Genomic DNA, 141,523 nt, shown 5'->3' with positions numbered 1-141,523 from the left:
CCCATTTGAAGTAGCAAGTTGCAAACTATTGTAGTAATGTGCGGAGGTGTCTGTCTTTTCTTTTTTTATATCACATTCCAAAACTTTACTAAGAGCTACATAGGCAGCTCCCGCGCTGAAGCGCGCGGACCGAGGAAAGAATTTGTGGAAAGAAGGCCTCGGGCTTTCCCGGCGGCGAGTCGCTCCCTCCGCACGGGGAGAGAAGCACCCAGTTCCGCCATTAGGGCGCGCGAGGGAAAATGGAGGCGCCCAACCCTCCCCGCGGAGAGGCCGCGAGCTCGGCGCCTGCGCCCTGCGCGCCCGCTCGGCCCCACCTCGGCCGGCGAGGCCGTTGCGACCGTTGAGGGAGGGCGAGGGGAGGAGAAGGAGCGCCGCACAACGCCCCACCCGGCGCCCGAGAGCGCTGTTCCGGTGAGCCCGGCTCCGGCCCCGGTAGTCCGCTCCAGGCCGCTCTGGACCACTAGCCGCTCCGAAGATGCCGGCCGCGCTCCGTGCTTTCCCTCCAGCCCTTTGTGTCCCGGCGCGCGTCGGAGGGAACGCGGGAACGCGCGCCGTGCCGTGCGCCTGCGCAAGGGGGCGGGGCGGCGCGCCCTGCCGGGAGTCGGGAGTGGGCGCTGCTACTGGTCGCCCCGTCCCGCCCCGCCCCCAACCGCCATTTCGTGCTCCGGCGCGCAGGGCCTCCGCATGATGGACGCCCGGAAGCCGGGACAACAAAGGCCCGAGCGTAAGGTCTGCGCGGCCTGCTGATCTTTCCGCTGCTCGTGGGGCGAAGATGGCGCCCAGACGCTGAAGCTGTGCCCGAATATGGGGAGAAATGGGCTCCTCTACCTCTTCCGAGTGGGCCGGCGAGCTGGCCCCGGGGTGGGGGTGGGGGGCATGCACGGCCTCCTGTGTGCACAACCCTGGGGTGTGCACCTTACCATGTGTGCCCAATCTCGGGATAGTGCACACGACCCAGTATGCCCAAACTGGTGTTTGCACCATCCGACATGCACGAACCGGTGGGTTTCCCCGTGTCCTCTGTGTACATCATCTTGAGATATTTCCACCCGCGTATGCGCACGATTCTGTTCGCACCGACTGGCTGCCTACACAGGTCCGTGTGTGTAAGGACTCGTGTTTACACGAACCTGAGATGTGCACAGGTGCACGGATTCATGAATCTGGTGTATGCACCATCCTATGTGTGCCCTGAGGTGTGTGTAGACCGCGAGTGCAAGCTCAGCCTCCCGCAGTCTGGAGCACCCGTGAAAACTATCACGTGTCTGGATTGTTTCGGATTCTTTTGCCTTTGCCGAGTTTACATGCAAAGCATAACCACCTACCTGCTACTCTATGCTATTCTTAATCTTTGATCCCAGCTCATTGGGCTTCTGCCGTGGCCCCCACTTTGCAATGGGGTCACGTAGTGACAGTGACCGGCAGCCGGTGAAACAGACAAAGAAATGGGCAGTAAAGGGCAACACGATGAAGCTGGGAAGGAGGCCCCTGCCTCGCAAGATTAAAAAAAAAAAAGCTTCCTGGAGGAAGCCATGAACGAAGGCCAGGGCCTGGCTACAGAGAGAATCAGGCGTCAAGCCCCAGTTTCTAATCAGGCCTGAGAACTTTGTTTTAGGGGGCATTAAACAGGAGATGCCACCAAATTCGTATTTGAGAGGATGGGTTGAAGCAGAAGAAACAGGTGATAGGAGGGTGTGTGGGAAAGAGGCCTATTTGTGGGGCACAGGGGACAAGAGAGTGGGGGAATAGGCTCAGCAGGGAAGTGGCCTCTCCAGGGAGGGAATGGGGTAGAAAAGCAGGATGGGGGACTGTGGTCTCCCCAACTGTTTACACTTCCTGCTGTTTCCAGCTCTTCTGTGTTGAGCACACTCCTCTCCCCAGGGGAGAGACAAAGACTCAGGCCCCTGCTCTAACCTGGCTGGGTGCCTGGGCAAGCACCTCTGTCAGTGAAGACAGAGGGAGATACTCCCTTCGGAATACTGCAGGCAGGGAGTAAGTATTCAGTAAACATGGGATGTTAGCATTTCTGCCGGACTGACTAGAAGTTCCCTAGTCCTGCCTTCCTTGTCCTGTTATCAAAGAACCACCTCTTGGTGTGCCTTTCATATAGCTATGAATATTTTCTTGTTATGCTCGCTATTCATAGGTACATTTTAAAGGCATAAAAATACATCACCTCTGGGGCACCTGGGTGGCTCAGTTGGTTAAGTGTGTCTGCCTTTGGCTCAGGTCATGATCTCAGAGTCCTAGGATTGAGCCCCACATGGGGCTCCCTGCTCAGCGGGGAGCCTGCTTCTCTGTCTCTCTCTCTCTGCCCCGCCACCCCTCCACCCCCCCACCCCCCGCTCATGCTCTTTCTCTCAAATAAATAATAAAATCTTAAATAAGTACATCACCACTAACGTATCTCTACATTCCCATTGAGAATCCCTCTACAACAACCCCAATATGTTATCGTTGTACCCACATATGAATGTGTCTTATGATGGAGAATGGGCCACTTCATAGGACAGGCTTTTCCATGAAACATGTAAAATTTACCTTTATGAAGGCCAGATCTTTGCGATCTGAAATTTTTTTTATTCTGCCACCCAAAAGATACTTTTGAGCATATGCTGTGTTAGGTTTGTGTTAAGGCTAGGCATATAGCAGTGAAAGGGAGCAAAATATACTACCCCAAAATAGGCCTCTTTAGCATACTGATTATTTTCGGCTGGTTATTTTTGGGAAACAGTAGACACAGGTGAAGCTATGAAAACAGAGTAGAAGTTACCCTTTTGTAAGAGACATTTACATTTATAAGGGAAATCTCCATTTGTAAGGGTCTCCCTCACTGTACCAGGAAGAGGAGGATGACTCTAAATCTCTGGAAACTCTTATCAATGGAGAAGACAATTTAAATCTACACAACAACCTTACACTTGTTTACTGTGCTTTGCTGGTAACCTCCTGTAATTGGCTCCCTATCGCCAGCATCTTTTGTCTTTAACTGAAAATGGTATTTAAGGTGATGGCTTTGGCCATTTGGGAGACTTAGTTACTTGTGTATACTTTTGTTCGTTTTTCTCTTGTTAATCTGTCTTGTATCAATTTAATTATTAGGCCAGCCAAAGAACCTAGAAGGGAAGAAGGGAAAACTTCACCACCCCTGCAGCAGCCAGATACAATTCCTGCCTCTAGGAACTTAAAAACCCAAATCGCAGGATACCAGGGTCCAAGAGCAAAGAGCTTCTTCACACCTGATATGATGCTGAAAGTCTATGCAGTGTGGATTACAGTCCGCTGGGCTGTCCCTGTGCATCCTGAATTAAAAGTGTAGGGAGGGAATGCCTGGCTGGCTCTGTCGGTAGAGCTCAACACTCTTGATTTCTGGGTTGTGGTTTCGAGCCCCATGTTGGGTGTAGAGATTACTTAAAAATATCATCTTTGGGGGAAAAAAAAACTCTAGGGAGCTGTGGAGGTGCAGACTGGATGGGTGCACAACCACCCGCCCCCATGGGGAGCGACCTTGTCAAACCCAGCCTCCCTCTCCCACATGCATTCCACAGTTGTCCCAGTCCTGGTCATGGTCCATAGTCCTTGCTACTGGGGGTGGAGAGAACCGAGCGCATGATCAGGAGCACCAGGCGCTTCATTTATACACAAGTAGGGACCTTCCCCAGAAGGGGGCTGTGGGCATGGAGGGCGCCCAGGTTGCCTCTAAGGATGGGGTGATCCTGCTGAGCCCTCTTGGCAGCCACTTCTGGGCAGCCCTGCCTGCCTGGGAGGCGGGGCCTTGGGGATAAATGGTCATTGTACCAGTATCACTCAGACAAGGTTGACACACCACCACTTTAATCCACCAGCAGGGCCACAGGCTGGAACCTCCTAGGAAACCAAGCCTGAGACCTGATCTCAATCAAATCTGTGTAACCTGGAAGTAGGTGAGGTGGTCCCACCCCTCTTCCTGCTGAACAGGCACATTGTACTGGATCACTGCTCTGCATTTCACACTTTTCCCAAAGCCAAGGATCTGGGTGACATCATTCTCCCTCAATGGCCCTTTCTTGGAGTATGCGCCAGACTCCAGCTCCCCGGCTTCCCAGCCCCTGAGCAGAGGGCCAGAACTGCCCCCTCTGAATGCTGTGCTGGGGTGGAGTCCATGCCCAGGAAACACCTGGTGGGGAATTTCTCTAGCTCCCAAGAGTAAACCACAGAGACCTAGAAGGCACCACCCTTAGGCAGCTTCTTACCTCCAAGGGTCACATTTAAGAGAGGAGGGGTCCCTGGAGAAATGAGACCGTTTGCAGAAGAATAAATGCCGCCTTGTGACTTCCTGCAGAGGTCTGTGGGCTTGTTCGGGGCCTGTGTAAATAATTAAATGGAAAACTCCAGAAGGGAGGCCGTCCACGTAAGCCTGACCTTGCCTGCCAGCAGGCCGGTTATAAAAATGTTTCTCCTCTAAGGGGTGACTGGGAGTCAGGATGCCTCGGTCACCATGCAGAGAAATACGACATTGCTCTGGACTCCTGGAGAGGGACAACTGGCCTGAGTGTGTCCCTTGGAAAGGGCCAGAGGGATTTCTTCAGGGAGACCATCCCTCCAGGCGGCCCAGGTCACAGACCCCAGGGTCTGAGATGGTAAAGCCAGGGTCCCGGTGGCCCCAGACGTTTCCTGTCCGCCCCCCCCCCCCCCCCCGCCCTGGTCCCCCGCCGGGCAGGCCTGGTCCCTGTGGTCCGCAGGGCGCTGGGGCGGGAGAGGGCTTCCGGCCGGTCCCACCCAGCCAGGCAGGGCGACCCCCTCGGGCCGCAGGCCGCCCCCCCCATCCCGCCCCCTCGCCGCCCTCCCGCTCCGCCTCCCTTGCCCGCGGGCGGCTCCTCCCGGCGGCGCCCGCCCCTGCCCGGTCCGTCCGGGAGGCGGGGAGGGAGGCGGGAGCGAGCGGGCCGCGCAAACACTTCCTTATGTGGTGGCTCCGCGGGGCCGGGGCAGCGCCCGGGGGGCTGCTGGGGACGGCGGACACGCCCGGGGCCTCGCGGCCACCCTGGCTGTCGGGCAGGCCCGCTGCGCGCGCCGCGACCTCGGCCCCATCTGGTGGACAAGACCAAGAGGGAAGCCCCCCTGCCCTGTTCGTGCCCCGGAGCGTGTCCCTCGTTCCCCTAGGAGGAAGTGGGCATGCCTGCCGGCCAGACCCTCCCTCGCCCTGACTCCCCTGCGTTTGTGGGAACGTGGCCCTGAGATCTGACGTTCGGGCGGACACCTCTCAGGTCTGAAGGGGCCAGAGGTGGGCTGCCTGGCGGGCTGCCGGGTCCCTTTGTCCCGGCCACCACCCTGGCCCCTCCCTGGCCCATCCGGACAATGCAGCACCCTCATTTGCCTTGGGAGCTATATTTGGCCATGGAGGGATCACAGGGTGACTCATGGGACGGATGGCCCAGGGGTGGGAAATGGATGAGCTGCATCCCTGGAAATGTCGCTGCTTTCTGTTCCAAGCGGGCTTCAGGCTCTAGCCCTCCGAGGGAGCTTGGCATCCAAACTTGGGGCCCAGGGGCTGCCTTCCTGCTGCAAGGGCAGGTCTCCAGAGCCTGATAGTGCGCCCCGGTCTCTGGCACACCCCCACTGGAGCTTCTGAGGCGTCTGCTCTGACCCCCTGAACTGTCCTGGCTTCTCAGGCCACTATCCCTGCTAATTACAGCCTTTGGGCAAACTTTAATATCGGATAGGGCAGGTTCCCTATGGGATACTTTTTAAGTGGGGCTTTTAGCAAGAAGTTTGCCACCCTAGTGACTCTCTAATTGGTCTAATTTCAGAGGGTATGATTTAAGCCTGCATCTGAGGGATAATCCTGGTCTGGGAGGCCTTTGCATGCAGCACCACCCCCACCAGGCTGAAGGAGAAGAAAGTCTGCTTGGCTCCCAGCCCTCCCCACCAGCTTCCCCGTGACTCCCAGCCCTCCTCCTGCAGCTCCTAGATTCCTGGCTCCCTGGGGTCTGTCCCTGAGTCACGGGGCACTCATGCCCAAGCTGCCTTCCCGGGCCCTGCTCTTACTACCCAGCACCAGAAAATGATTTCCAGCCTTAGAGTCCCCCTCAGCCCCAGCCCACTCACCCATCTTTGTTCAGTGGGACAGGATTCCAGCCCCCCAATTAGAAAAACCACTCTTCTATAGACTATAAGGTTCTAGAACTTGAAGTTCCTGATCAGTGGCGCTTGGCTGGCTTGGTGGGTAGAGTGTGCAACTCTTGATCTCAGAGTTGTAAGTTTGAGTCCCACATTGGGTGTAGAGATTACTTAAAAATAAAATCTTAAAAGAAAAAAGAAAGAAAGAAAAGAAAAGAAAGAATGAATCTTGTGAGTAAGAGGACAATGGTCATCCTTGCCCAGTGTGCTGAAATACTACATCAGTGGATAGACTGTTCGGTTTTAAGATTCTCTTTTCACACTGGGGACAGGCCCCGAGGAATCTGGAGAAGGGAGATGGGGAAACGGACACTCAAAAGCAGGAGACACTCTGTAATCCATACACTGATAAAATGGCCAAATCTTGGGAGTAAGAAGGGATCTTGGTGGTCATCTCTGTCACTGCAACTACCTAAAACTACCTATTTATTTGTCAGAGAGAGTGAGAATGAGAGAGAGAGAGCGCACATGAGAGGGGGAAGGGTCAGAGGGAGAAGCAGGCTCCCCGTGGAGCAGGAAGCCCAATGCGGGGCTCGATCCCAGGACCCTGAGATCATGACCTGAGCCCAAGGTAGACGCTTAACTGACTGAGCCACCCAGGCGTCCCAGTGTGTTCTGTCTTATATAGAATTGAAATCTGCCTTAATGTTCATCTCCATGGTCCTTGTCTGTCTGTCCACGTGTTCTGTGAAGGCAGGGTCCCGGGCTCCCAGGAGCATAGCAGTTTTCAGTGAATGTGTCCTCAGAATGAATGATGAAATAGCACTGAATGTTCACCAAAGTGTCATCCACACTGGGCTAAGCCACACCAGCTTCTCCCACCATTCCATACAAGACACTGTTTCTAGAACACTGTTCATCCTTCGCACCGGGCTCCACATCCAGGTCGCAGTGTTTCTTCTAAGCAGTAGTGTGTTCTGTGCCACCTGACCCTGTGAGGACTTATTGTTAGTGCCCCCTGCGGCTGCATCTCTCTCAAAGGCTGGTCCTTTGTGTGGCACAGCTGGAACTTCATTTTATTTTTCTAAAAGATTTATTTATTGGGGCGCCTGGCTGGCTCAGTCGGTTAAGCGACTGCCTTCGGCTCAGGGCATGAACCCAGGGTCCTGGGATCGAGCCCCGTATCGGGCTCCTTGCTCCGCGGGAAGCCTGCTTCTCCCTCTCCCACTCCCCCTGCTTGTGTTCCCCCTCTCGCTGTGTCTCTCTCTGTCAAATAAATAAAATAAAATCTTTAAAAAATATATATTTATTTTATTTTAGAGAGAGCGAGCATGAGAGGCAGGGGCAGAGGGAGAAGGAAAGAGAATCTCAAGCTGACTCCACGCTGAGTGCAGAGCCCTGACCTACGCGGGGCTGAATCCCAGGACCCTGAGATCACGACCTGAGCAGAAACCAAGAGTCCGGCGCTTAACCCGACTTCGCCACCCAGGCGCCCCCACAGCTGGAACTTTAACTTTCACAATTTTAGCAAAGGGGAGGGCTCCTTGCTGCATATGACAGTGTCATGCCCTGGGATGGGCCCTTGGTGCCAACTGGCATCTCAGGAGGCTGGGCTGGGTGATGGGCAGCCTGAGTCCTCCTGGGTGGTACCTGCTTCTGGGGCCAAGACCCTGATTGTGGGCAAAGAAGATGCTGGAATATGCCCTTTGCTCAGCAAGCAAAATCTGGTTTTGGGGCTCTCCCCAAGATCCCCAAGTTAAGACCAGTCATCGGCAGGTCCCTGACCATGGTTGCTGGAGCCCCATAAGGCCCCAGGGCTCCCAGATTCCGTGCTCAGCTTTGCCCTCCCACAAAGCTGCCTGGGTGCAGGCTGGCTGTGAACACAGGGCTGTGGGTTAATCCGTGTGTGTGGGCTGACCCCTGGGTGGCCTGGACGCAGGGAGCCATCCTAGGCAGTGTCCACATTTGGACACCTGTGCCTCTCCATCCCCTCTGCAGTTTGGGGCCCGGGCAAACTCACACCTCTTGCCATCAGTTTGTGGATCTGACGAGGGGTGGTGAGAGGAGGCTGCGGCCCTGAGGCTGCCTCCGGTGGACTGGGAGTCTAGCTGGGATCAGGCCTGGCCTCAGGTTGCAGACCAAAGGCAAGTAGAAGGTGAAGTCGGCCAAGTTCCCCCAGGAAACACTGGGGGCCTCTGCCCAGAGAGGTTCCCCCCCCCCGGAGGGACTTTATGCTACACAGAGTGCCCACCCTCTGAAATGACCCACAGGCATTATTCCAGGTGGTCCTGTGCCCGGTGAGGGGGTGCAGTGGTGGGAGCTCTGGCAGGGCAGGGCCAGTGGGGGGAGGGGCGGGGGAGGGTCCTTGCTGCTGCCCTATCCCGCCGCAGGATCATTGTGACAGAGAGGAAACCCCAGAAACCAACAAGGTCAGTGCAGGGCCCCCGGAAAGGAAGACAGAATTCCCCCGAGTCTGAGAAGGAAAGGAAAGCGCAGGAGAGCCCGTGGGATGGTGACTCTCCTGGTCCTCGAGTGCGGCAGGCTCTCAGCTCGGTCCTGGCAGAGGGCAGTGGGGCACTGGCTCGGCCTAGATCTGGGAGGACACCAGCTTGGCCCCCCTAGGGCTCACTGGGGTGGCCCAGGTGTGCCAAGGAGAGCAGGACCCACACCCAGTCCCCACCCTCCCAGTCCCTGCCCTCCACCCAGCTCCGGCACACCCCTTCGCTCTACCCCCCCTTCTCCACTGTGCTGGCTCTGGGTGGGGGGTAAGTGCCTCCCTCCCTGCTCCCTCACAGATGGGCTCAGGCTCAGAGCCTCGGGCCCTGCCCCAGGCCTGGGAGAGCCTGAGAGAGCCTGCTGAACCCCCTTGTGGTCTGTCTAAGGGTCTGAGGCAGGCTGCACGTGTAGGGAAAGAGCCCTGGCTGGGTTCTCAGGGGCAGGGGTGAGGTCCGGCTCTGGCCCTAGCTGGCTGCATGACCTCGGGCCGCTCACCGTGCTCACTGGCCCTCAGTCCTCAGAGCCCAGCTTTGCCGGCCAACGTGTAATTGCTCTGCTTCTCGGAGAGTAGACCATACGAGCCTTTCCTAGGTGGGAAGGAGCAGGGAGGAGGAGGTCAAGGCCAGAGTCTGGGCGTGAAATGCAAAGAACTCAATATGTAAATCAGTCAACATTTGTTCCTTTTCTTCAGGCCCAGGGAGACCCGGATGCTCCCAAGAGTGCCTGTGGCCTGACCTCTGAGTGTCCTCACAGAGAGGAGCAGGCTGGGCACCTGTGGGGGCACAGTGGCATTCACGTGCTGGGGACAGGGCCGTGGCTGGAAGCCAGCCTTCCTGTGCCTGAGCCCAGGGCCCCTGGTCCCCTGTCCAATGAAAGGCGCAGTCTTCTGCCCCTCTGCGGTCACTTGTCCCACAGACTACAGGTGGCATCTACCCTTCCCCAGGCTCAGGGGGGAATGTGTTTCAGTCTGGGGCTGAGGTGGCCCTGTGGGTCTGGTGGCTGATATGGCAAAGACCTCTGAGGAGCTGACAGGCCACCCACTGTAACTGGGACAGTTGTGGCTTTGGCCAGAGGTCGCGGAAGGTCAGGCCCCTGAGGCGCTTTCTTGCATGAAATACCTTGGGATAAGAGGGTGCCCAGCTTGGGACCCTGGGACCCTGCCGCAAAGGATGGCAGGTACTCAAATGCTGCTGATCAGGGTGACACTAGCACTGGGGGGAGGGGTGGCTGTTTTCTGGGGCTGCTGGCCAGCAGGCAGCTGGGCCACTGGGGCCCTGGGGAGACCCAGATGTTGTCTCTTTTCAGCTCACTGCTTCCCAAAGGGGGAGGGGGGACACTGGGGAGGCCACAAGGAGGAGCCAAGGGGCCCCCAGGGTTTACTAAGGAGCAGTCAGGGAGGAAGGGGCCATCTGTTCCCCAGGTTGCAGGCTTCAGGGAGCAGCATGGGCCACCAGGAGGGGCTTCCCAGCACCAGCCTACAGGGCCACCCTCCAGAAGCAGGCTCCAGGGGGTCCTGGTGGGGGGCTGAGTAGATAAAGGAAGAGATGGGGCTTTGGTGGGGAGGGGGACATGAAGCCAGGAAAAGAGGGTCAGTCCCTAAGAGACGATGGGAGGGCCTACCCTCTGGGGTCCCTCTCTCCATCTGCCTGCCAGAGGGCAGGCACCAAAGGGCCTCAGACCTAGCCCACCTGGCAATTTCAAAGCCCTTTCAGGCCCTGGACAAGGACAGAGGGTCCCCGTTTTACTGAAACTCTTGTTTTCCACCAAAATCAATGAGTCTCAGTTTTTGAGCGTCCTTGGAGTCCCCCTGAAGAGCTGGATGAGAGCCTCAGGAAGGAGACATAGGAGAGGGGTTAGAGACCTGGGAGACTGTCTCTGGGCACTGTCCCCCCAGGGCTCTCACATCTGATCCCCACCACCCCAGCCCTGGGCCAGCTGGAAAGCCCCACTCCCTCCCGTTCCCCCTCTCGGCTCCCTCTCCCTAGCATCCCAGCCCCAAGGCAAAGAGACCCCCTCCTGCAGGGCATCCCACTTCCTGCCTCTGTCACCTGCAAATAGCGCAGACTCCCCTCCCCAACGAGGAAGCAGAGGTGGCTCCGAGCCACTCGGCTGCCGCCTCCCACCCTCCCCCACCCCGGTTCTGGGCACCCGACTCCACATTTCTGCTCAGCGTTGGCTCCTTCCCATCAACACGGAAGCTACCAAGTCCCTGCACGTTACCCCGAGTGCCCCTCGGCTCCCTTTCCTCACAGCCACCCTCTTGAAAGAGATGTCCACACCCGACTCCACTTCCTCCTCCCTTCCTCATTCCTCGGCCCATGGCCACCCTGCAACCACAAAGGGTGTCTCCGCAGCACCTAGTCCGCCTCGCCGTCCTCCTTTCTCCGCTGCCACCAGTGTTCACCTGTCTCCCCTTCCAGTCCTGCTGGCAGGTGCCTCTGTGGGCCTGGGTCTCAGTGCTGGAATTCGCCCTCCAGAAGAGGCAGAGGGCGGGAGGACGGGGTGCGGAGGAGGTCACTGGCACCAGACGCCCTGGGTTCAAAGAGGCCTCACTGCCGACCAGCTGGGTGGCCTTGGGCAAGTTCCCTCAGCCCCTGTGCCTCAGCTTCCTCAGCTGGCAAGCGGGGAGGGCGACGTGGAAGTGCCCCCCCGGGTCCTGTGAGGATCTAGAAGCACAGCCCTCCTTTGGTGTGGGCCGTCCAGGGCCAGATAACCAGGGAGAAGGTTCACAGAGGGCTTCTCAGGGCTTTAGGCAGTTTGGCTGATTTGAGAACTCACACACACACGCACACACACACGCACACACACACACACGGGCATCACTCTTCCTGAGCATAGGGTGGGAACATTTTGAGGGGCTCAGTCATTTGCCCAGAATTCCCTGTTCCGGCCACTGCGGCCATTGCTCCCAGAGCACCCACCTCTGGGCATCTCTACTCAGAACCCAGAGGCCCCTGGGGCAGAAGGGCTGGAGACTGGCAACAGATGGGTTAACTGGAAGAGATGCTTCTCAGGGCCTGAGACAAACCCCCTTCACTCTCCCAGGCTTTCCCCGGTACCCACAGCCCCCGACACCCCTCCCTTTTCCACACGCCCCCCACTCCCTCTTTTCCCAGAGTGACAGAGGGCTCCCCCAGGTGGCCACACGTGCCAAGGCTAGAAGCTGGGGCGTCTGCAAGGACTCGCTTCAGACATTGTGCCCCTTTAGCCCCACAAATACATCTGCCCGGTCAGACCAGGTGTTCCAATCTGAGGGTGGGAAAATGAGGTCACCCGCCCGCGTGTTCTTGTTCGCACCAAGCAAGCCATGTGTGTGGTCTGGGGCTTGTAAGGTACTCTTAGCCAGCCTATGGCCCCTGCTTGCAGCCATCTAACACCCGAGGAGGACTATCTGCAGGGCCCGGCCCAACCCTCTGCCTCGGGCCGTGGGTCACAGGACAGAGAGACATGGGGACGGGAAGCAGAGCACAGAGGCCCCGCTAGAAGCCAAAAACCTAGCAGCACCAGTAATCACCGCCATTTATCACCTGCCTTCTGCGTGCCCCGGCTTTCCACTCATTTCATTTACTCCTCACAACAACCTAGGAAATAGGCCCTATTACCACCACTGAGCAGCTGAGGAATCAGTAAATCCCTGTCTAAAATGCCCCAGCTAGCTCATACCTGAATCTGAACTCAGACACGTCTGACTCCAGTTCATTGCTCTTACGCAAGCCTGCCTCTCTGCATAGGAAGAGAATCTGCCAAAATAGCTAGGAGGGACACAGGTATACCCGTGAGATGCCCATGAGTGCGGATGTACACGTCGGGAGCACACGCAGCCGGTGCTGGGCAGAAGCAAGTGGAACGATGACATTCTAGTCTCCCAAGCGCGGCGAATGCGGACGTATGAGAGAGGGAGAAGCAAACCAGCTCCCCTCCAAGGTGCACACACAGGCCCGGAGGGGCCCGGTACCTGGCGATGTGTGCAAGAAGACTCAGACTCTGGGGACTGGTCTTTCGAGAACACGGAGACCTGGACACCATGGAGTTCACTAAGATCCAGAAAGTGCCAGGGACAGGCTGCAGCCCGCCCTCAGGTCCCTGGCAGGCTCAGCGTTCTCAGTCCAGACAGGGTCTGGTGCTGGCCACGCACAAGCAAGGGACATACACATGAATGTGGGCTTGGTCACCCCCCCCCAACACACACACACGCACACACATACATCTTCTGAAAACAGAAACTGCTGCTGCCCTGTGTAGACATAGTTGAACTCTTGGCCTCTGGGGCACATAGTCCAGCTCACGCTGACAAATACACACACACACAGAACTCTCGGAGAGAAGAGGAAGAAAGGTCGAGCTGGCCAGGGGGCTGAAAATCCCTGCAGCCCCATAGACATCTGGGGCCTGAGCCCTGGGATTAACGTGGGTCACAGAGCCTGTCCTCAGGCAGCCTCCTCCTACCTTCCCAGGCCTTGAAACGGTCTTTTCCGCCCTCCCATTTTAAAGGTTGGGCCAAGGCCTGGAATGCCCAGGACGGCCACAAGGGGGCGCAGGAGCACTGAATAATCCCTTCAACCCAGCCTCCTCCCGGAACCCTCATTCCCGGATTCCTAAATATGTAATAAGCACCCATCCTCTGCCGGGTGAGAGGACCCGGAGAGGGGAGAGGGGAGGGGAAAGGTGGTTAGGACAAGGGAAGAGACACGTACCTATGCTTCAGTGGGACTGGAGGTTAGATGGCAAAGATTTGGCTGGAGGGGCGGGGTCAAAAATAACAGCGAGACTGTACTGAGCACCAGCTGTGCTCCAAGCTCTTCTAGATTTTGATACGCATTAGCTCCTCTAATCCGTAACTGTATGAACTCCGTTTTCCCATTATTCTACTTTCGTTGTGGGTATTGTGGGTGTAGGACCGCAGGCATGATAGTCCCTTCACAGAGTTGCTGTAAGGATTAAACGCATCAGTATGATTATGTGCAAAGCGCTTGGAACACTGCCCACTTGTTATCCCCAGTTGTGGGAACTCATCCCCATTTTACAGATGGGGAAACAAAGGCACAGTTAACAAGGAGTGGCCTCGGGGGTGCCTGGGTAGCTCAGTCAATTAAGCGTCAACTCTTGATCTCAGCTCAGGTCTTGATCTCAGGGTTGTGAGTTCAAGTCCCTCATTGGACGTGGAGCCTACTTAATTCAAAACAAAACAAAACAAGGGATGGCCTCAGGATTCAATAATGAGCAGGCTGGTTCCAGAGTGTGGGCTTACCCACTTATTAGAGCCCCTGGTAGGTCCAATCAGGGAGTTCTGGGGGCGGTGTGGAGCCACTAGAGAATTTTAGTAGGGAAGGAATAAGACTTAGTATGCTTTTCATGTTGGCTGGGGGTGGGGGCACCCTGGTGGCAGGGTGACACTGGTCAGGTGGAGGCTATCACCATGGTCCCAGCTGTGACTAGGATGGCAAGGGAGGGGTAGAAAGAAGACAGATAAGACAGATTTGAGACATTAAGGAAGCAGCCCGGAGGGTCTTGGTAACCAATTTCATGTCAGAGCTGGGGGGAAAGGAGGGCGGAAAACGGTGGATGGAGAAGCAGAGTTGGGAGAGGGTAGGACCATGTGGGTCATCTGAAGGGAGAAATCTGTAGGCCCCTGGCCTGCCCTCTAGTCTTGACCTGGGAGAGGGCTCCATACTCTCAGACCTGAACATAAAAAAAAAGAGGCCACCCCCAGATTCCTCTGCCCCATCTTTCCTGGAGAGCCTGGGGATGTGTGAGGCCAGGAATCCTAAACTTTGGCTCCCTTCCGTTCAGGGTCTAGGGGGCTCTGGGCTCCACGGCAATGGCACTATGCTGTTCTCTGCCATCCAACTTGGCACGCTGGCCCTTGCCCACCCTCTCTGGCTGCCTATTGCCCAGCGTGGGACCAGATGAAAACCTCCCCTCTTCTCCCACCCACACGTTGAGGCTTCAGTCTCACAAAGCTCTGTCTTCTACAGGATCTCATTTAATCCTCACAACAACCTGGGAGTAGATCCTTACTTCCTTGGCTTCACAACTGCAGGAGCCACCTCGGAGGTAAGGGGCTCGCCCTGGGTCACATAGCTTGTGTCTGGACCAGCCCTCTGCCAGGACTTTGGCTGCAAATTTTCGGCTCCTGCCTGCCCCCACTCCCAGCACCGCTGGCTCTTGGTGGCCATCTTGGGGAGATGGAGGTCCCTACACCTTGCAGCTTAGGTTTCCGTGCAGAGCCCAGAAAGGGGCTGAGAGAGGGGCATGGTTTGGAGTCACCGGAGGTCCCGGGGAAGACCAGGGCCCTGCGTCAGTCCCAGCTAGGGAAACCAGGCAAGGAGGGGAACTTGGTGGGTGGGGGAGAGCTTCCCAAAGGGTGGGGGTGGAGTGGGACGTGTCGAGGCAGGCAAGTGGGGACAAAGAGGCTGCCAGGTGTGCAGCCAGCCCCAGCCGCCAGCCTAGATTGAAAGCGGGGCTGAGGCTGTGATTGGTGGCCCGGGTTCCTCGCCCCACCCCTTCTCTCTCACCTCCCAGGCAGCTGAGAAAGAGGGATGGGGTTGAGAAGGCCCCTCATCATGTAAGTCCTTAAGCACGAAGCGTGGCCTGGCTGGCAGCGAACTCAATTAACTACCTGTCCCACCCCAAGCCCTTCCAGGACCCCGTATGGCTTTCTGGCGCCGCCGCCATCAGCCCCAGTGACTCCCCGAGCTGCTAGGTTTGGGTACCCCGGGCCTCAGGTCACCCAACCACCCCTCTTCTGGGGCGTCCTCCAGCCCGCGCCCTCCTCCACTCCTTTTACCCCTAGCCCAGTCCTCTCTGAGTGTCTCCTGTTCCCTGACCCCTCTCCCAGTGCAGCCACGAGGCCCCGGCCAGGCTCCCGCAAAGGGCGGCTTCCTGGGTCCTACCCCATTTCCACGTGGGCAACCTGGCCCTCCCGTGCCCGGGAACCTTGCCCTCCGGGCCTCCCCGCGGGGCGCAGGCGAGGCCCCCCTGCCCCGGCCCTCGGGAACCCGCGCGCAGCTGGGCGGGGGCGGGGCTGGGGGCACCTAGGTGCACAGGTTGTCTGGCTCCGCCGAGTGCCGGTCGAGGGGGGCTGGGCGGGAATCCGACTCCGGCCTGCGCCCCGCCCCCGGCGCAGATGGCGGGGGCGCGGGCGGGTCCCGGGCGGCCAAACGGGGCTCCGGTTTCGGCCGCGAGGGGCGGGGCGGGCGCGAGGGGCCCCGCTGAGGCCGCGGCCAATCACCGCCCGACCGGGACTCTCCCGCGCCCCCCCAGCCACCAATCACGGCCCGGCCTGGCCGCCCCCGCCCCAGCGCGTCCTTTGTTCCCGCTCTCCCGGGCGGCCCCCCCCACTCCCGCGCGGCCCCCGCCGCCGGGCTCCAGGCCTCCAGCCCTGCGACTTCCGGCCCGCGCGGACCGGGCCGTGTGCAGGCGCCCGTGTACTCGGGGTGCGCGCGCGTGTGTGCAGGCCCCGCCCTCGGGACGCTCCGCGCCCCGCCGCCTCCGGGCACAGGCCTGCGGGTGGCCTTGCACGCTCGTGTGCCCGCAGCTGCCCCAGAAGGCCTGACTAAAGCCCCAGTAAAGCTCTTTCGAGAGGCTGAGCTCCGGCCACGGGCAGGGGCTACGAGTGAGCACCGGGACCTGGCAGTGGTCCAGCTCAGGCTGCACCTCTCCTTACCGAGCCGTGGTGTTCCGCACACTCTCACCCTTCCCTGCGTGCTGCCTCAGACACATCCACCTGAGGAACTCGAAGTCTCCTTTCCAGACTTACCTTGGGGGTTGCTTTCTCTTCGGCGCCCTTGGGAGTCGCACGTGCCTCTGGTGTCCCCCACTCGCCCAGCACGTGGTCCCCTCTGGTCTGGGTTTCTGGCATGTGCAGCAGTGAGGCTCCGAGGGACTCAGACTCAGTAACCCCAACGCCTGGCAGAGCGTGGTGCTCCATACATGTCCACTCGAGGGACAGCAACAAGCTGTCATCCCAAATACTTCCACAGTCACACACCACCTTCAGGCCTAATCTTGGTTCCACTTGAGACTGAGGCTTGTCATTTCAGGCCTGTTATAAGGATTTTAAAATAGCTAAAATCTTTGAAGAACAGAGTGACTGCCTGGTAAGGAGCCGCCACACCCACTCAGGCAGCCCACAGCCCCTGCCATACCATGCACTTGCCCTCCCAGAGCCCTTGCCACTGACAAGTTCCCAAACCCAGTGGATACTTCTCCTCCACCTCCTGCCCCCCCCCCCGCCACAGTGCCTTCCCTTGACCTCCGAGCCTTCTGTTCAAGACTCCATCCTCAATTCCCTTCTCCCCTTATTCCATCTTCTGTGAGCTCCTCCACCCCCGCACCTCCACCTGCCCTGCCGCAGCCAGTCTCCTGGCTCCCCAGAAACCTCCACCTGGATATCCTTCAAGAATCTCAAACCCAATTTGCCTCAAACTCAAGGTCCTAATCCTGCCACACCTGCTCCTATATCTATATCACCATTGCCCAGGCCGGAGACTTGGGTGTCATCCTCACCCCTCTTGCCCACCATCTACTGTGACCAAGTCTGTGCTTCCAGGTCTCACTGTCCCACTGCCCTAGGACCAGCGCCTTGGCCCACACTCTTCTACTTCTTGCCTGTTCTCCTAATCAACCTCCTTGCTCTCTGCCTCCACAGTCTACAGGGCTTGCTGCTTGCAAAGTTCCTTCTCCCATTGTCCTCAGCATCTAGTCCCAACTCCTGGTTATAACTGAAAGGGCCCTGCCATCTGGCCCTGTCTGCCTTCCCATCCCAGCCCCAGGCACATAGAATTACTTCAGTTGAAGCCCTTTACACAGGTTAGAAGGTTGGGAGTAAGTCTGCATTTCCAGGGCCCCCTAATGGAAATGGTGCCAGGCGATAGGACAATCAGAGGAGTAGCTAAGGCTGGGAGGTGAACTGGCTCAGCAAACAGGCTCTGCAAACAGACTCTATAAACACGCTCTGCAAGCAGACACACCTGGGTCTGGGTGTTGGCTCTGCACTTGCCCATTCTGTGACTTTGCTCTGTTTCTCATCCTTTCTGGCTCTCGTGTCATGTCCCATATGAGTTTAATATTGCGTCTTTGAAGGACTAGAGGAGAACTTAGGACCCAGGGCCAAGACTGGCCAGGGGCTGCCTCCCCTCTCAGGTACTCCCCAGAGTCTCAACGTCTAAATCACCTGGAAGGGAAGGCAGGGCCCGAGATGGAAAAGCCATTTGGGAGGCACTGGGGAGGAGGGAAGGGGCAGGGGGGAGGGGAGGCCGACAAAAGAGACCAGCTGCTGTTTGCACACAAACCCCAAGTTGATAATGAGTGGAGGGGAGGGGGGCGGGGCGGGGAAATGTCTTGGCAGAAGCCTCTGCCAGCTGAAGAGTCTGCCCAGAATCATTGTGCCCCTCCCCCCCCCCAACTCTGGGCCTTCACCACTCACACCCAGCTGTACATCTGCTCCTAGGACTTCAGCAGCGGAGGGCAGGAAGGACCCAGTCTTGGGGATCTGGCCCCTTCAGCCCAAGGCTCACATCCTCCCGCTCCGGCCACACATCCTGGGAGCAGCCCCAGGGAAGCCCAAAGGAAAGAGCCTAATGGAGCCCAAGGGCGTCCGAGGACTTGGAGCAGGCCCAGACTCCCAGACTCTGAGTGCCTGGTCAAAATGAAGGCCGTTGGAGAAGCTCTGAGTCCCTGGAACTCGGGAGAAGAGAGGAGGCTCCCAGGTGTGCAGCCCAGAAGAGTCGTCTACTCCTGGGGCCTACCCCATAGGGGGAGAGGTGGGGGTGGGGGGAGGCCCAGGGGCTCCCATCAGCCCCTTGGCCCCCGAGAAAAGCCAGGAAGGCCCCTGGGTGGCCCCTCAGACAGGATGCTGCTAAACAAGGAAGACCAGCCAGGACCCTGGGTGTCAGGAGTGGGAACCCCAGCACCCTTTGGTCACCCACGCCTGGACAGTTGCAGAAGAGCTTCCTCTCCTGTGGCCCCAGGGCCCTGTTCTATCTATGCCCATCTCCCCCACCCCCCCGCCCCCAGGGTGGGGCTGGCCTGTTGGCGTCTTCCCTGGGCGAAGCCGCCCACACCTGCGGCCCACGCCCGCGGCCCACGCGGCGGCCCGTGCCCTGCCCGCGGCCACTGCTGCCATGTGGGCAGTGGGTGCAGCTGACAGGAGTGTGTGCTCCCGCTGCTGCCGTGCGCCAGCCTAGCAACCGCTCCCAGGGGCAGGGAGAGGCCGCGCCAGGAGGGGAGGGCAGCTCTCATGCCCGCCTCTCCGCCTGCTGCCGCCTCTTTTCCCTGATGCCCCGGCTCCCTGCCAGCACCTGCTCCCGAAGAGGCTCAGCCTTCCGCCAGGCTCCAAGGACAGAGGCCGGACCGTGGCAAACCGCACACCCCGGGCCTGGGGCTTCTGCCCACCGGTGCCTGGGCAGCCTGGGGCTGAGCTTCGCGGGGAGCGGCAGGGAGGAAACCTTCACCGCGTGGCCATAAGCCACCCCCCACCTCCCCGGGGCCGGAGCTTGGTGGTGGCACGGAGGACTGCCCTTCGCGTTCCTTCTCAGCAGCTGCCCTCTCCCTCTCTCAAGGCCAGAATGGGACTGGCTGCAGTGGGAGAGAAGAGGGCAGGCCAAGGAGGCAGGAGAGCTGGGCACAGACTTGGAGAAGAGGATGAGAGCGGCACGGGAGCCGAGGTTCACAATGAGGAGGAATCGTGGGGCCGGGTGACAGAGGGACCTTGAACGCCAAGGTGACAGGAGTTTATCTGGAATCTGTCGGAGCCACAGAAGATGCTGAGCAAGGAACAAGGTGGATAGGGCAGTGGAGAGCCCGCGGCCACACACCAGTGACGGTGGCCAGGTGTGTTTGGACGCAGGGCAGCGGGGGCCCACAGTATGGATAACACCAGGGGGCCTGGGGTCAGACAGGTCCGGGTTCCAGTCCAAACCTGGAGCCTCTCTGGGCCTCAGCTCCCTCAGCTGTAATTTGGAGGCAACACGAGACCTCCCTGTGGGTCGGTTGGGAGGGTTGGACAATGGGATGTTTGCAGGAACTCTCCAGAAAGTGCACTGTTGTCACTAGTGGGAAAAAGAGTGATTGGAATGGGGGCTCCCTCTCCTGAGACACAGGGTGGCCTCCACGTGGTTAGAGGAACGCACTGGTGCTCACTTCCCTTCCTGGTGCGTGTGGGGGGAGCAGCGGTGTAGATGGACTGGTGGTGGGCTCCGGAGGGGGGCCCTGCACAGCGATGGCTACGTAGCCGGAGTCCAAAGGCCCCGGATGTGTCCCTGAGCCCGAGCTCAGCCTGAGCGGGCGTGTGGGTAGGCAAGAACAAGGGCTGTTGGAGCGGTGGCCTGCAGGGACACATCACGCGGAGGGTCTCCAGGGCTCCCCTACGAGGTCTGGATACGACGGAGGAAAAGGCAGGTCGGGCCAAGAAGCCAGCACCACAAGGTTGTAGATGGTGAAGGGGGCTTGCCCTAAAAAGGCCACTGGAGTTCAGAAGGGGTAAAGAGGTGCCCTGGGCAGGTGTGTGTGCCCACTGCGTCGAGCCCAAAGGAGTGTGTGTTCAGGGAAATGTTCCCTCAGGTTGATTTCACCAGTAGAGGACCTTCAGCAGTACCAGGCCCTAAGGATGGAGAATGCCCACTTAAGACCCTGAGGCCAGGGCCGAGGAGGCCGGCCTGGTGCCACCCTGAGAGGGGACCAGGCTGGCCGGGGCCCAAGGCCTTACCCAGCCTACCCTCCCGGGCGCAGGCCACAGAGGAAGCATTGATGGCAAGCGAGGCGCCCAGAGGCCACGGCAGCTGGTGCGGCGTGGGCATCGCTGGGCCTGGCCGGGGGAGTGGCGTGATCTCTGCAGCACCCAGGCCTCGAGCGGGCTCCAGGGCACAGCGTCTGAGCCGCTGCGGTCCGTGGGGGAGCCCTGCACATCCTTGCCCGGGGAAACTTCTGTGCAGCAACAGCTCTGACTCAGTGCCCGCACACCCCGAGAAGGAGAAACCACGGCCCTTCCTTCCCAGCTGGGGGCAGGAGGCAGAGGACTCCCCCTCCACCCTCCAGCCCCACGGTATCTCTGCCCCCGCCAGACTTCTTCAGTGACACCCCCCCTTGCCTGACACACGCAGCAGGCAGAATCGGGGTACCTGGTCCTGGCCCCCTCTCTGGCCCGGCTTTCCTCCCCCTGGACTCCCAGGGAAACTTTTCTCTGTCCGGTGTGCCCTCAGTTCCCCCTCTGATTCTCTGCTCTCCGTGCCCCCGAAGCCTCTGCTCCGGCTTGCCTCCTCCATGGAGCATTCTGGGATTGTTCCAGGCCGAGTTAGACCCTCACAGGCCTAAACCTCTGATGTGGTTGTCATCTTACTTATCAGGCAGGAGTACAACTGTTCACGGGCAAAGCTCCTTAGAGATGGAACTCGGCTCAAGATCTCCCTCTCTCCTCGTAGGCACAGAATTAGCATCAGAGTGGCCAGTGGCCTGCTCTGCTGCCCCCCAGCCTCCTGCCAATGCCCACGTGAGCTGTTCGCCCCGGGGACCACCTGACCGGGGTGTTTTCAGCTGAACCGATGCAGGCCCTGCAACGGCTTTGGGCCAAAGCCCGGCTGCATTCACACTCTGCACACCTGGGGCCCAGGCGGACATGCGCATTTACACACACACACACACACACACCCGTGCACACAGACACGTGCACACTCAGGCCCAGACTCCGACACTCACACACATCTGCACAAATACAAACACAGATGTGCACACGTACCAACACACATTGATCGGTGCCCACAGAGACACAGAGATGCACACGCATGCACGCCACACACAGGCACCCACAGACACACTCGCCGACACTCGCACCCACGGGTAGCACACTCCGCCAGGCCCGGGGCTCAGGAGGAGGAGCTGCGGATCCCTGCGGCCGCCGTCACCTCCTTCCTCCTGGAGCCACCAGGCCAGCAGAGGGAGCCCGAGGCCCCTTCCCTCCAGGCCCAGCCGCCACCGGAGGGGGAGCATGCGGTCAGCACCCTCCCTCCCAAGCCAGGTCCCCTTTGTTCCCCAGCCCCGGAGGAGGCCACTGCGCCTGGGGACCGCTTGGCCACAGAGTCCTCGGGGCCCTGCTTGGTCTCGCTCCTCTTGGCCCTGGAGATGAGCTGGGGGGGCCGTGGGGCACAGTGCGGGGATGGCAGCCACCACAAGAAAGGAGAGCTAGCCCATCGTCCAGGGCCCGGCAGGCAGGACCATGCGGCCCCCCGGGGTCCTCACAGGCCTGCAGCCCTTCCCCTCTCCCCACTGTCCGTCCAAGAGTCTGTTAACATGTTATCTCCTGGGAGGGGGACCCTGACCACTGAAATGGGGGCTAGGGCCCCAAAAGCAAGCCCTTCAATCCTCCCCTTTCACCAGTGCTCAGCTCTTCTGGCCCCATCAAGCACACTGGTGAGGCCTGTGATTCTGTAAGGACAGAAGCCTGAGGTCTTCCCAACCCCCAACCCTGAAACCCAGAGTCCTGGAGCTGTGCAAAGCGGAGGTTACACCTGGGAGTCATTGAAGACCTGCCTCTGCTGCCCACAAGTTAAAGGCCTTGGGCCAGTGATCCATGCCTCAGTTTTCTCATCTGTAAAATGGGCATCCCTAATAGTCACTGCCTTGCAGATGTATGCAAGGACAAACAAGGTAGCACATGCAGACCCCTGGTTTGGGGCTGGGCACCCGGTGTGTGGAAGTTGGGTGTTATCCTTGTTGTGATTACTGTGTGCTGAGCCCTTTCCTGGCTGAGCCTTTGAGACAGAGAGCAGAGAGCCATGCAGTAGGTGCTCACTAAACCTTACTGAGGCATGAACACCATAGGGGTCAGCCTGGGAATGCCACACCTACACCATCAGCAAACAGCACGCGTCAGGGAGAGCCTGGCAAGATGCCAGGCCTTGTTTTCCAAGTGGTTTGTTTCTCCAGGACTTGAATGTCGGTCCCTGGTGGGACCGAGCTCGCAACCTGGCCTTGTGCCTTGGCTGAACAAGGTTCCTCTTCCTCTTTCTCCCAGGACAGGAGGACTAGGCTGGCCTTCCCTGTCCACTCCCTCCAAACTGATTCTTAATTGTCCCACCATAATTAGGCTCTTTGGCGCTCAGGAGGGGAAGTCTGTGTCTCCTCTTCATCCCCCAGACTCAGGCTGGTCCACAATGAGGGTCTCCCCATTGTAGGGGTATTGCTGCCCCTCCTGGAGGCAGGTGGGGAGCCCTGGCCAAGCCTGTGCTAGGGGTGGGCCCTCCTGTCCCCTGTGGCCCTGCCCCTTGCTTAGTGGTCAGCTGTGCATGGGGCTCAGCAGGGCCCAGGCAGGCTGCTCCTGTCATTGGCGGCCCGGCCTCCCTCCAAGTGAATTAGCTAGTCCTCCGGGAGTGAGTGCTGAGGGCTGCAGGCTCCTGGCACTGGCCAGTGATTCATTCACCACAGCCTCACCCCCACCAGAGGCCAGCAGTGTCCCTGCCCCCAGACCACTGGCCTGGCTGGCGGCCGGGGAGCGGGAGGCTGGTGCCCAGAGCAGCCCTGGCTGCCCGTCCATCTGCCCCTATCATCCTATTAATCAGGTTGTTCCCTGCTCCCTCGGGTCACACTCGCCTCCATCCGCCCACCCCTCCCTCATGCAGGCCTGGTGGCCCTGGACCTGTGCCCAGCCCTGCTTCCGCCAACCTGGCCGCCCTGCCAGGCTCTGTCTCCCGTTTCCTTCATCCCCTGGGCCCCCTGAGTGACCCAAGGGAGGCTCCCTCATCCTCCTTCCCTCTCCCTCTTTGCCTTCCTGCCCCCCTTGACTGAAGCCCTGGGATTCACGTAACCAGTCTTGATGAAAAACAGAGGCTCTGTCCATGCATCTGAAGTTCCCAGGAACTGCCTGGGGCTGGGCCCTGCCAGGCTCAGGCTGGGTCCTGGCTTTAGCACTAACTTGGATGAGGAAGGCATCACCTTGGTCTCTGCCACGAAAGCCCTGAGGAGCCCACACACCTCCCTCCGATGTCACTCCACCCCTCATTCTCATTTACTCAACAGGAGTTAGGTGTTCAGAAACAGGTATTGATGAATGAATGAATGAATGAATGCTCTTCCCCACAGCAAACAGTGACTTCTCTTCATCAACTCGTGTGACTCACATCTTCTCAGATCTCTGCCTTGAAAACTGTCCTATTGCCCCTACAGGGTGGAAAGCACCCACGTTTCGTGGCCAAAAGACATGAATTCCAGAGCTGGCCTATTGTCTCTGAGTTGTGCGATGGAGTCTCTGAGCCAACAGGTCCTCATGGTCATGTTGGGCCGATCCCCCCACCCCCACCCCGCCCAGGCTGGCTTTGAGCATTAGAGGCGTTTTATCTTGTGCAAGGAAAACAGGGCATAGAGATACCACCCAAATGGCAGCCACGAGAGGACTCTGCTCAAAGTGCTCTTCCTGGGGGGCCTCCCCGGCACATGTGTGTGCCATTTGCCCTGTATTGTTCTATAATCCTTGATGGTTGCTCTGTAATTGCTCTCACATGGTTTCATCATAATAAATAGCATCTGCAGAGCAGTTCACAGTTTACAAACTGGAACTTTTTCCTCATCCCCTTCCCACCTTTACAAAAAGAAACTTAGAGGCTCAGAGAAGTTAATCGATTTCTCTAAGACCACACAGGAGGGGGAAGCAGAGCTCACCTCTCCCCAGCCTATGCAGCCTGCTGGTCCCTAGCCCACTGTGTCCCCAGCTCCAGGTAGGGGAGGGAGGCACAGGGAAGGAGCTCGGCAGGAGGCAGGGAGGTTACCTGGGGTCTGATGGCTGATGGAGGAGGTGGGTGCTTCCAAGGCAGGCTGAGCGCATGGGTGTCCGGACAGGATTGTGTGCTCATCTGTGCGTGCAGGTGTCCAGATTGAGACAAGGTGATCCCTGAAGAGGGACTTTGGAGGCATCATGTCTCGCAGGGTGGGATGTAGGACTAGGTTATTTCCATAATCGCTTTCTGTTTTTATTTTATTGATTTATTGATTTATTATTATTTATTTTTAAGTAGGCTCCATGCCCAACGTGGGACTTGAACTCACAACCCCAAGATCAAGAGAGGCATGCTCTACTGAGCCAGCCTGGTGCCCCCTCCCCTTCCGTTTTTAGGCTTAGGTGACTCAGAGACTTCCAGAAAAAGACGAGTCCAAATGAAATGCCTCCATTGGAACTGAAGTTCCGTTATCACCCAGATCAGCTGCATTATTAGCTATTTGTTTGATTTGCTTATTTTGTTGGTCAGAACACTGAGATATGAGGGAGGACATGGTCCTGTCCCAGAAGTGAGGTGAGGACAGGAGATGGACACAGCGCAGGAAGGAGCTGCAGAGGGTCCGCTCTATGGTTCTGCTCCAGGAAAGTAGATGGGGCCCCGGGAGCCATCAGCAGAGAAGGTCTGGATCCATCTGGAGCAGCACTGCTCAACATCTTTGTCTTTTTTTTTTTTTAAGATTTTTATTTATTTATTTGAGAGAGAGAGAGAGAGAGGGAGAGCATGAGTGGGGGGAGGGGCAGAGGGAGAAGCAGTCTCCCCGCTGAGCAGGGAGCCAAAAGTGGGGCTCCATCCCAGGACCCTGGGATCATGACCTGAGCCAAAGGCAGACGCTTAACTGACTGAGCCACCCAGGCGCCCCTGCTCATCATCTTTGAAGTCCCAGCTCAGAGGACGCTTCCTCTGGGAAGCCCTCCATACCTGCTCAGGCAGAGCTCATCTGTTCTCTCCTCCCGTTCCTCCTGCTCTGGCCCTTGGACCTTCCTGACTGTGCTGGCCTCCCCTACTGGGTGGTGAGCAGGGCAGGGAGCCTCTGTGTGGGTGGGGGGGTTCGTGCGTATGTATCTGCTGACATTTCGGAAGGTTAGAAAAATACAGAAAAATACAAAGGAGAATGAAGCAAACACCCATGCACCTGCAGGGACTGGCTTGGTGCCCCAGCCCCTAGATCAAGGTCAAGGAGGCTTCCATGACTGCCGCCAGGCCAGGCACACGCTCAGGTCTGCACACGCAGGAACACACATGCGTGGTCTGCACTCGTGAGACATGTCACCCAACATGGATATGTGGGATATGTGTTCATGGTTGTACTTACAACACACTTGCACACCCATCGTCTGGAAAGTGGCCTGTTCCAGAGAGGAGCGAAGCTGGGCCAAGGCCGGGAGGCCGATGCATGCCTGCCATGTGCCCATCGGCCGGGGGTGCCCAGGCCAACTGCCGTTCCCACCGCGTGCTTCTGTCTAAATAGGCGAGGCGAGCTCCCTCATCTACCCAGAGCCCACGCAGGAGCCGGCGGGGGCTCCCTGACCCTGTTTCCAGGGTTTTAGCCTGCAACACTTGGCTCTTTCCCAGCCTTTCCTGCTGAGCCCTGTGCCAGACCAGTCCCCTGACCTCCAGCAGTAAGGAGGTAGCAGGCAGTCCTGTCTCCTGGATAACTTGATAACTTGCACACGGGGGTGTGGCCACCGTGAGCAGATAGAGATTGAGGCCCCCCGGGAAGGGGACCAGAGGGCAGGGATCAGTGCCCTTGGGGCAGAGCTGGGTGACCTGAGAGCTGATACCACTAACCACACCACAGTTTCTCGAAAGGCAACAACCAGGAGCTTCGTACACTGAGAAGGGAAATCACCATCAAGTAATAACAATAAAAGTTATCAATATGCTCTAAGTCGTGGGTTGCTCAGTCATTGAGTTCTGAGCAAAATGATGGCTGCCCAGTGTCCTGGAAAAGCTCAAAAGCCCCCATATTCTGCAGAGTGGTTCAGCTCTCTCCACCTTGACCCCAACTCAGCTCCCAGCCCATGTTGGCCCATCCAGAGTTTCAGGTGCTCTGCAGGACTGAGAGGTCTAAGCTTCAGAGGGCAGCTGGGGTTGAAAAGAGGGTCCTTTCTGCATTTTACTGGGGATTTGTGAGCCCTCGGGGTCTTGGGGTTTCCCCAGGGCAAAGGGAGTGAGGGGGTGCTGGGCTGGGCAGTCGCTCTTCCCAGCCTGCCTTTGGGTTCTCTGAGGGACCAGCCCAGGCCCAGCTGGAAGGTCCAGGTTGATGGTCCCCGGAAATGGGCAGAGAGGCTGTGTTCTGAGCTCCTGCAGATCGTTTCTGGAAGAATTTGGAGCCACACCTCCTTCAGGTTGAGAAGCAGAGCAACACTTGGGGGACATATTCCTGTCACTTGAGGGGAGAGCCAAATTTGAATTATTTGTGTAAATGCCACGAAGGGGGTCATGGAGAGGCTGGTTTTTCACTCATCCTTAAATAATGTGCTGAACTTTACCATCTCTTGGAAAGTCCCCCAAAAGACAAGAGTTGGTAACAGGAAACAGAAGGTGGGGTGGAAGTGAAGAGTCAGGGAGGGGCAGAATCACCAGGCCACATCGGGGTAGGGATGCTGGAAAGGGCTGGGAAAGAGCCAAGGCAGGGGCAAAGGGAGGCCGGCGCTGGGCAGCTGGGGCAGAGCTGGACAACCCATCTCTACCCCATTAGCACCCTTTGGGGGCCTCCATTTCTTCTTCTGCAAAATGGGGCACCTCCCTGGATGGGGGCGAGGCCTACATGGCATAACCTGTGAGAAAGTGCTTTAGATATAAAGGGCTCCAGATGTTTAATTAATTATCGCTTTAATTAATTTAGGCCTCAGTTCTAAAGTTCATTGAAATACTTAAAGACCAACAGAAAAAGAATCACTGAAGAAGTTAGGCTAAGGGAAAAGAGGGTAGCAAATATGAGGAAGCCAAGGGTAGGGTTACTTCCATGAACCTCAGGGGATGTTCTGGAACTCAGAGGTGCCCTCAAGGTGGGTGCTGAGCTTCCCACAGCCCAGATAGAGAGGGAAATGTGATTTGGTACAAGACAAGGAGGGTCTATAATGACAGAATGAAACACACTATTCAAGAGAAGTCTTAGGAGGTTGTTATTGATTCCCATTTTACAGGTGAGAAAACCGAAAGTTGGGGTGCCTGAGTGGCTCAGTTGGTTGAGCGTCTGTCTTCGGCTCAGGTCCTGATCCCAGAGTCCTGGGATCGAACCCCGCATCGGGCTCCTTGCTCAGCAGGAGTCTGCTTTTCCCTCTCCCTCTGTCTCCCAGCTCTCTCTCTCTATCTCAAATAAATTAATAAAATCTTAAAAAAAAAAAAAAAGAAAGAAAACCGAGAATTGTTGACCCACACTAAACCATAGAGGTAGGTGGGGAGCCCTGATCCAATGGGCTCTTACCTGGGGGACAGGAAGGGGAGACCCGGAGTTTGCACTCCTAACCATCTGGCCACACTGTCCTGCTGGTGCTGAGGCCAGAGAGAAGTTTGTCCTGTGGGTCGCTATAGAAGGAACATTGTGCAGTGTCGTACTTCCAGAGCCCAGAGTCGGGCCATGGTGAACAGTAGCCTGGGGAAATGTTCAAGACAGATGTTACCAGTTGTCTATTGATGCCATGAAAAAACTCAATGGAACATCCTAGGAACACTTAGTTTTTAGTAGGCTGATTTTCTGGTGAGCCCTTGGTGACAAACAGTTGCAAAATGCCCTCCCCCCCAACCCAGATCTCCAGGTCACTCCGGAAAAAATCTTGCCCCACGACCAGAAATCACTGATCTGGGGAGGACTTCTCTGCAATTCCTACAACCTGAGAGGCGCTGGCTGGGGGACGAGGGCCTCAGTCGGTGAAAATAAACTCCTTACTGATCAAGAGAGGAAACCCCAAGATCCTGTCCCTGACGTTTGAGGAGGAGGGGTGGGCAGAGGCTGATGGCAGGAGGGGCGCTGGGGACCAGCTGTGGGGCTTCATCAGCCGGGCTGCCCGGTTCCAAATCCCAGCTCTGCCACTTACTCTGGGCCGCACCGGGCTGCTCTGTGCCTCAGTTTCCTCTTTCATAAGGTGGGGATAACTGCAAGCCTCACAGGATTGAACAGGTTACTATGTCTAGAACTCGGAACAATGTCTGGCCCAGAGTTCATTCCCTGAAGTGGGAGCTGCTGTTCTCATGTGGCCGCTCTCCTCTTGCACCTCCGATGGGCTGCGGCTGTGACTACGGCCGCTTGCTGTGCCCCCGGCGGGGCAGGGTTGTGGGGTTCCACTTGGAATGCCTCTGTTCATTTGGGGTAAGCCGGGTTTCCGAAGAGCCCCCCTTCCCGGTGCCCCTCCTGCCGCACTTTCTCCTTCACCACTCGCCTGGCTGGATTCCACGTTGGAGCTGCCAAGACTCTCACTCCTGCTTGCGCCCTCACAGCTTACCCTGACTTCGGGCTCCTGCCGAGCCCTCCTTGCCTCAGGATGTACCCCCTGACCACTCTGGTCTGCCCTGGTCTCCTGAGTTTTCAGAGCCGGTGTCATACAGTGAGAGGGAGGGTGGGTGGCACAGAGCCCTGGCAGCCAGGGCCAAGGGGGCTCTATTCCTGGCCAGGGGCCACTCTGCTGGCAAATCAGCCTCCTGTTCTGGGTCCCAGTGCCTCCATCTGTAGAATGAGGCTCTTTTCCATCCCCTCCATCTGGGGGGGGGGTGCTTGCCATAACTGCTTGAAGCGTGTTCAATTTTCCTCTTCTCCTCTGGCATAGAGCTGGTGTCAGCATCCTGGGATGGGGGCTCACTGGAATGTTGGGCCCAATTCCATCGGATTCAGAGCAACTGAACGGTCATTTCTTTTTTTTTTTAAGATTTTATTTATTCATTTGAGAGAGAATGAGATAGAGAGAGCATGAGAGGGGGGAGGGTCAGAGGGAGAAGCAGACTCCTTGCCGAGCAGGGAGCCCAATGCGGGACTCGATCCCGGGACTCCAGGATCATGACCTGAGCCGAAGGCAGTCGCTTAACCAACTGAGCCACCCAGGCGCCCATGAACGGTCATTTCTTGAGGAAGTATAGCCAGATGTCCAAGGCACAGGGCCACACTGAGCGGGGGCCCAACGAACCGCCCTGCCACCACCAGCTCACAGCTCGGGCACGGCGGTGGGCACGTATGTGACTGTCTAGGTCCAGAGGTCCCCTCTCATCTTAGCCCAGATCATGGGAACAAGGTGGGGACGATAAAAGGACTTGCTTAGAACCAGTGTCAGTTAAGCCTAGGAGCGGATCCTTGCGCGCCCGCCTCGGACTGGTGGCCCCGAGAGGAAGAGGCTGGGATTGCAGAAAGCAAGCATGGAGAACCCCTCCGCTGCTAGACCACAGCCCTCCATGAGGCTGAGAGCTCCGAGTAACCAGAAGCTGGGGTTCTCGGTTAAGGATGTTTCTTTCTTTCTTTTTTTTTTTTTTTAAAGATTTATTTATTTATTTGAGAGAGAGAGAGTGTACATGAGAGAGGGGAGGGTCAGAGGGAGAAGCAGACTCCCCGCTGGGCAGGGAGCCCGATGCGGGACTCGATCCCGGGACTCCAGGATCATGACCTGAGCCGAAGGCAGTCGCTTAACCAACTGAGCCACCCAGGCGCCCAAGGGATGTTTCTTAATGCCTGTCCCTCCCTGCTTTGAGAGCTGCTTCATTTCATGTAGGCTCACTTTTTAATATTAATCATTAATTTCTAATTTCCCTCTTATCTATTTCTACAGGTATTCAGAACACATTTTACTTTCTATCAGGAATGTCCCTGAATCCAAATTCAGCCTTTACAGCAGTGGTGACTTCTGAAGAACATTCTGGAATACCTTTTATCATCCTGAAAATCTTGATTGAGGTAGGTCTTCAACAAATCACATATAGGCCCAAGACTGATTACCACCAAGGTGAGAAATACTTTGGGGGTCTCAAAACCACATCTTGGCCAAGGACTTTGCAACACAGAGTGCTGTGGCCCTGTGAACAGCCCAGGAGTAGGGACAGGCAGCCATGCTGTTTTCTCCCTGGGAGCTGGGCCACGTTCTCCCTGTCTAGCAAGTGAGAAGATTGAGACCTTGCCAGGAGCCAAGTGGACCAGTAGGTGTCTGGCTGATGCTTTTGAGGTAACACTCTTAAAGTGCCTCAGTGGCAAGAGATGGCATAACCTGGCAAAAGCCGCTAAGAGCCAGTGAATGGTCACAGTGCAAGGCCCAGCCCCAACACGGCAGTTGAGAACATGCTGCAGCTGGGGAAAGCTCTGGGGCGGCTCTCGGTTCACGTGTGTGAACTCTTTCCCCTCAGGCTTTATTTAATTAAATTAATTAATTAATTAATTTGAGAGAGAGTGTGTGAGAGTGGGGGTGGGGCAGAAGCAGAAGGAGAGAGAGAATCTTAAGCAGGCTCCATGCTCAGCGTGAAGCCCGACGCAGGGCTCGACCTCAAGACTCTGAGATCATGAACTGAGCCGAAATCAAGAGCCGGTTGTTTAACCATCTGAGCCACCCAGGCACTCCTCCTCTCAGGCTTTAAATGCGTGAGGAGCTCGCATTTGCCTGGAAGAGGGACTGCCACCTTCCCTTCTCTGGGGAGGTTTGGGTTTTGGGGTAAGGCTTCATCCTGCCTTGAGATTTTCCTACAGAATTGTCCCAGTGAGATCCTCGTTTTTTTCTCCCCTGTGAGATTCGCAGAAAACCTCTTGGAGGAGAGAGTATTTTCGAAAGGAGCCTAAGAAATCTCCCCCTGTTCTAGAGACCCTGGCTCCCACCTGGATGTAGAGACAGATTCCCATGCTCATGACTGTCACTGCACATGGCAACCTTTCCTGCACGTGGCGGCTGAGAGCCCTCCTGGGAGGGTGTGGGAGGTCCTGATCCCGGCGCCGCCAGCTTCCTCTGTGATCTTCACTAAGCCCCTCAATCCTTCTGCTCTGCCATGTGCAAGCCAAATGCTCCCAGCGTCACCCTGGGTTCTCCATGGCAAAGACATGCAGAATCCAAGTGGGACGCTGTTTTTGGATCAAGAGCCACAGGACCCTTCTTGGTGGTGCTTATAGATTTCTTCAGAAATGCCATTCTTACCAGCTTGTGAAGAAGGACTGGACCAGTGTGACCGATGTGTCTCAGGGTGCCTGGGGGTCTCCTGGTTGTAGCGCCGACAGTTCTATGTCCTGCAGCAACCGGGACAGCTGGTCACCCTGTCTGTACTGCCCTTTGGGGTGAGAGAGGGAGTAAATTCTGGCTGGCGGTGTGTCCTCCATACCTTACACCCTCTCCCTCCAAATAGGACTGGGGGTGACTTCTCTGCCGGAGTGAAGGAAAGACCCATTTGAGATTAACAGAGAGGAGGGAAGCAGACACTTCAAGATGTCGGAGAGCCCGCCTCTCCCCAACTTCAAGCTTACCTGGCCTGGGACTTCTGGCCTCGCAGGGGGCGCACAGACCCTCTGGAGGCTCCTGTCCTGCTAGGTTCCCGTGTGGGGCCAGGTGGCAGGAAGGGACAGGTGTGGAGATGCCCAGTTCAAGGTCTCCTCATGTCACACAGAGGTGTTTAACCTTTCCTTGGCTGCTCCGCCCTCACAGGCCATCTTGGGCAGGGCGACTGATGTGTGCTGGCGCACGTGCTCCCCCCCCGCCCCCCCAGCACCTTCACCTGCCAGAGGGATGCTGGGCCCACGTGCCACACACAGTAACCGGAGCTTAAGCAAAACACCCACGGAGCTCGAGCTCTGCAGATGGGCGTGCACACACACGGATGGATGCGGGCAAGCAGAGCCGGGAAACGGCAGGGGCAGGCCGGGGGTTCCTAGAGACACCACAGGGGCACGTGCACAGGGGGCCCAGCACTGGCACCACGGCACGAGCGTGCTCGGGAGGCGGCGGTGGCCATGGACGCAGCACACACACCTCCCCCAGCCTTCGTATCTGGTCTCCAACCAGAGCTCCGGTTTGGCATCAGTTTGGGGGCAGGCCCTGAACGTCAGGAGATGTCCCCCACCCTGTCCCTGCCAGGCAGGAGCCTCTTGGGGCTGCCAGACCTGTGTAGGTACCAGGGCCTCTGGCACAGCTCCCCGGGAGGACGGGCAGGCCCGGACGTGCTGCCCAAGGGAGCAGGCGTGTGGGGGGTGGTTCTTACACAATCCCATCCGGGCTCGGCAAGCGGGAGAGTTGAAAGGCCCCTGGCAGCTCCCCAGGCCCTTATGCCCGGGCAAGAAAACCACAGCCTGAAACGCCTGGGTTTCTGAAGGGCGGGAAGGCGGGAGTTTTTTGAGGCCTGCTCCACTCAGGCTGTCTCCCAGACTCTGTCATTCCTCTGAGGCCAGAGGGGCTGCCAAGCATGTCGGGCACCGAATCATAGGCTTCCAGAAACTCAGCTAGGCTGGTGCCCTCATTTCCCACTGAATATGGGAAGAATTTGCTGAAGACATTGTTCCTTTGCCCAGAGACCTGCAAACCCTGAAATCAACCCACTGAGGGACAGAGAGCAGCTGGAAAATGGGGTCCCGAGAACACTGACGGTGTTCCTGGATGTGCCGGACACTGTTTCAAGCACTTTCTGAATATTAACCAGTTCAGTTCCCACCATAACGCCGGAAGGTAGGACCTGTCATTGTGTCTCCATGCTTTAGAGGTGAGGAAGTAACTCGCCCAGGCCGACACGGCTAGTGTGTGGCATGACTGGGATATGAACCCAAGCAGCTTTACCAGCATTTATATCCTTTTTGGTCTTGTGGGAATCGAGCAGAATCGTGAGACAACCAATTAGGAATACGTTGGAAATGGCTTAGGAGCAAGGGTTGCAAACTTAAGTGCCTACAGGGCCAGGTAGGTGAAATAAATGTGTGACTCAGGCCTGGTGGGGAGAGGCCTGTGGTCCCAACTGGAGAATGTGTAGGCAACCCAGGTGTCCTCATACAAATTCCTTAAAATAAAACTTGCCTGGAGGCCATATGCCACCACACCCCCAATCCCCCCCCAAATACCCCCCATCTTAGAGCAGCTCTAACATAAGCCTGCTGCACCTCAACACGCACCAGGAAATGTGGCCTAACAGGGCATACCAGCTTGTCTTGGGGGGTTTGAAAGGACACAGAAGCAGCAAAGGACAGAGATGCATCGGTGAGTGGAAGTGACAGAGGACAGGAAGAACAGCCCATTTAGAAACAGCAAAGATGATGTGAGTTGCCTGTCCCTGGAGAGAGGAGGCTCTTGATAGCCTAAAGAACTCCATCACTTATGAACCCAAGGAGGTCCAAGGAGGCCACTTCTGCTCCAGGACTCATCTAACAAGACAGAGTCCTCCGTTTTAGGATTTTAGCCCCAGCCTGGTCACTGATTCACTTGGTTACTTCAAGTTCCTTGCTATAAGCCCTTGGTCTGCTTTTTTGACTTGTTACAAGTAAAGTGGTATTGTATTAGAGGTTGAACGTACAAATTTGCTGATTTTCAATTGGTTTTGACCTACAAAAACATCAGTTTCATATGATTCAACCCTATAATTGTCCTGTCTACCTTGCAAGGTGCAGAGGATAAATGAAAATGTTTGAAGCATGAGCCAAAGATTCACTGCCGGGTGCAGAGCAGGCACCCAGTGAATGCTTGGTGAATGTAAATACTGGTTCCAGAACCAGGTGGGCATGAGCCTTCCTTATCGCTTCTAGCAAAGCCAACTGCCTGGGGACAGGGTCAGGCAAAGCAGTTCTTTGAGGGAAATTCACATTCACCCAGCTCCTCCCGCATGTTGGCTCCAGTGAGGCCCTTCCCCCCGCCACCCCCCACCCCCACCCCCAACCCCGGCCCCGGCCAGAATGCAGAAGTCATGTCCAGTTTTCAGCTTGGACACAGAGACGACTGGCCAAAGCCACCATACAGGGAGGGAAGAAGCCTCAATCGCTTAGATGTGGCACAGACCAAGCTCTCGGGGCATCCGGGTTTTGTGGACTGAACAATCCCTTCTAGGGTAACCAGAGCTTAACGGATGCACCGCAGGTAGAAGGCGCTGTCCCTCCTCATTTACCATGCCGCACTATCTCTCCACTTCTCGGAAGACTGTGGCACAAAGGAGGGGGTCACAGCGGCAGCGGCCAACGAGCCCTTTCCTCCTTTGGGGCGAAAGGCGGCCCCAGGTCTGCGCCGCAATAAAGGCAACTGGCCGGGGGAGGGAGGGGACCGAACAAAGAATTGGGACGCGTGGTCCTCGGGGACACCACTGGTGAGTCCCTTGGATTGGCGCGCGCCCACCCTGGGGAAAATCCCCTTCCAGCCCTTGGGGTACCTGGGGGTAGGACTGAGACCGGCGGGCGCCCCCTCCGCTGCCGCGTACCCGGGACGGGATGGCGACCGCCAAACAACAGGAGGTGGCGCGGCTCGCCCTCCCTGTCCAACACCTGTCCTAGGTTTTTCCCGACCAAAGGACAGGGAGCCTGGGCTTCTCTCTTCCCAGGGGACAAGTCGCTCGGGAAAGCCCCAATGGCCAGACTGACAGATGTGAACCAGGATGCGGGCCTGACGCGTGCGGGACAGGGGAAGTGGGGAGGGGGCCCAGACCCAGGTGGCGCCCCGGCACTCCGCGGCTCCCCCAGGCCGGGCAGGGGAGTCCGGGGCCAGAGGAGACAGCCGGGCCAGTGCGTGGTAAGCTCAGCAAAGGGAGTCTCGCGGTGGGAATGGGGTCAGCGAGCCCCTGACCTAAGAGAACCAAGAAGGGCGACTCAATCTCTCCTCCCGTTCCTCACTTGAAGCTCTACTGGACTTGGCATCCGTCCCTCCTCCACGACTTCAGACTCCGGGTTTTCTCCATTCCCAGATCCGCGGCCCCAAGAGACAGACAGCGGAACCTGCCAATGGCAGGACGCAAAGCGTCAACTTTGTGTTCGCCCGCCACTCTCAGCCAGTGCGCGCCCGTTTCTCCGGAGTCCCGCCTTCCGTGTCGGGCGCCCCCTTCTGGCGACACAGGGATGAACCCTATCTGTCGCCATGTTGAGTGCGGCACGGTTATTTTTTTTCTGGAACATTTTCCCACCTGTTCTAACCTTTCTTCCCACACAGCTGCTTTCTTAGTTCGACAGCCAAGTGCGGTGGCGATAAGGACGGTGTAACCTGTGGTTTTCGGATCGTCTGCGTGATCGGATCGCCACGTCACGCCACGCTTGCCGAGTCCAACGCCATCTTGAGTGTGGCGCCTTGATGGTTCCCTTCTCAGGGCTCCGCGTGGTTCCCTAAATGGCGCCCCAAACTTCAAGGAGTCCGCAAGGACTAGACCAGCTGGTCTAAGGGGGCGATTATTTCCCCCCCAGTAAACTCTCAGTGTATAAGTTCGTGTGCCCCTCGCAGCCCCTGGAGTGGGGTGAGAGGCTAGACCCGATGGCCGGGTTCTGGAAGGGTGCTCCCTGAGGCTGTCGCGACGACAGTGACCGCTCGGGGCAGGCGCTGTCCAAAGCGCTGGAGTGCGGAGACTGCTGTGTGGTGCGACGCCCGTGGGCTGTCCCGTTCGAAGGCAGGAGCCCGCACCGGCTCACGAGTCCCCTCGAAGCATGAATCTCAGAGTGTGTGTGTGCTTGGCACCGAGCCCGCTTGTCGGCCGGCTCAGGCGGCCAACGCCGGGGCCAGTGGTGGGCAACAGGGTCACCTCTTCAAAGACCCGGGCACCTGGGGTTGGGCAGAGGGTGTGGACGAGGTAGAGACGGGGCGGCCTCGCGCCCTCATTGCTCGTCGCAGGGTTTCCACCCACTTGCACTGGGACAATTCTCGGTCGAAGGTGCCCCGGCGCGGGGGGCGGGCACCTCCCCGGGCACTGCACAGGGCACCGCCCCGGGCGAGCGCAGCCCAGCACCCGGCCTTCCCCTCCCCCTCGCTGGCAGCCGTCGTGCGCGCCGGCCACCGCCTCCTCTTCCCTCCCCCTCCTTCCGAGCAGCAGAGGGGAGGGGAGGACGGGGGGCTGGGCGGGCGGCTTTGCCGCGCTTTGGCTTTCTGCGTCAGCAGCCCCAGCAAAACAGCGGCGGGAGCGCGCGCCCTGAGCGCGCTCGTGCGCCCCTCCCCCGCGGCGCCGGCGCCGCCGAGACCCGGCAAACTAAGGCCCTGAATGACAGTGCGGCCGGCGACTGCGCAGCGCGGGACGCACCAAGGCACTGCCGCTTTAAGCACGCTTGCCCATTGTTCGGAATCGAGCCAATGAGCGAGCGCCCGCTCCCTGCGTTCAGCCAATAGCATTCGGGCAGAGGAGGCCGAGCGCCGCCCACTAATCTATATTAAAGGTTCTGGCGCCGCGTGAGTTCCCCACTGGCTGCTCTGAAAAGCCATCTTTGCATTGTTCCCGTGTCCGGCTCCCCGTTCGCCGCAACCACCTCCGCCGCGCGCCTCCTCCGCCACCGCGGACTCCGGCAGCTTTCTCGCCAGAGTCCTCGAACTCTTGTTTTCTTTTTAATCCGCTGCATCGGATCACCGGCGTGCCCCATCATGTCAGACGCGGCCGTGGACACCAGCTCCGAGATCACCACCAAGGTGAGGTTGGACGCCGCCCGCCCCTTCGGGGTCCGCGCGCTGCTGCCGCCGGAGCGGTGTTTGGCGCGCGCGCGGCGTCTGGGCTGCCCCGAACCCGCTGTCTCTTCCTCCGGCGGAGAGCCCTCTCCTCCCGGCCTAGGCCCCCAGGCAGCCCACTCTTTTGTGTGCGGGGGAGGGGGCGGGAAGCGCGGCGGCAGTCGTGATGCCCGTCGGGGAGTGGGCCGGGCGCCCTCGGGGCCCCGGGGGGCGGGCGCGGGGGCTGAGGGGCTCGGGTGGCGGGTGTTCTACGGCTCCTGAAACTTGTTTGTGAGTGGTCTGAAAGGTGGCGGGAGGAGAGGGGCCGGGCTGGGGGTCGTCAGCCCGCAGGGCGCACGGAAATAACTTTGAAACTCGAGCGCGTTTGGAATCGGAAGTGCTGGGGGGGGCGCGTGTGCGGGCGCGGGCCGGCTGCGGGAAGTGGCGGCTCCGCAACGAGCGCCCGCCGGCGGCGCTGGTCTTTGTTCGGAGCCGGGCCGCCTCGTTTCGCGCCTTACAGTGGGTCCGAGGTGGTTTATCTGGACTAAGCTCTGATAAGGCGGAGTCGGGCAGCGGGTCGTCCGACCGCGACGTCGATTGTCTCCGCGGAGGTGTGAAGGTCTTCTCCGCTCTGGGTGCCCTCAGGGAGGGCGGGGGTAGGCGTCCTCCGGGGAGAGTGCGCCGGGAGCAGCCGCCCAGCCTCAATAATTCACCAGCGGTGCCGGGTTTGGCTGTGGAGGAGGCGAGCCCACGCGCCGTTGGGGAGGAAACGGAAAGTGAAGGAACGGCGCGCCGGGGCGACGATGGGCGCCCCCCGCGGCTGCCCGGGAACACCGTGTGCGCGGCGGCCCCGGAGGCGATGCGGACGAACAAAAGCTGTGGCCGCGGCTGGCCGGTTGCGGGGTCGAGCCGGGTGCCGGGGGTTGTCGGGGCCTGGTGTTGTGGGTTCACTGCCCTCGGTTTGGAGGTCCTGCGCGTTTGGCGCAGCTCCGGTTCTGCGCGCCGGGTCGTTCCAGCGGCCCGCGCGGGGAGCGTCTCGTCTCCGCTCTCGGCGGGAGCGCGGCACTTTAAGGCAGATCGGCTGTTTTACCTAAGGCTCTGGTCCGCGCCCCTCTCGTGCCCCTTTGGGGACGGGCAGGAGTCACCTTGGCGTCTCTTTAACCTCTGTGCCCCTAGCGTCACCTCTGGCTTTCTCCCAGGGGTGACTCCCCCGGCGGAGTGGAGCTTGCGACTGGGATCTCCACAAGGGCTCCAGCGGGCCCCCTCTGGGCCCAGCCCGGGAACTAGTTGGGTGGGGGGAGGGTCGGCCCTCCCCGGTGCGGACGTCCGCGTTCGCTTTCCTCCAAGGTGATTTCCCGCCGGGAGCAATAAATAGCCCCATGGAGCGCGTCCCCTACGGCCTCGGGTTGCGGCACTGAGAAAGCCCCGTGGACTTCGGGGCGGCCTCCCGCGGGACTTTGCCCGCCAAATGCAGAGAGGCAGGCCCGCGCATCAAGGCCTGCGGTGGGGGCGTCAGGACGCCCGGAAAGACCGGCGCGCAACTCGCGCGGCGGCGGGGGCCAGCGCAGCCCGCAGGCTCCGGGTCTCCAGGGTCAGGGGCGCACTCGGCGGCCCTGGGCCACGTGCTCCGCGCGCGCGGTGCGTGCCGAGGCCCGCGCGCAAAGCCCGCCGGGCGGGGGCTGCGCGCCTGCGCGCCGCGTTCTCCCCGCCCCCACCCGCTCCCCGGGGCTTCGGCCGCCAGGGGGCGGGAGCGGGCGGCACCGGGGTTCGCGGCCCGCCAGCCGGTGGTAATGGGGCCGACAGGTGCCCCGGTGCCGGTCACTGGACGGAGTCCGAGCTGCGCCCGGCCCGACGCCTGTTTGTGTTGGCGGCCGGATCGGCAGGGCCAGGTGGAAAAAGTTACCGGGCTTCGGGGCGCCCGCGGCGGCGTTGCCCTTTGGAAAGCGGACCGGGTCCGCTCCTCGAGGTGCGGTCCGACGGGCCCCCAGAGCCGCCGCGCGGACGGCGAGAGGCCGGGAGGGAGATGGGGCGCACCGGGCGGCGCGCTTCTGAACGGGGGTCGAGTTCCTTAGGCCCGGGCACGTTTCCCGGCGATGACTTGCGACCTCCTGGGACAGCTGTCACATACAGGGAATTGGTGGGTTTGGGTTTTTTAATAGCTGGGCTGCCGTGGGCTTGGTGCTTAGCTCGGCTGTGAGGACTTGAGACGGCCCCCTCCAGTTCCCTCCTCGGCCTAGCCCGCCCACGGGAGTTCTCCCGCAGTGCCCGGGCCCTCCCTCCATTACCTTATTTATTTATGGCACATACCTGCTGTTTTCCAAGGAGGGTTTGTGAGAGGCGGAGTTCCCTCTGGTTGGAAACCAGTCTGTGATGGGTGTGTGAGTGAAGTGTTCCCGGGCTCGTCTGCCCGGCCAGACGGGTTTAAGGCCGTGGTGCCACATGGCTCTTGTCCTAAGAAGCATGAGTAAGGGGCAATGGGAACAACTGCAGGGGGCTCTTTTTGGTGTGTTTCTTAAGGGTTGAGAAATTGGAGGAAACCCTGACCACAGACGCGCTGGGTATCCTGTGGCCCCTCCTTCCTGTGTTTCCAAGTGTAACATGGGGCTGTTGGGACATCCAGATCAGCGCTGCTTTCATACCCTTGAGCCCTAGGCCTCTTTGCCAGCCCCGGGTTTCTCAAAAGACTTACTGGTTCCCTCTTACTTTTTGAAGGACTTAAAGGAGAAGAAGGAAGTTGTGGAGGAGGCAGAGAATGGAAGAGACGCGCCTGCTAATGGGAACGCTGTGAGTGTCCGCCTTGCACATGATGCCTAGCCACTCCTGGCCAGGGAGTTCTCTCACTCCAGCTTGGGCTTAGTCTGGGGTGAGCGAGGAGGTTGAGCCCTTGGGTGGTTCCTGCATCACCGTCTCCTGGTGGAGCTTTAGGAAGAGGAGCTGAGGTCTCTTGCCTGGTCTGGGGCTGCAGATGCATTGGGTGGGGCCTGGGGGAAGGGATGGGGCAGGAGTGGTGGTCTGTCGTCATTAACAACCTGGTATGTTTTCTGTCGAGGAGAATGAGGAAAATGGGGAGCAGGAGGCTGACAATGAGGTAGATGAAGAAGAGGAAGAAGGGGGGGAGGAAGAGGAGGAGGAGGAGGAAGGCGATGGTGAGTAGCTTCGTTTCTCTCCCCTTTTAGGGGGTTCCTTTCCTTGGCCTTGTCTAGAGGTTCCTGGGGTTGGGGACCAGCGGACCACCTGCAGCTGGGTTGGTACTGTGGGGCTACGACTTCTCTGGGTTTAGGCTCGTGAAGTGAAACTGCCCCACACACCCGTGCTCCCACCGGTGCCTTCTTTCCCCGTCTGGGGACCCGTGCCTGCATGGGTGGCAAGCTGCCCTGACTGCCCTGTTCGTCAGGCGGCAGAGATCAGGGACAGTCCTTCCCTGGAGACCCTGTCCCTGGGAGGTCCCCTGAGGAGCTGCAGTGTGAAGTCGTGTCCCCACCCAAGTTCAGGCTGTCACTGGGTGGGTAGGGTACCAAGATTCTTCCTGGCAGGTTGAGGGGAGGCAGTGTGGTTTACCCTGGGTTTGATTCTGCAGGTGAGGAAGAGGATGGAGATGAGGATGAGGAGGCCGAGGCAGCTACGGGCAAACGGGCAGCTGAAGATGATGAGGTGCGTTCTGGCTTGGGTGGGGGCTGGGGTGTGAGGCATGGTAGCCAGGGGGGCCGATTTCTGTGCTGTGGTCCTGAAAGGCTCCCTTATCTTGAGCAGGAACAGGAAGGAGCGCAGGCCTGCCTTCCCAGAGCTCTGGAAGCCTCTGGAGCAGCCAGGGCCTGGCCCTTGCCTCTGCCTGCAGGAGGGGGGTGGGCCCCGTGGGCTGCAGGGGCCTTGACCAGCTTTCTCTGTGCAGGATGACGATGTCGATACCAAGAAGCAGAAGACTGATGAGGATGACTAGACAGCAAAAAAGGAAAAGTTAAACTTAACAAAAAAAAAGGCAACCGTGACCTGTTCACCCTCCACTTCCCGTCTCAGAATCTAAACGTGGTCACCTTCGAGTAGAGAGTCCCGCCCGCCTGCCCAACGCGGGCAGCGCCACCCGCAGATGACACACGCTCTCCGCCACCCAGCCAAAACCACAACGTGAATTTGCAACAGGGGAGGAAAAAAGAACCAAAACTTCCAAGGCCCTGCTTTTTTTCTTAAAAGTACTTTAAAAAGGAAAATTTGTTTGTATTTTTTATTTACATTTTATATTTTTGTACATATTGTTAGGGGTCAGCCATTTTTAATGATCTCGGATGACCAAACCAGCCTTTGGAGCGTTCTCTGTCCTACTTCTGACTTTACTTGTGGTGTGACCATGTTCATTATAATCTCAAAGGAGAAAAAAAACCTTGTAAAAAAAGCAAAAACAACAACAAAAAAACAATCTTATTCCGAGCATTCCAGTAACTTTTTTTGTGTATGTACTTAGCTGTACTATAAGTAGTGGGTTTGTATGAGATGGTTAAAAAGGCCAAAGATAAAAGGTTTCTTTTTTTCCTTTTTTGTCTATGAAGTTGCTGTTTATTTTTTTTGGCCTGTTTGATGTATGTGTGAAACAATGTTGTCCAACAATAAACCGGAATTTTATTTTGCTGAGTTGTTCTAACAAAGCTGTCTCAAGCCTGGTTTTTCTGTGTTTCAGTTTTCTAGACCTTCTGGGGAGCGGGCAAGGATGGGGGGTGGGTGGTTGGGGGGATCTTGGGCTCAGGCCCAGCTGTATTTCTTGGGGATAGTGGGCTGAAGACCCCAGTGGACAAGGAGGGGTGGGTATGTCCTTGGGGCAGCGTGGTGGGTCACCATGGAGATCAAGGACCGAGCTGCTGCTGCCCACCAAGCCCTGCGGGAGGGCACTGGAGTTAGGGGCTGTGAAGGGGAGGCTGCTTACCGGGGTTGGTCTACTGATTGTACCAAGAGCCTTCTCCCAGGACCACATTATTGGATGCCAGGTGGATCAGGGTGCCCTGGAAGGCAATGTCCACATCCTCAGGCACGCGAAGGAACCGGCTACACGAGGCGCTGCTGTTACTCAGAGCCCAGGGTTGGGGTGGGTGGGTGGTGGTACGGGCCAAGTGAACGCAGGGCCAAGACCTCAGACAAGCCACCTCCCAGTGGGACAGCCCCTAACTTTGGCCTTTCTGCTTGGGTCCTCACCTGGTTAGTTTGGTGACCGTGGCTCCCCCTGGTGGTGGCATGTGGCACCTTGTCCCTTTGGACTTCCTTTTCAGGGCACTCAACGCCGCCTTGCCCTAATTCTCCAAGCTCTTGCCTGGAGAAAGAAGTGGACCTTGGTTAGGCAGGCAGGCGGGCCTTCCCCTTGAGCACGGTAAAGATGGTAGGTGGGCACTTACGAGTTTCAGACGCGGGTTGTGAGCACTCAGGAAAACGCAGTGAAGCTCAAGCCCTGGGGGAAGGGAGCTATTAGAGCTGATGAAGCCTCCTGGGGCTTGTTCTCTCACCTGGGGCCTGCAGCTGAGCCTCACAAGCAGCAGCCTCCTGCAAGCATCCGGTGTGCCCCTGAGTCGTGGTGGTGCCCAGTCTCTAGGGGGTCAGCGAGGGTTGACCCCTAGCTGTTGGGGGTGCTAAGAATGGGCTACTGTCTGCAGGGCTCACTTCGTGGGGCAATCGATTCACTGAGTAAAAGTATGGGTTCTGCTTCCGCTTCTACCAACTGGGCCATCTTGGGCCTCCTCTGTCCCTCCTGAATGTGGTCTTTTTTTGTCTTGTTTTTAGGATTGATTTATTTTGGGGAGGGAGGGGCAGAAGGAGAGGGAGAGAATCTCTAGCAGACCCCCTGCTGAGCACGGAGCCCGAAGGGGGCCCAGTCCTACAATCCTGAGATGGAGACACCAAGAGTCAGACGCTCAAGTGCCTGAGCCACCCAGGAGCCCCCTGAATGCAGTCTTAAAGATGCCTTTCTCGAGAGTCCAAGTGAGACACTCAGGGCCGCAAGGGAAAGGGCGGCCAGAATTGGGGTGGGGCACAATCCTAAGGAGGGACACCTCTCAAGCTAGAGTGCCCAAGTCTACCCCACAGACCGGAATGGCTGTGGGCAGAGGACGAGGTGGGGACAGAGAAGCCATGCACACTGCCTCCCCACTCCTGTCCCCCAACACTCCGGCCACGTGGGAGTTGCTGCCTCACATTTGAGCTGACTTACACTCTGCTTTATTCAGAGGAAGAAGCCTGGGACCCCAGCTTCTGCTGATATCCACCCTCCATCACCCTCCTATCTTCCTCTGCCCTCCCTCCCTCTCAGGCCCCCACTTCCTTCGTTAGAGAGTCCTAGACACCTACGGGCAGCAAGGGGTGGGAGGATGGGGCTATTACCTGAGCTGTCCATCCACAACTCCTTAAGGACCATCTATGGATAACAAGACCCTGAGCACAAAGAGGGGGACCTGACAGCAGGGAGGGCTTCCCTCGGGAGGCGGCATTGAAGCCGAGACTAGAAGGGCCAGGAGGATGAGAAAGATGGGGGACAGTTTGGGGGGCAGGAGCGCTGCATGGGCAGGCCCCGTGCAGGAGGGTGCTGAGGGTGCTAAGGGTGCATGGGTGCATGGGCAAAGGGGGCGGGCAGTCTGTGGACCAGGTACTGAAGGAGGATTTGGGGAAGCCACGGAATGGTTGTAGGCAGAAAAGCTCCCTGGAAAACATTGAAGTGACATCTGCAGAGGCAGGGGAACTGGATTAAGGGGAAGTGCCAGGTCGAAGAGAAACAGGTGTATTTAAGATATCACGGGGGTACGGGCACCTGGGTGGCTCAGTCTGGTTAAGCGTCTGCCTTCAGCTCAGGTCATGATCCCAGACTCCAGGGATCGAGACCCGCATCGGGCTCCCTGCCCCTCACCCTGCTTGTGCTTTCTCTCTCTCTCTCTCAAATAGATAGATAGATTGATAGATGATAGATGATGATAGATAGATAGATAGATAGATAGATAGATAGATAGATAGATGATAGATAGATGATAGATAAATAAAATCTTTAAAAAAAAAGATAACACATGGGGTTAAGTGTCAAGATTCAGGGATAGAATGGGTGTCGGAGGCAAGGATCCCCCAGGCTCTGGCCTGAGCCCTCCAGCACAGGGAGGAGCCATTTACCACGTGGAAGGGGCTGGGATGAAGATCTCAAGCTGCATGGAGACTTGACTGTGTTTGAGGTGAATTGTCAGAGGCTGTTGGGTGCACGGGTCCGGAAGGCCGGAGAGCTGGGTTGGGCCAGAGTAACGGAGGCTGAGGTATGAACCAGATAGGCCAGGACAAGGACCTAGCAAGAAGAGATAAGGCTCAGGTCACACGAGGGAGCACAGAGAGCTGGGTGCTGTCCCTCCCAAGAAGTGAAAGCTCCGAGCCCAAGGCCACTTCTCCCTACATCCTGTGCCCTGCCTGCCTTGCTCATCAGCCACACCAGCCTCCCTGTGTCCAAGGCAAACTTGGTCCTCCCTCAGGGCCTTTGCACTTGCTATTCCTGCCCCAGGAATGTCTGATTCCCAGACCTCTCATAACTTGATCCGTGTTAGGTCTCCGGGCCCGCGTTATCTCCCCAGAGAGGCTTTCTCTGTCCCTGACGTACAGAAGGCCCTCCCCAGTTCTGTCCCTCGGCCACATAGCACTTCTCACAAAGTGAGCTTGTCTATTTGCTGGTGTGTGTGTGTTTTGGTTGTCCCCCACTGAGGTCAGGGGCCATGTCTTATTCACCACGTTTCCCTGCACATAGTATTCTATTCTATTCATTCATTCATTCATTCATCCATCCATTCATTCATTCGCATATGTACCGAATGCTGTCACGGTGCCGGACTCCATTCTAAGCTTCTAAGATACAGAAAGGAGCAGGAGAGAGAGAAGGTCCCTCCTCTGGACACCTCTTGGTGGTAGAACAGCGTTCCACACCCTTGTCTCCCCCACCCACATTTGTGGTGTCTGCCGGGTGCCCCATTTTGCAGGGGGGTTGCCCTTCACAGGGGTTGGAGCCTGTGGAGTGAGGACAGTGTGGAGTGTCCTCACTGGGCTGCTCAAGCCCCACGCTGCCTGTCCCCCATCGAGCTGTATCCGAAGTGCTGCCAGGGTCAGGGTCAGATCAAGGCCTTGGCTGGAAGGAACTTCTGACCCTGGGCCCCCACCCCAGATGACTTGCACAGGCTCTTGAGGCAAGACTGACCAGCTGCTCTCTGTTCTGCTTCCCAGGGCAGCTCAGTCCTGCAGATGTCCCCGAGGCCCAGAGCTCAGGGTGGGAGTCCGGCCCAGGGGGCAAGAAGACCCCACAGCAGGCAGCACATGGAGCTGGCATCCGGCTCCCAGGCTCCCTCAGGCTATGGCCCTGCTCGGAAGGAACTACTCCCCTCCAAACCTCTAGAAAGGGGGTGAGAGGCTGAGCCCCATCCAGATACAGACATGACAGCCATGTCAATACAGAGCAAGTAACTGAACCTTGCTGGGCCTCAGTCTCCTCCTGTGCGCAATGGGAACAAGAGTGTGAGGCAGGAGCTAGGCTCAGGGCTGCCTTTCTTAATGTCCCATGTCTGCACCAAGCTTCCCGCATCCTCTGTCCCAGCTGCCCAGCCTGACCACATGGCTTCACCCCACCGAAGGTTTGGCCTGGAACAGTCCTTGCTGCCTTCGGCCCACTCCCCCACTCTCCTCTAGTCCTGAGACTAGCACACTATTTATCACTGCCTGGGGACCTGTTCTCGGAGCCCAGACTCCCATCCATCCTACTCCCAAAGCCTCTCCAAAGGCAAGGACAGGGCTGCCCATGCTGCCCAAATTGGGAGATTTGCGAGGGACGGGCTCCCTCTGGTGGCCAGAGGGGAACTGCAGGGGGCTCTGCGGGGTTCCGTTCAGGCCAGGAAAGAGCCCCAGGGACCGCATTCTCAGCCACCCCTACCCCGACTAAAAGACCTTCCTTCCTCTCTGTTTCTGGAGCCCCAGTCAGACATGAGAGGCAGTGGTCATTTCCCAGGCCTTCTCTCTGGGCAGCTGATCTGGTCCTTCTTTTCCTCAAGGGGAGACCCCAGGCCTCCCCAAGCTGAGGCCCAAGCTGAGGCCAGGGTTGGTTCCTCCTTGGGTTCTGGCCCCCTGGGCTCCTTCTTGCTTAACCCGTTGAAAGGCTTGGTGTGCGCAGCACCTTCCTAGGGCAGGTCCAGCTCTTGGTCCTCTCTGCTCGCTATTCACAGTGACTGCTGACCTAAGTCCCAGTCCCAGGTCCTGAGCTGCAGGGAATGCAGGGCTGGAGTTCGGAGGCTCCCAGCTGCACTCCCTGGCACTCTCCAAGCTGCCCCTCAGGCTGCCCTAGGCCTGAGTGCCACGATCTGGTGCCACCTCTCCTCAGCTGCCGTTGCTGGCCCAGGGGTCCAAAGACCTAGAACCCCAGTGCCCAGCCTTCTGCCATGCCTCCTGGGTCCGGGGGACAGGCCAACCCTGCCTGCCTCGGGCCCTGGCCGCTTCGTGTCCCTGCCTGGTGACAGCTGCTTCATGGGGACAGAAACCCTGGTCCCAGCTTTAATGGGGTAGTCCAATTTTGCAGTGTGGCTGTTTGTCAACCCCTAGCTCCACGCCCTTGAAGGGAAGGATGGGGTCAGCCAGGGAAGAGGGCAGGGCTCTCCCCAGGCCTTCCTCTACAGAGACATCGGTCTCCACTCCCAGGGTCTGCTCTGAGTTCAGAGAGGTGACATTAGGAAACACAGCCGGAACATTCTAAGGGCGCCTGCAACACTGACCTTATATACTAGGGGAAGGATAGATGCATTATTGACGGAGAAGGCCTAGCAGCCTGAGACTGGCGCCGATGAGGATTCCACAAGGTACAACATATGTTGTTTTTGTCACCAGCAGCCATCCCATCAACCTTCTCTTGGCAATAATCTCCTGAAATGGTGTCCAGTTTGCCTCCTAAAGAACTTCCCCTCCCCCACTCTCAACCCCATTCCACAGGCAGAATATGCCATTTGGTCCCGGCCAATCAGTGTCCAGGAACCCCTGGCTATACTGATTGGCTCAGGGATGGCACATGACCCTAGCTGATCCAATCAGAGTGAGCCCTGGGATTTTTTTCTTTTTTCTTTTTCTTTTTTTTTAAGTTAGCTCTAGCCCAATATGGCGCTGGAACTCTGGCCTCCGAGATCAGTGCACTCCGCTGACTGAGCCAGCCAGGTGCCCCCTCCTGGGATTTTTTGACTGAGTTGCTACGAAGGGAAGAAGCCTGGGCCTGGGCGGTGAGCCTTGAACTTAGGGCTATGTGAGAGGTGGAGACTGCAGTCCACACAGATAGAGGAGTTGAGCCAAGAGGCAGAGGGACGGTAAGTTCCAGGAGGTTGCTTGAGTCTCTGGGTTGACCTGCACCTAACACCGTACCAATCTCTGGACTTTTCATTTATGCAAGCCAGCACATCTTCTCTTCGTTTAGGCTGGTTCAGGTTGGGTTTTCTGTCATCTGTAACTGAGTCATACTGGTAGCCAGGAGGATACTGGGCTCCCGGCTCTGAGCTCCAAAGCCAGTCAGACTTCCATGAACAACAAAGACAGCTTGAGGAAGGAGGAGCGCTGGGATGTGGGCATTGACTTCTGGTGTGGTTTCCAGGTTGAAGGGGAACAGAGGGAGGTGAATCAGCCTCGGAAGACGCTGTGATGCTCATGGTTCATCTCTCACTGGGATCACAGAGTCCTGCTCGACTCATTTCCAGCCGGGTGTGCGGGGCGGGCCATGGCCCAGTCATCTGAGCTGCCCACCTTGCATGCACCGCCTGGAGTCCCCCTTTCCCTCTCTCCAGCCTGCAGTGCTCTCTGCTCCTCTGACCTCCCAGGAACTCACAGAACTTACCGTGTTCCCACCTCTGCCTCAGAGCCAAACGCAGTCTCACTGGACTCAGTGGTGAGACCCCCATCTTCATGCAGCCCGGCACCTCCCAACTGTTTCTCTGCTCCAAGCTGTGCCTGAGAGGTTAAAGCCATCCTGTTTGGCGAAGTGCTGGGGTAAGCAATGGGAAGGGTTTTCTTTTTTGTTGTTGTTGTTGTTGTTTTTTGGGAAGGGTTTTCTTTCTGCAGAACAGAACAGGAAGAAAACAGACTCCCTGCGTCTTTAACATATGAAGGAGGCTCTAAGAGGAAAGTTTAACATGTAGCTCATTCCAAATTTGACCTAGAATTTTTTTTTTTTTAAAGATTTTATTTATTTATTTGAAAGAGAGAGAATGAGAGAGAGAGAGAGAGAGAGCACATGAGAGGGGGGAAGGTCAGAGGGAGAAGCAGACTCCCCACCGAGCAGGGAGCCCGATGTGGGACTCAATCCCGGGACTCCAGGATCATGACCTGAGCCGAAGGCAGTTGCTTAACCAACTGAGCCACCCAGGCGCCCCTTGACCTAGAATTTTAAATTCAATTGATTAACACATACTGTATTATTAGTTTCAGAGGTAGAGTTTAGTGATTCATCAGTTGCCTATAACACCCAGTGCTCATTACATCACGTGCCTTCCTTAATACCCAACACCCAGTAACCCCATCCCCCACCCATCTCCCCTTCAGCAACCCTCAGTTTGTTCCTTATAGTTTAGAGTCTCCTATGGTTTGGCTCTCTCTCTGATTTCATCTTATTTTACTTTTCCCTCCCTTCCCCTATGGCCGTGTTTTGTTTCTTAAATTCCATATCAGTGAAATCATGATAATTGTTTTTCTCTGACTTATTTCGCTGAGCATAATACCCTCTAGTTCCATCCATGTCATTGCAAATGGTAAGATTTCATTTTTGATGGCTGAGTAATAGTCCACGGATTTTTTTTTTTATTATTATTACAGAAAGCCTATTAACATACTGAAGGACATCAGTGTCCAGAAAAAGCTGATCTTGTACAAGGACCCTCACCAGGGCTCAGGGATTGTTTGCTGAACTAAACAGAGGATAGGAAAGGATTCCTTTGGGAACTGGTTCCATAGTCTGGCCATAGAATCCTGCACGGGCCTCATGCAGGCTCCCTCAGCAGCTGGTGGTCTGGGACCCTGTGACCCTCAACACAGCCCAGCACGTGGTTGGTGTAGTAAGTTTGGGCATAGCTAAGGGTGGAAATGGGTACAAACCTTTCTGGAAAGCATTTGACCCTATATATCAAGTTCCCAAAAATGTGCACATCCTCTTTTGTCTTAGAAATTCATCTACAACTCCATTCTGTATCCCAGGAAAACTTCAACCCCTTCCCAGAGGTATTCTCTGGGTCCTTCTCACCAATCTCCCCACAATGTCCTAAGTGTGACTCCTGTGGTTTCCACTAGAGCCTGGGGGTGTGTCCTGCTGGATAGTGGTGCTGGGCAGACTCTAGTCTTAGAAGATACTGAGCCTGGATGGGTTCCAGCCCCATGGGGGGAGGTGACAGTGGATTCTACAATTCTGACCCCTTTGTCAACATTGTCCTTAGCCAGCTTTGAGGGCCCGCTGACCTACTAGTCAACCTCTCAGGAAGCACCTCTCACCAGGAGAGGCTCATTTCTTTCATTGGAGACAGTGTGGTCTGAATCCATTTTAAAGACCCTGGCATCACATGAGTCACATTATTAGGAAGGTGGGCTTTCTGTTACTTTCCTGCTCTGCTCAGGGGCCTGTCACAAACAGCGACTTAACTTTTAAGTGGTTAGTCTCTTGTGCAATGACATTTTTTAGAGGTGGCACTCCCCGTGGCCACTTGCCTCCCCAGGGAGACCAAGGAGGTGCCTGTGGGAGAGGCAAGGTTTTTTTCAGCAAATGATTGCGTGCCTCGTTCAAAACACAATCAAATCCACACCGAGGTCTCAGAATTCTGTGCCAGAACGGTATCATTTGAGTCTGGAAATATTTGAGGATCATTATGGTCATAAAACCTCTTGAATATCCAAAGTGTCTACTTTTAAGTAAATGTGAACCCTCCAAGAAAAACCTTAGTCTAATTGTACAAAACGTATTGCAGATTGTTGCTGAATACAAGCCAATTAAAAAAGAGAGTAATAATTAGACAATCTGCCGGAAGAGAGGATTTGGATTCCAATCCTGACCAAGGGCTGGGCCCTGAATAAAGTGTGTATGGCCACCATACCAGGAAAGAAAAGAAATGACCATTATCAATCTCTATAGCATAAAAAAAATGAAATGAAATTTCGAGTTCTGTAAAGAGGTACAACAATCATGTACAACTGCCCTGTGCACCATATTCAGATTATCATGTTCTATGGGTCTAATGCACATCCTTTAGCCCCAAATGAAAGTAATGATTATATATAAAACATTCAAGTGTTAATAATCTTGCTTATCCTCTTATAATTAAGAAGAGCTATTTGGGGGATGATTTGAATAAATCAAGTCACTTAAAAAAGCCACTCTTAGGAAATTTGAATAAATGCCTTCTTTTCCTTTGAAAACATTTTCTTTAATAAGTACAAGAATTCAAAAGCATTCCATGGAACCAAGAGCTGACTCAGGGTTCAGAAGGGGGTGGCCAATACCCACTTGTTGCTGTGGCTTTCAGTGATGGTAATGCATGAGCATGTGTTTCTAATCCTCTGAAAGGCATATTTTTTTTTTTTTAAAGATTTTTTTTTTATTTATTTATCTGAGAGAGAGAATGGGAGACAGAGAGCATGAGAGGGGGAGGATCAGAGGGAGAAGCAGACTCCCCGCTGAGCAGGGAGTCTGATGCGGGACTCGATCCCGGGACTCCAGGATCATGACCTGAGCCGAAGGCAGTTGCTCAACCAACTGAGCCACCCAGGCGCCCCTGAAAGGCATATTTTAAGTAATCTCTACCCCCACAATGGGGCTCAAACTCACGACCCCAAGATTGAGAGTTGCACGCCCTACCGACTGAGCCAGCCAGTAGAGTATGTGACTCTTGATCTCAGGGTTATGAGTTGGAGCCTCCTGTTGGGGGTAAAGATTACTTAAAAATAAAATCTGAAAAAAACCCCAAAAAACTAAGGGCTTATTAGAGGTTCCTGAACTTTCTCTGTTCACAGAACTTAGTGTCTCAGTAATTTTTCCACAGTGCAAAAAGACCAAAATAAATACTTTTTTTTTTTTATTATGTAGTTAGGTCCAAACAACTTGTTAAGTATTTATATCTTAACCGATTAGCTGTCATATTATTTTGGAAAAAGAAAAGCCACGTAAATTGAGAGAAAAAATATTTTTATTTTATTTATAATCACAATGGCTTACGATGCAATGTGCGCCTGCTGAGCACGGCACAGCTACCCACACCTTGGAATCAGATTGGACACAACCACCCTCATTTCCTGTTCACATTTTTTTTTTCATTTATTTTAGAGAGAGGGAGCAAGCGAATGCAGCTGGGAGGGGCACAGGGAGAGAATCCCAAGCAGACTCCGCCCTCAGTGTGGAGCCCGATGTGGGGCTCGATCCCATGACCTGAGCCGAAACCAAAAGTTGGATGCTTAACCGACCGTGTCACCCCGGCACCCCTGTTCACACTGACTTTTCAGGGGTACCTGCATATCATCAAAACGCCAAAAAATTCGGTTTCCCAAAGATAGCTCATCAAAAAGAATGTAGTGTGGTGCAATATAATGTTGAAACTGAACTATCTTGAGCTAATAGTGAGCACTGTACAACACACATCCCCAATGGCTGCGTTTCCCTTAAAAATTAAAATATCCTTTGGCACCCTTGTGAATTTGCTGCAGTGCCCTGGGGTGCCTTGGTGCACAGTTTGGGAACCAACTGTATTCACCAAATCTCTGCTTCTCACTCCATTCCACTTCACCCTTCAGTTTACTCAAAACTATGGTCAAAGCTGCTTAGCTTCAAACCAAATAAAAATGCACCCCAAAGCTGCCAAGCCAGGTTGGTCTTCACTTCAAGGACTATTTTAACAGTGTATTTTGACAGCTGCAAAGCAATTACCAGGTCACTAGCAAGAAGTTCTAAAAATAAACTGTTCAGGGGCACCTGGGTGGCTCAGTCATTGTCTGCCTTCGGCTCAGGTCATGATCCCAGGGTCCTGGGATCGAGCCCCGCGTTGGGCTCCCTGCTCAGCGGGAAGCCTGCTTCTCCCTCTCCCACTCCCCCTGCTTGTGTTCCCTCTGTCGCTGTCTCTCTCTCTGTCAAATAAATGAATACAATAAAAATAAATAAATAAATAAATCCTTCTTTAAAAAATAAATAAATAAACTGTTCAATATAGAGGGACTGGTGACCAGACGCACATTTCGGGGCTCTTTTTGGCCAAGATGAGAAGGATAAATCAGAAGGGAAGACGATGCTGTTGGCCCGACAGGCCCCAGGTGGTTATAGGGACTGCAGCTTGAGAGGTAGGGGTAGAGATGTTTGTAAGGCTAGTCAACAGACCTTGGTCTGGATTATGGGGCAGCCCATTCTCCCCGCTACCTACAGGAAGTGGTTATCAACCCTGCAATTCTCTTCCTTCCCCTGAACCTGGTTTCTATCCGCTGGTCCCACCCCAGCCTGGGAGGGAGGGTGCGGTGAAGGAAAGCAGGGACATCCGCATCTGACCTCTGTGGCCTACTTCTTCATTTCTCCTCTCCACCCCACACCAGGCTGGGAGAGGCAGGTGCACTCCTCCCACAGTGGGGAGCTCTTTGTAGTAAATGAGACAATTGTTTGTGGCCCCACTGGTTCTTGCTTTGTTGATAGTTTCAGGGACTTAAAAACCTTTTTGAGTAAAGCCCGGCTTTCCATGGCTGTTGGCTTGCTGGGGACTCGTCCATCCCGTTTTGGTGGTCATAAGCTGAACACTGACTTCTTTCCATTCCTTCTCACACCAGACCGATGATGCCATTGCACTGTCCTATTTTGTCAGAGCATTGATTGCTATCTGAAATTATTCGCTTCCTGTCTCTTCTCATTAGAATGTGATGGTAGGGACTTCACTGTCTTGTTCAGCAAGTATGTCCGCCATTTAAAACAGTGGTGCATAACAAGTGCTCAATAAATATGCGTGGAGTGAATGCATAATGCTTAAAGAATTTGCACATAGACTGTTCTCGATATACAACAGCTAGGTAAAAAAAGAAAGAAAACAAAAACAAAAACAAAAATCCACTAACAAACATTTTAGGGACAAGGTGGTTGGAAGCAAATGAAGAGCCTGCAAGGAGCAGAACTCCCAGGAAAGGGGCTCCCAGAATCCACAAGAATTTCCAGATGTCAGAAGGATCAAATGCAGCTGACAAAGCGGGAAGGACCAGAAGGGGGCAGTGGATCAGTGGAGTTCACCAACGCGTTGGAGGAAAGGAGGCCACTGGCCAGAGCCAGACAGCAGCAGTTAAGGAGTAAATGAGAGGTAGGGGGGTGGAAAGAGTGAGTGGAGACAATCCTAAGGAATTTGGATCTGCAGAGAAAGAGAAGGATGGAGCGGGAGTGTAGGTGTTGCAGGATTGAAGGAAAGCCTTATTTAAAAAAATTTTTTTAAACAGTTTTAAAGATTTTTTTTTAAAAATTGTTTATTTGACAGAGAGAGACACAGCGAGAGAGTAAACACAAGCAGGGGGAGTGGGAGAGGGAGAAGCAGGCTTCCCATGGAGCAGGGAGCCCGATGCGGGGCTCAATCCCAGGACCCTGGGACCATGACCTGAGCCGAAGGCAGATGCTTAAGGACTGAGCCACCGAGGTGCCCCTATTTTTTAAATTTTTAAAAAAATATTAGAGAGAGCGAGCGAGCGAGCGAGCGAGAGAACGAGCCAGGGGAGGGGCAGAGGGAGAGAGGGAGGGAGAGAAGCAGATTCCCCGCTGAGTGCAGAGCTCAGCACCAGGGCTCCAACCCAGGACCCTGAGATCCCGACCTGAGCTGAAGTCCAACGCTTAACCGACTGGGTCACGCTGGCGCCCCACGAGCTTTATTTTTTAAAAATTTATATTTTTAGGGTCACTTGAACATGTTTTGTAGGCTAAGAGTTGAAGGATTCAGAGAAGAGAGGGCTTTCCTGATTTTTCTGAAGTGTGTAATCTCTTCTCGTTTTTTTCATTTATTCTTTTATCTCTTCTTCCTTTAAATTCACCTTGTGCTTCCCTTATCGCAGGCATTTATAGACCTGTCACGTCCCTCTACCAGACACAAATCTCCGAAAGGCAGGCCTGTGCCTCCCACGTATGCATATGGGAAGCGTGTAAGTGGGGCCTGAGTGTGGCCGGCTCCCCTCTGGTCGACTGGACTCCCTCCGAGCCCTCCCCGCGCCCCTGAGGCCGGCCTCAGTGCTGAAGCCCACAACACTGGCACGCCACTTCAGTTTCCCTTGCAGCTACCTATGTACCTATATGCGTCTCGAACACTCACTCACAGCCTCGCCCAGCACTTCCCAGAGTATGGTCCACAGACCACCTGCATCAGAATCACCGGGGCGATTTCTGGGCCCCACACCTACTGAATCCGGATCTCGGGGAGGGGCAGGTGCCTGCAAACGTGCCAGGCCTGGGCTGCATGCCTCTCCTTCGTAACATTCTGTGGCCTTCGATGTATCCACAAAACCCCCAGCTCCTCGGGCCTTTAGACGTGCACCCACTCTACCGGCTGACTCTGACCTGTAAGGGCCCTTGTCCCCACAGCTCTTGTGGCCTCTCCTTTTGCTTGTGCTCACCCCTGCCCGTACCCCTCCCCTCTTCCTCCTCCCACCATAGCTGCAGCCATCCTCCCGGCCAGCTCCAGTCCCTCCCACACAGCTCAGAACCTCTCACTCACACTGTCCCCCGAGCACACTTTTTTGGCCTTCCTTGTTTCGTGATAAAATGACCAACACCGCCTGAGCATATGCATTGCCTGAAGAGATGGTGAGCATCTAAGAATGACTGGGCTATCGTTCTTTTTTACCTCAGAGCAGTTGGCAAAGAAGTGTGTCCCTGAGAGTTCTGGCTGGGTGAGTAAGTGGAGAAGGGCAGTGAAGGAGGCTCTAAGCAGGGAGAGAAGCTTCCCTGGGACGGCCTCTCTCCACTGTGAGGTGTCCGGTTCCCTGAGAGCCTTCCCTGCTGGAATTCTGGGGACAGACGTAGTTCAGGGAAAGGGGGCGAGTTCACTCTGAGAGAAGAGATGGCATTTCCAGAAAGCGAAAGGAAATCTGGATTCGTTTTAACTTTGTTTTTTCATCCAATCTTGGTATTTAAAAATTAGCTTTTGAAGACAAGAGCCCTCATGTGAGGAATGGAATTATCACTAAAAGATGGTGATAGTCCACTAAAAATGTCCTTCCCCTCCCCATCCACAGACGCAGGCAGACCCTTTGGTAACGGACAGAAGCAGAGGAGGAATATATGAGCAGGGGCTATGCCAGAGAGGGCCCATCTCTGGGTGTATTCTCCTCCCCTGTGGCCTCAGACCCTTACTACTGTGCGAACTGGAAGCCCTTTAATTGCTGGTATTGTATAAAGAACAGCGAAGGCTGCTGGTAGCTCAGGGTTAAGTTCCTAAAAAAGAACCCTTCTCTGTCATGTCAGACTTGTGGGCACCCAGCTACCATCACTGTCTCCCACGCTGGCTTCCTCTGCCTGGGTTTTAAGGCCTCCCAGCACCCACCCCATCCCAGATGCGTTCCCATCGTTCTCCACATGACTTCGGGGAGATCTTTTCTCCATTCTGGAACTTCTATCCTCTCACGTAAGAATAGAAGAGTCTCTACTCTGCCAGCTTGGAACTTCTACCCTTTCTGGAAACCTCTTTAGCAAAGGTACATCATAAAGGTATGAGAAAAGTCAAAAGCGACAACAAACAAACAAAGGGAGCATCTATGTTGCAGAAGAGAACCACTACATATCATGTCTCAAACACAAACGTTAAGGTCATGGGTCTTGTTTGGGTACGTTGTACGTTCTCGGAAAGCAGCAACTGAAGCATCGGGAACGCAAGATCTATCAGTCGATCTCTGGAGTAAAATACAGTTGTGATCCTACGGTCTGATAAATGTCTTCACATCATGGGGCTGGGTTCGTGTTCCAGAAAAAGTAGAGATGAAAGCAGTGCCATGCTAAAGACTGTAGGAATATTTTAATTCATATGTTTTAATTCATTACGTAATAATAATATCACAGTCTATTTTACAAGTTAAATGTATGAGAATGTATGAAATAGAAATGGTAGGAAAAAAACTAAACATAGGTCAGGAATATGAATTTTTCCAAAACCAGGGGCCAAAGGAAGATGTGTTGCCTGCAGGGCCCAAGGAGGAGGCAGGGCGGGGGCGGGAACAGCAGTGGCTCTTGTGGTAAGCGCCTGTCCCGTGTCACCCTGGGAAGGAGTCAAGGCTCACCCTCTGCCCTGGTCTGGGGTTGGGAGTTGAGTCTGGTCAGTGAAAGATGGCGGCTCGGAGTTAACAGCCATCTGGTTACCTACACAGAACTGGTCCCCTGGTGGCCGCAGGTGGGTTCTGCCGTACAGGGAATTAGGGGTGGAAGTGTCAAAAACCAAATGTGTGGAGGAAAAAAGTAAACAGTTTCCTCCTTTCCCCCAAAAAACCCAAATTCTTGAAATGCACACACATTCTTCTCTCAAACGTAGAAAAGTCTCACTCTGGATGTGCTTACAAGAAGATCGTCGTCAAAAAACTTTGTCTCTATGATAACATTCCCACTATAAGTAAGAAGAGAGGGCAAAAGAGTGAGTGTGTTAGGCAACAGATTTCATTTCCACAAAGTGGTTTCAGTCTGGGTCTGCTGGGCCCGGGGACATGCACCCACCTTGGCCTGGGGACACTGAAGTCTATGTCCAAATGGGGTTAGAAGTCTAATGTGACATTTAACTTTGTGATTCGATTTTTTTCTCCTCAAATTCAGAAAACAGAAGAAAGAGCATGTCTTAATCATTGATATTAATCCCTGATATATGTAAAGCCCTTAGCAGAGGGCTCTGCACATAGGGGTGCTTATAAGTACGGCTTTTTTTTTTTTTTTTTTTAATATGACTGACTTTTTGATACACATGGAAACCTGCAGGCCTTAGGGGTGGTATCTTTCCCTACGACACCTACTCTGGTAGACAGCTGTGGGTTGGCCTTTCCTGCATCTATTTTCACCACTTTGGGTAATAGCACTCTGCTCTTCTTTTGGGGACCCACCCCATCTCCAGTCCACGGGTCACCTGGCAAAGGGGTGGGCACAGGACATAATTTGGGCCAATCAGACTCTCTCCCCGGAGCAGGATCCTTCCTAAGGCTGCTCCTGAAGGAAATCATCCATGGATTCCTGCCATCTGTATCTTTCAAGCTGCCTGGGTCTCAGTGCCTCCCCTCCCCACCCCCCCTTCAGCTGTCATATCAGCTGGAGTCATTTCTATGGCTTGTAGCCAAAGAACCCCAAATGGCATACCTGTATTGCACAGAGTGGAATTTCATTTTTCTTAAGGTGGATATCTCAGTGTTTCCAAACCAAACCACTCTTGAACCAAGTTAAGGGCAATAGAGGTACTGCTTTTGGGTTCCGAAAAGTAAAATATGACTTAAAAGACCTAAATACGTCATCATAGACTTACTGGTTTTAGTACCTGAAAGAAACTGGGCCTGGCCAAGGAGAAGTCAATGGGGGTTAATAAAATATAAAAAATGCCCTTCTATATACTACCCTGTACTTTCCTAGGGTAATTAATAGCCAGCAGATATATTTTTGTTGGTAATTAATTATAAAATAGGTACATAAGAAACTCAAGATTTAATTGGCTATTAGAATATAAAAATACCTACTGTTATAATTAAACATCTATTAAAGACTTATAAAGTAAATAACCTTTATTTATATTCAGTGTGGCTTTCACCAAGGATCTGTTTAAAGGGACAATCCAATATTACACAATTATCTGTGTGAAAAACTCATTAGTAGACACTATTACTAAAACCTTCAAAAGTCTAATACCTTTTCCCAAGAGAAAATGGTTGGTGGGCCATTACTGACAGGGTTTTTGGATAAAGGACAAACTAATTATTCTTTGAGCAGGAAGCATAACTATCAAAATGGTAAGCTAGTCTCTGAAAAACTATAACCAAACATTATCCTCTAAAACAAAATTAGAACTTTGTCAGATTCCATTAAAGGCCATTCAAGAAAAGTACAGAGTATCAGAAGTTTGGTAGTCAGGAAAGTGAGCAAATTAGCCTAGATTTAATATAGAGTACCGGCCAGTTTCCTCCCATATCATCTCGTTTGAGCCTCACTCCACCTCTGTGACATAGAATTATTAATTCTATGTTTACAGAGAGAAAAATAAGGCCAAAGAGGTAAACATCGTCCAAGATTGCACAGCAAGTCAGGGTTAATCAGGAATTTAAGTCTAAAGGTCTAATCTAAAGTTTTTTATTTTTTTCCATTCGATCACACACTGTCTTTTTCATGTGACAGAAGTCAGTAACCTATAAACTCAAATACCCCTGGATACTCTTTACCCTAATTTTCAAGCTGGGTGGCCCGCTCAACAGGACCACAAGTCGCCCCGCCTGGAATGCCTGCTTCGAGACACACTCCACAATGCCTGTGGTCTGCTCACTCACGTTAGCACGCTGGCGGGCATCATCTGGGACTCCGGCGCTGCCTCTATCAGGGACTGCCAGGTGTTTGTGGAGTTCGGGATCACAAAGCCAAACTCGAAGAACCACTCTGCAGGAAGAAGGAAAAGCTGGTGAGCGGGCACCCCGGACAGTCTCTGAGCTCCTCGTCCACCCCCTGCCCCTTTAGAGTGAGCCTCTTCTTACCCCAAGAACCACAAACGAAGCCATCAGAAACCTCCCGGGTCAGAGGTATGGGAAGGGTCACGCAAGGCCCCTCGGGCTGTCCTCTGGACCACACCAGAGGCTTACTCCCTATGCTCTAGGGTCTAAAGGACGAGGACCAGTGGGCGGATACAGTACAAGCAATGTTTTCTCAGAAGTAGGCTATGCGTACATGATAAACAGAAGAACAGAATAGGCCTTTCGCTTGGAATTTCAGCTGTGAGACACACATGTGCCCTCTTACAGTTCACGGTGGAAACTCAATGCAGAGCGGCCTTGCCAGTCCGATGCGCAGGAGACAGAGAGCACCGGACCAGGCCCTCATCGGCAGCTTCCTCGTGACCACGTTACAATTCGCCAGTGATAAAGCAGGCGCCAGCCCAGGCCCACCAGGGTCAGAAACCCTTTTGTTGGGCTCGAAGGCCCTTGTCATTGCCAGCTTTGTTTTTGTTTGTTTTTCCTGGGGCCCCCAGTCTCTCAGGGTGTAGGAATCCCATCACAATCTGAGTTGCAAAGTGAACGTTACCAAAGCAGTGCTTTTAGTTCACTGGGTCCTGCCTTTTTTCCCTGTCACTCTAACTGTGGCTTCCAGCAGTAGGCCACAGAATACCTTCTAGGCATTGCCCTTTGAAGTAAACTTTCTGTTCCAGGCGGAATTTTTCCATTTGCTCTGCTGAAGAGAAGTTCAATTCTCGAGACACTGCCTTGCACTTGAGGATTTTCTTGGGAACACGGGCTGGTAAAGAAAAAGAAATATTGAAGCCATTCTCAATGAAAATCACATACTATAATGCTTCAAGTTTCTGGGAGCTTCTTAGAGCTGATTTAAAGAACACATTATCTATGTTAAATTTCAGAGAATGCCTTGGTAAGAGAATTACACTTTTTAATTAAAGGCAGAAGTCCCCAACTGGTCAAGTGCATCTGACTGAAAGATCTTTATTTTTTTTTAAAAAGATTTTATATATTTGAGAGAGACAGAGAGAGGGAGAGGACAGAGGGAGTGGGAGAGGGTGAAGTAGACTTCCCGCTGAGCAGAGAGCTTGATGCACGGATGCGGAGGTGCGGGGCTCGATCCCAGGACCCTGAGATCATGACCGGAGCCAAAGGCAGACGCTTAACCAACTGAGCCACCCAGGCACCTCCCTGAAAGATATTTAAGAAACATCAGATATAGTGCATCTAAGGGCCTTCCCTAGCTGCTCTCATCAGGAAAAAGGTTGAATGGGCACCTTCTCTACTCTGTTCTGTTGGTTTTAACCCCTTAGTTTTTCTTTTATTCAGGGAGATAAAAATGCAAATTTTCTTTTGGAAAAAAATGTTGAGAGCTTAGTTTATATCTTTAGGTATGTTCTAATGCTAAAATTTCAGCACAAAATGGGTTTTGGGAAGTGAGAGAAAAAAAAGGTAGGAAAGGAACTAGGAATCTCAACAACACATGCTGTGCCCTCAGGGGTTTGCCCGTTAGGGTCTGCATTAATTTAGCTCCCTGATGCTTAGGCCCAGCTCCAGAAACATCAGAGCCCTGTGCAGACAAAGGGTTGGGGAGTACCTTCATGCTCCACTCCAGGGACTGACAGGTCTTCTGTTCCTTGCCACAGTATCTTCCCTGTCTCAGCATCCCGGAGGTTCATCCAATTTCTGATCAAATATATTAAGGAAAATAATGCACTGAAGGCGACCCTCACTTTGTATTCTAGGTGTGTTCTAGCGCTCAGATTTGCTACCAACTCCTGTTTACTTTTTAGCAAGTTGGCCTATCTGCCAAGTGCCATGAAAGCAAATAAGATGGTTTAAGAGGATTGAAATGACATCCAAAGGAAGATCTTAGCAGAGACCCAGCAGAGATTTTTTTTTAAAGATTTTATTTATTTATTTGACAGAGCACAAGCAGGGGGAGTGGCAGGCAGAGGCAGAGGGACAAGCAGAAGCAGGCTCCCCGCTGAGCAGGGAGCCCAACGCAGGGCTCCTCCTTCCCAGGACCCTGGGATTATGACCTGAGCCCAAGGCCGACTCTTAACCGACTGAGCCAGCCAGGCACCCCCCAGCGGAGGTATTTTTATCTACAACATGAGAACCAAAGGCTACACATCTAAAAATTGCAAGAAAGAGAGAGAAAATGAATAGTGCAAAATTAAAAAATTTCCAACACAATCAGAGCAGCCAAGATAAAAGAGCTAAAGAAACAGATAAAAGAGGTATCCCAAGGAGTGACTCATGCAGACCACCCCCACAGTGAGGATCACATCCCGTAAGTTTTACTCACAAGTCCAGAGATCTCAAGTACCTGTTTAATGGCCTGCTCTTAAATATCAGAAACTAGCCAAGGATCACCAGAAACCGAGGAGGGCATTTACTATGAAAGACAGACCAAAACAAAGAGAAAAAAGCAACTTAGAAGAAAAAAGAGACTACAAAGGAAAATATAAACTTTTTTTTATTTTTTAAGATTTTATTTATTTACTTGAGGGAGAGGAGAGGGAGCACAAGCAGGGGGAGCGGCAGGCAGAGGGAGAAGCAGGCTCGCCGCTGAGCAAGGAGCCCAAGGTGGGGCTCGATCCCAGGACCCTGAGATCATGACCTGAGCTGAAGGTAGATGCTTAACCGACTGAGCCACCCAGGCACCCCGGAAGATACAAACTTTTAAAAAAGAAGTATTAAAAACAAACAAAACAGCCAGAGATAACATAACCCTTACAGACACTAAGAATTATATACAATTGAATTTTGTATAGTTTAGGTGATTTTCTCTGGCTCAAGTTTACAAATTTTGAGGCTAGTCAATTGATAATCTCTTTTTGCCAAAAAATGCCAACTTAAGTAGTTATATTTTCTAGTTTCTGTATTGCTCATCATACAATAAATGAATTACTAATAGCAAAGAAAAAAACAACATTCAGAGAACAAAAAAGAATGCTAGAAAAATACGCATTTTTTAAAAAAAGATTTTATTTATTTATTTGACAGAGAGAGACACAGCGAGAGAGGGAACACAAGCAGGGGAAGTGGGAGAGGGAGAAGCAGGCTTCCCGCTGAGCAGGGAGGCCGTTGCGGGGCTCGATCCCAGGACCCTGGGATCATGACCTGAGCCGAAGGCAGACACTTAATGACTGAGCTACCCAGGTGCCCCGAAAAATACACATTTTGATAGCAGAACCAAACAACTCAATGCAAGGTTTAGAAGACAAAGTTGAGGAACACTTTCAGAAAGAAGAATAAAAAGCCACAAGGATAGAAAACAGGAGAGTAAAGATACAAAAACTGGGTATCAGTCTAAGAGATCCAAAATCTAACAGAAATTCAAGATAGAGCCAAAAAACCAAGGAGAGGAAGTCATCAATGAATTAATTCAAGAAAATTGTCCCAGACTGAAAGGATCTAGCAAGTGCTCAAGTCACATCATTATGAACTTGCAGAACGTCAAGGTTAAAGCAAAGCTTCCAAAGGGAAAACAAGCTGTCACATACAGGTCAGAATCAGAGTGGGAAAAAAAAAATCAGAATGAATCACACTTCAACAGGGACTCTGGAGGATAGAAAAAATGAAGCAGTGCCTTTAAAATTCTCAGGGAAATTCCTAAAACTAAAAAAAGATTTACTTGCTCGAGAAACTAATGATAATATGCTACTTCAAAATGACAGGGAAGACTAAGGAAGAAGACGATATTGGATCCAGGAAGCAATGGATCTAAAACAAGAGACAGGTGAAGGAGACCCCAGGGTAAAAGCTCTTCAGCGGGCCTGGAAGGCAACCGGCCAAGGACCCAGACAAGAGCTGGTCAGAATGCTTAGGGAGAGGTTTTAAGAAGATGAAATTCATAGAATATCTGATGTGTTTAAATGGGAAAGATTTATAGAGTTTGGGTACATATGGGGGTTCATTAGTGAGAAGCACAGAAAATCTAAGTAAATGAATAAAAAACCAAGACAATAATTAACATCTGGGAAAAATCAAAGGTGGTATTGGAAGAAAAAAGTAGTCACAGTATACTACATGGCACCATTGCAAACGGGCTGACATAGTCATAATAATAAAAACACAGACTATGGATCCAATACCATTATCCTGGGAGGATGGGGGGAGGAGAAGAGCATGTATGTGTGCTCAGGCAGCAAGTGTTGAGAAAGAACAAAACTCATTTCCCATAGTGGGAAGTCAATAAACAATGCCTAAAACAGAATAGCCACAGTGTGCAATTCAGAAATACGAAGACAAATAGCAAATAAATCAGTTAGAAATTGAAAATAGTTTTCTCTGGGGAATAGAAAATATGAATGGGAGGATACAGAACGCGGCTCATCATTCAAAACCAGGTTGAACTATGACTCTGAGCAATGTACACACACAACTCTGACAAATATAAACACTGAATTTAAAAAGACAGTCCTGGGGTTTTTTTTAAACAATGGACAAATAATTAAAGAAAAATTAATACTATCCATACATGGAGGCTAAGTCTGAGAAAGATGGTTGATATTTACAAAGAGACGGACCTTCAGATAAATAGTTGATACAGTTTGCAGGTCTTTTTTTTTTTTTTTTTTTTTCCTTTTGCTGTCTAGCAACCAAACCCTCTTCCCAACAGCACCCTGTTGCCCCCGTGGGGGACAGTGCCTGCCGGGCATTACTCTAACTAGAAGATCCAAATCCTTCTCTGCAGAGCCGGGTGCAGCTGGGGGCAAGCACATGACCTAGGCTTGGATGCCTGGGTACCAGGACTGGAGGAAAAGTCCGCAGGTCTTCAGGATGTGTTTCCTGCTGTGCGGCCATTTCTGCAGTCAGTTCTGAAACCCCAGGGAGCCTGCAAGCTTTCCCATTGTTTGGGTAGCTCGCAGCGTTGAACCCAGAGCGTGGTTGATTAGCATCACTATGCCTTTAATGGTACAGTTAGCCCTCCGGAGAGATTCTTTCTCGGTTTTGTGGCTAAGGAAAAGTCACGGAAGATAACCAAGGGTTACCCTAGCTTCCTGTGCTCTCAACCTGCTTGTGCACTGTAAACCAGCCCCTCCCCCCCCGCACGAACCTACCACTTCTTTGAAGTTGTGTTGGTTGTGTTTCTCTCCTCTCCTTGTGTGCAATCTTAACAGTCTCCTAGTGTGCTCATTATATCCCCAAATACTGCTGCTCTTATATACCTTTGTGGGTTTCTCTTCTCTGCTTCATATTTTGAAATTCCACTTTTTTTTAAACTAAATTCAAAAGCAAGTCAAAAGTATATATACATACTTGCTTAGATCACATTTTTTTTTTTTAAAGTAAGCTCTATGCCCAACGTGGGGCTTGAACTCACTACCCAAAATCAAGAGTTGCATGCTCTACCAACGGAGTCAGCCAGGTACCCTCAGGTCATCTATTAAAATTCCAATTACTACAAATACGCTTAGCTATTCTGGGGGCTCCATATATGAAGACAAAGCTTCCCCAATTGGAGAAATGAAACAAAAGATACTACTGCTCCGGCAAGTCCACTCTGAGCTCAGATCTAAACAGAATTGCCTTCGACATTTAAGTCCAAGGTTTTCAGAAGACAGTACTCATTTAACTTGCTCTGTACATACTTTTCATTCTTTCTCTACAGATAGTCTCTTAGGTGCCAATATAACCACATTGGACACCAGATTTTCTTAAACAACAAAACTAAAATTACTCTTAAAGTTTTAGGCTCACATACAAATGGGGCATTCTAGCAAAACTACTGCAAGAAAAGCCTCGGAAAAGGGGCTCCCTTCGTAAAGCAACAGCTAGATCGGATCTAGCAGTTTCCAAAAAAAGCATTACTGCTGCTGGCCCAGGTCAGCAAAGAAAAGCCTGGCACCAGAACTTGTCAATCTATTAGAGGATAGAAAGAAAAAAGTCTTAAATGAGAGTGTGCTCTCCGATAATTAGTGGATAGTGAATTTAAGATTCCTCGATTTTATAGCAAGGGAGAGAAGGTGCTAAAAATACATGGCTTATCTCCCTAACACAAGCGCCTCCTCTCTTTATAATCAGATTAAGGACTTATCTTTTCTGGGAATTATACTTAAAAAAATATTTTGGCCAGTTCAACAATTGGGCATTTCCAGCATGTACCTTAATCTGGAAACCTATCAGTGTCTCTATCGTGGGCTTCATTGTATAATTCTAACAAAACCTGTAAAATTTTACTCTCAATAAATGCCACAAAATTAGAGAAATACAAACAAAGCTCCATTAAATGATGTTGGGATGGAGTCTATTTAGAGCCCCTCCAAGTTCTCTAAGTTAGGGGTGAAAAGGAACACTCTTAATTCATGGCAAAGATGCAGCCATTTGGGAACAGCTTTATAAATCATAAAAATACAAATCCATGACAGCACAACAGCAAAAAGAAATAAAAATTATTAAGGTAGGTATCTTTTTTTTTTTTTTTTAAGATTTTATTTATTTGACAGAGCGTGAGAGAGCGACCACATGCACAAGCAGGGGGGAGCAGGAGAGGGAGAAGAGGCTCCCAATTGAGCACAGGGAGCCTGATATGGGATTCAATCCCAGGGCTCTGGGATCATGACCTGAGCCCAAGGCAGATGCTTAACGACTGAGCCACCCAGGTGCCTCTAAGGTAGGTATCTTAAAATAATAACCACAAGAAAAGATGGTCCTCAAAAGAGGAAGCATATTTCGCTAAAAATGTTGGAAATGAAAGGGAAGCTTTAATGGCTGATCATCATCTGGCTGAAAACATTTTTGTTTTAGCAGCTTTTTGTTAACTAGATTTTTTTCAGAGAAAAAGAGCCTGAGTTTTAAGACTCAAAGGTCAAGTCACTTCCAATCTTGAGAGAGGAGAGGATTAGGTACAAGCTTTAAGGAGGGGGGCTGAAGGACTATTTATAAATACCACCTTCTGGGTCAGCCAGGTCTTTTCTCATTTAAAAGCTCCCGGGTGATTTATACCCACGGTGAGCACAAAGAACACTCCTTTACTATGGGAAGCCTCTGCTGGGAGAGCTGTTCTGGTAGCTTCTTATTTGGAACGAGGCTGACAAAGGCAGCACACTCTCATATGTAAAAGTAAGAGCATGTTAAAAATAAGCTTCAGCCTGAAAACAATAAGCTCCAGAAAAAAAAAAATCAATAGTTTGTAGAGTGTTGAGCCTTAGGAAAGGTAAAAAAGGAAGTAAACTAAGATACACATGGAAGAATGAGAGTCACTTGGCTCCACACAGAAGGTTACATAAGTCCTCTTATGTTTTAAATAGCTGTGACCTGGTATGATTTTGGGCCAGTGCGGGGGCTGGGGACAGACCTGAGGTAGAGAAGGCCGGCAGGGAGGCGGTGGTGGAGTGGGAAGTGAAGGCTTGGGGACTGGAAGAAACCAGTCAGATGTTGGGGTACGAGGTAAATTTCCTTGAGATGTGACTGCAGGCACTGGGATAAAAGACTTTAAAATACTTAGTGACAATCATCTCGAAGCATTTTGGCATGAGTACAACCTCCATTTTTATAAACAGAACAGATCCACTGTACGTGGCAGTGATGAGGGAACAGAAGGCAAGCTGAGGACAAAGCAGAAGCTGACACCCCACAACCCCCCCCCCATAGGATGTATGTGACATTCCTCAGGCACTCCTGGCTGCCCTAAAGCTAAAGAAAGGAAAAACAAATAGTTAACTTGTAGAGATCACAATCCTGCAAGACCTGAGTCTCCCTCAGTTTACAAATGTCTTAGCAATTTACAAGAACAAAGCATTTCTATCAATGGCCTAGCTTCTAGAAGGAAATGTAGATACAATTAAATGCCCTTATAACCTACAGCCCATTGACAGATAATTGAAGTGGACAGAGTGTAATGTTCCTCCAGGAAGTTCCCAACTATGTTAATTTTAATGCCTTACTAGAGGGGTAAACAAACTTAACTGGACAATGGCAAGGCCTCCGGTATCTTGTAGGTCTTTAGCATATGAAAGTTCTTTTGAAACCTCCCTTTTTCCTTACCTCCCCCAACCTCATTGGACACCATAATCAGCCACCCCTCACAACCCCAGTGCAGCAGCTCTTTCTGCCCACAGGTCCTGTCCCCGTGCTTTAAAAACAAACGACCTTTCTGCATCAAAGACGTCTCAAGAATTCTTTCTTGGTCATCGGCTCCAGACCTTACCCCACTGTGAACTTCACCTATATTCCAAAACCCCATCAGCAGGACCTCACTGGCCAGTTGAGAGGAGAGACCAAAGGGAGATTGGTGGAGAGGAAGAGACAGAGTAGAGAGGAGGAACGGGGAAGGTAAAGAGAGGAAAGAGGAAAGAAACATGGAACACATGACGGAGAGAGAGACACACACAAGGGAGGAGTGAAAGGAAAAAAAGATACTGGGAAAGAAACAAAAATGCTCACATGTAACTGAGAACCAGGCCAGAACAGAAAGGGAACAAAAAGGAAGAGGCTCAGGATGTTCGGAGACAGATTCCAGTTTTTCCTGCTTGAATCTTAGAGAGTTGTCCTGGTTAGTGGCTTTCATAGAATGGTTTGAAATTGATGGGTAGGAAGACTGCCCCCATGAAAATGTTAATTGGCTGATTCATAGTTTCCTGTAATTTATCATCCAAACTAGTACTTTTGAGAATGAAAGAGGGTGCTAAAGGGACAGCACACTTAAATGAGTTGGCTCATGTAAGGTGCTCAGAAACTTAGAAGCAGAGTGTTGTTGTTTTGAATCCATTATCATCTCCTACCTAGGATCCTGATGGTTTTCCTTGCTTCCAGTCTTTTTTTAGAAAGAGAGAGGGCGAGCAGGGGGTAGGCGCAGAGGGACAGAATCCCAAGCGGACTACGCTCAGTGAGGAGTCCGACACGAGGCTTGATCTCACAACCCTGAGCTCATGACCTGAGCCGAAATCAAGAGTTGGACGCTTACCCAACTGAGCTACCCAAGTGCCTCTCCTTGCTTCCATTCTTGCTCCCTCTTTCAATCCATTCTCCTCACAGAAGGTAGTTTTATAAAAACTGTGAATTAGATGTTAATCCCGGGTTTTCCTTTGCACTTGAAAACAAAACTCAAGTCCTTAGCATGGTTTGCAAGGTGCCCAGTCACTAGGCTCCAGCCATAATGGCCGCCTTTCTCTTTCTTCAGCGCACTAGTGTCTCTGCGTGTGATGCTGCCCGAGTGCTCCTGCCCTTACTCTTTCTTCACGCTCCCAGATCCTGGCTTCGGTGGCACCTCCTCGGAGAGACTCTTGGGACCACCCAGTCTACAGAATCCAGATTTGCCTGACTCTGAAGCTGGCGCTCCTTCTGTGCATTCTTGCCAACCCTGGCTACATCCTGGCCGCCCCTAAACAGACAGTTTGTGCCATCTCCATCTCCCCTGAGACGAGGCTAAATACCACTTCACCTTTGCGGTGTTACTTTTCTGGTCAAAGACCTTCAGAGGGTCCTCACAGACTGATCCAGGTCTCTCCATGTACCTGATCTCAAACTATCATTCAGTAAGTGCTTATTGACAACCTACTATGTGCCAGGTATTGGCATCAAAGTGACATGTAAAAAATCTGGGCAATATTGTTTCATAGAAAGTGACAGACAAGTGGAGGGGGACAATATTTCTAAATTTATGTATTATTTTATAAATTTATGGTCTTAAATATGTAGGTAAAATACACATTTGTCTATTCCACCCATATCCCTTTTTAAAAATATTTTTTCATTGGAATGTTAAGAGGTTGCTTTATATTCAGGGTGACCTTTTATCTGGGCAGTATTCTGATAATTTTGTAGATTTCTTCTACATAAAACCAAAGAACTTATTTATTCATGTCCTTCAAAACAATTCATACACAAGCTGGATAATTCTCAGTGATACTGAGATAATTCTCTAATGATATTAACTCAGATCCTGGTTACTAATCTAGGGATGGAAGAGCTATATTATTTCAATTCCTAACAATTTACCAGGACGGGAACTGGTTTATCAATTGTTATTCTGTTCTAGTCCTATCTGAAAAGTAAATTTTTAGATTTACAAAGTAGTTATAATAGTAGAGTTCTCATATACCTCACACTAGTTTCCCCTATTATAGACATCTTATATTTGTCACAACTAATGAACCAATACTGATACATTATCACTAACTAAAGTCTGCAGTTTGTTCAGATTTCAGTTCAGTTTTAATTTAATGTCCTTTTTCTGTCCCAGGATCTCACATTTACATTTAGTTATCATGTCTCCTGAAGCTCCTCTGGGCTGTGAGAGTTTCTCAGATTTTCCTTGTTTTTTTGGATGACCTTGACAGTGTTGAGCAGTACTAGTCAAGTATTTTCTGGGTGTTTGACAATCGGGGTTTGTCTGATGTTTTTCTCATGATTAGGCTGGGTTGTAAGTTTTTAGGAGGAAGACCATTGAGATAAAGTGCCATTTTCATCCCATCATGTCAAGGCTATGTATCATCAACCTGCTTTATCACTGTTGATGCTGACCTTGATCACCTAGCTGAGGTGGTGCTTGTCAGGTTTCCCCACTGGAAATATGTTCTTTTCCCCTTCTGTCCATACTGTACTCTTGGAAGCAAGTAACTGCACAGCCCAAACAGGTGGGGAGTTATGCTCCATCTCCATGAGGGGAGAATGTGAATTATTTGGAATTTTGCAGTGGAGATTTGTCTCTTCTGCCATTGATTTTTTATTCAATTATTTGTATCAGGCCTGTTGGTTTTATTATTAAATAACTGTGCTCTGATACCTAAATTTTTATCTCCAACATGAAAATATTTCAACACTAAACAATCTGCTTAAAAATATCTAGTTAAGATGCTTGCCATTAAGTTTCAGGGATTCATCTGGGTTATGGGATCAAGAGCCACATGCTCTTCTAACTGAGCCAGCCAGGCGCCTTGGGAATGCTCATTTTATTTTATTTTTTTATTTTTTATTTTTTTTTCAAAGATTTTATTTATTTATTTGAGAGAGAGAGAGAGAGAGAAACAGCATGAGACGGGAGAGGGTCAGAGGGAGAAGCAGGCTCCCCGCTGAGCCGGGAGCCTGATGTGGGACTCGATCCCAGGACTCCAGGACCATGACCTGGGCTGAAGGCAGTCGCTTAACCAACTGAGCCACCCAGGCGCCCTTGGGAATGCTCATTTTAAAAAGCAATTCTTATGTGCAATAAAGTTGAGGTACCACTCATCTAGCCTTTATAATCTAATACAGATTATATAATATAATCTATAATATAATCTGTGACTAGAGCAACACTCCTAAAACACAAGCTGGATGATATCATTACTTCCCCTTCAGAAACTTTCAAAAGATTTTCTTTCTTTCTTTTTTTTTTAAGATTTATTTATTTAGGGGAGAGAAAGCGCACACAAGAGTGGGAGGGGCTGACAAATAATCTCAAGCCGACTCTGCGCTGAGTACAGCGCCCGATGTGGGGCTCGATCTCACCACCCTGAGATCATGACCTGAGCAGGAAGCAAGAGTTGGATGCTTAACCGACTGCAGCACCCAGGTGCCCCATCAAAAGATTTTCACTGCGAAAAGTCCTAACTTCTTAGCTTAGCATTTTATGTTCTTTACCTTGTGGTTCCAACATCTCTCTGGCCACCCTTTCTGCTGTATGCTCCTCCCTATTCCCTATTCTCACCTAGACACAGGGAAGATACTAATGCCCTCATACACCTCTATGCTCTCCGGTCAGCTTGGACACTGGACACTCATTTGAAGTCTCTCACAAGAGCAGCCAGCAAAATCAAAAGAGTTAAATTGCTTTTTGCTATGATCACAAGGCCACACCAGACAAGCTGATAAAAGGAGGTGGGAAGAAACTTTTCTTTAGCTTACAGGACCCTTACGGATGCAACCATGACGGAGGGAAAGGGGAGTAACAAAGACAAAGAAATTATCATGGGCAGAGGCTGGTTAACAACTACCCCAGATGTACTAACTGCACAGCAATGCCACCCAAGCAAATTTCCCTAAAAAACACCCAGTCATAACAAGATCATAATCACTCAGGATTAGACAAAGCAAAAAAAAACCTTATAGAAGTAACTTCCTTTTTTTTTTTTTTTTAAGATTTTATTTATTTGACAGAGACAGACACAGTGAGAGAGGGAACACAAGCAGGGGGAGTGGGAGAGGGAGAAGCAGGCTTCCCGCGGAGCAGGGAGCCCGATGCGGGGCTCGATCCCAGGACCCCGGGATCATGACCTGAGCCGAAGGCAGACGCTTAACGACTGAGCCACCCAGGTGTCCCTAGAAGTAACTTCTTTTTTTTTTTTTTTTTTAAAGATTTTATTTATTCATTTGAGACACAGAGATACAGAGAGAGCGAGAGAGCATGAGCAGTGGGAGAGGCAGAGGGAGAGGGAGAAGCAGACTCCCGGCTGAGCCAGGAGCCCGATGCGGGGCTCGATCCCAGGACCCTGGGATCACGACCTGAGCTGAAGGCAGACGCTTAACCATCTGAGCCACCCAGGCGCCCCTAGAAGTAATTTATGAGCTACTTCACATTCTCTAATAAAAGCACATATTATCTTAAACTTTCTCATAACTTTCAATAAGGGAAAAGTCACCAAAAACTTTGTTGTATTAATTAATGTCTGACTTTGGTTTTATGCACTCAAAATCTTTTTTATTTAAAGATTTTATTTATTTATTTGAGAGAGAGACAGAGGGAGAGCACAGAGGGAGAGGGAGAGGGAGAAGCAGGCTCCCCTCTGAGCAGAGAGCCTGACGTGGGGCTCGATCCCAGGACCCTGAGATCATGAGGGCTGAAATCAAGAGTTGGAAGCCTAACTGACTGAATCAGCAGGCGGCCTGATTATGAGCTTCTTGAGGGCAGGGGTGTTTCCTCTCACTGAGTTGACAGTAAAAGCAGGGAAATCTTTGGCTATGAGTTCCTGGAATTTAGTCACATCAATCAGTAACTTTCTAGTGTAAAAAAGTACTTAGAAAAGATTTTCTTTTTCTTTTGGGTAATAGGGCTAGGAAGGACAAATGATAGAGAAACTGTTTACAGATTATTAGGTTTGTGGCACTCTGTATAAGGATACTGTCAGTTTTGTTTTTCTTCAATAACAGTTTTTTATAGGGTACATTTTCTTAGGAAAGTTTTTCATTTTAGAATTATGTTTGAATTAAGGTAAAAAGGGGACTAATTTCTTAATCAGTATTTTATTTTTATTCTACTTTGTAAAGCTCAAGTTATCTCCTCATGAAACTTATTAACAGGTATCCTAGAGTTATTGTACAGTTCTTACTTGTCTAGGACTTGGTTCTTATTTTCAGTATATTTAAAAAAGAATCAGGGGTGCCTGGTGGCTCAGTCGGTTAAGCATCTGCCTTTGGCTCAGGTCACAATCCCTGAGACGTCTAACAACCCCACATCAGGCTCCCTGCTCAGCGGGGAGTCTGCTTTTCCTTCTGTCCCTCCCCCTGCTCATGTGCTCTCTCTCTCTCAAATAAATAAAATCTTAAAAAAATTTTTATTTATTATTGAGGGGCACCTGGCTGGCTGAGTTGGTTGAGCGTCTGAATCTAGGTTGTGGCTCTGGTCGTGATCTTGGGGTTGCGAGATCAAGACCCACGCTGGGCTCCATGTGGAGCCTACTTGAGATTCTCTCTCCCTCTGCCTGCAGGCACGTACTCTCCCTCAAATAAATAAATAAATAAAATCTTAAAAAATTTTATTACTGAAGTATAGTTGACATGTGATGAAGGAATCTTTTTAAAATGGGTATTATTCCAAATAAATAACAGAGTCTCTTTATATTTTCATACTATTTTTGGAGATTTGTTAGCTTTTAAAAACAAATGAGTATATATCTGCTTGCTGGTCATGTGAATGTACACTTTTAACTAGGAAAAGGTACCACGCCCAATTTGAAAGTTATAAGTGAATTTGTTTACGGTAATCTTAAGGCAGGGTATATCCGTAAGTCTTTGTTGTGATGGGGAAGAATTCTAGTCGTTATCAGATGGTAACAACTTGTAAAGATTACACTCCACATGGATATAATCACATTTCAGATACTAAGTCCCCTAAAAAGCCAGACCTTAATTTGTCACACCACTGTAATACACCATTCCCTGCCACAAAAGACTGCTCAAAAAACAAACAAACAAAAATCCCTTGATGTCTTCAACAACTTGCATTTGTTCTTTTTTTTTTTTTTTTGCCAAGGAACCTGAAAACAGCACTGTCTTTTATATTGATGACACTCTATGATAAGCATACACTTCCAATGGTGCCTCTAGCAAGGGTCAAGCCCAAACTATCCACGGGAAACAACGTCCATGGCAGCACCAACTTTGTTTGACCAAGAGAACCTGACATTCTGTGCTATATTAGTAACTGCTGGCAGATGTGGTCCCTGTCAATTTGTTCCTGTCACATTATTTTCCTTTGTCTCAGTCCAAAGCCACAGGGGAGGGCTACGGGGTTTGCTTTTGACTTGTAACAACAGCAGAGGCTATGGAGTCCCTCATCTGCCTAACTTGACTCCTGGCTCCTCCCCTGGAAACAGGGTAGAACTGGAGACAGAACATACCAAACAGGACGAGTAATCTGCTCTTCCATGAAACTTCTGGTTGGCTACATGGGGAACATGGAAATGTCTATCAGAGGAGGAACAAAAGGACATTCTGCAGAGCTGGCTTTGACAAGAAAGCCCACTACCCACCCTTTGTTTCTTTGCTCAGCCTCTCATTTGTTTTAATATATATCACTGAACCCAAATGTAAATAAGAAAGCTGAAAAGTTGCTGGTTCCATGACTGTTCCATGCATGGCCAAGTGAACTCTCAGGGTAATTCTAGAATGTATGTTATCCAGGTAAATAGTAGTTAATGGTATCGTGCCAGGTGTCCATTTCCTGGTTTTGATCACGTACTACGGCTATGTTAGATGTTATTAAGATATTATCATTGAATACATGGGAACTCACTGTACTATTTTTATAAGTTCTTATAAGCTAAAATTATTTCAAAATGAAGTTTTTTTTTTTTTTTTTAAGATTTTATTTATTTATTTGACAGAGAGAGAGCACAAGCAGGGGGAGAGGCAGAGGGAGGCCTGACTCGGGGCTCGATCCCAGGACGGTGAGCTGAAGGCAGACGCTTAACCGACTGAGCCACCCAGGAGCCCCTCAAAATGAAGTTTAAGAATAAAAAAACTGATGAAGACACCCACATGTACATCCATATTACTAGTTTCTAAGACATTTAAGACTTTACGGCTGGGCTCTTCTTTATGGACTTCAATATCCCATTGCTGTTGTACTTTACTTATGTTTAAACCTTACCACTTAGTTTTTTTTCCTTGTAATATCAGAGTAAATGATACTCCAGTAGTATCACAAAAATTTCTTTCTGACAGAGAAAGAGAGTGTACAAGCAGGGGAAGCAGCAGTCAGAGGGAGAGGGAGAAACAGGCTCCCACTCACCAGGGAGCCCGATGTAGGGCTTGATCCCAGGACCCCGGGATCATGACCTGAGCCTAAGGCAGACGCTCAACTGTCTGAGCCACCCAGGCACCCCAACAAAAATTTCAATAGGGAAAAAAGGCAAAGAGAGGCCAGGAGTATAGTCCAAGTGAAATTAAAGAGAAACTACAGAAAAGGCCAGGAGGAGGAAGTTTCTTGTCCTCCTTTGGGGTTTTATTTCTCTGCCTGAGAATTACAGGTTTCAGGGGAGGGAGAAAGATACAGAAAAGTTAACCATTGTGGAGAGAGCTGATGGCTTATAAACAGCTGGTGGTGGTTTTGAACCGGGTAGCTAGAAAAATAATGGAACTTTATAAAAATCAAGGAATTCAAGAGAGAAAACTGATTTTTACTTTAGTTTTTAATCTGACCACTTTTTTTTTTTTTTAGGTTCTTATTTATTTGAGAGAGAGAGCGCATGAGCAGAGGGGAGGGTTAGAGGGAGAGGGACAAGCAGACTCCCTGCTCAGCAGGGAGCCCGACATGGGGCTTGATCCCAGGACCCTGAGATCATGATCTGAGCTAAAGGCAGATGCTTAACTGACGGAGCCACCCAGGCGACCCTGATTTTTACTTTAGAGAGGAGGAGAAAAGGTTTGGTAAAGGAGGATGCTATTAGGAAGGCCCTTCAAGAACCTCAAGGATGGAAAAAAAAGGTAATGTAGAACATGTAGGTGGTAGTGGTGGGAAGTACACTAAAGTATATTCCAAGCTACAATTAGTCTGGTACTAGCATAAAAATAGGTAGATTGATATACCAAAAAACTTAGCTATGACCCCAGCATATACTGACTTTTATATATGCTAAATTCCAAACCAGTGAAGAAAAATGGTTAATTATCTCACACTGCTTACTATAATATACAGGTTTCCCCCACTATCCAAAAGTACAGTGTTCCTATGAAAACTTTTGTAAGCTGAGGGATGCCTGGGTGGCTCAGTCCGTTAGGCATCTGCCTTCAGCTCAGGTCATGATCCAGGGTCTTGGGATTGAGTCCCATACTGGGCTCCTTGCTCAGCAGGGGGTCTGCTTCTCCCTCTGCCTACCACTCCCCCTGCTTGTGCTCTCTCTCTCTCTGCCAAATAAATAAATAAATAAAATCTTTAGGAAAAAAAAAAAAAAAAAAAAAAAGAAAACTTTTGTAAGCTGAAATGGCAAAAAAGCCAAGAAGTAATTATCATTAATTTATTGTGGAAAAATTTTTGAGTGTTTCTACACCTATAAAATCATTTCTTAGGTTTTTCTGATACCTTAGCGCACATCTTGCTAACAGATAGACAAAATAAATCAAGATAAAGTACAAATGCTCATAGACACAGTTCAAAGCTATGGTGGCTTGACCCTGAGAGGCTGGGTGTAGTTTCCAGGGTGGGAGCGGGAGGGCACCATGCTCACTGCTCGGGGGTGCATGCTGCCTCCATAAGGGCTCACTGCAAGACAAATGTTCAACCCTATTGCTGTTTTTCCCCTTTTTCTGTAGAAGTGAAAATCCTCTTTGGATTTCTTTCAGTTAGTGAGAACAAGTACTAATGCAGGTCTTTTGTAAATGTGAAGTGGCCTAACACGAACTTTTGAAATGCAGGGGATACTTTTACCCAATTGGCCTAAGAGTTAGATATAAAGAAAATATAGGTGAATATTTATATGACCTAAGAATGAGGAAGGTCTCTCTGAGCAGAAAAACAAAAGAAATCATACAAAAAACTAAGTATATATAATTCCACAGAAACAGTTTAGAACCTGAGTGGTTTCAGTAGGAGAGAAAAAGGACTAGGGTTGGGTACAGAGGTAAAAAGGGACTAGTTTATTCAATTATTTTAAGTTTTTACAAGGAAAATGTACTTGTGTATTCCCTGAGTTAATTAATCCTGAAAATGTTTCTGAAAGTAAAACCAGAACACCTTCCATACCTCAAAACCATCAAAAATAAAGTCAAATAAAAAACTAGAAAAATATTCATGACAAGCAAAGGGACAGGGTCTTTACTATACAAGGAGCATTTATATAAGAAAAAGATTAAATGTTTCAAAAAAACACTAGGCAAAACATGGGGGAAATGCACATTTTCGCCTGTCAAACTGGCCCACTGAGCCTGGCCCCCGAGTGGGTGGGGAAGAGCTGTCCTGCCCTGTGCTCTCAAGGAAGCCGCTTCCGTGGGGAAGGGTCAGGTTTTCAGGTTTCGGGAGGCAGGCAAACGGGAGGGAGGACTCCTTGAAAAGTTCCAGGAGGAGGGGATTTTGTTTAGAAAGGAAAAGGGCTTTCTGACAGGGCGCTGTTGGGGAGAAATGGGGAATATAAGCAAAGGGATGAGACAACCAGAAGGGACTGAGGCCTGGAAGAGACTGCATTTTGGGAAGTACAGGAAGTTTACAGGAATCAGAGTCAGGGAGTCATTCATAGCTTATTCTCAAGGTTTCCAAATTTGATGAAACTATTTTGGTGTCAAAATTGCCTGAGGGCTCTTTCTGGGCACTGACCTTCATGAACCAACCCCCCCCCCCCCCCCCGCCGACTTTTCCTTTCCAGTCAGTCACCAAGCCCTGCTATTTCTTCCATTGAAATGCATTTGCACATTTTTTCAACCTAATCTGCACACTACTGCCAGACTATTGTTTCTAAAGTATCACTTGGATCCTGTCCCCTCCCTGCTCTAAAACCTTTCAGTGCTTTCTTTCTGCTGTCATTGGATCAAGCGTAGACACACCCTCATCTAACACCCTAACTCTGAGATGTCTGCAGTTCACCTAAAAAGACATCTGCTCCAGCCAACTGGTTCAATCACTGATGTATCCCTACATGTGACACCATCCCATGAGACCTTCCATGATTTCCTAAGCCTGATATCCCACTTGAAAGCCCCTTTTCTTTCCGTTTTACTTCTCTAGCACTCCCTCTCTTCCCATCGTGTACATGTGGTTAAAGCACAGGTGTGGAGTCTCACAGCCTAGGTTAAAACCAGGGCTGTGCCGTTAAGGCTTAGTTTGCTTCAACTCCAAAAAATGTAGTAAGTACTTACATGATTTTTTGTGAAGATTCAGTAAGAATTAATGTAGGACAGTGCCCAGAACACAGTAAATACTCACTAGATTAGTATTAATATTATTGTCAAAATATACTCTTAACTCTTGAGTGTAAAGTCTGTTTCACTAGGTGGTAATAGCTTGTGGGCACTGTTGTTTTATCTCCTACATTTAAGCTTCTTTATATTTAGGGCTTGTTTCCTTATACTTTATAGACTTCATCTCATTAACAGTTGGTGTGCCAAGCCCTGCATTACAGACTTTACCCCATGGTTTAGCTATCATTACCTCCATTACACTTCACTTTCTGGATGGGAAAATGAAGTTTTGGGGATATTAAAAACCTTACCTAATTTGAAATAGCTAGCAAATACTGGGATAAAGATGCACGTTATTTTTTTGACTTTTTTTTTTTTTTTAAGATTTTATTTCTTTATTTGACAGAAAGAGACAGAGCGAGAGAGGGAACACAAGCAAGGGGAGTGGGGGAGGGAGAAGTAGGCTTTCCATGGAGCAGGGAGCCCGATGTGGGGGCTCGATCCCAGGACCCCGGGATCGTGACCTGAGCCGAAGGCAGACGCTTAACTGACTGAGCCACCCAGGCGCCCCTTGACTGACTTATTTTTAAGATTGAAAATTGCCTAGGATTTCTACGAATGAACACTGGGCAGTCCTAATGAGCTAGTTCTGTCGTTCTTCCCTTACCTAGAGATTTCCCCAGGGAGAACTGAGCGCTGTCACTAGATCTGGCTTCAACATCACTCCCCAAACAGCCGGAGCCTGTGCTTTCCTCCAGGGACTGCCGTTACCCTTTGACTTTCAGATAGAGAGTATACTAGAAGATCCATGTTTTGTTATAAGAAGAGAGGAAGATCATTTCCAGAGTCAGAAATCATGCCATCAGGGATCAAGAACAAAAACCATGTTTCCATCAGCAAAAGGCATCCTTTATCCCCCTTTAGTTTTCTGAGGATAAAAAAGAGAGGCTCTTAACAGATAGAGCCAAGCCTCCTGAGTACAGAAGGGGCCAACTTTTCCCAAAGGTAACATTCAAAAGACTGTGAGTCTTAAGAATCAGAAGGCAAAACCGTCAAGGGCATGGGAAGGACAGACCCCACTAGTATATATTCTTTTTTTTTTTTTAAATATTTTATTTATTTATTTGAAAGAGAGACAGCAAGAGCGAGAGAGGGAACACAAGCAGGGGGAGTGGGAGAGGGAGAAGCAGGCTTCCCGCGAAACAGGGAGCCCGATGCGGGGCTCGATCCCAGGACTCCGGGATCATGACCTGAGCCGAAGGCAGACGCTTATCGACTGGGCCACCCAGGCGCCCCCCAACTAGTATATATTCTTCACTCTGATCTATTACATGTGGGTGCAACTACATACAAGTAGACTTTAGGGGGGTAAGAATTGAAGGAACATAAAAATGAACCATTAACTGATATTGTAATTATGTTTACAAACTGATTTCCAGTGGAATCATCACATATTAGGTCTCTTTAGGAGCCTATAATTTCCACACTCTGAAGAAGCGTGGCCTCTAAGCTAAACCTGCAAATTTTACTTATCTTGCTAACTCAAAAACTGTTTTGGCTGATAAAAAATTCCTCCAAAACAGACCAGCAAAAGAAACTAACAGCCATAAAACAAAATGGCAACAACAAAAAAGCAATCTTCTCATGCCCAGGGAAGTTAAAGGCTTAAAGGATACAAAAACAACAGGTTCATCTACTTAGGACACAAACATGCACCCCCTGCTCTGTCTCTGACCACCTGGGATACTTTACAGGTCAGAAGGAACAAAATCTGTGTCCCCATCAGTAGGGGACAGGCCCACTGTCAGCCTCTGGAAACCCTGGTTGTTGATTCGCCAAGGCTCAGTGTATGTAACTCCCTGAGTTGGGAGCCTGGGATTGATGGTTCTGAGGTTTCTTTTGTCCATCCACTTGTGGGATTCTCCCCAAAGGCTTTTTGTGGAGGGAGGACAAGCAAGAACTTCTTTCATTACAGTGCTTTTTGTTATTCTTTCCTACAGATCAAAATAGAATTCCATGGATGGCACAAATTAATACTGTTAAGATGGCAGTACTGGGCCTGGGGCGCCTGGGTGGCTTAGTCAGTGAAGCTTCTGATACTTGATCTCAGCTCAGGTCTTGATCTCAGGTTCCGGAGTTTAAGCCCAGCGTGGAGCCTAAAAAAGGAAAAAAAAAAAGAAGGCAATACTCCCCAAATACAGATTCAACTTAATCCTTATCAAAATCCCAGCTGGATTATTTATTTATTTTTTTGGTGGAAACTGACAAACTGATCCTAAAATTCATATAGAAATCAAGGGTCTCAGAGTAGCCAAACAATCCTGAGAAAGAGAACAAAATTGGGCAAGTCATACTTCCTGACTTCAAAACTTACTATAAGCTATAGTAATTAAGATAGTGTGGTACTGGCGTAAGGATAGACATACAGATCAATAGAACAGAATTGAGAATCCATAGATAAACCTCACATATATGGTCAATTGAGATTTGATAAGGGTGCCAAAGACAATTTAATGGGAGAAAAAAACAAGTTTTCAACAAATGGTGCTGAGACCACAGATACCTACAACTGGATCCCCAACTCTTCATGTAAATAAAAATGAACTCAAAATGGGTCACAGATCCAGATGTAAGAGCTAAAATTATGAAACTGTTAGAAACACAAGTGACAACAATAACAAAAAACTGGACTTACTCAAAATTAAAAACATTTATGCTTCAAAGGATACTATCAAGAAAATAGACATCCTACAGAATTGGAGAAAATATTTGCAAATCATAGATCTGATATGGGAGTTGTATCCAGAATATATAAAGAATTCCTACAACTCATTCATAAGATAAATAACCCAATTAAAACATGGGCAAAGGGCGCCTGGGTGGCTCAGTTGGTTGAGTATCTGACTCTTGGTTTCGGCCCAGGTCATGTTCTCAGGTTCATGGGATCGAGCCCCGTGTTGGGCTCTGTGCTCCGCACGGAGTCTGCTGGAGATTATCTCCTTCTCCCTCTGCTCCTCTGCCAGCCCTCTCTCAAATAAATAAAATCTTAAAAAAAAAAAAAACGGGCAAGAATCTGGACATTTTTCCAAAGATGGCCAATAAGCACATAAAAAGATGCTCCACATCATTAGTTATCAGGGAATTGCAAATTAGAACCACAATGAGACAGCACTTTATACTCTCTAGGAGGGGTCTTCTCAAAAAGACAAAGTAGCATGTGTTGATGAGGATATAGTGAAATTGGAACCCTCATACACCATTGCTGGAAATGTAAAATGGTACACCCACTTTGGAAAAGGATCTGGTAGTTCCTCAAAAAATTAAACATAGAGGGCGCCTGGGTGGCTCAGTTGGTTAAGTGTCTGCCTTCGGCTCAGGTCATGATCCCAGGATCCTGGGATTGAGCCCCACATCTGGCTCCCTGCTCAGCGGGGAGTCTGCTTCTCCCTCTCCCGCTCCCTGTGCTTGTGTTCCCTCTCTCGCTGTGTCTCTGTCAAATAAGTAAATAAAATCTTAAAAAAAAAAAAATTAAACATAGAATTACCATATGGCCCAGATATTCCACTCCTAGGTATATGCCCAAGGGAGGTAAAAATGTACGTTCATACAAAAACTTGTACGTGGAATGTTCAAGGCAGAATTATACATAATAGCCAAAAAAAGTGGAAACAACTCAAGTGTTCATCAATAATATATAATATATATAATTACTTTTTAAAGGATTATAGAGATATCAAGAAAAGACTAAAATTAATAAAAGGAAAAAAAAGAAAATTAATAAAAGGGTCATAAAATGTTTCAAAAGCAAAAATCCAATAAAGATTCAGAGAGACCTGGGTTGCCTGGGTGGCTCAGTCAGTTAGGAGTCTGCCCTCAGCTCAGGTCATGATCCCAGAGTCCTGGGATCAAGCCCCAGGTCTGGCTCCCTGCTCAGTGGCGAGCCTGCTTCTCCCTCTCCCTCTGCCATTACCCCCTGCTTGTGCTCTCTCTCTCTGTCTCAATAAATAAATAAAGTCTTTTTTTTCTCAAAGATTGCATTTATTTATTTGACAGAGAGACACAGTGAGAGAGGGAATACAAGCAGGGGGGAGTGGGAGAAGGAGAAGTAGGAGCTCCGCTGAGCAGGGAGCCCGATGCAGGACTCGATCCCAGGACCCTGGGATCATGACCCGAGCCGAAGGCAGACGCTTAATGACTGAGTCACCCAGGTGCCCCAAATAAATAAAATCTTAAAAAAAAAAAAAAGATTCAGAGAGACACTTGATGAGCATGTGAAAATGGGATCTGTAGGAATGGCAAGGATCTAGCACAAAGAGGAAATATATTCTTGGTCTGGATCTATTCTGAAAAAAAAAAGCAAAAGCAAAAGCATATTATATGTCAATTATATTATGATAAAACTGGAAAAATATTAAAAGAAAAACTATAGAGAGTCCAACACAACCTGTTCCACCTTTCTTTGTAGTATTATTGTATAAATTACAAAAAAAAAAAAAGTCTGGTCTGCACATAGACTCTAGATATATATGAAAAGCTTAATAGTAGTTATTTCTTATGCCCAAGTAAACCTTCCACCCTCATGTTTTCCAAGTCATTGCTCTAATAGGCTTACTATGATTTATTATGCAATAATAAAAAACCACAGAATTGGGCTATCAAACCTAAGGCCATCAGTGAAATCCATCATTCATTTGCACAGCACCTTAAAACTTTATAAATCACTTTTACACATATTATCTCACACAACCCTCTCGAAGCAGATTGTCATTCCCATTTTAAAGATTAAAAAACAGCCTAAGAGGCATTAACAGACTTAAAGCCTCATAGCTAGTGAGAGGTGGAAATACACTAGAACCTAGGTCTTACCTCTACTAATAAGCCACCTTCTAAGCTTTATAAAGAAATTGCTCTTTTGCACAGAATATTCCTTTTTTTTTACTATGGTTTTTTTCTTGGTGAATCTTCTCTTACATACAGTATTTAGAACTCATTTTAAATAGTAATTTGGTATATACTGAGACACAGTTTAACATACAGTATAATACATATTATACACTAATCTCAATCATAGATTTCATTTCTTAAAAAAAAAAAGCAAAAAAACTGTTAGGATGAACAAATTCCAAGCTAACTACCGCAGATATAATGCTTAAGGAGTCAAAATAATGGTTTCAGGCATAACTTTGCTAGGCACCCAAAAATCAAACATGTGTCTCACCCATTCAATTTACTTAATATATATATATATATATATTTTAAAGATTTTATTTATTTACTTGACAGAGAGAGAGAGAGACAGAGATCATAAGTAGGCAGGCAGGCAGGCAGAGGGAGAGGGAGAAGCAGGCTCCCCACTGAGCACGGAGCCCGATTCGGGGCTCAATCCCAGGATGCTGGGATCATGACCTGAACCGAAGGCAGATGCTTAAGCGACTGTCACCCAGGTGCCCCTAATTTACTTAATATATTAACATCGGTGGCCAGAGAAATATATATTTTTTTAATTTGTGTTTTCAAATCTTATTTGTTAAAGCACCATGGGGCACCTGGGTGGCTAAGTCGGTTAAGTGTCTAACTCTTGATTTCTTCTGGCTCAGGTCATGATCTCAGGGTTGTGAGATTGAGCCCCATGTCAGGCTCTGCGCTGGGCATGGAGCCTGTTTGAGATTTTCCCTCTCTCGCTGCCCCCTCCCTCCCTTCCTCTCTTTAAAAAAAAAAAAAAAAAAAGAGTTAAAGCCGCATGATGACACTGAAATATATACATGTCCTCCATAACACGTTCATTCTGAACACAAATGTGGTCTAAAAATCGAATCCCCCATTTTTTTAAAAAATATTTTATTAAAAAATTTTAAAAAAAAATATTTTATTTAAAAAAATTTTTTTTAAAAAGATTTTATATATTTATTTGAGAAAGAGAGCAAGAGAGAGAGCACAAGCAGGGGGGAAAGGCAGAGGGAGAGGGACAAGCAGGCTCCCCTGCTGATCAGGGAGCCATGTGGGGCTCGATCCCAGGACCATGACCTGAGCTGAGGGCAGACGCTTAACCGACTGAGCCACCCAGGTGCCCCTATTTTTAAAATTTTTTTTAAAGATTTTATTTATTTGAGAGAGAGAGAGAGAGAGAGCATGAGAGGGGGAGAGGGGCAGACAGAGAGGGAGGAGCAGACTATCTGCTGAGCAAGGAGCCCGAGGTGGGGCTTGATCCCAGGACCCCAAGATCATGACCTGAGCCGAAGGTAGACACTTAACCAACTGAGCCACCCAGGTGCCCCGAGATTTTATTTTTAAGTAACCTCTACACCCTACATGGGGCTTAAACCCACAACCCGAGACAAGAGTTGTACGCTTTACTGATTGAGCCAGCCAAGCAGCCCCCAAATCCCCAATACTGATATAATTTTAGATAAAAGGTTTCATAGTTATTTTTCCTCTATTTTCCCTCCAGAATGTCCAGAATAGTCATCTACTTTATAGTTGTTAATCACTTACTGGCATAAGTAATGATCAAGTTATAACTGGTAAAAAAAGAAGAAAAAAAGTCAACCCGTATTTGAATACGACCAAAGAGTTTTGGATTATAACAAGACTGAATTGGACATTTCATCTGTCTGACATTTACTGAAGATTTATGAGTGTTAGGCTCAGGGCTAGGATATACTCTGATTAATAAAACATAATCCCTGTATATGTTCCCTGGAGCTCTCCTCCAGGCAGGGAAAACCACCAGGTAAAAGAATAATTGCAGTGCAATGTGAGAAGGGCTATCTATAATGGAGGCTTGTACAAAGTACCATCTTCAACTTACTTGTGATCAGGTCTTATGAGATAAGATAAATATCAGTGTCTAAAACATGCTTCCAAAGCTGAATACCCACTCACTATCCTTTATCACCTTTCAGTACTGTGCTATACCCAGGTGTCTTGTCTCTTCCTGATTTGCATATTCGGAGAAGATAGCCAAGGTTGATAGTGCGCCACCATCTCAGGTTAAGGGGAAAACTCAGACCAAACACAAGTACTTTAAAGAACACACAGAGGGGCGCCTGGGTGGCTCAGTCGTTAAGCGTCTGCCTTCGGCTCAGGTCATGATCCCAGGGTCCTGGAATCGAGCCCCACATCGGGCTCTCTGCTCAGCAGGAAGCCTGCTTCTCCCTCTCCCACTCCCCCTGCTTGTGTTCCCTCTCTCGCTGTGTCTCTCTCTGTCAAATAAATAAATAAAATCTTAAAAAAAAAAAAAAAGAACACACAGAGTGTCACGACCTTAGGCAACAGGTATAGCTCCTGAAGTCTTTACATTGTGAAGTGCTTACAAATCCTTCTCTTCAGAAGAAATGCTAAGTTCAAAAGCTCTGCTAGCCAGAGCTTCAATTCTGTGAATAAAATATTAAGCCTGTTTCTCTGAAACTAAAAACTGCACATTTCTGAACCTTTTATATACAGATTCTGGTAGAGAAGATGGCAATAAGAGCTTTTCTCCCGCAAAGCAAGCTACTGTGCATCTATGAGAGTTTCCCCAACTGCAGACTGTGTCTCCTTTCTTGCAGAGACCATTAGCAAAATTATTCTCTTCTCATCTAATGCAACTTGACTGGGTTAAGGACAGAACAGTTTTAGAGGCAGATCACTGTTTTGAAGTCGTAAAGCTGGTTTTTATTCTCAAGGTTTGGGCAAGAGGATGTACTTGACTTTTCTTTGATTACAACATAGCTTGGACAACTCCACACCACTGAGGTTTCAAGATGTTGCTCTAGGAATTTTCCAGCTTTCCATATCACAGTGTACATATTAATGAAGAGGAAACTCAAACTGTAAGGGATATTAATTGCCTTGAAGCACAATTCCAACTAAACTAAAAAGGATTTGAAGAGGAAGTTTAGAAATATAATTCCCTCCGGGGCGCCTGGGTGGCTCAGTTGTTAAGCGTCTGCCTTCGGCTCAGGTCATGATCCCAGGGTCCTGGGATCGAGCCCCGCATCGGGCTCCCTGCTCTGCGGGAAGCCTGCTTCTCCCTCTCCCACTCCCCCTGCTTGTGTTCCCTCTCTCACTGTGTCTCTCTCTGTCAAATAAATAAATAAAATCTTAAAAAAAAAAAAGAAATATAATTCCCTCCAACAGGACACATATGTTACAATCGAAACATCATTTAGAATTCCCTGGTTGGGGGGGGTGTGCCTGGGTGGCTCAGTCGGTTAAGTGTCCTTCTTGATTTCAACTCAGGTCATGATCTCAGAGTTGTGTGATCGAGCTCTGCATTGGGCTCCACCCTGGGCATGGAGCCTGCTTAAGATTCTCTCTCTCCATCCACTCTGCCCCACTCAACGTGCTCTCTCTCTCAAAAATAAAAATAATTCCCTAGGGTGCAGCATATTCTGTGAGAATGAAGTCACGTTCTATTCATTAGGTTTAAGAACTCAAGAAAATGCTGGTCCTCAACTGACAATAGCTGCAAAAGCTCCTGGGAAGGTCTGACCTAACTGCAGTTTTGACCCCTCCATGTAAACACCTCCCCTTCTGTGGATAAGGAAAGCATCCAAACACTGAAGGTTTGCAAGAGTTAAACAGTCTCTCAAGACAACAGTCGGTATGTAAACATATTTTTTTTTAAAGATTTTATTTATTTATTTGAGAGAGACACAGTGAGAGAGAAAGCACGAGCCGGCTGGTGGGGGGCAGAAGGAGAGGGAGAAGCAGACTCCCCGCTGAGCAGGGAGCCCAATGCGGGGCTCTATCCCAGGACCCTGAGATCATGATCTGAGCTGAAGGCAGGGACTTAACCGACTGAGCCACCCAGGTGCCCCTGTAAACATATCTTTTAAGGCAAAAGTCCATTATCTTGGGTCAGGATTCACTTTAAACAATATAAAAGCCTATGTAAATGGTATTTAAAGGTATGAGAAAATATTTGTAATATACTTATATAATGACATGTGAAAAGGATAAAATTTTTAAAAATTAAAAAGCAGTTTACAAAACATATACAGTATGATTATATTTATTAAAAAGTATATATACACATATGAGGATTCTTTACTAAAAGAACTCATGGCCATTACAGAAAGTTTGAAAAACAGAAGATAAAAAATAAGAAAGAGCTATATACCCTATAACCCACAGATTACTGCTTAATATTTTGGTGTATGTATTTCCAATTTTTTTCTAGGCATATATACTTCCTCCCAATAAATGTATTATAAAAACCATAGTTTTTAGTCATTAGTCTTGCACTGATTTACATATACATGCTATTCTAAAAAACTAGGAAAAATTGTAAGATTCATGAACAACAGTAGTTCTCAACCTGGGATGCATATTAGAATCGACCTGGGGAACATTTAAAACTCCCAGTGCTGGGACCACCCCCAGAGCAATTAAATCAGAATTTCTGGAGATGGGGAGTCCAGGTGTTGGCATTTTTCAAAGTTCTTCAGGTGATTCCACCGAACAGCCAGGGTTGAGAACTACTACATGACAGAGTTTTTTCCCGCTTTGAACAAATCATGACTGATAGTAGTGCTTTCTTAAAATTTCATGTGCATATATATCCCCTGGGGATCTGTTAAAATATACATTCCAGTTCAGTAGGTCTGGGGTAGGACCTGAGATTCTGCATTTCTAACCAGCTCCCCAGGTGATGCCAAGACTACTGGCGCAGGGACCATACTTTGAACTTCAGGGTTCTGGGAAAGAAAACACTTTTAAAGAATGGAAAGCACAACTTACAAACATTGAAGCCCATATTCTATACCAGACAGGGAATGGTGATCTACAGTAGATGAACAAAGAATTGACATTGGTTGTTAAAAGATGTTTCTAGGAAATAAGATTTTAGAGAACTGAAAGAAAGTTAGGAATAACACATTTTTCAGAGGAAAAACAATCATTGAAGCTTATCTATTTTGTGTGCACAAAGGAGTGCAAGCAAGCAGGGGGAAGAAGAGAGGTGAGCAGTGAGAAAAAAAGATCAAATGTCTATAAAATTCTTATGGAAAAAATAAAACCCTTGGTTGCAGTGCTGGAAAGGGCTAGAGAAACACTATAAGGAGAGCTGCAGAGTTTATTTCTCTGCCAAAAACATGTTTGGGAACCAATACAGCTAATAAACTGAGGCTGGTGTAGATTAATAACCATCTTCCATCAACTCCCTCCTGGGGACCTAAGAAGAGACCCCAAGAGTATTAGGTCTCCCTTGGCAGTGCTTTAGGAAACAACAACAAACAGTGGACTATGTGCCCAAATGTTTCTCTTTGTCTGTAGAAGGAACATTAAGAAGCTTAAACATGGGGTCTCTTTGCAGCTTCTTGGGAATACCCTTCTTCAAATCTCTAAACTTCACTAGAGCTATAAAAAAAAAAAAAGGGAAAAACTTTTTCACCCTAGGATCTTCCCACGGAAATTAGAAATGTTTAGTATATTTTTTAGAATGACAAAGTAAATACTTAATATAAAAATATTCATGTCACTACCATACTGTTATTCTTCCAAAATAATTTCTAAAAACAATAAAATATGAAGACTTTCATTATAAAATTATCTGGAGCAATTTTATGCATCAGCTGGTACACTTTATCAGGCATTCCTTATCAAATGGGCCATTTCTTTTTTTTTTAAAGATTTTATTTATTTATTTGACAGAAAGAGAGAGCGAGCGAGCGCGCACACAAGCAGGGGGAGTGGCAGGCAGTGGGAGAAGCAGGCTCCCAGCTGAGCAGGGAGCCTGACATGGGACTCGATCCTAGGACCCTGGGATCATGACCTGAGCTGAAGTCAGACACTGAACTGACTGAGCCACCCAGGCGCCCCTCAAATGGGCCATTTCTAAGTAAATTTCTGTTTAAATGAACAGAAGAAACTAGAGGGGAAGATTTTACCAAGAAATGGAAAGGATTCTGTTGTCAGATAATACATGTTACGCATCTCTTGAGTGTATGGATCTTTGGCAGAAACATAGGCAATCACAACAGTACCACTGATCTTTACATTTAGCACTTACTATAGAACGACAATGGCGAACATGTACTGAATGCAGATATTAGGCTAAGAGCTTTATCCATATCTAAATTAATCCTCACAATGCTATGACATAGGCGCTGTTATTAGAGTTCTTACATGAATGAGGAATCTGGTTTAGGGATGGCAAGTACCCTGACTGCCTGATTTAATGTTCATGCTCTTAACAGTTATATGACACAGTCAGCTATCATGCATGCCCAGTTTGTACCAGGGAGAGACTATACTCAGGACAGGGGGACAGAAGATGAGTAAGTCATGATCCTTAAGCTCATGGTACAGGACAAGCAGTCCTTCCAGGACAAGAGGCTAGAAAGCCACTTCCAAACACTGCAGAATATAGATGTCTTTGGTGCCATACAATGCCAGCCCAGATTATGCTGTTAGCATGTTCCACAGGTCATAATTCATCTACTTTTGGGGTCCCTGATTCTTGATCTTTTATATATCCTTGATGGGTAAAAGATATATTTACAAAAAGGACACATTGTATGACTAGAGACACTATTTATTTTCTAGCTTTCCAGAAATTATTGAACCACATCAAACTATATAAAATTGATAGAGCCACAACAATGTCCAGGTAACAGAACTAGTAGCAGTTGAGGGTTGGTCTTTTCCACATTCAAATGCTAAGGTGTGTGGCTGGACAATCCAGTCTAGTCAAGATTGGGAAAACAGATCAGTCTAAGACTGAGGTTCTGGTCTCTCTTCTGAGTTTCTACAAAGTCTCCAAAGGCTACGGGAAACCTCACTGCGTTAGTCTAACGATGGCCAAAAAGGTCAATAATTCTTTCTTTCTTTTTTTTTTTAAGTTTTATTAATTTTTTTTTTTTTTTTTTAAAGATTTTATTTATTTATTTGACAGAGAGAGAGACAGCGAGAGCAGGAACGCAAGCAGGGGGAGTGGGAGAGGGAGAAGCAGGCTTCCCGCCGAGCAGGGAGCCCGATGTGGGACTCGATCCCAGGACCCTGGGATCATGACCTGAGCCGAAGGCAGACGCTTAACGACTGAGCCACCCAGGCGCCCAAGTTTTATTAATTTAAGTAATCTCTACACCCAACACAGGGCTCAAACTCACCACCTGGAGATCAAGAGTCACATGCTCTTCTGACTGAGCCAGCCAGGTGCCCAAAGGTCAATAATTCTTAATCAGTGGCTCATTACTAATGCAGACAAAGTCCTAATCTTTTGCATTTCTCAGAGCTAGCTTTAACAGTCTTGTTTAACTTAGTAATTGCTGACAGTGTAAGGCCAGGGAAAAGGTAAACAGTATTTCCGGCCTTATCTGGCAGCTGGCTACATTCACTGCTTAAAGCTAGTCCTCAAAGAAAGAGGCAGGTTAAAATAACTGCTATTTGAGTACCTACATTCAATTTATATACCAAGCACTGTAGAAAGAGCTCATTTTAATTTTTCAATCTTACCTCCTTTAATACTAACACCCACATTAAATAGTGGTGCTCTCAGAAGTTAAATAGCTTTCTCAGCAACCCACAGCTAGTAAATAACATAGCTAGTGTTCAGACAGAGATCTGTCCACACTACGTACTCTTAGAAAGAGTGGCTTCAGGCAACTGCAAGGTCTGGGGTTCTTTGTGAGAACAGGTCTCCAGAGCTAGAAGAGCTGAGGGAACTCATAAGAGGGTGAAAAAGGCAGCCAGATCCCCAAATATGCCATGGAAGTGGTCTTTTTGGCCTTCTAACGATGTTCTCCTGGAGTACGGTTAGCAGAGAATGAGGATGATGTACTGAGTTACTGATGCTGTACCGATCCACAAGGGAAACACAATTTTATCTATGATAAGAAAACTTCCCTATTATAAGTTACATTCAAATACTATTTGAGTTTAAATATTTCAAAATAATGATATTCTTTGATTGCAGCTATGTGTCTGAATATTAAAAAGTAGACCTGCTTTTCTATCTTCTGAATGATACTTGTTTGAAGGGGATTCAAGACCTTACAATTTGCTTTGAAGAACTGAAAATTTGCAGTGTTGTAAGCAATCTAAAATTATGTCCATTGACATAGAAGGCTGATTTGTTTGTTATAAAGTTTTTGATAAAAAGACTTCTTACCCTATTCAGAAGATACCGAAGGAAACAAGAAAATCCCAGGCAGGGGACATTTGGCAGTATGGTCCATATTATGACATGGAGAAATGCTTTGATTTGAAGAGCAGGGGTTATGATTTGAAATCAATCCTAGGCAAACTGTAGATTTGCTCATGAAAGCTAGTTCAGAGACATGGGTTGACTTCTTTCTGCAGACATTGAGTAACTTTTGCATAATCGGCAAAATCAAAACTATCATTTCTCAGAAATCTACACAAATGATTTATTAATATATATCTGGCTCACTACAGAGCCAAAGGAGTGATGTTCAGAGTGAGTGATGAGAAAAAGTCTGTTTTACGGGGGGCGGGGGTAATGTTATTGTAGTACTCTTTCTCCCTTTATCATTTACCCCCAAGCCTCCAAAGAGAGCTGCCACTGTTATTTTTCCCTTTCTCTGGTATAATCACGCTAACCATCTCATTCACTGAAGTTCTACTGTGTATCAGGCACAAGATGTATTGAGGATTCTATAGCTGTGCTGCCAAAAATGTGATCCATTGACCACTGGGGCTGGTTTGTGAATCGTCTGTTGGCAGTTTGTGACAAGGTAAGTGTTTAAAAACTTTAATAGCAATTAAGCAGAGTAATTTGTGGGTTCTAATAAAACTTTTTGGCTTTTATTTTATATGTCATTTTTCTAGTAACTCATATTTATTATTTTTTATTAACTCATTTTATTTTGTGAAAATATTGGTCTGTGAAGGATTAGAAGTAAAAACCTGGATCTTTACCAGTGACAGTTCAAGGAGCACTCTTCTAGATTGAAAGATAAGACCTCTAGTCTTAGTATGGTCTCAGTATAATCCTATGCAAATGTCCAATAAAAAAGTCCTTCCATTTTCAGACATACACATTTCTGAGGGACATATAAAGTTCAAGCTTTGTAAACAGGTTTGGGGCATGCTGATTTAAAAAAAAGAAGGGGTTATGAGTTAATAATAGGTTAAAAGAAGACCAGAGAAGGGTGAGATAGGAAGGTAATGTGAAGCAAGTAGAAAGGACAATTTGATAAAGAACGGCAACTCAAAAGGCAACCTTTAGGGCAGCAGGTATAATCAAGTGCTATAAGCCTGGGGTAATGAAGTCAAGAGGGTAAATTAAGGTTTGTTGGAGGAAGAAAGACATGGGAGTCTAGTCTCTGCCATCCATTCCATTCTTCAGAATCACCTCCTCCTCCAGCCCCTAGATGCACCTTATCTTCCAGCCACGTTTAGTTACTGCATTTCCCAAAGACCATACATTCTTGTGCTTCAGTGGTTAGCACGCGCCGATCTACTCTGCCTAGAATATGCATCCTACTTCAAGGATGCTCCTTAAAGCCACAGTGCTATGTCAACCTCCTCTCTTAATTGTGGTCTCTGATACACCCTGAGGCAAAGCTATCTGATCCCTCCTCAGCGTACCTGTAGACTGGTTTACACTGAAGTACTTATCAGAATGTAAGTCAAACTTGCAAGTCAAATTCCATTGGCACAATATTATTTATCCTTTCTCAGTGCTCTGCACATAACTGACACTCAAATGTGTGTTGAACCACAATGAGTATTAGAGAGTAAGTCAGAGGGGTTGACTAGAATTCTCCCTCTCAGGCTGAGCAACCAGAAAGCAAGGCCCACTGAAGAGTGTCCAGGAGCCAAACATGGAGAAGTGCTCATTGAGGATTCAGAAGGCTGGGGCAAGGGCAACTTAGAACTGGAGCTCGGCAAAAAGAAGCCGCAAACCAACCAACCAAAAATCCCCATTCTCCCTAAGGAGAACAGCTAAGTCAGTCAGCCAAATTGCACGTAAAAAACACATTAGATGGATGCCTGGGTGGCTCAGTCAGTTAAGCGGCTGCCTTCGGCTCAGGTCATGGTCCCGGGGTCCTGGGATCGAGTCCCACATCGGGCTCCTTGCTCAGCAGGGAGCCTGCTTCTCCCTCTGCCTCTGCCTCTCCCCCTGCTTGTGCTCTGTCTCTCTCTGACAAATAAATAAAAAAATCTTTAAAAAAAAACCACAAAAAAACAAAAAACAACAACAAAAAACACATTAAAATTTAAAGGCCCGTTCTATATTAAGTTGAATTCATGACTTGGCAGAGTACCTGTAAATTATATATGGGCATGCGGTTCATTACCTATAGTTTGAGGAATTTCAAGGTAAGTAGAATTTCCAGGCAAAGTGGCTGACTCAGCACATACTGATGTATGCTAATGTCTACCATGGCAGACCAGAGCAATATGAGGCAAAGCTTCAACACCAAGGTCACAGGCATGAAGAAAAACCTCTCTCTTCTCATTCCCCCTGGGCTGGAAGCAGCTGTAATGACTAGCAATAAACAAAGGGAGTCTCTATTTGGCGGTATCCTACGCATTTTCATCATAGGATTGCCTTTCTTTCTTTCCTTTTTTTTTTTAAAGGAATGCCTTTCTTTGCTTTGCTTTCCCAGTTTTGGGTTGTGGCCTTTTCTTTTTCTTCTTCTTGCTCTCTTTTAACACTCTGCCTTTACGATCTCTCCTCTCTCAAACTCTCTCCTCCTTGCTCACTTTCTGAACTCATTTCCTTTTCTTACTCCTACCTTCATTATTTTTTTTAAAATTTTTATTAATTTAAAGTAATCTCTACCCCCAACATGGGGCTTGAACTCACAACCCTGAGATCCAGAGTCATGTGCTCTACTGACTGAGCCAGCCAGGCGCCCCAAAACCTTCATTAATTATTAAATATCACTTCATTCTCCTTCTAGGCTTTTTCTGAACTAGCATTGGTCATACAGAGCATCCTGTATGTATCCTCACATTCGTGAGAACCAATTCTAATTCACGGACGTTTACACATCTTTCTCTACCCAATAACCTCCCAGTGATTTTCCCTGTGGTATTTTTCCTATTTATGGGGGACGAGGTGAGAAAATATAAATGGATCCCTGAGAAACTGAGGTTTCAGTATCCTTGAAACATAATATGCAGCACTGTAATCACTGGTGATATCCCTGTGAAATAATACTCTGGCCCTGGCAAAGGCACTGTGCTTGGAAAGCATACAATCAAAATTCAAACTGGCCTGGGAAACAGTGGAGGCAAGTAATTTAGTAATGAGAAGATCACTGTCTGAAACATAACACACTCTTCTCACTAGCAAAGTCAAATGAAACCTTTTTTTCCCTCACAGGTCCATTACTCTACTGATATGTGCAGTTATGTGTCTGAAACTGGTCAGAAAAATGCTACAGTATTGAGAGGGAAATCAACTTCCTCAAGTTAGAACCTTCTTAAAAAAAGAAAAACAAAGCCGAAGAAGGTTTTGGTTTTCTTTTTTTTAAAACATTTTATTTATTTACTTGACAGATAGAGACATAGCGAGAGAAGGAACACAAGCAGGGGGAGTGAGAGAGGGAGAAGCAGGCTTCCCACCGAGCAGGGAGCCTGATATGGGGCTCGATCCCAGGACCCCGGGATCATGACCTGAGCTGAAGGCAGATGCCTAATGACTGAGCCACCCAGGGACCCCGATTTTGGTTTTCAAGTGGGACATATGTGCCATGTAGAGGGCTTCCTTTGCTATCACTCCAACAGGCACTACTTCCCAGAATTGTGAAAAAAGGCTTCAGATGTCTAAACTGGAGTAAAAAAGAATCACTAAGACTCTGGTTTTATCAATACCCTGAAACATGAAACCTACAAATTTGCAAAAGAGAAAGCAACCCTGAACTTTAAAACAAAGATAAATAATTGAAACAATGCTATAGTAAGCACAATGAATTTGCAGAGCTACTGGTTTTTTTGTCATTGTTTAAAGATTTTATTTATTTGAGAGACAGTGAGTAAGCGAGCGAGTGAGCGCACAAGAAGGGGCAGAGGCAGAAGAAGCAGCAGACTCCCCGCTGAGCAGGAAGCCCAACGTGGGGCTTGATCCTGGAACCCTGGGATCATGACTGTAGCCGAAGGCAGACACCCCAACTGACTGAGCCACCCAGGTGCCCCTGTAGAGCTATGGTTTTTAAAGTGAGTTGGCATATACTATTTCACTCAAATTTCAGAACATCTGTTAAGCAGACAAAGCAAGCATTTTCCTTGTTTTACAGATGTTAAGCAACTTGCACAAAGTTAGATAGCTTAAATAAGTGATTTCCATTCTTCTTTTTTTTTTTAAATTAAGTAATCTCTACGCCCAATATAGGGCTCAAACTCATGACCCCAAGATTAAGAGTTGCACACTCCACTGACTGAGCCAGCCAGACACCCCAGCTGATTTCCATTCTTTAATAAAGATCTACCTGCTTGGGACACCTGGGTGGCTCAGTCAGTTAAGCATCTGCCTTCGGCTCAGGTCACGATCCCAGGGTCCTGGGATTGAGGCCCCCATCAGGCTCTCTGCTCAGCAGGAAGCCTGCTTCTCCCTCTCCCACTTCCCTTACTTGTGTTCCCTCTCTCGCTGTATCTGTCTCTGTCAAACAAATAAATAAAAAATCTTTAAAAAAAAAAAAAGTAAGGTGACTTAATTTCCGTATCTATTATCCATTTTCGAATGCTGGCAGATTATACTTAAATTGTTTCCTCAAGTATCAACTACTCTCAAAAAGATCACCAGTGACCTATAAGGTATCATGGGACTCTCAGTAGTCTCAAATATTCAGTGAATGAATTCAATTTCCAGCAATTCCAAGGACTTGTTTTTGACCTTCATTCCTCCTCATTCTTGATCCCAAATCCCCTCCAAAGCACTCTCTTCCTGCATGTTTCATGTCATTTTCCTTCCTCTGTTACTCTCCAGGATCTTAAAAATTAAGCTGCTCAACACCTACTCATCTCTCAAGATCCTATTCCAATGACAATTCTGAAGTCTTCCACAACACCTCCAGCAGTAGTCAATCTTCCTCTGAGATGCCACAGCACTTTATGCTACTTAGGCACTTACCACAGTGTGTTCTGATTGTTATGGTCCCTTTCTCTCTCCCTTATACAATAAAACTTCTTTGGATAGGAAAACCGGTTTATCATTTTGTAACACGTTAACTATAGCCACAAGAAGACATTCCTGTAGTCAGAACCTTAAGGTTCTGCCTTTATCTCAGGGATAACCTCTCAATCCTTAATTTCCCATTTATAAAGTGAGGATAGTAATATATAGAGTTGTTGTGATAATGTAATAATATATCAAAGTGCTTTGAAAAACTGAAAAAGACTATAGGAATGTCAGATATTAGGCCACCCCCTTTCTTCTTGTGGCTATATTTAAAGTGTTATTTATATTAGAGTTATTTATTTAGTTCTCTAGACTTTATCTAAATTCAGAGACAATAATTGCTCTCCAGGACTCTGAATCAGTGGATCCACAATGCACTAAACAGAATACTTCATCAATACTGAGTATCCAAGAAAAGAGTTGTCTGAAAAACAGAACGGAAATGATGTCTTGTTTTAATTATATCAAATTACAAAAAATGTTTTGCCTATTTTAGGTGTAGCACATATCTGAATAGAATTACTTGCTGAAAACAATCCTTGTTAATTAAGAATGACTGTCACCAAACCAACGAATTGCAGTGTTGGAAAATGATTTGAGTCCTTCTGGAGATTATCTCTCTAACACCTTATCCGATGCACACATAATTTCCCTCCGCAATACTCTTGATGGACAGGAACATCCATCTGCTGCTTAAAATACTTTCTGGAAAATGCTTTTTTTTTTCCTTTCAGGTAACTCTAATTGTTGGAAACTGGGCTAAATAAACTTTGTCCCCTATAACGTCTACCCTTCTCTGAGAGCCACAAAGAACACATTAATAATTCTTTCTCTTTAGAACAGTTTTGTAAACTTTAGAAGAGAACACTCATGTCCCTTGCTTAATTCTTCATCTTCAGGTCAAACCGTCTCATTCTTGGACTATTGTATATATGACATGATTCCAGTGCCTCTCCTCTGGACCAGGTGCACTTAGCCGCGATCCCCTCATTGTAGACCAAACAAGTTGCTCACATGTGGGACTGTTACCTTCTTTATGGATATTGGACTGTAAGAAAATATACTTGTTTTTCCTCTCAGCTTCAAAATTATCATCAGGTCAAAAGCAAAAAAAGAACGGTACTCTTAAAATCTTGAAAATCTGAGTTTTAATTATTCAAGCAATGGTTGGAACCTTTAGATTACTAGTCAAGATGGCCTTTGAACTACCTTCCTATGATGCTAAAGCTCAGGAATAGGGATAGGTCTGTACATTCAGAAGTCAGGTCCTCCTGTACCATGGGGATTTGAGGATGCAGAGTGCTGACAAAGGAGGCCATGAGCCAAAGTGAGGTCAAGCTTAATAGGAACCCAGAGCTGCCAAACCTCAGCACCACTGCTAGCCCTTTATCAAATACAGTGACAATATAGCTAGAATTTTTCATGGGAGTCTTACCATGTTCTGTTCCATTTCTCCAGAAGTTACTATAATGTTTCACTATAAACCATATACAGAATCCTGAAAGAAATTTAGAAGATCTGAAGAAGACTGTATCTATTTATATTCCAAATTCTTTTCTAAAATGTGGAAGCAGGAATGCCCATTTAAAAATCCTAAATCACATGATCAATAGGACATCACTTCATTTAAGCCATTCAGGGTAACAATAACAACTTCTCATCCTGGGAAACACAATACCAGTCACAATCTACATGAAATTTATGACTGGACAATCTGTGATCAACAGTGTTCACCGGCTTTATGAGTGCTGTGTTTTGGTTGCTTCCTCAGAGCTTGAGTTGATAAACAAAACTGTATTTTAGAAAATCATAAACCTCAAACTCATTTTTAACACTTGGCCAAGGCATCTATTAGGGAATACTGGTATTCAATGAAAGTTCAACAGTCCACTATTTTTAATAAGGAAATCTAAATGAATAAAAGATTTAAAGCCAACTATTTTTGACTGGAAGTAAAGTCAAAGGTCAAGGTGCTATGAGAAAGAGGATATGGGGGATCCAGGACCAAACTATGGAGATGGAATGCAAGAACACAAGTGAAAGGTACTTTCAGAAACCTTCTGAGTCAAACTACTTCCTTTTCTGCTAAGCTGTCATAAATTAAAATGTAATTAGTTCCCAGAAAACAAGATAAACACTAGGCATACATCAATGCTTGCTAATTAAATCATTTCTTCAAAGAGGCAAAACAGAAATATTAGTTTCTCAGTAAGAGAAACAGCAAGAGGGCACTGGTTTATCTCAGAAAAAAACTGGCTTTGCAGCAATATTAACACCAGTTAGTTATAATGTTAATAATTTTTAATAAAACAAATAATAATATAGTTAACATTTATTACTTACTACGTGCCAGGCCCTATACTAATTGCTTTATATGCAGTCTCATATAATTCTAACAACACTGTGAGGAAATTATATGGATACTGAGGTTTAGAGTTTGAATGTTCTAAGGTAACAATGGTGGAGGCAGTGTCTTAACCTAGAATCCACTCTTTTTTTTTAAGATATTATTTATTTGAGAGAGAGAGAAGATGAGAGAGCATGAGAGAGGGGAGGGTCAGAGGGAGAAGCAGACTCCCCGCTGAGCAGGGAGCCAGATGCGGGATTCGATCTGGGGACTCCAGGATCATGACCTGAGCCAAAGGAAGTCGCTTAACCAACTGAGCCACCCAGGCACCCTTTTCTTTTTTCTTTTTTTTTTAAAGATTTTATTTATTTGACAGAGAGAGAGCACAAGCAGGGGAAGTGGCAGGCAGAGGCAGAGGGAGAAGCAGGCTCCCCGCTGAGCGGGGAGCCCGATGTGGGGCTCCATCCCAGGACTCTGGGATCATGACCTGAGCCAAAGGCAGTCGCTTAACCAACTAAGCCACCCAGTCGCCCTAGAGTCCACACTCTTAACCACTGAACTACTGCTCTATGCTCTGCTGCAGTTACAGGTAAACTTTCTCCATAAAAGCTACACACACACAGCAAGTGAAGTGTCCCTTTCCTCCAAACAGTTGCCAATACTGAATATTATTGATTGATTGATTATTTATTCATTTATTTATAGTAGACTCCATGCCCCATGTGCGGCTGGAACTCACAACCCCAAGATCAAGAGTCGCATGCTCAGGCGCCTGGGTGGCTCAGTCTGTTAAGCGTCAGCATCTGCCTTCAGCTCAGATCGTGATCCCAGGATACTGGGATCAAGGCCCGTATCCAGCTACCTGCTCAGCAGGGAGTCTGCTCCTCCTTTTCCCTTTGCCCCTCGCCCAGCTTGTACACCCTCTCTCTCAAGAAAGTAAAACCTTAAAAAAAAAAAAAAAAAAAGGGGGTTGCATGCTTTACTGACTGAGCCAGCAGGTGCCCCTACTGTCAACCTTTTAAATTTTTGTCAATTAATTGGGAAAAAAGAGATAGTCTGTTGATTTATTAAAGTTGAACATCTCTTAATTTATTCATTGGCTATTTGTAGTTTTCTTTTGTGAACTCTTTGTTCATATCCTTTGCCCAGTTTGAGTTAAACATTTATTTTTTTTTAAAGATTTTATTTATTTGAGATAGAGTGAGAGTGAGCAAGAACGAGACAGAGCACAAGCAGGGGGCTGGGGCAGAGGGAGAAGGAGGCTCTTCACTGAGCAGGGAGTCAGACACAGGGCTTGATCACAGGACCCTGGGATCATGACCTAAGCCTAAGGCAGACACCTAACTGAATGAGCCACCCAGCCACCCTAAATATTTATTTTATTGATTTGTAGGCAGTTGTTTATTTTTTTTATTTTTAAAAGATTTTACTTATTTATTTCTTTATTTACTTATTTATTTTAGAGAGGGGGAGAGAGAGAGAAAGAGAGAGAGAAAGGCAGAGAGAGGGGAAGAAGATAAAGGCAGAGGGAGAATCTTAAGTAGGCTCCATGCCCAGTGCAGAGCCTGACACGGGGCTTCATCTCATGACCCTGAGATCAAGACCTGAGCCAAAATCAAGAGTCAGATTCCTAACTGACTAAGCCACCTAGGTGCCCCTTAAAGATTTTATTTTTAAGTAATCTCTACACCCAACGTGGGTCTCGAACTCACAATCCCAAGATTAAGAGCCGCATGTTCCACCAACTGAGCCAGTCAGGTGCCCCTGTAGGCAATCATTTATATTGTAGATATTATATTAACTTCTGGATTATAAGTAAATAGGGGCAATTAGCTAATCTTCAAAGAAAAAGTTAAATTACTACTTCATACCTTAGACCAAAGCAAATTCCATATAGAATAAAAATAATAAAATTATAAAACCATAATCTTTCTATGGTAGTCTGTCAATATCTTGATATTAAATTTTTTAAAAATATTTTATTTATTTGAGAGAGAGAGACACAGTGAGAGAGGGAACACAAGCAGGGGGAGTGGGAGAGGGAGAAGCAGGCTTCCCGCGGAGCAGGGAGCCTGATGCGGGGCTCGATCCCAGGACCCTGTGATCATGACCTGAGCCCCAGGCAGACGCTTAACAACTGAGCCACCCAGGCGCCCCTTGATATTAATTTAATAAAGTTATATACAGGTTGGGGCACAAACTATCCTCAGAGTTGAAAATGTGTCTAATTTTTGACTCCTCCAAAACTTATCTACTAATAGCCTATTGTTGACTAGAAGCCTTACTGATAACATAAAGTCAATTAACATGTACTTTATTTGTTATGTGTATTGTGTACCATATTCTTACAATAAAGTAAGTTAGAGGAAAAAATGTTATTAAGAAATCATAAGACAGGGCGCCTGGGTGGCTCAGTCGTTAAGCGTCTGCCTTCGACTCAGGTCATGATCCCAGGGTCCTGGGATCGAGCCCCGCATCGGGCTCCCTGCTCGGCGGGAAGTCTGCTTCTCCCTCTCCCACTCCCCCTGCTTGTGTTCCCTCTCTCGCTGTGTCTCTCTCTGACAAATAAATTAATAAAATCTTAAAAAAAAAAAAAAAGAGTCAACTGTATTTATACTGAGGAAGACCAGTTTGAAGAGGCAGAACAGTGCATTATACAGACTACACTAGAAAACTTGTGTAAGAGGACTGTGACAAATTTATGTCATGAAAAGCAATTAAAAGTAAAAATCTTTGGAAATTATTAACATGGTAAATTTATTATTAAGAGAAAAAAGTAAGTTACAAGATAATGCTTATGATTCAATTTTTATAAAAGCAAATATATTACACTAGCTACATTGGAAGGCTATATTAAAATATCAATAAAGGTCATTTCTGGGTGGCTGGAGTTTGTAATAGAAAAATTAAATACCATTTTAAAACAGCAAAGAAATTAGATTTCTACCACATATCATTTGTGTAAAAACATTCCAGGTGGATTAAAGAGCTAAACATTAAAAAGAGATGAAACCATAGAATATTTAATCTTGGGATAAGAAAGGTTTTGTTTTGTTTGTTTAGTTATAGCAATTAATTTAATCTGTATTGCAAACCTATTAAGTAGATACTATGATTTTTATCTGTTTGAATATTAAAGAAACAGATGGAAAGAGACAGCTGAGTGACTTGCCCCAGGTCAGGAAGGTCTTCTTATGACACAAAAATGCAAGGGTGCCTGGGGGGCTCAGTTGGTTAAGCATCGGACTTTTGATTTCGGTTCAGGTCATGATCTCCAGGTGGAGATCAAGCCCTGAGTTGGGCTCCATATCAGCGGGAGTCTGCTTGAGAGTCTCGCCCTCTCCCTCCGCCATTTTTCTTGATTGTGCCTGCGCTAGTGTGTGTAGTGCATGGTACACACACACTCGCTCTCTCACTCAAATAAATAAATCTTTTTTTTTAAAAGATTTTATTTATTTATTTGACAGAGAGAGACACAGCGAGAGAGGGAACACAAGCAGGGAGAGTGGGAGAGGCAGAAGCAGGCTTCCCGCGGAGCAGGGAGCGCAATGTGGGACTCAATCCCAGGACCCTGGGATCATGACCTGAGCTAAGGGCAGACACTTAACCGACTGAGCCACCCAGGTGCCCCTCAAATAAATAAATCTTTAAGACACAAAATGCAGGGGCGCCTGGGTGGCTCAGTCGGTTAAGTGTCTGCCCTTAGCTCAGGTCACGATCCCAGGGTCCTGGGATCGAGTCCCACATTGCGCTCCCTGCTCAGTGAGGAGCCTGCTTCTCCCTCTCCTCCCAGCTGTGCTCTCTGTCGCTCTCTCTCCCTCAAATAAATAAATAAAATCTTAAAAAAAAGTGCATAAAATGCAGAAGCCACATGTAAAATATTGATGAATTTAAAATGATAATTTAAAATTTGTTCAACAGGAGTGCCTGGGTGGCTCAGTCAATCAAGCATCTGCCTTCAGGGTCCTGAGATCAAGCCCCCAGTTGGGCTCGCTGCTCAGTGGGGAGTCCACTTCTCCCTCTCCCTCTAGCCGCCCCCCGCACCGTTCATGCTGTCTTTCAAATAAATAAACTCTAGAAAATAAACAAAATTTGTTCAGCAAAAAAGGAGATGAGCAATACATTGATGGAAAATATTTGCAACATACAGAACAGGCAAATGATACTAAAATAAAGAACATCTACAAACCAGTAAGAAAAGTAAAAAATTCAATAGTAAAATGGGCAAAAACAAAATCAACAAGGAATTCACGGAAAAGAAACTGCCAAACAGAAAATTTTGCAACTTCTCTAACGATAATAAGAACTATTACCGGGATGCCTGGGTGGCTCAGTCGGTTAAGCATCTGCCCTTGGCTCAGGTCATGATCCCAGGGTCCTGGGATTGAGTCTGCTTCTCCCTTTGCCTGCCCCTCCCCCTGCTTGTGCACTCTCCCTCTCTCTGACAAATAAGTAAAATCTTAAAAAAAAAAAAAAAAAAAAGAGCTACTACATAATGTTTACTAGGCATCAGGTGTTAGTTTCTAAATGCTTCAGCTATCAACTCATTCAATCTTCACAACAACCCTATGAGATAAGTACTATTTTTATCCCCATTTACAGATGAGGAAATTGAGGCAGAGGTTAAAGGAGCTGCTCAGGGCCACACAACCAAGAGTACAGGGCTGGGATTCCAACACAGATAGTATAGCTCTACAGTCCAGAATCGCTCTTAACCACTATGCTCCATTACCTGTCCAGGGATCTCAGTATCCAGGGAAATACAAATTAAAACAAGGTGTCGCTTGTCTAAATTGTCAAAAATATAAAAGGCAGACACAGTCAATGTGGAAATGAGCATTGTCAACATTGTTGGTAGGAGAATATAATGGTGCTTTCTTTTGGTAGAAAAAACTCTTAACAGAACAGATACAATGAAAATTCAGAGAGCAATTTACCCAATAAAAAAGGTGGACAATAGGTAGTTTGCTTTACTAAAACATTGTTTTTTTCCCCGAAGGTAGCAGCAAATTTTAGAACTCCTTTCCCTTTCTCTCTTAATCCTCAGATGTCAATAAGGGCTACCAGAGGATGAGTATCCTCTTGCTCCCATGCTAACTTTTTTATGTGGCTGCTTCCCTTGAGATTTAATCAGCTCAGGTCAAACCTTCTCCAAAAGCCTGTTTCTTAACACACTAACGTCATCACTGAACTGGTTAATTCACCTGCCCTTCTAGTGGGCTGATGTAGGTTCTGCTTTCTACTCGTTTCCACATTTGTCCCTTAGCCTCTTCTTTAACAGCTTCAAGAGCCCAGACCGAGGTAAGAAGTTAAACTTTCCCTTTCGGCTTTGTCTGAAAGCCATTAAAAAGATTCATTCTTGTGTTCAGCAGTATGTTAAATCCAATCAGACAAAAACGTTGCTTCTGAAATCTCTCAATTCTCCTGTTTTACTGTCTACAGCATACATGTTTAGTAACAATGTAAGTTATTAAGGGAAAAATAAATCCATGTCATAGCTTTTCTAACACTTCAGCCATCCTTATTTACTTACAGGTGCCATTATGAAGAGAAACACCAAAAGGCACATGGAGCTATAAAAGAGGCTGTTACTAAACTTCACTACATAAAAGTACTGAAAGTTTATAAGGAATGGCATTATGCCTAGGTGATAATGCCTTCCGTTTTTCCGAAAGCATAACAGGTCAGCTTCCACTTGAAACTTTTCATTTGTACATCCAAAGCGTCCCGTAACTTTTTTGCATTTTGTGTTCTAAAATTTACTACCAACTTGGTCTCTGACGGTGACAAAGCCATTAAAATTTGCAGGGGTGAAATGGGCATTGTGAAAACACATAGGCAGCTCAGAGAAAAGTGCTTCACTAAATCTCCTTTAGGGGAGGAGACCTAAAGTGATGACTACAATTTCACTGAGAGAATAATTTGAGAATGTTCCCTATTGTACGCACAGGATGCAAAAAGAGATTAAGGGTCAGCAGGAAAATCTGAAATTGGAATGTCCAGGATTGCATTTTTTCATCCGCATCCTATGGTTACAGATCGACACTCCATTAAAACACGAGGCTTCCTCACTACTTTAAGGAGGGAAGGTTGCACAAGCGGCACAACAGGCCCGAGGCAATGATCTCTCGCTCCTGCTAAGTCCTACCGTCTCCCCAACGTAATCAAATAATTGCTGGACAGCTCCACCTTGTCTACGCGTTAACCACACAAACGCGAGCGAGCAGATACCTTTGCCAGGAGTCCCAGTGCAACACCAAAACACCTCAAGGCACCTCACGCGCGACTTTAGGGTCCTCACTTCGCTGGACAGAAAAGGCAAAAGCTGAGAAAGAAGCAGCCACCATCCAATGCCTCAAAAGGCCAAGACAGAGTTAAGATGAGGTCGATCCCGGGCTTCTCTTCGCCCACCTTCCTCTGCTCCAGCCCTGGAAGGAGCCACAAGTGAGGCAGAGAAGTTGTGGAAACAAGGCGGGGGTGGGGTGGGATGGGGGAACCCGGGAGAGTTTAGCACAAGCATGTGCATTTGTCCCACGCAAGGTCACTCGCTCCGAGTCACTTTTTCCTGCTCCCCCGGGGGCTTCCCGCCAAACAGGCTGCTGGGCTTCGAGGCCAGCTCACCGCGCCCCCTCGGTCCTTCCCTGCGGGCCGCAGCCCCTTCCCGGCCTCTGGGTACGGGCCGAGGCTCGGACCCAAGCCTGCCTCCCCGATACCCGTTTCCGACGCCCGGCGCTTCTCCCAGCCCAATTTCGTCCCGGGCTCCTCCGCCTCCAGCTCCGGGAGCTCCCGACAACGTCCCCGTCCTCCCTCAGGACGCCCCTTGCCCCGCCTCCAGTGCCCGGTCCCGCCGGGGGCCCGGACGCCGTTCCCTCCGTCCCCTCCCGCCGAGCTCCCGTCCGCTGCCCACCTGGCGCGGCCCCCGCCCCCCGGCCCGTCTCCTCCGCGAGCGGCCGCCTCCCAAGTCCTCCCGGCCCCGCCCCGCTCCCGGGCGGATACAGTTTGAAGCCCCTCAGGATCTCCCTGGCCCGCTCGTCCTTGGCTGACATGATGCGGCGGTTGCCGCTTGCGGCTCTCCCACGCTGGCCCGGCGGAGCTTCGCAGACGGTGCCCAGGAACGGAGGACGGAGCCGCAGCCCGGCCTGGAGACCTCGGGCGAGCAGCTGCCGCGGCCAGACCCGGACCGGCCTCTCCCTCCCCTCAGCTCCCGCTCCTGATCCCTTCTCCTTCCCCCTAGTCTCGGAGCGCCCGCCCCAAAGCCAATGGAAAGCCCGCCTCGCCGATTGGCATCCTGAGCAGCCAATAGAAGCACTTAGCGGCTTCGCCGGGGGGACGACGAGCGTCAGTGGGAAGGGCCCTCCCCGGGAAGTCCCGTAGGACAAATTTTTCTTTAGGTCTTGTTGCCTAGAGTTTGCCCCAGCGGAGGGTTGGCTTCAAATCTGCAGAGGCTCGAGGGGCCCGCTCCCTCCGCAGGGCACACTAGGGCTCTGAGGTGACGGCGGGTTGCACTGTGCGATGTGAGAGGGACTACATTTCCCAGCATTCCAAGGGGGAGTGCCCGGGGGAACCACAGATCCCAGCACGCAACAAAGAGGCCCAGGGACTACAAATCCCAGCATTCCCTGCACCCCGTTCTTCTGTAACTTAGACTCCAGTGTGCCGCGCAGTGTGCGCAAATTCATAAACCCTCCTTCAGCTTTGGGGTTTCTGAATTCGGAGACTTGAAACTGTGCGGGAAGACCCCCTTAACTCTCAGAGGAGGATGACAGCCCAGAGAGAGGTAACATCTGTTTACATGGAACTCAGAAATCTCCTGCAAATCATGGTAAGGCTGCAAACAACAAACAAAACACTGATTAAACCATGGAAGATAATATGACAAAATGACTCCTTCAAATCGTGCTTGTTTGTTGGTCTGGGGCGCCTTTTACTTGTTTTGCAGGGGTTTCTGGTGTGCTCCTGCGTTGGACTGGGAAAGATACCGATTGTATTCTCAGAATATCCATACCGGAAGGGATATTAAGAGAATTTGCCAATCCAACTCCTCTTGTTTTACATACGAGGAAACTGAGGCCCAGAGAGGTGAAGAGATTGTCCACCGGTTACAGCAACTTGGGACAGAGTTAGAATTCGGCTCTAAGTCTCCTGACCCACAGTCTGCGTTGTTTACACCACACTAAGGTGGCGATATTTTTAGCAACATGGCTATGTGATTATTATTCTCCTTGGTGAAGTTTCCCCATCTAGGTTGAAACACCCAGAGGTTAGGCAAGCATTCATTTGGTGGATTTCCTGTTAGGGAAGGAGTGTGATGTTTGTTTATCTTCAGTCTAGGAAGGACTTAGGACTTAGTGGTTTGATTTGTTCTGTGTTTGTTGCTTAAGGTGACATTTATTGTGATTTTAGGAACTAGGTAAAATTGTGTAAGCTAAGGTTTCCTTGGACATCTCCTATCTCTTTCCCTAGGCCTTCCTTCCTCTTCCCGTCCCCCTTTCACCCATCTAGGCACCCACCCAATTTTTCCTTCCATTGTAATTCAACAAAGAGCCTTTTCAGGTTTCCGGTAAAGGGTGAAAGGCATTGTCACAGCCACCAGGAAGATAACCATCTAGTTAGGAAAGAAAGGAGACTGCTGAGATTCAAGATGAGCTGCAATAAATGTCATAAGGGAAAGGTCATCTGAATGCCACAGAGGTTCTGATGGAAAGATTAATTCCAGCTGGCAAAACTGATGGAGGAGGTGGCATTTGAATTTGAAGGATGGGTGGTTTTTTTTTTTTTCTGTTAAAAAAATTTATCTTGAAATTTTTTTGTTAATGAGGTATGATATATGCAGGAAGGGCACTGTTTTTATATATGTATACACCTCTGTCACCACCCCCCAAATCAAGATATAGAACATTTCCAGCATCCCTATGCCGCTTCCCAATTGGCACTGCATCCTCCCATCCCGACAACCACTCTTCTGGCTTCTATTACCATAAATCAGTTTTGTCGTGAATTTCATTTAAATGTAATCATACAGTATGTACAGTAGGAGTCTGGCTTTTTTCATTAATCAATTATTTTTGTGAGATTCATCCATGATGTATGTAGCAGTAACTTTTTTTTTAAATTGCTGACTAGTATTCCATTGTATGTATCTAGCAATATTTGTCTATTCTGTTGATGGGTATATAGGTTGTCAGTTATCAGTTTTGGGCTTTTGTTAACAAAGCTGCAATGCGCATTCTCATAGGTTTCTTTTTGCAGACTCTGCACTCATTCCTAGGAGAGGAGTAGCTGGCTTATACAGTATGCATATGATCAGCAACAGTAGTAGATTTTGCCAGTTTTCCAAAGTGTTTGTATCACTTTTGCCTTCACCAGCAATGTAAGAAAATTCTAGTTGACTTTTATCCTTGTCAAAACAGGGTCTTACAAGTCTTTATAACTTAGGTATTTTGGCTAAATGTGGTATCTTTTTTTTTTTTTTAAGATTTTATTTATTTATTTGACAGAGAGACAACGAGAGCAGGAACACAAGCAGGGGGAGTGGGAGAGAGAGAAGCAGGGGGGAGCCTGATGCGGGGCTCGATCCCAGGACCCTGGGATCACGACCAAGCTGAAGGCAGACGTTTAATGACTCAGCCACCCAGTGGCTAAATTATTTTGGCTAAATGTGGTGTCTTATTAATCGTTTTTTCTTACATTGTCTCTGGTGTTGAGCACCTTTTCATATGCTTTTTGACTATTTCAGTGTCCTCTTTTCTAAGTGCTTGTTCAAGTCTTTTGCCCACTTTTTAAGTTAGGCTTTTTGTCTTCTTATTCTTTTTTTTTTTTTTGACAGAGAGATAGTACAAGTAGGCAGAGAGGCAGGCAGAGGGAGAGGGAGAAGCAGGCTTCCCGCTGAGCAGGGAGCCCGATGCACGGCTCGATCCCAGGACCCTGGGATCATGACCTGAGCCGAAGGCAGCCGCTTAACCGACTGAGCCACCCAGGCGCCCCTTTTTGTCTTCTTATTCTTATTGATTTGTAGTTCTTTATAAAGTTTGGATATGGAGTTCTTCGATACAGGCTTCACAAATATCTTTTCCAAGTCTGTGGCTTGCCTTTTTAGTCTCGCCCTGGTGTCTTTGATAAACAGAAATTCTTAATTTTATTTTTTTAAAAGATTATTTATTTATTTATTTATTTGAGAAACAGAGAGTGAGCAAGCGAGGGAGCACAAGCTGGAGGAAGGACAGAGGAAGAGGGAGAAGCAGGATCCCTGCAGAGCAGAGAGCCCAATGCAGAGCCCGATGCGGGGCTCGATGCTTGGCTCGATTCCAGGACCGCTTAATCAACTGAGCCACCCAGGTGCCCCCAAGAAATTCTTAATTTGAATGTAGTACAATAGTTCAGTGTTTTCTTTTATGATTAGTGCTTTTTTGCATTAAGAAATCTTTGCCTACAGGGTTGGTAGGATTTTAACAGGCAAATAGGAGGGAAGGGCATTGCAAAAAAGAAGAGAAAGCAAGGTAGAGCATAGGCCCTGGTGTCAGAGAGGGAAGGTGTAAGTTGTGTTGGGCATGGGAAGGCCTGGAGTTTGGGCTGTAAGAGGGTGGGGCGAGACAAAGCTGGAAAGATCGGAGGGAAGCATCCTGAGAAGGGTTCTCACTGTGGCCTTGGAGTCTGGACATTATTCTGGAGAAAGTAGAGGCACTGCCAGAATATGTATGAACTCAAACAGAACTTAGTTGTCTTCCCTCCACTGCCAAATTTGCTTTTTCTCCTCTGCAGCCCCATTCACTTACCACCACCTCCAAGACAGCTCTGGCCTGCGTAACCAGAATCCTGGGTGATACCCTCCTTCCCTATCCCTGCCTTCAACTGGTCACCAAGTCAGGCAGATTCTCTAGTCTAAATGCCTCCAACAATGTCCTTTCTTTTTCATGCCAACTGCTAGTGCCTTTGTTCAGGATCTCACAATCCCTTATCTATACTGTATCAATCACCTCAAGAGTTTCCCTGCCTCCAGCGCTCTCCATATCCAGTCCATTCCTATAGCAGCTAGTGTGATCATTCTAAAGTGTCAATTATTCACACTTCTCCACAGGTTAAAAGCCCCAAGTAACTCCCCAATGTCCTTAAGATAAAATAAAAACTCCTTTACATGCTTACACTTTTTGTGATTTGCTTGCTCATTCTTCCACGCTCAACTCAAGTCTCATCTCCAGAACCGTGCCTTAAATCACCTCTCCCCAGAGCACAGGCAGGAGAGCCTTATCTGTAGCACTAGGGTGCCTGTGGCAACTGTCTGTCATAGCCACAGGTCTGTCTCTCTCAGAGGCTGTGGGCTCTCCCAGGTAGGAACTTCACTGTATTAAGGTTTTTACCTGGTATACTGCCCTGCATGTGGTTTATAAGACCCTTGATGTCCTGACTCCAGGTCTGTAGCCCTCACTTCTCATCCCTGAACCTTGGGTTCCAGACACCCTGGGTTTCTTTTTTGCATTAGTATATGGTACACAGAGCAAGCCTCTGTGACTATGATCTGCTGCCTTTTTTTCCCCCTTTTTGCTCAGAAGATGCCTGTTTTCTCTTAACCAACATACATACTCTCTTCTGTGCTTCCAAAGTATTGTCATATCTCTCTCATAGCACTTAAGACATTAAAGCTTTTTTTTCCTCTTTTTTTAAGTAAGCTCCATACCCAATGTGGGGCTTGAGCTCACGACTGGAGATTGAAAGTCTCATGCTCTACCAACTGAACCAGCCAGGCACCCCCACATTGAAACTTTTTGAGGGCAAGAACCTTGTCTTCTCTTTATATAACCTTCTAGAACACAGAAATTAGAACAAAACAGTTTTTGAATAAATCAGTGGGTTGGTGCTAGGCTCCTTTGCATTTGTCTGACTTCTGCACCATGATTCACCAAAAGCAAATAGGGCTCTTTTCCTTGTCTTCAAGACCCGAAAGTCTGTGGTGTGTACTTTAAAGGAACCAGCTTAAGTGTTAAGCTGTGTAGCATTCCTTAGCCATCTTCCAGGAGAGTTGCTAAGTACCAAATGCAACGCTACTTTTGTCATTTTGCTCACAGAGCCATTGTTGGCTCAACCCATCTCTTGCTTATTTTAAAACTTCTTTTTTTTTTTTTAAGATTTTATTTATTTGAGAGAGAGAGAGAGAGAGCACAAGCAGGGGGAGCGGGAGAGAGAGAAGAAGACGCCCCGCTGAGCGGGGAGCTCGACGTGGGGCTCGATCCCAGGATCCTGGGATCATGACCAGAGCCGAAGGCAGACGCTTAACCAACTGAGCCACCAGGTGCCCCTATTTTAAAACGTCTTCTGAACAGAGGTCACGAATATGGTCTTTGGCTTCCCAAAGCCTGGGGTCCAAAGCCGACCTTGCCACTTAACTAGCTTTTGGATTTTTAAGCTTAGAGTTATGGTAACTCACCTAGACAATGTACGCACCTGGCACATGGGAAAACGCTCAATAAACGGGAGTTGTTATTACACTTAATATGTCTTTGTATCCCGGGGTAGCCGCAGCTGCCGTAGGGAGCTCCTGAAGGGTAAAGCTTGGCCAAAGCGGTGGATTTCGAGCCCAGGATGGTGATGGTGATGGCGATGGTTTGGGCCCCATCACTGTCTAGACTGCATTCCTCTCTTCAGGCTCCTCTCCACCCCGCTCCTGGGCTACGACCCAGCTCGAACGGTCTCTCCCAAGCCCAGGCCGCACTGGAGGTCTGAGGCTGCCAACGCCGCGGGGGGAACCTAGTGTGGGCGGAACGCGAGTGCAGCGGCGGGAGGCTTCCGGGGGAGCCGCAAGGGCAACGGGTCGGCGGAGGCAGAAAAGCGTCGGACGCCGGGCCGATCATGGACGCTTGACAACCTGCGGACAGGCGCCGGGAGGCCGAGCCAGCGACCGAGAGGACGGAGAGACGGCGAGGGCAGGTAGGGGTCGGCGAGAGGGCGGGGCCCGGCGCGCCAGGCTTGTCCCAGCCGTCTGGTTTAGCGCCAGTCCCCAGGAAAGCCCGCGGCCACACCGCGCCGGCCCCGCCCCGGGGAGCGCGCCCCGCGGCTCCTTGCTCCGCACCCGCGGCCCTGCCTGGAGCACGCCGCCCGCCTTGAAGTCCAGCCCAGCCTGCAACCCTCAGTTCCTCAACCGAGGCCGTCATCGCTTCCCCATCCCCAAAGGCTGCCTCTTTGCCCCTCTGCTGTGCATCATAATAGCGCCCCCGCACGACGCGAAGTCTTCTCCCCTGTGTCCCTAGCCGCTTCCTCCGGCCCTCCCACTTGAGAAAAAAGCGACTCTCAATGCCTCCTTACCTCTTTGCGCCTACAGGCTTGGCGCCTTAGGCCGAGATTTTTTTGAGGGACCGAAGTTTCTGTCCATTTCTCCCTCTCCACCCCAGGTCCTTCCATTCAGTCTCCACACGTGTGCGCTTGGAGGGGAGGTTTTCGTTCCATCACCTCTCTCCCGCCGCCTCCCACCTTAGCCCATCTCTCCCCTTTCCCCTTCCTTCCTCAGCAGCTTTTCTTCCCTAGCACTTCACTTTTTCTGTTTCGGACAAGACATTCTTATGTAACCCTAAGTCAGGCGACATGCTTGTTTCTCTCGTACCGTGAAAGGAGTGCTGCTCTGTGTGCCTGCCTCCACAGGAAAACTTGGTTTCTCTTGCACCGAACTGTCGTTTGAATTATTCTTTTCTTCACTTTACCTCTTCTTCTTTTTGTAACACTGCCCCCAAATGTGTCGTTCTTGGTGGAGTAGTCTTTTCTTACACAGGACTCCTGCAGAGTAGGTATGCAGTGTGTGTTCCCTTTTAGTCAGCGTGTAATTGGATTAACAGTTGAGGGACCCTGGGCCCCTAATGTCTTGAGGATGGCAATACAGTATCTTCATTGTTTTGTCAAATCCTTTTATTATTTTCTTGAGATTTCGTACAAATTCTGAAATCGTGTTCGGTAAAATCACATAGCATTAGGAGGTCAAATAGAGAGATTTTCCTCAAGGACTTACACAGCATGTATTTTCTTAGTTTGAATATGTTGATTATCTTTCATTATGATTTCCCCCTTTTCTTAGGCTCAAGTGACTTCTTTGATTAAATGAGACATCTTTGTTGTCTGGTTTTTGTGGTTTTCCTTATCTGTATGTGTAGGTGGGATTCTAATGACACACTGTAAACTGTAACTGATTGCTTTTGCTTACATCTGCTGCCTCTGTCTATGGGCAAAATTCTCTGTTTCTTAATTACAGTCTATAAATGAGGTAGATATAAAGCAGCTATTGAGAAACTCCTGTGTGTTTCCTTGGATCTAGTCAGGTTTAAGGGCTTAGAAGGTGCTGCTGTTGGAAGACGGCCACATGGGGATGAAGTGGCTTTTCCTAAGTGTGTTTCAAACTTCTGAGCAAGGACACAATCCCTTTAACTTTAGGTGGAACCCTGCCCATCTCACAAAGTGGTCACAGCATCTGGACGGTTTTCTTTTTTGGATACTATCAAATTAAAGTATTCTGATGTCTGATCTGGCAATAAATAAGCATAGACTTTGCAAAGGAGAAGGAAGAATGGTTGAAACACTTTTCTTTTGGACAGATCTCAAGGCCAGAGAATGGCAGGTGAACAGAAACCCTCAAGTAACCTCCTGGAACAGTTTATTTTACTAGCCAAAGGTACCAGTGGCTCAGCCCTCACTGCTCTCATAAGCCAGGTGTTGGAGGCTCCTGGAGTGTATGTCTTTGGAGAACTGCTGGAGCTGGCCAACGTGCAGGAGGTAAGAGCAGTTTCCAAACAATTTCTCTGTCTTCTTTGTTCTAAACCTTCCCGTGATTCTCCAGGTTCCCAGGGAATTTCAGTGCTGAAGCACTGTGGACCTGTGAGGGGGGTGCTGTTGAGGGAGGATGGGAATTGGGCGGGGGGAAGAGGGAAGGAGAGCAAGGATGATGTTTTGGGCTCCGTCTGGTCAATATTTTCATGTCAACTTGGGGTAAAATTAGATTGGGTTACTAATAATTTGAAAGATAGGGGAAAAATCCACTTGAATCTGATAAATAAGAAAAGTAGAGTATAAGCATAGCTGATGTTTAACAGAGGTACTTTCAGGCATTTGCAAGGACCAAAAAACCTCCAGTGCAAATAGAAAGATTGGTCAGGTACATACCAAGCAGAAAATGCTGCTATTGAACATGAGCTGGGCCTGTTGAAAAAGGCAATGTTACACTAAGTGGATGTGTAAAAAAATTGGACATGAAAAGCTAGGAAGTAGTCCTTTTTGCTTTGTTTGCTTCTATTTTTGATTGCTGTTATTGAAACTTTGGGTATCTAGTTGTGGTTGTTGTGCCTTAAAAATGAGAAGATTTGTGAAGAATGACCAGGTAGAACAAAGAGATGTAGAGCAACCTATACTTTTCAACCTCTATGTCTCACTTTGGATACTTTTACATATATTGACTGATACTTTTATATTGATTGTTTGATTGATTGAAAAGTCTGGCAACATCTTTATTGCTTTGGGGGTTGTGCTCAGAAGCTCTTAGAGGTTGGGTCGGCTTCTTCTTTACCGTCACAGCTTCTCTCTGGCTGTCCAGGATGGCGCTAGCTCTGGGGGTGGCCGCCGTGCACAGATCAGTGTGGTGCTTGTGCTTGTGGATTGTGTGCACCATGCTGCCTGGACATTCGTGTCGATGGTGGTCCACATGTAGGAAGTGGCTGGCTTTCGCTGGCTGGTTCTTTACTTCATGACCATTAGGACACCTTTGCCATCAGTTGCTGGCTCCATGTCCACAGCCTTGTGGTGAATCAGCCCCTTGTGGCAGAGGTGTGGGCCTTCGCGTTATGGGACTGCTGCTGCACATCTTCTTATTCCTCTTGATTAGGAAACTGAAGCAGTTCCCCATGACCCTCTATTGCTGATGTATGGACCTGGCATCATCTTTCTTCCTGTGATAAACAGAGACAGAAAGAGCCACTTTTACATTTTAATTGTGAATTTTTTTTTTTTTTAAGAGGGGGTTGGGGAGAGAATCTTAAGCAGGCTCCGCACCCAGTGTGGAGCCTGATGCAGGGCTCGATCTCACAACCCTGAGATCATGACCTCAGCCAAAATCAAGAGTTGGATGCTTAACCGACTGAGCCACCCAGGCACCCCATGAATTTTTATTTAATGCCAGCTTTGCTTGCTAGACTAAGCTCTGTAAGGGTAAGGTCTGTTGTGCTCCCCATTGTTTCCTTAGCACTTAATATGTAGTCTGACACACAGTAGGCTTCTAGTAAAAATTTACCAGAGATGTAAAAGAAATCCTGTGAGGAAACATTTTTACTTTTGTTTTTAATTTTTAAATTTTTTTTTAAAGATTTTATTTATTTATTTGGCAGAGAGATATAGCAAGAGAGGGAACACAAGCAGGGGGAATGGGAGAGGGAGAAGCAGGCTTCCCGCTGAGCGGGGAGAGGAAAAATTTTTAAAACTAGGTTTATTTTGGGCACCTGGGTGGCTCAGGTCATGATCCTGGAGTCCTGGGATTGAGTTCTGCATCAGGCTCCCTGCTCAGTGGGGAGTCTGCTTCTCCCTCTGACCCTCCCCCCTCTTGTGCTCTCTCTGTCTCTTTCTGTATCTCAAATAAATAAATAAAATCTAAAAAAACACAAAAACTAGGTTTATTTTTTTAATAGGTTTTATCTTTTTAGAGCAGTTTTAGATTCATAGCAAAATTGAGAGGAAAGTACAGAGATTTCCAATATATCCCTGCCCTCATACATGGATAGCCTCCCCCATTACCAATATCCCCCTCCAGTGTGGAACCTACACTGACACATCATTATCACCCAAAGACATAATTTACATTAGGGGTCACTCTTGGTGTGGTACATTCTGTGGGTGTGGATAAATGTGTAATGACATTGTCCTCCATCACACTATCATACGGAGTAGCTTCACTGCCCTGAAAATCCTGTGTTCCACCTATTCATCCCTCCTTCCCCTCTTAATCCCTGGCAACCATTGATCTTTCTACCCTCTTCCTAGTTTTGACTTTTCCAGAATGTCATATAGTTGGAATTGTACAGTATGTAGCCATTTCAGATTGGCTTCTTTTACTTAGTGATATGCATTTAAATTTCCTCCATGTCTTTTTATGGCATGATAGCTCATCATTTTTTCAGTAGAAGAGATGACAAAGGGGTAATATGTTCCTTCAGGTTCCTGAAAAGCCTGAATAAATATACCAAGTGGTTGTTTCATGACTATGGAAGATAGGCTGAGAGGAGATGGATGAAAATTAAAATGAGAAAGACATTGATTTAGGCCAGTGGGAGAAGTTTTAGAGTATCTGCTCTAAAGCAAATAGTCTTTTAGGCTTAATTTTATAATCATCTGTCTGAAAAGTGGGGGCTAGATTTGATGGTCTCTTCCTTGTCTGTTTTAGGACCTCAAGAGGTTCTTGATAACCTGAGAAGGTAGACTGGGTTAATAGGAAGCCAGAGTTCTCGTGGGGGTGCTGAGTAAATCACCTCTATCTCCCCAGGTTTGTTTTTTTCCATGTGTGAGCTGGGAACCCTAGTTGCTTTTCAGTGGTCTGAAATGATAGATGTAGTTCCTGGAAACATTTTTGTTTTAAAGATTCATTTATTTATTTTGAGGAGAGAGTGGGGGTGGGGGTTGGGTGGAGGGAGAGGGAAAGAATCTTTTTTTTTTTAAAATTTTTTATTGTTATGTTAATCACCATACATTACATCATTAGTTTTTGATGTAGTGTTCCATGATTCATTATTTGTGCATAACACCCAGTGCTCCATGCAGAACGTGCCCTCTTTAATACCCAGCACCAGGCTAACCCATCCTCCCAGCCCCCGAGAGGGAAAAAATCTTAAGCAGGCTCCGTGTCCAGTGTGGAGCCTGACGTGGGGCTCGATCTCATGACCGTGAGATCATGACCTGAGCTGAAATCAAGAGTCAGACGCTTAACCACCTGAGCCACCCAGGTGCCCCTTGGAAACTTCTTTTTAAAAGATGGTTTACAGAGAGGGAAACAAACCATAAGAGACTCCTAATCTCAGGAAACAAACTGAGGGTTGATGGAGTGGAGGGGGATGGGAGGGATGGGGTGGCTGGGTGATAGACATTGGGGAGGGTATGTCCTATGGTGAGCGCTGTGAGTTGTGTAAGACTGATGAATCACAGACCTGTACTCCTGAAACAAAGAATATATTATATGTTAATAAAAAAAAAGATGGTTTAAATTAAGTAGTATTACTATTGGCATCCACAGAATACTGCTTGGGTAATACTACTTTATGGAGTTTGATAAATTGGAAGAGTAATGGGTACATATTTGTGAGTAAAAGAAACACCCAGTTAAGTTAATTGACAACAGAGCAGAGAAGTTCCAGGCAGAACAGTATCTCTTTTTGTTTTACTTCTACAGATGGCTCTTTGCCGTCCACATTAGTGAGGAATAAGTAATTTTTTCTTTTTAAGGAATAAGTAATTTTAATGAACATTTTCATTTGGGACTGCCTGATATTGTAGTTCCCAGGACCACATGGGCTGTTGTGTCACACTTTATGCTGTGCTAATCTCTCCCAGCACTCATACTGTTCATGTAGTGCTGAAACTTAGAACCTACCCTACACTTTATTCAGTTTGGACTGATAGTGGCTTGTGTTGTACCTGCCAACCCGGTGTGTAGGCAAGGCTGCTCCAGTCCTCGTTTTTTTGTCGCGCGCGTGTTTTTTTTTTTTTTAAGATTTTATTTATTTATTTGACAGTGAGAGACACAGGGAGAGAGGGAACACAAGCAGGGGGAGCAGGAGAGGGAGAAGCAGGCTCCTGTTGAGCAGAGAGTCCGATGTGGGGCTCAGTCCCAGGACCCTGGGATCATGACCTGAGCCGAAGGCAGATGCTTAGCCGACTGAGCCACCCAGGTGCCCCGTGTGTGTGTTTTTTTTAAGACTTATTTATTTTAGGGGGGAGGGGCAGAGGGAGAGAGAATCCTCAAGCAGACTCCCCGCTGAGCATGAAGTCCAATGTGGGGCTTGATCCCAGGTCCCTGAGATCATGACCTGAGCCGAAATCAAGAGTCAGATGCTTAACCGACTGAGCCACCTAGGTACCTCTCCAGTCTTTGTCTTAATAGCAAGGAAGTTCTTTTTTTTTTTTTTTTTTAAGATTTTATTTATTTATTTGTGAGAGAGAGAGAGAGAGTGCACAATCGGGGAGCGGCAGGCAGAGGGAGAAGCAGGCTCCCCGCTGAGCAAGGAGCCCAACGTGGGACTTGATCCTGGGACCTTGGGATCATGACCTGAGCTGAAGGCAGACGCTTAACTGACTGAGCCACCCAGGCGTCCGTCCCAATGGCAAGGAAATTCTAAGAAAACCTGAACTGCTCCCAATACTTACTGCTTTGTGTGTGTGTGACAAAAGCAGTTGCTTAGGCATGCTATATGGAGTGTAAAATGTGTATTCCTGAGAGAAAAATTAAAATTAAGTAAATCTTATTTATTTTTTCCCAAAGAATCAGAGTTGGAAGGGACCTCAGGGACCATCTAGTAAAAGAGTCAACTGTGGCACATGATCATCACCCTTTGCTTGAACACTGCAGTGATTGGTAGACAGCTTGGTTCATGAACTGTTTGATTTTTTTTTTTTCCCTCTTCAGCTTGCAGAAGGAGCTAATGCTGCATATTTGCAGTTGCTGAATCTGTTTGCCTATGGAACATACCCAGATTACATAGGTGAGTTGGTTAAAATCTTCCAAAGACTTTTCTTAATTTTTTTTTTTTTTTTTTTTTAAAGATTTTGTTTATTTATTTGACAGAGAGAGATACACAGCGAGAGAGAGAACACAAGCAGGGGGAGTGGGAGAGGGAGAAGCAGGCTTCCCGCAGAGCAGGGAGCCCGATGCGGGGCTCGATCCCAGGACTCCGGGATCATGACCTGAGCCGAAGGCAGACGCTTAACGACTGAGCCACCCAGGCGCCACCAAGACTTTTCTTAATTATGTCACTCTATTTGGACATACTGACTCCATGAGGATCACTGAGGTCTGGGATAGAAAGCGTGGGGTGGGAACTTTCTGACCTGGCTGTTTCCCACTTTACTGAGCACTGTAGGTGACCTCACATGAGGTCTTTACCTTCTCACCCTTTATTTCTCTGTGGGTAAAAGGGGGACTATGTTTATGCTCATGTGTAAATATGGTCCTTATTTGTTTTCCAGATGAGGTTCTTGTGGCTTAGTGTTTGTAGAACACTTAGGAATGTTGTGAAGTGTCAGAATACCCAGTTGTAAAGTACTTAAGTGTTTTCTTTTTTTTTTTTTTTAAAGATTTACTTATTTGACAGAGAGAGACACAGCGAGAGAGGGAACACAAGCAGGGGGAGTGGGAGAGGGAGAAGCAGGCTTCCCGCCAAGCAGGGAGCCTGATGCGGGGCTCGATCCCAGGACCCTGGGATCATGACCTGAGCCGAAGGCAGACGCTTAACGACTGAGCCACCCAGGCGCCCCAGTACTTAAGTGTTTTAAATGTTATCAGAATAATGTCACTATATTGATGAAAATTTGGAAAATAGGACACAGAGCCACTCATAGTTATATCACCATTAAACTACTTAACAGCATTATGTTGCTGGACTTTTCCCCTTTGTGTTTGTTATTATGTAGGTGTCATTCAGTTATGTATATGATATTGTATCTTCTCTCACTTACTTCATAGGCATTTATCCATGTTTTACATCTTTGTAGTCATTTTTAACATTCTGTAATCTAAAACTCCATATTCAGCCCATTCTGTTTTGTAGGTCATTTGACTCTTTCTTTCTTTTATTTTTTTTTTAAAGATTTTATTTTTAAGTAATCTCCACATCCAACATGGGGCTTGAACTCACGACCCCAAGATCAAGTGTCGCATGTTTCACTGACTGAGCCAGCCAGGGGCCCTGATTATTTGAATAATTTTATATTAGGATCTTAAGTATCAGGAATGAGGTGAATGCATGTCTAAACACTAACTTACCTTCCACCCAAGCCATTTTTGTTTGGCTTCCTTAGTTTTTGTTGGTATGACAAAGGCCTGGTATTTTACTTTAATGGTATGACCCAGGGCCTTCCCTACTATATCCCAGGCTTCTTTTTCTCTTTCTTTTCTCCTGGTCACTTGAACCTACCCTGTGCTGTGTCATCTGGACAGTTTGCCACATGTTTTTTCTGACTTTTGCTTTGTTCCAGTGAGTGTGTCTTCTGTTTCCATCCTCACTAAAGGGACAGCATTGCACAGACTCTGGAACCAGACTGCCTGAATTATATTCTAGCTCCACTTCCACTACTTGTGTGTCCTTTGGCAAATTAATCAGATGGGAGTAATAATAGAGGTCCACAATCCTTTACCTGCACTCCTTGGGCTAGATGCTTCAGAATTTAGAATTTTGGGGACTCTAGAGAGGTAATATGATGCATATGCCATTTTATGTAATACCTCCAAGATGTGGGCAGCACCTATAGTGAAAACACATCCACAGTTTTGCAGCAAAACAAATGAAGTTGTACAACAAGTGGAATTAATAGCCTGCTTCAGTTGAGGTCAGGAATTGCCACCAGATAAATTTCAGCAGCATGCCCAAGAAAAAAAGTCAGCTTGGATTCACCTTTTTGGAATCCAGGATAATTAATTAAAGGCATTTGGATCTATCTTTCGAGGTTGTTGTGAGGACTGATTGCGTGTATGTGTACATGTGTCCTGCGGCTGCTGCCATTGCTCTTGTTACCATTACTGTTATTACTAAAATTTTGCCCATTCTTTAAGGCTCATCTCAAACTCCATCTTTCTTTTACTTTCCTGTCCCTCCCAAGGTGATCGTGCTCACTTGCTCTCTCCGTTTCTCTAGTTCTTTCCTTTTCTCTCCTGCCTCCCCCGTCCCCCTCAGCCTCTTGCTTGCTCCTGGTAGTTTGTACCTTTCTTCTGGTGGTTCTGTCTTGCACCTGTAGCTGTCGAATACTCAGTTGTAAGACTGAGGACAAGTCCAAGGCCCTCGAGTTGCACAAATCTGTGGTTATCATCCCTGGGGTTGTGCAGTGCAGCAGCCCTGGCAAGGCCCATCTTATCTATCCCTTTTTTTTTTTTTTTAATTTATTTGACAGAGAGAGACACAGCAAGAGAGGGAACACAAGCAGGGGGAGTGGGAGAGGGAGAAGCAGGCTTCTTGCCGAGCAGGGAGCCCGATGCAGGGCTCGATCCCAGGACCCTGGGACCATGACCTGAGCTGAAGGCAGATGCTTAAGGACTGAGTCACCCAGGTGCCCCCATCTTATCTATCCTTGACTTCCCTGAATCACTTAAGACAGTGCATTGCACATAACAGATTCCCAGTGAAGACATGCTGACCTTGGTTTAATGTCACACAGGGCACAGATAGTATTCCATTAAGATGATTGTCTTACCATTTTGTGCATTCATGCCTGGCTTTTCAGGAGCACATGGTCTTCCAGAGAAGACAGGAGGTGCTCATGGAACATTTGCCTCATGAATAAGTGCAGAGTCATGACAGTGAATCAATAGTAGATTCGGTGTGGGGAGTTGGTGAGCTTATTCCATAAAGAAATTCTAATTTTATTTTGTGTCTTGATTTTTGTGGTGGGTGGGACTGAGCAGCCAACAAGGAGAGCCTGCCAGAACTGAGCACAGCTCAACAGAACAAGCTGAAACACCTTACCATCGTGAGCTTGGCGTCGAGAATGAAGGTACAGTGCCGAACCTCTTCCTGTCTTGCTCCTCACTGGTGTCGGTGCACAAGCTCGCAGCTGTGCATAGTAGTCATACCATGAATGCATAAAATTGGCTTGGCAAAGGACAACAGAGATAAAGATAACCATTAAAATAGTGTAGATAATTATTCACCATTTCATTCAGGAAAAGTATGCCCAGGAGACCTTGTGAATCAGCAGCTCTCAGTTCTGGCATGCTGCAGTGACTCACTTGGTGTGAGCATTTTGCTGTACCAGAGGGAGACTGCTGTTTCAAGATAGGTAGTTTTTCAGATGGGAAAACTTTCCATCTCAAGGCAAGTTAACCACTTCATCTGTTGCTTAGTGCCAGTGCTGGAGGGAAGACTTGCTCTGTTGGACTTACTGAGGCTAGATTTTTAATATGCTGCCTTCTTCTGGGGATTGTCAAGCTTAATGATCTTAATCAGGATTTTTGCCTTACGTGCTCTCTTTAGACGCTTGCCTTCTGTAAGATAACCACTCCAGCATATCTCTTAGTTCTCTGCCCCACTCCATTTAGAAGAGGCCTTGCAGCCAGCTTCTCGTAGCCATTAACAAAGAAGATCCAGATTTAGTTAATTTACAGTTGATTTTGGCTCTCTGCCCAATCCCAGCATAACTGCCTAAGTTTTTGTGGGGCTTTGCCACTGGAAGAGGTTTGCCCTTTGCATTTCTCCTCTGTGACTGAGCTTGAGAGATGTAGATTTGTTCTTGCATTGCCATTTCAGTTGCTGAGATCATTTTCCCTGGTCTAATAACAAATTTCTGATTCTCAGCCTGGCATTTCGGGTGGGAGGCCTGTTTTCTTAGGAAATGAGGACTTGACCCTTTTTTTTTTTTGGCCTGATCATGGACTTCCCAAGTGTAGCAAAGAGTAGGAGTAACTTTTTTCCTTATTTCTGCAATCTGTCATTATAAGCCCATCTACATCCCTGAGTTTCAGACCTTTAGTCATAGAAAACCCCTCTAGGTATGTTTGCTGTTATTCTCTTGTTTGTATACCTCTCTGTCCTGTCTGTTTTTGAGATTTGATTGCTGTGTTAACCTCCAAACTAGTAGTGATGTGTCCAGAAAACTAGATATTTAGATATAGAGTTGTCTTGGATAAATGTAAAGTGTTGGTATAGCCCAATAAGGGACTGCTGTTGGGGAATTGACATTGGTTGTAAGAGTCTGAGAAAACACATGTAAACTTGAGGATGACCCCTGAGTTGGCAGTACCCACTGGGCCCCTGTACATAGATATGTTAGCCTGCAAATTTTTTTGCTTGTGCTCTCCTGGGCAGGCAGCCGGTTCTCTTCAGTGTCTGAAATTGTGTGGGAGTTTTATGATGATCTGGCATTTTATGTCAAGTCTGCAAGCTTCCAGAAGGTGGTAGAGTGGTACACACCGAGTATTTCCCTTTCTCTTCTGGGACACTAAGAGTGCTTCACAACATCAAAGCTAAAGGCTGGGTGAAGTCCAGGAGGTAGAGAATCTAGGAGAATGCATTCCTAGATGCTGTGGGTCTTGTTTCAATCCCATAGGATCACAGCTCACATTTATCTATGTCTTGTTGCCATAGTTATTAATAATTACCACCAGACTGCGTTTCCCAAACCCTTGAGACAGGTGTACACCTGCATTTTCTTTAGCGCTTGTCAATGGTTTTTGTAAATATCACTTGGCTTTATCTGCAGTGTATCCCCTACTCCGTGCTGCTGAAGGACCTGGAGATGAGGAATCTCCGGGAACTGGAAGACCTCATCATTGAGGCTGTGTACACTGACATCATCCAGGGGAAGCTGGACCAGCGAAACCAGCTGCTGGAAGTGGATTTCTGCATTGGCCGTGACATCCGAAAGAAGGATATCAATAATATTGTCAAGACCTTGCATGAATGGTGAGACTGAAAGAAGGAGGGGTCCCCTCTCGTTAGGGAGGGGGACATATGGCGTGCCCTCTGTGCCTCTGCTTCGGGAAATGTTGTCTCCCAGTATCAGCTGGGGCTGCTTGGGAGCTGGAGCCTTAGGACAGTAAGCCAGGGAGTGGGGCTGCATTTGTGACCAGAGCTGTGTGGCAGCAGGAATCCCTGCAGGCCTCCCAGGGCCTTAGTTGTAAAATAGTTCTCATCCTGCTGCAGCGGGGGGGCTGTTTAATAGCAGGCTTGGCAGGTGGAGCCTCTGGAGCCTAGCCATGTGACATGGATCCAGTGCTTTGCAAACGCAGCCTCCGAGTTCGACCAAGCTCAGGAAGTTAGTGTTGATCAGGTTCTGTGGATACGAGAACTCACATTCAGCCTCAGTAACTTTGGGCTAGTGTTGGTAAAACATTGTGAGGGATAGTGAAGAGAAGGAGTGGGTTATTCTAAGTTGGAACACAGACGCACACACAGACTATTTGATAACCATATTTTGGTATATAAAAAGAAGTGGGACATTTGTGGGGCGCCTGGGTGGCTCAGTCGTTAAGCGTCTGCCTTCGGCTCAGGTCGTGATCCTGGGGTCCTGCGATCGAGCCCTGCATTGGGCTCCCTGCTCAGTGGGGAGCCTGCTTCTCCCTCTCCCACTCCCCCTGCTTGTGTTCCCTCTCTCGCTGTGTCTCTCTCTGTCAAATAAATAAATAAAATCTTAAAAAAAAAAAAGTGGGACATTTGCATGTTCTCTATTTTTTTTGTTTTTTTGCATGTTCTCCATTTTAATGGAATTTGATGTTTGCAAGAGCTTTGGACATTCTACAAGGATTTGTTACGGAGTTATTAAAATGATTTGGAGCTTATAAAGCCAGATGGGCCTAGTTGGAGAAGAGGTTTTAGCTGAGTTTTGAAGGAGGGCTGGGTTAGTGAGAGTTGGAGGTGAGGAGAGCATGTTCCCAGGCAGGCATGTGGTGTTGTTGGAAATCATGAAGCAGAGCGGGCAAGCTTTGTACAGAGGGTTAGGGAAATTGTCTTCTTTAAAATAGACTGAAACATTTCAGGCATGAGTAGCCCAGCTTTGACTCCCTGACCCCCTGTCCGGACCCCGCCAAGTTTCCCTCACTTCAGCTACTATTGGACCCCAGGGCATGTGCTGTCCACCCCTTACCCCAGGTTCTGTCCCAAGTATGGCCTCAAACACCTTCCCTTTACAACATCTGACACAGGCAGGAACTTTCAAAAAATTTAAAAGTTCAATCAGAATAAATAGGAAATAAACTTAGAAAACACCCCTCACGTGAAAGTGCCCTGGCACACAAATCTAGGCCTCCAGTCCTACTGTGTCGGCTGCTTTACTCCATCTTTGAGATGACTGATGCTGTTTTCATGCCCAGAATCTGGCTTCACTGTGTTTCCACCCAGAGGTGCCATCCTAACCCGATCCCAGGATGTTTACTAGTACAGATTCTTAAAGCTTGTGTTGAGGCACTGGAGTTAGATTTGAAACAAAATTGTTGGGTAGAGCAGTACTCCAAATACGACAGAATGTTCGCAATTACTTACTTTAAGGTGGAGGGTAAATGTGTATTCATTGTACTATCCTTTCAACTTTTTTTTAGGTTTTAACATTTTCAAAATAAAAAGTGGGGAAATGAAATAATGAGAGGGATGGCAGTTAGGAAGTAACAAACTTTTTTTTTAAGATTTTATTTATTAAGTGTGTGTGAGCAGGGGGAGGAGGAGAGGTAGAGGGACAAACAGACTGCATTGAGCATGGAGCCCCATGCAGGGCTCAATCCCAGGACCTCAGATCATGACCTGAGCCTAAATCAACAGCCAGAGGGGGCGCCTGAGTGGCACAGCCGGTTAAGTGTCTGCCTTCGGCTCAGGTCATGATCTCAGGGTCTTGGGATCGAGCCCTGCATTGGGCTCCCTGCTCAGCAGGGGGTCTGCTTTTCCCTCTCCCTCTGACCCTCCTCCCCGCTTGTGCTCTCTCTCTGTCTCAAATAATAAAAAAAAAAATAAATCAAGAGCCGGATGCTCAACTGACTGAGCCACCCAGGCGTCCCGGAAGTAACAAACTTCTGAGAAAAGGGGCAGTTTTTAAAATAGGATGCTTTTAGGGGCGCCTGGGTGGCTCAGTTGGTTAAGCGTCTGCCTTTGGCTCAGGTCATGATCTCAGGGTCCTTGGATCAGTCCCTGCATTGGGCTTCCTGCTCAGTGGGGAGCCTCCTTCTTCCTCTCCCTCTGCTGCTTCCCCTGCTTGTGCTCTCTCTCTCTCTCTGTCAAATAAATTTTTAAAAATCTTAAAAAAAAATAGGATGCTTTTAGAAAATCATTTTTCCGTTGAGAAAAGTGGTGAATCCGTGCCACCTGTAAAGTCTGTCCTAATTCCCTTGGGGGTACATTCTGTGAAACTTTCCCATGGGATACAAAGGTTGACATTCAAGCTGTGTTCTAGGAAACTATCCCACATCCTCCGTGTTTGTCTCCAGGTGCCCTGTGTTACATATTCAGAAACACTGGTCTTGGAAGGAGTGAAGGGCAAGAGCCTTCCTTGGCAGACAGGGTGTTAAAGGAAGTCCCTATCGGGTGTTGGGGACAGAGGTTTTGGAGGCTGGAGGAGAGCTCCCAGGCCTTTCTGTGGCTCAGGGCTGGTTATCTCCGTTGTAGGTGCGATGGCTGCGAAGCGGTTCTGCTAGGCATCGAGCAGCAAGTTCTGCGAGCCAACCAGTACAAGGAGAACCACAGCCGAACTCAGCAGCAGGTAGAGGCAGAGGTAAGGAAGAGGACATCTGTTACCTGCTCCAGGGTCTCCCTGTTTGCTCCTTCATTTTCTTGGTGTAGGTGCAACAGCCGCTAACAGGCACTGGGCTAGCGGGGTGCAGATGCGGGTGATGTGGTCCTTACTTTTCATGCTGTCTCCTTTCTGATTCCTGGTTGCCGGAGGGTGAGCGGGCTCGGAGAGCGGAGAATTGTCATTCCATGGTATACATGTACTGTGCAGCTGTAGAGCAAAAGAAACGAGTTTGGGGGTGGGTCTTGAAGATGGGTGAAAGGGTGGGGGGCGTGCAGTGGGGCAGGGCTTCAAGGCCCTGGTTCTGCTCTGCTTCTGAAGCTGTGTGGTAGGTGCACTGTGTGCATTTTATTAAGCTACACATGTATGTTGTAATCTTTTAACATGCATGATTTCATGTTGAAAAAGGAAGGAAGGGGAGACATTTGGCAGATGAAGTGCAAGTGAAGAAAGTGTGTTGTTATGGTTTTAGTGACACCTGGTTGTTCCGGACACGATTAGCCTCTCAAAACACAGGTTCTAGCCTTCGGGTTAATGGGAGCTCGTGTGCCTGTGGCCTGGTCACGTGCAACCTCAGAATCAGAGCCATAAGCTAAAAACTGTAGCATTGGAAGTCCTTTCCTAGTGTGATGGAGCTTGAAGTGTTCATGGTATTTAATGAGTTTTCTAAGTCGTGTGTCCAGGAATATGGCAGAATGGGACCCAGAGTTAACATTCTTAAGAAACAAAAGAAAAGTAGATGTGCCTTTCAAAGGGGGATTTGTGAAATTTGAGGATTTCCATTACTCTGTTGTATGTACTCCTTGAGAATAAAACCTGTCTTAAATGTCTTTGTAAGACCAGCTCCTTGTCACATGCCTAACCCATAGTAGGTGCTCAAATTGTTTGTTGTACTGAATATTTCTGTGTGTCTGTGGATTGCTGAACTCCACTTTTCATGAACTAGAACACATTTATTTTGGATATACGCACATCCCTACATACGTATATGTACATAACAAGTCTGTGAATGTTCAATGCATTGTTTAATTTTTAACCCTACTTCTAGCCAAAGAAGTTTGAACTACATTTAATTTAGCACTAGCTAAAATTTAGCTAATTAGCTAAATGACAAATACATTTAGGACAGTAAGCCTGCTGCTTCTCTAAAAAGCTGTGTAATCCTCGTCTTGGATATTGTGGCCTCTTCTCTGAGCCTGGGATTGATGTCTGAGCAAAGTAGGAAGGGCCAACCACTCTCTCCTATCCATTGATTCTTTCCTATAAATTAAACTGTGGAAACGAATGAAGTTTGGGGGTGAAACGCGCCCACTGAGCGGGGGTAGCCGGTGTAAAGCAAACCATCTTTAACCTGATGGGTAGCTGGAGAGGAGCCTGATCACTGCTGGAGGCCCCACTGTGCCCAGACTGTTGCTAATTGTGTGGTAGGTGGGGGGCTTGGATTGTGCTTACTAGCAAAAATGAATGATGTTAATTTCAGAATTTTGAATGGTTCAAGTTTATTTCCGTGACAAATGGCATCTGATGAAAGAAGGCACTGACTAATGGTGAGGCATGACCAATACTTAGAGAACAGTGTGGGCTCTTAAATTATGGTTATTACAAAGAAAGAGAGAGCCAGTGCACATGGATTTGTTATCAGAGGCCTACTTTTGGAAAACCACAGCTGTGGTTACTCTGCTGGCAGAGCCTGATGCTGCCACCAGGTGGCGGTAATAATTTGATTAAATTTGAGAGAAAGAAATTTGAGGAAAAGACCAAGGCCACCTCCACCACCAGTTAAAACAATCTACTGTCTTGGGGCGCCTGGGTGGCTCAGTTGGTTAGGCGACTGCCTTCGGCTCAGGTTATGATCCTGGAGTCCCGGGATCGAGTCCTGCATCAGGCTCCCTGCTCAGTGGGGGGTCTCCTTCTCCCTCTGACCCTCCCCCCTCTCATGTGCTCTCTCTCTCATTCTTGCTCTCTCAAATAAATAAATAAAATCTTAAAAAAAAACAAAACAATCTACTGTCTTAACAGTCTTCTAGAAAACCTGGAACAGACCATTATGAGACGAGAGGGAGCATGGTCAAAACGCAGAGCCTTGTCCGTTTTCCATTCAGTAAATGTATAATCAGGGTACTTAGTATAGGGTGCTGATCATTCCCCAGCAAAAGGTACATAGAAGGCTGTTTGTTGATTTGAAAAGAAAACAAATCTACCAAGAACAAAGGGGCAGAGGGAGAGAGGGAAGCAGATTCCCTGCTGAGCAGGATCCTGAGATCATGACCTCAGCCGAAGGCAGACGTTCACCCGACTGAGCCACGCAGGCGCCCTGAGATGGCATGTCTTGGGCTGGCAGGACACTGGGTGAAGCCACACTTGACTTAGGATGCCCTCTGTATTCACTGTCCCAGCCCGCTGTCCTCTTTTGATGCTCCTTTCAGGAAGGTTGTAGTGTTGATTGAGGTGACAGCAGTTTAGGGCATGGCTGTTTCTACATCGCAAAACAACAAAAACCGAAATAAAAGAGCTTTAATCTAGTCAAGGCTCATTCTGCAGATGATAGATCTCTTCCAGGAGCCTGGTATTGGCCTTAGACACAGCATTGTTTCTTCTCTGTGTTAGGACTGCCTCTTACTCAAGCTCCTGAAATTCTGACTGCTGAGAACTTTTGACCCTGACAGCTCCCTTCTTTATAGAAAATGCTGCCTGCTTTCCAGAGAACACGGGGGTCATCAAACTGGGGAAGCACCCTTATCTCCTCTTATTCTTTCCAGTGCTTTTCCTCCCCTTTTCCTTCCTCTCAGCTGGCTGAGGGGCAAAAGCATAAAAGATCCTTTAGAACTGGTGTTGGGGAATGCATATATAAACAGGCACAGGAGGGCACAGTTGGTAGAAGTACAAGATGGTATAATCTCTTTTCAAAAGGCAAGATAGCAGTAGTTGTTAAAAATGTAAAATGTGCCAATCCTTTGATCTGGAGAGCTCACTTCTAGGAATATGTCTTCCAGTGCTGTTCACAAAAGTATGAACAGGTAAACAGAAGACTGTTCGTAGCAGCACTGGACGTAAGTGAAAAGCAAAAAATTGTCAAACATTCATAATAACAGTACACAGATGATACCAAGGATGTGTGTTTTGATGTGGAAAATGTTCAGAAGTTGCTTAAGTAATTTTGAGCCCTCCTTTGTTAAGTAAAGAAATGTGTGCTGTGGGGCGCCTGGGCGGCTCAGATGGTTAAGCATCTGCTTTCGGCTCGGGTCATGATCTCAGGGGCCTGGGGTCGAGCCCCACATCAGGCTCCCTGCTCAATGCAGGGCCTTCTTCTCCCTCTCCCTCTGCCATTCCCCCTGCTGTGCTCTCTGGCTCTGTCTATCTCTCTGTCAAATAAATAAATCTTTAAAAAAAGAAAAAAGAAACGTGTGCTGAAAACCGGTGTAATCGTGTTTTGCCAGTCCTGATACTATGTTTTCGTCATTTGTCACTTGGTTGGCTGAAGTTCATCCTCTAGTTGTTTAGTCAGGAAGGCTCATGCAGCTGTATTCCCAAAGTTCCTGTGAAAACATTTTTAGTTTCATACGTGAACAGTGGTTAACTGACTGTAGTGTTCTTAGGACCCCCTTTTTGTTTCTAAGGCCATTTTAACCAGTACTTTCTTTCACCTGCTGTGTTGTACCTCTTTGCCAGATGGTCCACTTCCACTGGCTTATTCCCTCTTTTCAACCAAGGAAGCGTTAGTTCCATTTTTTGCTTGACTTATTTCCATGTATTGTCTACGAGTAGCCCCAGCTTGCTTCTCCTCATCTGGCTTTCTCAAGATAATCTCAGATTTTCTTGCCGAGGTTTCTGGTTTCTTCCCTGGATGGCCCCCAGTACAGTGAAAACAAGTTTCAACGAGTTTTTGGCACTTAGAGGCTGCACTTGCAGCACACTAATTCTGTGTCTCCCTCTAGGTTACCAACATTAAGAAGACACTCAAAGCCACCGCCGCCTCCTCGGCTCAGGAGATGGAGCAACAATTGGCGGAACGGGAGTGTCCCCCTCACGCTGAGCAGAGGCAGCCCACCAAGAAGATGTCCAAAGTGAAAGGTCTGGTCTCCAGCCGCCACTAGGGCCGGCTGGGGCAGCTGGTACTCACCAGGCCTGGGTCAGGTGGGGAGGGGACACCAAGGGCCTATTTCCTCCCCTCTCTACCTTCCGTGAGTTCCAGACCTGCCCGGCCCCTCACCAGCGCCTCCCACCCTGTTGGTACTGTTCCAGAAGAACCGTTAATCCTTTCTCCCCCACTTTCTCCTCCCCCAGTTGTTCCTTCAGACTCAGGGGCTCCACTGATGCCATCCCAACAGGGTCAGACACTGCCCAGCTTCCCTCCAGGAGGTTCTTGTCTTTGTTTAAGGGCTTGTCTCCCTCCCAGTTTTTCTTTTGCTCCGTGTCATTTTTGTCAGGCTGGTCCTAAGCCGGAGGCAGCTTTAGCCGGCCCGCAGGATGACTGCGAAGGAGGCTCCTCTCTGAGTGAGGAGGAGGGTGTGCCTCCTCCAGCCCCATGTACCACAGTACCCACACGGGTGCAGGTGGTCTCTAGCCAGGTATCAAATGCTTTGTTTTCCCTCTCCTGCCTTATCCCTTGTTGGCAGCTCCGATCAGGCCACGGAGGGATGTGATGCTGGGCTATGTTTACTAAACCTGCGGGTTTTCAGCCTCTTAAGCCCAGCTCCAATCTCTCATTAGTTGGGAGCACTGGGTTGACTAACCTCTGGTATCTGAGCACCAGTGGAGGGTGCTGCGGGTCTGCTGGGTGGCAGAAGTTTCTTCCGGTTTGGTGTTCTTTGCTGGCCATGCTTCCTGCCCTGCTGCCCCCTTGACTCCTCAGCCTGGTTTTCAGTGTGAAGGCCCCAGCTGCCGCCCAGAACTGTCTGTCGACACTTGCTCTCCCGAGACCCTTTATCCCTCCCGGCGGTGTCTAAGCTGGGGATGGTCGTGCTGAGGGCCCTCTGTCTGCTGAAGGACCTGCTGCTGCTTCTGTCTCTCTCTTTCCACCCCTCCTTGGCTGATGACCCAGAGCCCTCTGATGATGGCATTCTCCTGGCAAGAGAAAAGGACTTGACTAGCCTTTCTGAACTTGAACAGTTTCAGGTTATATTTTAATTTTTTTTTTTTTTTGTACAGGTTCTGATTCTAATACATTTCAACATGCTTTTTTTCCCCCTTGTGTCAATATTTGTTAAACTAATCGCCGGTGATTTTTCACCTGGTTGGAGGGTGGTGTGTGTGTTTGTGTGTGTGTGTTGTTGTTTTTTTTAAGGGGAGGTGGAGGTCCTGGACTGATATTAAAGTTCAATGAGAGAAAAAGCACATTTTAGAACAAGAAATAAAAGTGTAGATTTAATGTATGTGACTGTGGAGTGTGGGGTTGTGTAGCTGGTGGATCTGGAGGGTCTGGGATTAGGGTGGTTCAGGGAAAATGTGACACTCTTTCTGTTCCATGGATAAAAAACGGGTTTCTCCTTTTTCCAGACTCTCCAGCAGGTGTTGACTGTGGATTGAATGTCAACAAAGTATTGTTTCCCTTTTCACCAGGTCCGTGTGCCCATATAACCTGTTGCCCACCTGGAGAGTTTAATTCCCAAATTATGTTTCATGAAACCCCTTGACAGATGCTCTGTGGAAAAGGGGTTCTGTTGTTAAATAAATTTCACACATCCTACATCCCACATCCTCATTGGAAATTCATTTTAAGGTCTCAGAAAAGGCCTGGGTGAGGAAGCCTATTCCCACACTGATTTCACCACCAAATTCTTCTTGTGGAACTATCCACTATCTAGTGGAATACACTTTGAGGAAATTTTTGGAAACATTATCTATTTCTCAAAAACACCTCCTAGCCTTGTAGGTTTTTACAGACCTAAAACAGGCACTCTCACTCTTGGCAAGTGGTTTTTCATCCTTATCTTTCGCACTGGGGAGCAGACTAGGAAGCCTGGCTTGACTTGTGTGAAATGTGTGACCATTTGTTTGACTGCCCCAGGGCCCTGAGGAGCTTTAGGTTCATCTTCTTTATGGTTCTGCTGCTTGCTTCCTTAAAAATAGTAATGGCAGTACTAAGAACACATTTGTGAAGTGCTCTATAAAGTGTCTTCATGTATAATAAGCCACTGAATCCCATCCACTCAATCTCCTCAGGCTGTAAGGGTAAGTATTACTACAGTTCTCGCTTTACGTATGAGAAAAGAGGACTCAGAGACTCAAAGTACTCTGACTGCAAGTGCAAACAGACTCCTAGGTCTCCCGGCTCGTACATCCTGCCATCTTCTCTGTGTTACAGTCTAATTTAGAGTCGGCTCCCCACGTGCTCGCTTAAGCAGCACATATACTAAAGTTAGTCTGCTCCCCAGACGGACCTTTGGCATCCTTTTACCTGCTTGTTCCTCTGAGGGCTCATCTTGCTTTTAACTGACACCCAACACACCACAGTCTCTGCTCCCCAAACCCACTTAGCCACTTTGTAAGGAATCAGGGTGGATGGGGCTGGGGCTCTAGGAATTGCGGGAACAGCTGGAATGTTCATTGCTCTGTTGGGTTCCCCATCTGCCATGTCAGGCTCCATGTTCTGACGGCTGGGCTGTCTGAAATATGCATAGGTGTTTTACTTCCAGTGTTCAGAAGAGGGGTCCTCATCAATAGGGCAGCATCTTAGGAAGGAGACATTGCAGCATTAAGCAGCATTAGCTAGGGAGCAGTGCCTCTAGCCACCTTCTTTAAGCTGTTTGCTTTCTGAAGTCCTCTGGTCTTTGCTGTCTGTCCAAATGAGAGGCATTCTGGTTCCTACTTGGGTAACATTAGGAAGGTAGTCAGAGCCGGGTTGCTGGAAACCAAATCACGTTCCAGTTCTTAGTCATTATTCTAACAGCCTGAGACTTCAAACACTTTTTTGAAATGCAGCAATTGATTGATTTGTACTGGACCTGAGGGCTGTCATATATGTACTTGAGTTTCAAGTAATAGCATGCTTTGATCATTCTCTGATCGTACCTGTGTCTTTCTGGGGATTCTGCATACAGCCATGAGCATCTGATCGCTTCAGTAAGTCTTTTCTTGTAGTTATGCTTGAGACTTACAGATTGAAATCTATTTTTTAGTATAAATTTCACTTTGCATCTCCATTACATTACCCTGAGGATATTAAATGGATCTTTTAAACTTATGTCTGTTAGGCAGGTTAGCTATGACTTGACCTCAGGACAGTAAAGGTGTTCATTATATAAAGGGAATGTTTTTTGGGGATGAGAACTGTTGTTCTCAGTTAAGGATAAAACAAGGAAGTAAGTGATGGAGAAGGGAAAGATAGGGTGTGGCCCAACTCTTTTTGGGGTCATTTATGCCTGTCCTTTCATTGCTTTTCCCTAGTCAGAGATTCATCTAGTTACTTGCCTTTCCAGATTTTCAGTTTCACAGGAAATGGCGTGGAACCATGGGAGTGAATTATAGAACCTGTGGAGAACATGCATAAGTAGTATAGGAAGGTCACAATGGAACTCTGGCAAACACCTCCAGCTTGACTCTAAAAGAAGAGAGATGCCCCTGAAGAAATTTTATTTTTATTTATCTATTTTTTTTTTTTTTTTTTTTAAAGATTTTTTATTTATTTATTTGAGACAGAGAGAATGAGAGAGAGAGAGCACATGAGAGGGGGGAGGGTCAGAGGGAGAAGCAGGCTCCTTGCTGAGCAGGGAGCCCGATGCGGGACTCGATCCAGGGACTCCAGGATCATGACCTGAGCCGAAGGCAGTCGCTTAACCAACTGAGCCACCCAGGCGCCCTTTATTTATCTATTTTTAAAGATATATTTGAGAGAGAGGGAGAGAGGATCCCAAGCAGACTCCCCGCTGAGCTTGGAGCCCAGTGCGGGGCTCGATCCCACTACCATGAGATCCTGACCTGAATTGAAATCAAGAGTCGGACACTCAACTGACTGAGCCACCCAGGCGCCCCATAATTCTTTTTGTTGTTTTTTTTAAAATTTATTTTATTAAGTAGGCTCCATGCCCAACGTGGGGCTTGACCTCATCACCCTGAGATCAAGTCGTGTGCTCTACCAGCTGAGCCAGTCAGGTGCCCCTCCCCCCTAAAGAAATTTTAGAATGGGCAGAGAAACAAGGAAAACCTAAAGAGCTTGGGAGCTCCTCCAGCACCTCACATTGCTGCCGGAGAAGGCCCACGACTGCAGGGCGGTGCCGCTATACGTCTGCTGTGTCTGTTGTCTCTAAACCCAGCCGGGTCCTCAGAGCTGTTGGGCCGTCCCATCGTCTGCCCCGAGCCAGTGTGTGCTCACCGCCTACAGCCAGTCTAGTTTCACCGTTCTCTCAAAGCGGTGTGCCTCATCACCCCTCACTTGGCGATGACTGGATTTCCTGCTTCGTAGTGAAAAGAACACTAGGTTTTCTCCACCTACAGAATCATCTGCTTCCAGCCTTACCTGCTTTGTTCCTTTCGAAGTGGAAAAGGTATCCCTTCTGTGAGTAATTCGTCAACTGTGCCATGTCGAGCTGCGTCTCCTGTCCCCAGAGTTTTCTGCCTCTGTCGCTCCCCACTAACTGCTGCGTGTGATAAGAAATTGTGTACTTTAACTCTCCCTGAACCTGATGTCCAGAGCCACCACCTTTTTTCTCTTTTTTACAATCAAGCTCTAGCGTTGTCTACCCTTTCTGTCTCTACTTCCTTTCTCACGCCTAAATATGATCTGAGCCGAAATCAAGAGTCTGACGCTTACCTGACTGCCTACCAGGCACCCCATCTGCCTTCATCTTTATGTTATAGTTGGCCCTCTTGAGCCCACTTATTTAAGTGTTATTTTAGTTTTCATGGTCCCAATCTCTAGATTCGCCTTGTGTTCCCCTGCCTCTTCTAAAATTTCTTCAGGGGCATCTCTTCCTTTAGAGTCTTAGTAGTAGGCATTTGCTAGGGTTCCATCATGACCTTTTTTTTTCCTTTCAAGATTTTATTTATTTGAGAGAGAGCTAGAGAGCTAGAGAGAGAGAGAGAATGAGAGTGCAGTAGCAGGGAGGAGGGGGCGAGAGAGAGGGAGAAGTAGGCTCCCCACTGAGCAGGGAGCCTGATGCAGTACTCAATCCAAGGACCCTGGGATCATGACCTGAGCTGAAGGCAGACGTTTAACCAACTGAGCCACCCAGGTGCCCCTATGGTGACCTTATTTTATTTCTATACATTCTCCATAGGTTCTGTGATTCACTCTCATGGTTCCACTTCTATTCATAATACCCAAATCTCTGTCTCCACTCATTCTGCCAACATGTGTAGTCAGCAGCTGAGGTGGGCCTCTCTACATGCTGTTTTCCAGCTCTACTCAGATAGTAAGTGGCACCCACCAGTTGCCAAGCGTACTGTTTTGTAGGGCTGGCATAACAAAATACCACAGACTAGGGGCTTAAACAAAAGAAGTTTATTTCCTCACAGTTCTGGAGGCTGGAAGTCCAAGATCAAGGTGTTAGCAAACTTGATGTCTCCTGAGGCCTCTCTCCTGGGCTGGCAGATGGTCACCTCACTGGGGCCTCGCATGGCCTTTCCTCTGTGCGTGTGCATCCCTGGTGTCCGTCTCTTCCTATAAGGATTCCGGTCATACTGCATTAGGACCCCACTTTTATGAGTTCATTTAACCTTAATTACCTCTTTAAAGCCTATCCCCAAGTATGGTCACATTAGGGTTAGGGCTTCAACACATTTTTGGGAGAACATAAATTTCCGCCTCTCCGTGCTTCCCTACTGTGCGGCAGCAGCCTCCCCTGCCGACAGTCCGGCCTCCCGATGCCTCCCTCGTGATCTTTCAGACTGCAGTGGCTTCCCCTCCCTAAAGTCCAGGTTTCTGTCTGGTCTTGAGAAGCCTGTCATGCCGTGGACTCAGACCCTGTCACAGGTCCCTCCGCTTCTCACCCCATATGCTCCAGTCTCCCTGACCTTCTGTGGTTCAGAAAGCGCCATGGCCATCTGCACCACTGGACCTCTTTACGTTCGTGCAGTTTGCTCCATCTGGGTTTCTTGCCTCCCCTGCCCCTGTCCACCTGGCAAACGCTCATCCACGAAAGCTCCCATTGCCGGGGATAACCCCCAGCTGCACCATTTGGTACCCTACACCTTTTTCGGTGTTCCCACCTATTTCTTGCATTACAGTCCTTTATAATTTATTTGCCCCCCTACTAGACTGTGAGCTTCTTGAGAGCAGGGGCTGTGCTCCCTTCTCACGCCTCCATGGTGCTCCGTGTTAGGAAAGCCTTCCCCAGCCCAGAATGCCTGTGCCACGGGACCCGGCAGAGGCGCAGCCTGGTGCGGGTGTGGGCGGATGGAGGCTGCTGCAGTTGCCTGGAGCTCCAGAAGGTGGAGCCACACTCCACTGTTGTGGGGTGCTAGTGGACGTGGACTGGCATCCTGTCACTGCCAACAACCGGTCAGCGGGATCGTGGCCCCCAGCGTGGAGGCCTGCCCCGGTCTAGGCTTGTCCAGGGGGAGCCGCTAGCACCTGAGCACTTACTGTGTGCTGGGTTAAGCACTTCTAATGGGTGGCTCATTGGATCCTCATAAGAACTGTAAGGTAAGTACTATTGTAACTGGTTTTACTACTGGGGAAACAGCTCTGAGTTACTATGTGCCAGAGCTGGGATTTATATCCAGATCTGACTCAGGCTACATCTGAAATTAAGGCATGGCTGTACCTCTGGGAGGCTGGGGGTGGCCAGGTTCAGGCTCCAGGACTGAGAATGCAGAGACAGCAAAGGGGTTCTTGCTCTCCCAGACTGTTCATATTATTCTATAATTTGTTCTTTTCCCTTAATAGATTGTGAACATCTTTCCATATTGTAGTGGTTTTAAAGTATGTCTACAAATTCTTTGATACTCCTCCCGCAAAAGGTAGAGCCTGATTCCCCCACCCCTTGAATATTGAATAGAATGTGGCAGGAGTGATGCTGAGTGACAGGCTGGATTAGGAAGGTGATACTCAGCATACGAAAATCCAAGCTCTTTCTTGGGATGCATGCCTTGGAATCCCTTGGCTTTGCTGAGAGATCTCATGCTGGAGAGATCACCTAGAGGGGCAGGGGCAGGAGGGGGGAGGGAAGAAGGGAGAGACAGATGCCCAAAGAGTCTTCACAGTACAGTGCTACCTGAGAATGAGCAAGCCTTAAGGTAATTCCAGTGCCCAGCTTTGAGGCTGGTACCAAATGGTGCAGAGACAAGCTCTCCTTGCCAAACCCTCACAGACTGCAGACCAGTGAGCAAAATACAGTACAGCTCTTCCTTGACTTATGATGAGGTTGTGTCCTGATAAACCCATTGTAAGTTGAAAATACAAATTGAAAATGCATTTAAAACACCTATCAAACACCATAGCTTAGCCTAGCCCACCTTAAACATGCTGAGAACACTCACACTAGCCTACAGTGGGGCAAAATCATCTGACGCAAAGCCCATTTTATAATAAAGCGTTGACTATGTCATGTAATTCATTAATACCGAAAGTGACGAACAATGGTTGCGTGTATCCGTTGTTGACCCCCCTGATCGTGTGGCTGGCGGGGAGCTGCAGCATCATGAGAGGATCGTACTGCACCTTGCGAGCCTGGGAAAAGATCCAAATTCCAAATTTGAAGTACAGTTTCCACCAAATGTGTCTTGTTTTTGCACCATTGTAAAGTCAAAAAATCTTAAGTTGGAACTACCATGTTGGGTACTGCCTGTAACTGCTGCTAATATTTAAGCTTCAGGCTGGGGGTAGCTTGTTACTCAGCACTAGCTAACTGAAATAGATGTCAGCAAGGACAGTGGTGTGCCCTAGTTTGAATTCCATGATGTAGGTGTATCAATTTGTACAGTCATTGGACAGCTGGTCTCCCAGTATTTTATTTATGTGAAAAAATATTCATGTGGAGGTTTACAGATCTCTAACACAGATATCAGTCCTTTGTCTTCGACAGTTGTCACCTTCATCTAGCATTTTGGGATGGTGGGGTGTTGTCTCATCCACCTGGGTCAGTCCCTCCATGCTGTAGCTGTATTGTTGGTCTACAGTGTGTCAGGCATGTTCTAAGCATCGTGAAGGAACCAGATGATACCTCTGACTTCATGGAGCTTTTGTTCTTGTGGGGAGATAGACAATAAAGGTGTGAAATGGGTAAAATCCGGCCCCATTGCTGTGAGTGTGGAAAGAAAGGAGGGGAAAGGTTTCAAGCAATGAAGACAGCCTCTTGGAGGTCAGCTTCAAAGGAACCACAGGCTTCATTCTAATTTTTTTTTCTTTTAGTTTTAAATTTTGAAATGGCTTCCTGTTTGACTTCTGGGAGAAGAATGAAGGCATTTTGCCTGAGAACATGGCAGTTTGAAGATTGGCTTCTGGTTATAATTTCTACACTCAGTTGACTGTGTCTGATAACTTCTTAAGGAGAAATCCCTAGAGGTGGAATGTTTGAGATTCAGAGTAGCTGGAATTTTAAAAAAGATTTCATGTATTTATTTGAGAGAGAGCACATGCGCAAGTTGGGGGAAGGCAGAGGGAGAGGGAGAAACAGACTCCCGCTGAGCATGGAGCCTGACATGGGGCTTGATCCCAGGACCCTAAGATCAAGACCTGAGCTGAAGGCAGACGCTTCTTAACCAACTGAGCCACCCAGATACCCCAGAGTAGTTGGAATTTTAAGGTCATTTCTGCATAGACCCAAGCTCCCACGGAAGGGTCTGCTGACTTACACTCCTCCCAGTGATGCAAGCCAGGCCTTCACCGCAAGGTGCCTGGATGTCCGAGCCCTAGTGGGTTCCAGAGGGTGCTCTGCTGGGTTTGAGCACTTTCTGTGTTTGCCTCGTTTTGTGACAAGCCCTGGACTGCATTAGACATTGCCATTGTTTTCCATTAGAGCCAATCTGATTCAGGGGGAATAGTATCTCTTTGATGTTGTGGTTTGCATTTCTTTAATTACCAGTGAGGGTTAATACTTTTCATATGCTGATTATCCTATTGCGTTTCTTCTTTTGTGACTTTTCTTGTTCTTGTCCCTGACTCATTGCTCTGCTGGGACCATTGCTTTTTTTCGATTTTTAAGTACTACCTAGAAGTTACCAGCAGAGGGCAGCAGTGCACCAGGGTGCTGAGGAAATGGTGTTGGACCCTGAACCTCAACAGTGTTATTTTGGACAAAGGCAAAGCCTGGGTCCTGGGGTGTTGGCATCAATGGACTTGGGGGGAACTTAGAACAGTCAAGATGGTTAATTTCCTATACAAATCGAGTTATTCATCTGAAATGGGTGGGTTTGGAACAAGAAGATGACTTTTGAAAGGCCAAGACTGTATGTCCCAGAGTGGTAAATGAATTCTGTCTGGTAGGAGACACCCAGGAGCTCTTAGACAAGGGCTGTCATTGTGGCACTGTGAGTCCCAGGTTGTTGCCAGAGTAAGGGTGTGTGTGTGTGTGTGTGTGCACGCACATATGCATGCACATGCCCTCCCCATCCTCCAGAAAGGTAGAACACAATTGCATGTATGCTAGCCTCTCTCTGTGAGCTGTCTTGTTCTGTCCTCAATCTCACTGAGAAATTGAAGCAGCTTAATAGGGAGGGCCTGGTGATGCTGCTGAAATGTGGAATTGTGAAGGGCAGGGCACTCGTGAATGCTGCCCCAGCCTCCTGACCCCTAGGAGCTAGATGAGCATCAGGGCGATAGGAAGCCCTGAAATCATATGCAGACCTATCAAGCACTTACATATCTTCTTTAAAAAACATTTAATTTTTGGGCGCCTGGGTGGCTCAGTCTGCCTTCGGCTCAGGTCATGGTCCCGGGGTCCTGGGATTGAGCCCTGCATCTGGCTCCCTGCTCCGCGGAAAGCCTGCTTCTCCCTCTCCCACTCCCCCCTGCTTGTGTTCCCTCTCTCGCTGTGTCTCTGTCAAATAAATAAAATCTTTAAAAAAATAAAAAAATAAACATTTAATTTTGAGATAATTTTAGATTCCACTATAGAATTAGTTGCAAAAATAGTAGCGACCCTGTGTACCTTTCACCCAGTTCCACCAGTGCTAACATCTCTCTTAACTTTAGTATAATATCTAAACCAGGAATTGACATTGGTACAATCCAGGCCTTATTCAGATACCATGACCTTTACATGCATTTGTGTGTGCGCATGACATTGCTGAGCCACGTGAGCGGTCCTAGGCCATCTTTTGGAATTCTTGTTTTGCGCAAAAAGTATACCCATATTTAAGTCATTGTTAGTAGCATTTTGTTACTTGCAGCTATAACATTCCTAATATACCTCCAGTTGCAAGTGTAGGAAACCTGTTGCAAACTTGCTCAATTTAAAGAAAAGAAAAAAAAAAAGGAAGGGGGGAATATTGGTTCATGTAATAAAATCCAGAGGAATGACTAAACTGGCCTCCAGAGGCTCAGAATGTCGTCAGAAAACTTGCTCCATGGGGCGCCTGGGTGGCTCAGTTGGTTAAGCACCTGACTCTTGGTTTCGGCTCAGGTCATGATCTCTTGGTGTTGGGCTCCACGCTCAGCGGGGAGTCTGCTTGAGATTCTTTCCCCCTCCGTCTTCCCCCTCCCCGCTCCTCCCCCTGCTTGTGCACACGTGCACGTGCTCTCTCTCTCAAATAAAATCTTTAAAAAAAGAAAAAGAAAAAGAAAGAAAGGAACTTGCTCCATTTCTCTGCAATGTCCATGGCTCTGCACACTTTTGAGTTCTGGCTTTATTCTCAGGGCACCTTCCCTCAAGATCAAGAGAAGCTGTAGCAGTCCTACACCTTTCATCCTCACTGCAGGTCGCACGGAAGTGAGGGACTCCGGGGCTTTCATCACTCCCTACAGCGGTTGTAAGGTTCATTCTAATTGGACCAGCCTGGGTCAGGTGCCCCTCTCTCAACCAATCACGGGCCAAGGGAATGACATTCAGTGATTGGCCTGTGCCTGGACTCCTAACCCCTCCTTGAACACCTGGAGATAGGGATATTTTATTGGTTTAATCTAAGCTTAAACTGGAGATGAGGTGATCCTACCCTGACCACATGGGAGAAGGGAGGTGTCTGAAAAGAAATTTGAGGTGCTACTACGAGTGGGAGGGGAAATGGAGGCTGGACAGCAAACTGCCCGGGTCTACTACCTCCAGCATAGGGTGTCCCTCTCTGGTCCAATCAGCTATGACTGGGAGGACAGGATCATATAGTACAGGCATGTCTACCCGGATGGGGGTGCAGTTCTGACATAAAGGAGTTGACAGCTGGACCACAATAGTGGTTCATGCCTCTGAGACACTGTTCCGCAGGTCTCCATGTGCCTCAGGCCTTTAAGCTGGTTGTGACATCTCTAGCCATCCCCACTGGCCAGGGGCCCAGCGGGCCACCTAGGAGATGCTATGGTTGAGACAGGGTCTTGCGTTTCAGCTGCATATGCCAGGCAGTGCTTAGGATGTATTTAGATAGGAAACCCCACCTCCACGCCCCACCCCATCCACACTGCGTTCACTGGCTGCCCATCGTGTCCTCAGGCTGTCCAGTCCAGACCTCACTTTCCTGCTGTACTCTTCCCTACCCCCACCATGAAGTCCACCCCGTCCAAATGGGCACAGAGGTCTTCAGAGAGAGACTTTCCTGTGGCAAGGTGGCTTCTCTTGCCTCTCAATAGCCAGGCTTTTGGAAAAGCTCAAGATTTCCTGAAGTGTGCTATTTGTACCATGGTGTTAAGTGACATATGCATCAATTTTTTTTAACATTCCTTTTTATTTATTATTTTTTAAAGATTTATTTATTTGGGAGAGAGAGAGCAGGAGGGAGGGGCAGGGGGAGAGGGAGAGAGAGTCTTAAGCAGACTCTGTGCTCAGTGCGAGCCTGTCGCTTTATTCCATCTCATGATCCTGAGATCACAACCCCAGCCAAAACCAAGCCAGGTCGCTTAACTGCACCACCCAGGCGCCCCAACATTCCTTTTTAAATCTTTTTACTTAAAAAATCTTTTTACTTAAAACTCTTTTGAAATAGAGATATAGAAATATGCAAAACAAAGGTAGAGCTTAATGAAGTATTGTAAGGCAAGCACCCTAAATGCTCTTGTAACGCAAGAGGTGGAATGTTGCAGCCACCCCAGCAGCTCCTCCATGTTCCTGGGCCAAATCACAGTCATGTCCCCCCCACCCCCGCCGCCAAGAGTAACCACTGCCTGGTTTTTATAGTAACCACTTCCTTGTGTTTCTTTATAGTTTCAGCATCCAAGTGTGCATCTTTAGAAACTATGGTTCAGTCTTGCCCACTTTTTTTTTTTTTTAAGATTTATTTATTTGAGAGAGCGAGCGAGTGCATGAGCAGGAGAGGCAGGGGGAGAGGGAGACAGAATCTCAAGCAGAGTCCTCGCTGAGTGCGGAGCCTGACACAGGGCTTGATCTCATGACCCTAAGCCAAAACCAAGACTTGGATGTTTAACTGACTGTGCCAACCAGGCACCCCAGTCTTGCCCACTTTTAAAAATACATCTTTACCTCTCTTTAATCTTCAGAGTCTCCTCTTATCCCTTTCCTTTCCTTTCATTTTATCTGTTGAAGAATCCAAGCCCTTGGACTGTAGCGTTTCCCACTGT

General features: G+C 48.6%; 3 protein-coding genes across 10 annotated transcripts; 2 read left to right on the top strand and 1 right to left on the bottom strand.

Moving 5' to 3' along the window:
* Positions 1 to 36,633: 36,633 nt before the first annotated feature.
* Positions 36,634 to 41,520, top strand: PTMA (prothymosin alpha). 2 transcript variants are annotated; one of them, XM_032399918.1, is made up of 5 exons: positions 36,634 to 36,868; positions 39,596 to 39,667; positions 39,936 to 40,029; positions 40,461 to 40,534; positions 40,773 to 41,520. In XM_032399918.1, exons 1-5 carry the CDS (start codon positions 36,824 to 36,826, stop codon positions 40,818 to 40,820), a joined length of 333 nt encoding a protein of 110 aa, XP_032255809.1. In that variant the 5' UTR covers positions 36,634 to 36,823; the 3' UTR covers positions 40,821 to 41,520. The 2 variants fall into 2 exon arrangements, with proteins under 2 accessions (XP_032255809.1, XP_032255756.1); XM_032399865.1 differs by having other exon boundaries at positions 36,635 to 36,868; positions 39,933 to 40,029.
* Positions 41,521 to 55,859: 14,339 nt separating this feature from the next.
* On the bottom strand, positions 55,860 to 104,737 carry PDE6D (phosphodiesterase 6D). Of its 2 annotated transcripts, none has more exons than XM_032399732.1 (5): positions 104,500 to 104,737; positions 60,138 to 60,226; positions 59,196 to 59,321; positions 58,367 to 58,472; positions 55,860 to 56,460 (listed from the first exon to the last, which is right to left on the bottom strand). In XM_032399732.1, exons 1-5 carry the CDS (start codon positions 104,547 to 104,549, stop codon positions 56,379 to 56,381), a joined length of 453 nt encoding a protein of 150 aa, XP_032255623.1. In that variant the 5' UTR covers positions 104,550 to 104,737; the 3' UTR covers positions 55,860 to 56,378. The 2 variants fall into 2 exon arrangements, with proteins under 2 accessions (XP_032255623.1, XP_032255673.1); XM_032399782.1 differs by lacking the exon at positions 104,500 to 104,737 and adding an exon at positions 103,735 to 103,937.
* A 397-nt stretch (positions 104,738 to 105,134) lies between these two features.
* COPS7B (COP9 signalosome subunit 7B) lies at positions 105,135 to 132,488 on the top strand. Of its 6 annotated transcripts, none has more exons than XM_032399387.1 (8): positions 105,135 to 105,280; positions 110,140 to 110,421; positions 112,071 to 112,248; positions 117,131 to 117,206; positions 120,119 to 120,207; positions 121,912 to 122,114; positions 124,800 to 124,905; positions 128,859 to 132,488. In XM_032399387.1, exons 3-8 carry the CDS (start codon positions 112,087 to 112,089, stop codon positions 129,015 to 129,017), a joined length of 795 nt encoding a protein of 264 aa, XP_032255278.1. In that variant the 5' UTR covers positions 105,135 to 105,280; positions 110,140 to 110,421; positions 112,071 to 112,086; the 3' UTR covers positions 129,018 to 132,488. The 6 variants fall into 6 exon arrangements, with proteins under 6 accessions (XP_032255278.1, XP_032255209.1, XP_032255405.1 ...); XM_032399318.1 differs by having other exon boundaries at positions 105,135 to 105,325; XM_032399514.1 differs by lacking the exon at positions 110,140 to 110,421.
* The last annotated feature ends 9,035 nt before the right edge of the window (positions 132,489 to 141,523 follow it).

The sequence above is a fragment of the Phoca vitulina genome, unplaced genomic scaffold, assembly GCF_004348235.1.
Source record: "Phoca vitulina isolate PV1807 unplaced genomic scaffold, GSC_HSeal_1.0 scaffold1, whole genome shotgun sequence".
Lineage (NCBI taxonomy): Eukaryota > Metazoa > Chordata > Mammalia > Carnivora > Phocidae > Phoca > Phoca vitulina.
Note: the sequence above shows the minus strand (reverse complement) of the source record. Positions and strands in the feature narration are given on the sequence as shown.

Bases quoted from the DNA above. Each gene is read 5' to 3' on its own strand.
- PDE6D (XM_032399732.1), bottom strand. From the start codon at position 104,549: ATGTCAGCCAAGGACGAGCGGGCCAGGGAGATCCTGAGGGGCTTCAAA. The intron at 59,322-60,137 runs GTACTCCCCAAC...TTTCTTTACCAG, and splicing joins CCCTGGAGTGGAGCATGAAG to CCCGTGTTCCCAAGAAAATC. The intron at 56,461-58,366 runs GTGAGTGAGCAG...TCTTACTTATAG, and splicing joins ATGCCCGCCAGCGTGCTAAC to TGGGAATGTTATCATAGAGA.
- PTMA (XM_032399865.1), top strand. From the start codon at position 36,824: ATGTCAGACGCGGCCGTGGACACCAGCTCCGAGATCACCACCAAG. The intron at 36,869-39,595 runs GTGAGGTTGGAC...TACTTTTTGAAG, and splicing joins GCTCCGAGATCACCACCAAG to GACTTAAAGGAGAAGAAGGA. The intron at 40,030-40,460 runs GTGAGTAGCTTC...TTGATTCTGCAG, and splicing joins GGAGGAGGAGGAAGGCGATG to GTGAGGAAGAGGATGGAGAT.
- COPS7B (XM_032399514.1), top strand. From the start codon at position 112,087: ATGGCAGGTGAACAGAAACCCTCAAGTAACCTCCTGGAACAGTTTATT. The intron at 117,207-120,118 runs GTGAGTTGGTTA...GGGACTGAGCAG, and splicing joins AACATACCCAGATTACATAG to CCAACAAGGAGAGCCTGCCA. The intron at 122,115-124,799 runs GTGAGACTGAAA...TCTCCGTTGTAG, and splicing joins GTCAAGACCTTGCATGAATG to GTGCGATGGCTGCGAAGCGG.